Raw genomic sequence first — 144,179 nt, 5'->3', positions numbered from 1 at the left:
TTTCTTGACACAATGAGTCCACGGCCCGCCCTGTTTTTGATGACAGAATATTTTTTGTTATGTTATAAACTTCAGGCACCTCTGCACCTTGTTGCTTCCTTTCTCTCCTTTACTTTGGTCGAATGACTGGGGGTTGGATAGAAGGGAGGTGATATTTAACAGCTTTGCTGTGGTGCTCTTTGCCGCCTCCTGCTGGGCAGGAGTGATATTCCCAATAGTAATTAGATGATCCGTGGACTCATCGTGTCAAGAAATAAATAAATTTATCAGGTAAGCATACATTTTTTTTTTTTTTTTTTTTTAAACTTTTATTTATATCCAACAATGTATACAATCATACACATTACATGTCTTTGCGCCACGCAGGGCAGAACATTATATAACCATGCTAAAAGATAGACAACACACAAATATATCAGTATTGACATTAGGTGAGATATGCTAGTGCAGACTCTTCCACTGTCTACTACAGGTTCAATGGTTATCATATGCAGAGTAGTTGTATACAACGTTGGGGTTTTTCATTTTTTAAACATAACATAGCAAATCTAAATAATAATAAACTAAAATAAAGTAAACTAGTACCTTCTATCACAGAAAATATATATATATGTCTCCCTATGAAACTAATGTGGAAAACCTCCACTTATTTAGAGTTTTAGGTTCACAATGAATTGCAATACTGTGTAAGTATTAGTCAGGCTAAGGTGCAATCCTGAGAGTGCTTGCAGGCCTCATATATAAACATTGTGTAGAAATGGGCTAGTTCTTGTGGGATAAGACCTGATATAATATGGTTATTTATAAGTGAGGATTGGTATTAATAAGCACGGTTTAAAGGGGGGGTAAGATGAGATCCATATTAGTATTGAGTGTATATATGTAATCCAAGTTATAGTGCGGTGGAGGTATCTTCTAATACATTAGGTGTCAGAACACATGACATATCAAAATATTACTTATATTAGACACTTAAAGATAGTTACTCTTACTACAGGAGAATAAGTACTAGCAAAACAAAATTAACAGAATACTAAGACAATAAACACACAAGAACTCCTTAACCAAACAAAAAATATGAAAATTAAACACCTTCCCAGATGACACAGAGAATTCAGGGGTACGCCATACCCATTATGTGTATATGGGGGTCCGTATATGAGCTACCCGGTGTTGCAGGATAAGCCACCTTATGCCTTTAAATGAATAAAACTATTGACCCTGAGTTGATATGAGTGCTATTGTAGAGGTATATCTGAATCTATTAGTAGGCTATACTGCCCAATAGTTTGCTTTTAATAAACAGTGGTCTGGTAGTTGGCTAAGGAGGAACAGCTATATATGACATGTGAGAGCCCAATCTATGTAGCATGAAATAGCCTATATGAGTTTATTAACATGGGCGCTTGTAAAATCATTTATTTGCTAGGAAATAGTTGGAAGTAGGAGACTGCTTTATTAGGGATAGCCAGGCCATATATGAGTTAACCAGTAGCTGCTAATTTCTAAGAGAGTCTGAGCATCAGAGGGAGAAAAATAGAATTTTGGAGTTAGGTGAGATTCTCCCTCCCACTTGTTGCCATCGGTTGGCTGACAGACTATTATAACCTACAGATACTAAAAGAGAAACCACCAGTCTTTTGGATACTGCTGATTCACTTTTTATTGACATTTTAACGGACACAGTTTGGACTTCCTTTTGGGAAAAAAAATTTTCTCCCACTGTTCTCTGCTTATCCTTTTTTTGAACAGTTTTTTCACATTGTTTATTTGTCAAGTTTGCATTATTATTTTGTAAGATTTAGATTTTGACACTTATTTTTCACCAACATGCTTATCTATCACACATGCATCTACTAGGAACACACCTTTCAACATCTAACACCAAGTAAACACCTTCATTTTCAGACATCAATATACAATATACTGCTGTACCAGGTCCATAGGCCGACATTTTAGTTCATAATATTATATTGCATTTTTCGTCATCCTTTGTATATTTATCATCCTTTGTAAAATCTCGGATCCTTGATTATTTGTTTTTAAATGTAACATTGTTTTAAACCAACATTGTTTTATATTCTTATATTGTTTTAAATTGTTTATTATAATAAAGTGTTTTAAAATTGTTACATTGTTCTACAATTTATACTTGACTAACACTCAAAGTATACCCCCCAGACCCTGCCAGTGTTGTTTGGCGCTTTGATATTATTTCTTCTGATTCTCCATACATTTTTGACCGCTAGGGGTCAATATATTAGAGCTAAGGGTCTTATATAGTTGGCGCTCAGTGTACATTCCATTCACTGACCCTGAGTTGATATGAGTGCTATTGTAGAGGTATATCTGAATCTATTAGTAGGCTATACTGCCCAATAGTTTGCTTTTAATAAACAGTGGTCTGGTAGTTGGCTAAGGAGGAACAGCTATATATGACATGTGAGAGCCCAATCTATGTAGCATGAAATAGCCTATATGAGTTTATTAACATGGGCGCTTGTAAAATCATTTATTTGCTAGGAAATAGTTGGAAGTAGGAGACTGCTTTATTAGGGATAGCCAGGCCATATATGAGTTAACCAGTAGCTGCTAATTTCTAAGAGAGTCTGAGCATCAGAGGGAGAAAAATAGAATTTTGGAGTTAGGTGAGATTCTCCCTCCCACTTGTTGCCATCGGTTGGCTGACAGACTATTATAACCTACAGATACTAAAAGAGAAACCACCAGTCTGCAGAGATATATTTTGATCAGTAAATCCTGCCTGTGATGAGTATAGTATTGTGGACATGCGTGAGTACAAGTCCCCTACCGCCTGATGTATATAGGTTGTTGGGAAGTAAACAAAAATAAAAGCAATAAAAATAGTAACACCAAAACAACACATATATGCAACCACAGCACACAACATAGCCAAGTTTATAACAAGATGAAGTATATGCTGTCTAACAAAGCTATATACTAAATAGAGTTAAGCGAATATTTACGGTTAATCAAAATTGCCAGGTGTCGTATAGTCAAGTGCAGAATTCAGTTCAAAAGTAGACAAATATTTTTGGCAACAGGTAGTTGTTAATTGTCTGAGATATCCTCAAGCCACTCAGTCTCATTGCCTGTAGTTACCAGATTTCACAAAAAGGTTGATATGATCATCAGGCAGTAGTCTAAAAGGACCGCAGGTGGCTAGGATTAGATAAACCGTTCACCCGATTCCAACCCGGGTTAGAGGTAAATAACTGTTTCTCAGATGAATATAGCGCTTTTGCGGGAGACAGCTTCTGCAGGAGCCCCTCATATCTGCCTCATGCTGTAACGGTGTGTCAGTACGGCTCTGCTCTGTAGAGGCAGCTATGGGCATCAGTATGCTGGCGGGACAGCAGGTACTCTTTGAGGCCGTCTTGGCATCCGGTAAAGAGGGAGGGTGCTGCAGCAGGTGAGGCAAAAGTGGTGTCCCAATGTCCTGTCTCAACACGCACAGGGCGGGAGCCGAGGTAGCCAAAAGAGTGCTCAGAGGGCAGTCCATAACGAATCCCGCAGGGCCGCAGGGTTTCTCAAATGGTGAGTGCACAGGGGGTGACCCCTCCTCCACATGATATGCCGGGGATCCTCCAACCGGGCCACAATCACAAACAATGGAGTCGGCAAGCAGAGCGGACCCGTGCGGGTGAGTGGGTAGTACATTTTGCAGGTCTCGGACTGTAGAGTCGATTTGCAGGCTCTCCTTATGCTTTTCTGTAGGATTGTGCTTCCCAGCGATATGAACTGCTTCATGCAGTCTCCCATAGCTGTGGATCAGGCGATTAAATGCTGGCATAAAGACTGCGATTATCTGCTCAGCAGGATTACACTCTGACTCCATTATTCCAGAGTTAGCGGGCAGGAAGTCCATATCTGCCAAGTAATCAGTTGTAGTAGTACTCGACTTAGCTGAGCTGATGCGCCAACATGGCGGACCACGACGGTTTCGTAAATTGCTCCCGGGGGCTAGGGCTGATGTAATGCCCTTCCCTTTCAAAAAGTCGGCTAGCGATGACCATTGCAGAGTCTCCTAGCCAAGACACCTAACATGGGGGGCTGGGATGGCGATGTAAAGTGGTGAATAAGCATTATTTGCAGCTTAGACAAGCAGAGCTCCCATCAATTTGCTTCCATCCAGTTATCCCGCCCACCCGGAAGTCATTTCGTGTTTTTTTTTTTTTTTTTTTTTACTATGTGCTGCAATACATCGTCTGCAGACAACATGGGAAAATGCTTCCTGATGAATTACATATTTGGTTAGTAAATCTGCAGAAAATCGAGTAGTAAAAGTGACAGTGCTTTGTTGAAAGGTGTGTTTATTTTTATGTGTACGAGCTTTACTCCAAAAGAGAGTATCTCTATCATATATTTCTACTTCACATCTGCTTTTGAATAATTCCTTCCTGTCATATCCTCTACTCAAGAAGGTGTTCAGTTAAATCATTGCTTTGTGTTTCATAGTCGGTATCATTTACTGCAATTTTGTTTAATCCTTATGAATTGCCCTTTTGTTATTGAGTAAGGAACTTGTCTGAGATGATTACTCCTTCGTGTAAGATTGTATTACCAGAAATTGGTTTCCTGTAGAACAGTGGTCTCAACTCTACTTTTGTCATGCTTTGAACAAAAGGAGTGATATCAAGATAGCTAATACTGTTTGGATTCAATTCATAGGTAAAACTTAGACCAAGCGGATTATCATTAAGATATGAAATTAAATCACAATGATATTGCTGTCCCACTCCATACAAATATAAATCATCAATAAAACAGTGGTATGTACGTATATTATTTGAAAACCAGATGTCTTTATATATATATATATATATATATAATCTATATATATATATATATATATATATATACACACAAGGACTCCACCAGCCCATAGTCCAATTTGCATAGTGATGGGGGCAAATTAGCCCCCATCGCTGTGCCGTGTTTTTGGAGATAGAAGTCATCCTTTAATTTAAAAAAAATTATGTGTAACAAAAAATGTGTGACTTCCAAAAGATAATCAATACATATTTTTGTGTAATCAGTAAGAAAGTACTCAATTGCCTCTTAAGCCAACCTGATGGGGTATACTAGAATAGAGCGAGACCCCCGTCTACAGTCAACCAGCAGTCCTGTGATAAACAATGAAACCTCTAGAATTTTTGTAACACCTGCTTCATGTCTCTTAAATAGCTGGGCAATTTTGAAACTAGCGTCTGTATACTATCGAGCCATTCAGCACATTTCACATAGAGACCCTATGCTTGAGACAATGGGTCTCCCCTTTACTTCTGCCAAAGATTTGTGAACCTTTGGCAGGACATGAACGATGGGAATTACCCATTGTGAGAAATAAAAAAATGTGTTATGATCTAAATGACCTTTACTTAGGCATTATCAAGTAATGAGTTTCTGTTTGAAAGTGTTAGTAGGGTTATGTGTAAGTGTCAAGTAGTCATCTCTGTTATTAAGTTGTCTAAGGACTTCTGTTTAGGATTTAATATCCCAGACTACTACACTTCCCCCCCTTGTCAGCTCTTTTTATGACCAAGTTAGTGTTAGTTCTTAACGATTCTAGTGCCATTTTTTCTCCTTTGAGAGGTTGTGGTTCATATTTCTTTGGTTGGAGTGATAGACTTACAGATCTGCCTCTATTCTTTGTCGGTAATTGACAAAATGTCTCCCCCTCGAATGGATTGGGTAAAAAACAGTCTTGGTTTAAATCCAATATGTTAGTCTATCACTCCTAGCTCTAGATTACTTTCAAGTCCCAATTCTACTAGGCTCTGTAAGTCCCTTAACTCAGAAAAATCAAGGTCATCTATTACTGGTGTATGGTTTGTTGTCATAATGTGTGAATTTAGTCTCATTGGGAATGCACACCTGATTAGTGGAAAAATGTTTCTTTTAGTGTCAACTGTTGGATTAGTTTATTTACATCGACTAAGGTCTGGAACAGATTGAACCTAGAGGTAGGTACAAACCCTCACCCATAGTTCAAGGACTTTAATTTCGGATTCATTATGCCATAAGAAGTATTTGGAGTGCCCACTTCGGGTACATGTGCCACAGGTTAACCACCACTGCCTTATGTATTGTAAGTGCAATGAAGGACATAAACACAACATAGTTGTCACATCCAGGGCCACTCACTTTGCTGCAGAGCAAGCAAGCAGGATTCTGGGAGTATTGACAACCTGCTATTCAACTGCTCCGCCCACTCAGTTCTTCGATCAAAAACACACCCATCTTGATAGTATAGTATAATTTAAACTTACCCATAGCTTATATACAGATTGCAGCACCAAGCTCCTACACTACCCCCATAATACTGACAATACTCGTCTCTGGAAACACATTCTGGGCATATGGTTGTTGTTACAACACAGCGTCAAAATTAGTCCGACAAATAATATGTGAACCCATTCATAATAATAACAACAATATTCCAGTAGGAGTCCAAAGGGATAGTCTAGTCAAAGATAAAACTTTCATGATTCAGATAGAGCCTGCAATGTTAAGTAACCAATCAGCAAGCGCTACACCAGGTTTCTGAACCAAAAATGGGCCGGCTCATAAGTTTACATTCTTGCTTTTTTAAATAAAGATACCAAGAGAAGGAAGAAAATTTGATAATAGGAGTAATTATATAGTTGCTTAAATTTGCATGCTCTATCTGAATCATGAAAGTTTAATTTTGACTAGACTAGCGCAATCCTGCCAACTTTGAATTTCATCATTCGCAGTCATTTTTCATATTCAGTGACATCATGGGAAAAGATGTCACATAAAGTAAAGTAATATGCAAAAACAGACTTTTAAAAATGTTAAAGAATTAAAAGAATTCCTTTACTTTACAATTTGTACCAGTAAACAGAAAACAGTCTGCGTCACTAGTCAAAATGTATTAAAGTGTCTAATTTAAACAAATAATACATGTGCACATACAGTATATTTACAAAACCTTTACTATTAACAGTCATTAATTCTTCCAAAAGACCATAAAAATAGAAGCATACTTGCACTATTGCAGGAAAGTTATAATTAAAAATAAACCATATCCTAATTATGTTTAACTGTACAGCTCTTCTATATTATCACTTCCCGTATATATTACACCTAGTTCAGGATCAGCTGAGTGCTTAAAATACACCAGACGGAAAGTGATACAAAACTACCTTAGAGCCACTGTCCTAATAGCCAGCAGCAAAGTCTTCCTAAGTTATCCTGGGCTCTGAAGGCACTGGTGCAGGGAGAAGTGAGGCTGTAGTGTGTCAAATTACTATAAACAGGAGGATAGACACGGCAAACACTCTGTGCAACTGATCTTACTGTCGGATTATGCCACAGCACCGGAGCCTGGGTGAGCTGCTGGGGGCCAAATTATTTTTGTATTATTTAGTCCTGACAGCAATTTTCATATTTTTTTCAACTGTGTGTAGGAAGTAAGGTACATTTAAAACTCATGCTAAAATCAGTAAGCTGCAGACATTATAGAGTGCTAAATTATTAAAGGGATACTAACCCCAATTTTTTTTTCTTTCATGATTCAGATAGAGCATGCCAATTTTAAGCATCTTTCTAATTTAACTCCTAACTAAATTTTTCTTTGTCTCATGTTATCTTGATTTGAAAAAGCAGTAATGAAAGGTTAAGAGCCCGGCCCATTTTAGTTCAGCACCTGGGTAGCGCTTGCTGATTGGTTTGCTACATTTAGCCCACAACTCAGCAAGTGCTACCTAGGTTCTGAACAAAAAATGGTCCGACTCTAAAGCTTACAGTACTGCTTTTTTCAAATCAAGATAGCATGAGACCAAAGAAAAATTGATAATAGGAGTAAATTAGAAAGGTGCTTAAAATCTCATGCTCTATCTGAATCATGAAAGAAAAAAAAAATTGGGTTTAGTATCCCTTTAAGATACTATCAGGCTAAGTAATGCAAAGATTGCAACAATAAATTATCTATAGTAGTAGCCAAGGTATCCCCCCCTCTTTTACAACAAATAAGTACAGAAGCCTTACCTAGTGTGGAGGAGCTGTTTGTAAGTGTTTTTTCTTCTGATTTGTGGCAGTTTAAACATAAATCAGAGAAGGTGCAGCAAGGAGTCACTGCCAAGACCTGATCTGAGTGATCAAGCAGAGTACTTGCTGCACGCACAGCCTCACCGAGAAGCTCCTCCCCATTAAACTTATGCCACATATGCCCCATCTTAGCTGCAGCCCTCCAAAAAATCCAGGGACTATCCCTGAAAAGACTGTTGCCAACTATGGGAGAAATGTTATGGCTTTGTAATGGGTTGAAAATAATAATTGTGATTGCCATGTTTTCCATGTAATAATAATTGTGATTGCCATGTGAAAAGCTCAAAATTTCAGAATGGAATTACAGGAAAAAGGGGACAAAATAAATAATGAAAGAATATTGTAGAGTATATATATATTATATATATATATATATATATACACACACACACACAGTTATCATTTTATATTTCAATAATTATTTATTAGGTTATAGTCACAATTACAGTTTATCATTTTAAGAGACAATCTGTCTTTAATGTTCTTTTAAATGGACCATTTACACAAGTGTATTGTACTCTGACCGCTTCCTTCCACAATAATTGGGACAATGAGGTATAAAACAAAATTTAAAATGGACATATTACTTTATTTCCTATAATTTATATTAAAGAACAACAGTTAATAAGGTACTATGTCTTAGATATGTAGCTGACATGAACAACTCCCACGTAAAAAAAAAGAGTTGGTTTATTAAGCACCAGGAACATCCGGGGGTTTTTTTGTGTTTTGCTTTTTTTTAAAAAAAAAAAAAAAAAAAAATTCCGAAATACTTTTTGAGACTTTTTTTTTTTAAGTGGAACGGATTTTGCGTATTCATGTCCCTTTAAAAAAGACACAGGAAACTGAAATGACTTGTTTGGAGTGTGTTGTTCTAAGTGAACTACGTTTGCCCATATTTTGTTACCCAGAGTTAATAGCAAATGATCATGGAATCTTCAATGTGTACAGTGTTACTCCCATCAATATCAATATTTTATTTAACCTATGCATGCGTGTGTCGCAGAAAAATTCACAACCAACGCGGTAATTTATTTGTCAACGAATCAGATTAGCTGTACTTTACGGCAATTAATTCACAATAACTATGTTCCTTCCCTGCCACCTACGAAACGGGAGCGCTTGTGGATGACGTCCAGGTGGTCAACAACTTAGTGAATGAAGAAAGTGTTGTTTTTCTTAGTTGGTATCGGTTGCATGATCTGTAGGGGAAACAATTTGTAATAGCACAACTCGCTAATAGTGCATTTACACAGCCACCAATATGGTGAGTATACTGTCACTGTGCATAATAAAATCACAAAAATATTTATTGTTTGTAACGCAACACTTCATGCAAGCTTGCTAACAAATATTGTGTTTTTTTATAGGGAGAACGGAAAGGGACAACAAGTATTACCCTCCAGACTTCGATCCTGCAAAGGTAACGTTTTAAACATATATCTAGCGGAGTATTAATATCTATTATAGTGTCTGAAGTACCAAAAATAATGCAACTGTAGAGAACAAAATCCCTTTAACTGATTATATATATATATATATATATATACTATACTGTATAATGTATATATCATACCCATGTGTTTGTGTTAGTAAAGAGTTTTTATGGACCAGTGCTAAAGGAGATCGTAAGGCATTAGGCTTGAAAAATCCAAGGAAATCTTCTACATATATTTGCTTATATGTTTCTCTGTTTATTAAAAAACAATGTAAAAAAATCATGCACCGAATCCTTTTTGATAGTGCAAAAAAATTCTTAATTTTATCATTTTCTAGGATGTATATTATTACACCCACTAAACTAAAACGTATATATATTTTTTTGAATTCATAGCATGGATCCCTCAACCGATACAAGAACAGTCACCCTTTACGGGAAAGGGCAAGGAAGCTGTCCCAAGGCATCCTTATTATCAGGCAAGTATTTATAGTGGTATATCTAAGCACTGCAATCACTATATTATTAAGGTACATGGTGGGTAGATAGGAAATAAACTAATCTTTAAAAGTATGGAGCAATTTATTTTCAGTCACTGCAGATATGTGCATGTTTAATTGAGAAAAATATTTAAAGTGATTGTAAACTTAAAGGGACATTATACACTCGTTTTTTCTTTGCATAAATGTTTTGTAGATCTATTTATATAGCCCATAAAGTTTTTTTTTTTTAAGTTATTTTTAAATTTAAAAATGGATAGTTTTCGCTTATATTAAATAACATTGCTCTGATTTTCAGACTCCTAACCAAGCCCCTAAGTTTTAGGAGAATACCGACGTATACCTAATCCAGCTTGCTTCTGTTGTGTAAAGGGTCTTTTCATATGCATAAGGAAGGGGGAAGTGTCTGCTATTTCCCACTTGGAGTGGGTTTTCCAGTACCCTTTTTAAACAGAGCTAAACTGGAAGCTTCTAAGTAAATTTTCTTAAAACGGTTTTATACTGGATTTTTATATAAGTATTGTGCATATTATTATTTGATAGTAGTGTCTATTACATGCAGTTATTTGAAAACTTGGTGTATACTGTCCCTTTTAAGCTCTACTCTCAACAATGTTTGTAAAGAAGAAGGAAATGATAGGCACTTTCTTTGATCAAAATGATTGTAGACACTAAAATATATAAATAATCGCCCTTCTCATTTTCTTATACATCTCTGCCGTTCCTCCGCCCCTCAACAAAATGTCTTTTTCTGTGTAAAATGACTAATCACGCTGTAGCCTATAGTAACACGCCCCCTGTGGTGTCCAGCAAGTTAATAATAACACTCCCTTGTTTTGATCCCAAAGGGGGGGGTCTTATAATTGGCTGCAGCGTGATTCGTCATTTTACACTAGAAAAATATTATGCGTTACGGGTGGAGGAACGGCGGAATGTATAAGAAAATGAAAAGGGCGATTATTTATATATTTTAGTGTCTACAATCATTTTGATCGATGAAAGTGCTCATCATTTATTTTTTTATTACAAACATTGTTTGAGTATAAAGCTTAAGTTTACAATAACTTTAAGCCTGAAAAACATTTCTCCTCTATCTGCTACCGTTTAACTCAAGATTATGACTCCTTGTTTTGTTTTTGATTTTTGTGGAAAATGCTTTGTTTCCACCTTATTAAAGGGACATGAAACAAAAAAAAAATATTGAATGATTCCGATATATAATACAATTTTAAATAACATTCCAATTTACTTCTGTTATCTAATTTGCTTCATTGGATAGATACCATTTGTTGAAGAAATAGCAATGCACATGTGTGAGCCAATTATACAGGGATCTATGTGCAGCTACCAATCAGCAGCTTCTGAGCCTATTTAGATATGCTTTTCATCAACAAAGGATATCAAGAGAATGAAGTATATTAGATAATTGAAGTAAATTGGGAAATTGTTTAAATTTTCATGCTTTTTCTAAATTATAAAAATTAAAAAAATTGGGTTTCATGGCCCCTTTAAAGGGGCATGAAACCCGAATATTTTCTTTCATGATTCAGATAGAGAATATCATTTCTATTATCTAATTTGTTTAATTCTCTTGGTATCATTTGTTGAAGGAGCAGCAATGCACTACTGGTTTCTAACTGAGCACATGGGTGAGCCAATGACAATCAGTGTGTGTGTATATATATATATATAGATATATATATATATATATATGTATGTGTATATATATATATATTTATATATATATAATATATATATATATATATATATATATATATATATGCCACCAATCAGCAGCTAGAACCTAGGTTTTTTGCTGCTCCTGAGTTACCTAGATCAGTGTTTTTCAACCAGTGTGCCATGAGAGATCCTCAGGTGTGCCACGGCAGACTGACAACAGTGTGACATATTTTTTAAACTTTGCTTGTTTTTTACTCCCAGTGCAGGGGTAGTTTGTAGGAGGCATGGCATAACAGCACAATACATACAGTATGTGTGTGTTTGTGTGTATGTGTATTTATATATGCTGTATTAGACTACAATGTGTGATTTTTTTTAAAATTTTGGGATGGTGGTGTGCCACAGGATTTTTTAATGTAAAAAAGTGTGCCACGGCAAAAAAAAAGGTTAAAAATCACTGACCTAGATAAACCTTTTAGCAAAGGATAACGAGAGAAAAAAAACAAATTAAAAAATAGAAGTAAATTGGAAAGTTGTTTAAAATTGTATTCTCTGTCTGAATCATGAAAGAAAAAAAAAATGAGTTTCATGTCCCTTTTAAGCCCCTTCATATATTTAAAGGTTTCTCTCCTCTAAACTATGCATATTTAATAGAGTATTTCTTTGTATGCTTTATATTTTAGACCATGTAATCTTTTAGTAGCCCTCTTCTGGATAGTTTCTAGTTTATATCCTTCTGGAGATATGGTCTCAGGTAGGATAAGGCAGGTGATCATTTTGAGCACCTCTATCACAGAAATAGTCATAGCATGTGTCTTACTTTTGTGCAGGTTTGAGATGCCGTATAATATCTGGTGCGATGGATGCAAGAATCACATAGGAATGGGTATGTTTTTGGTTCAAATTTGACCTGTTTGCACTGTTCAGTGCTTCTTATATTGTATTTCTTTTCAGACGCTTACTGTAGCTATTTCTATTTCACCTCTTCCCCCCCCCCCCCCCATTCTCATTGTTTTATGATCTATTTTTTTTCTTCAGGTGTGCGTTACAATGCAGAGAAGAAAAAAGTGGGAAATTACTACACAACTCCCATTTACAGGTTAGATATTGCATTTTGATTATATAACTTAAAGGGGCATACAACCCAAACATTTCTTTTTGATTCAGATAGAACATACCGTTTTTGTTTTTTTAAATCATTTTACTTCTATTATCACTATTTACTTTGTTTTCATGGGATTCTTTTGTTGAAGATGATACCTTGGAAGTTTGTGTACTTGAGTCTGGAGCACTGTATGCAGCTGCCATTGTGAGACCCATTGAATGGGCAAAGGTTTAAAGGAACACTAAATACATTTAATGCGCTTCCCTCTAGGTTACACTGCAGGTATCTAAAGGAGAGTTACTGCACATGTGCAAAGTTAGATTTTAACAGGGTGTCTAGACTAGGGAAGTGGGGAATATCCTCAATACTATCAATATCCTCAATACTATACTTGTAAAATGTATTTAGTGTTTAAAGGGACACTGAACCCAAATTTTTTCTTTCGTGATTCAGATAGAGCATGCAATTTTAAGCAACTTTCAAATTTACTCCTATTATCAAATTTTCTTCATTCTTTTGGTATCTTTATTTGAAAAAGAAGCCATCTAAGCTTTATTTTGGGTTCAGGACTCTGGACAGCACTTTTTTATTGGTGGATGAATTTATCCACCAATCAGGAAGAACAACTCAGGTTGTACACGAAAAATGGGCCGGCATCTAAACTTACATTCTTGCATTTCAAATAAAGATACCAAGAGAAGGAAGAAAATTTGATAATAGGAGTAAATTAGAAATTTGCTTAAAATTTCATGCTCTATCTGAATCACAAAAGAAAAAATTTGGGTTCAGTGTCCCTTTAATGTCTCTTTAGAAATGTTGAAATCAATTTCCTGCAAATATTTAACACTGTTAAAAGTGTTCTTTTAAAACTGATGCCATATAGTGCTCTGGAAACATCTGAATTCTGAAAGAAAAAAAATGAGTTTCACGTTCCTTTAATATATGGACAGTGGCTGGAAGTAAGGAATACATAGTCAGAACAAGTAGAATGATAATTTTAATGAATAACATATTCAGTGTGTCTCACGTTTTTGTCTCATTCCTTTTAGGTTTAGAATGAAGTGTCACCTGTGTGTTAACTACATTGAAATGCAGACAGACCCGGCAAACTGTGATTATGTCATTGTCAGTGGAGCTCAAAGGAAAGAAGAACGCTGGGACATGAATGAGAATGAGCAGATACTTACTACAGGTAAGTTGGCGTTAGTATAAGACAAGGGACAAAGAACATTATTTGTTAATACAGAAGTAAGCTAAAATAGGCCAGTATGCATTAATATTATATCATGGTCCCTAATCCCACAGAACATGAGCAGAAGCAGCGTTTAGAAACGGACTCAATGTTTCGATTGGAGCATGGGGTGGCTGACAAAGAAAAACTACAGCGAGCTGTCCCCTCCTTGTCAGAGATTCAGGAAGTGCAGAGTGCCTGGAAGGATGACTTTGCTATCAACAGCCTGCTGAGAAGCAAGTTCAGGGTAAGATGCAGCTAACTATGTAGGCTTTCCAAGCCATTCTTTTTCTCTCATCTCCTCTGTTATTTTCTCCTTTCATTTAGCTTTTTCTTTGGCTAACATTGGTTAAAGCTGATGTGGGCCCAAAGAGGAATGTGAACCAAGGGTATATTGGAGATAAGAACTTGATAAGAACTTGGGATGTTTTCCATGCCTTAATTGCCAGAATTGCAATAATATCATCAAAGGCCCAACTTGCACTCACCCCTCTATAGGCAAGAAATACAGGTTGAAGGATTACTATACTTGTAATTCTAAGTTTGTGGTATACCTAATCAAGTGTCCATGTGGGTTGGGGTATGTTGGCGAGACCACCCGTAAGGTACGGGAGTGCATTAACCAACACAAAAGAAACATCAGGACAGGAAATCTAGATGCCCCTGTGTCCAGCCATTTCATTACGGCTGGACATCAAATAAATCAACTCAGATTCCAGGTACTTGAACACATAAGAACAGCTAGGAGGGGTGGAAATAGAATAAAAACACTAAAGTACAGGGAATTATATTGGATACATGAGTTAGGGACTATGACCCCTAATGGAATGAATAGGGAGATGGATTGGAGTGTATGCCAGTGAGTATTAGTAATTACATATTAAACAATAAAAATCTACAGTTTAGAAATTAGGTATTAAATACTTAAAATTAAATGGTGATAAAAAAAATTTGACTAACTTGTTTACATATCCTTTGTTGAAGGTCTCTGAATATTATTTGAACAATTCAGAATTTGGCCACTAGATGGCATTTAGTTCAGAAAAAGATGGTTAAGGGTTAATACAGGTGGAAGTAGGTGTGGTAGGCGGAGCTTTAGCCTATTTAAGGTTGGTTTTAAATGTTTTATGTTAGACATGATATCCTTTCTTGAAGAGCATAGCTAGGTAGGTTCAAAAGCAGCAATGCTCTACTGTGAGCTAACCAGTGATTGATAACTGCATATATACCTTTCTTGTTGTTATCTGCCATCAGAATCTGCTTTTTTTTTTGTCTCTCAGTCCATCATACTGTACTCCCTTTCCCCTTGCCCTTAGGAGGAAAAGAAACAAATACAGGAAGAAGAGGAAAAGGATCAATTGCTGCTCAAGAAGACATCACTGGATCTTCAGCTTCTCCCTGAGACTGAGGATGACAAAAAACTTGCAGCATTACTGAAATACCGGAGCTTAGAGTGTGAGGATATAAGTGGGAATGGAGGGTGGTTGATATAATAAAGAAACAGGTTTTGCACTGCTTTGCCTTTTATATGTTCTCTTTTTCTTTACTTCTCAGCATATGAGGAGAGACAGAAAAAAAAGCGGTCAGAGATCTGCAGTCGTTCATGGTTCTCTCCTGGAGGAGGAAATAAGCAACAGACAGGTAGTAACACCTTGAGAAAACTAGTGATCAAACCCAAATCGCCATCTTTAATTGGGACAGATGCTCTTGCGCTTGGAGTTGTGCGGAGAAAATCCACAGAAAGCAGCGAAAATAGGAACTTGCAAAAACAAACTGAGGGTGGAAGTAGGAATGAGAAACTGGAGATCTTCAACGGCGAGGGGAGTGGGACGATAGACATGGCTGATGTCTGTAAAACGGGGATAAAGGACCAAGAACAGGAAGATAAAGCAATTTGTAACCAATTAAAGAGTGAGAAAGAACCCATGAACACCCAAGCTCTCAGTACAATACACAATTCTTCCCATTGTCAAAATTCTTCTAAACCTCCTGCACCGGTCTCCTGTCTTGTGCCTGATTATACAGATTCCAGCTCTGAGTTTGAAGACTAGTGCACATTAACAAACACAGAAGCCGGGCAGATCCTACCAGAACATTTATTTATACAAACCAATACATGTGTAATAAACATTTTTATTTCCAGAATGTATATCTTTCAATCAAGATGTCGTTTTTTTTTTTTTTTTTTTTCTCAATGAAAAAACATCACATGACTTGTTAAAATGTTATTTCCAACTACTGATCCTGTTTTGTAATAATATTTGCATCCAAAATAAAATAAGCACTTTCTTGTCCCTGAAAATTCTAGCTCTTTTTAGGCATTTTAGTTCAATATTTATACACGAGTTAGTTAAATTATTAGGATTTCTATTTATGAATCCCATCTACAGTCCTCAAAACCACTAAATAAATACCAAGGGAAACATATGTTTATGTCTAATATATATTATTTTATTTGTAGCAATTTATTGCTACTTTTTCTCCTGGAAATTAAGTGTGAAGATTTGTACCTACGTACCTTTCCTATTTCTACTTTTGTAAGCTAGGACAACATACAGTACAATTAACCTTTACATTACAATGTAGTGTACTATGCTTAAAAGTATGTGATCTACCAATGTACAATATTAGAAAATATGTTAAAGATAATATATAAAGGAATCTATATTCTAGTTTAGAAATTAACATGACTATTCAAACACAAATGATGCAATTCTTCTTGTAGGTTTGGAGAAATATACAGGTACAAATTCCCAAACCTGGAATTCCAAAATACAAACATATTCTGAAATCCAAACTTTTTCACTAATAGCACCCCAGCATTTCTGTCAGATAATGCACCACTTCGCCCAGAAAAATGTTGTAATTACAAATGTTTAGGCATTTTCATGTTTATTTCTTTTGTTTGTATTGGTATGACACAAAAAAAGTAGAGAGAAAAAAGCCAAATCTGACACATTCCAGGCAACACTCCAAAAATGGTCTGGACACAATTATTGGCACCTTCTCAAAATTGTAAGAAATAATTGCATTCCAAGTTTGTTATGCTTCTGTAATTTGTAATCAAACTCACCTTTATCAAGTAACAGGGGCTGACAATATAGAAATCACACCGGCGACCAGTTAAAATGGTGAAACATGGACTAAACCTTTCTGTTGTACCAGTTTCTGAATATTTGGTGGAATATTAAAGACACTCGCATTTCATCATCAAGCATTTTTAAGCTTCCACTTCCTATCCATATATCAAGAGCAGGAGCAGCAATGCACTACTGGGAGCTAGCTGCAAAAAAAAAAAGTCTGACTTCAGCTCAGCGTTTAAGCTGCTGCCCAGCGCTCTGCAAGTCTGACTAACTACTGCCCGCGCTGCAAACACACTTCTGTACTACTCACTGACTACACATGCAGTCACGAGCCGATTGAGGAGACTACACTTGCAGTCAGGAGCCAATGGGAATAGTTTCAGTTCCCGCTAAGCTGCGCCAATAGGTTAAGATGATCTGTGACCCACTAGGTATCAATCACGTGTCAACCACGTGATTTGCGTAGCAGGCAGGCGTAAAACAAAAAAATAAATAAATAATAATTTTAAATAAAAAAAAAATTGTGCTGAAGCAGGGACACTACACCTACACACTGCCGCAGACACACTAATGTGTCACGACACACAGTTTGGAAAGCACTGGTCTAGACAATGTGTAAGTCTATATAAAGTCTGCAATGGTTCCACTCAGAGATTGTAACATTATTTACAGTCAGAAAAAGAAACAATATACTAGTTAGTAACTGCTTAAAAGCGTGTTGAACTAAGCAGTGGTATCCAAACACAAATCAAGTGGCAACATTAGTATCAAGCGACATAAGTGTATATGATTCTATGGGGCCCATTTATCAAAGGGCTTGCGGACCTGATCCGACACTGCGGATCAGGTCCGCAAGACCTCGCTAAATGCGGAGAGCAATACGCTCTCCGCATTTAACATTGCACCAGCAGCTCACAATACGCTCTCCGCATTTAACATTGCACCAGCAGCTCACAATACGCTCTCCGCATTTAACATTGCACCAGCAGCTCACAATACGCTCTCCGCATTTAACATTGCACCAGCAGCTCACAATACGCTCTCCGCATTTAACATTGCACCAGCAGCTCACAATACGCTCTCCGCATTTAACATTGCACCAGCAGCTCACAATACGCTCTCCGCATTTAACATTGCACCAGCAGCTCACAATACGCTCTCCGCATTTAACATTGCACCAGCAGCTCACAATACGCTCTCCGCATTTAACATTGCACCAGCAGCTCACAAGAGCTGCTGGTGCAACGCCGCCTGCTGACTCGCGGATGTGTCAATCAGTTTTAAACAACTAATGAGTGCTAGTAGCGTATTCTGTTGCAATTGGTGGACCCTTTACCACCAATTGTTTTTTGTAAATACTTAATATAATACACAGCACCTATCAGCAATACATAACTATTTTCAATCAGATTTTTCAATCTGAATAAGATTTATTTAAGATGATTATTATTCCTATGGTGGTGCCATTGGCTTTTTCTCTCATAAGAAATGCAGGGGTGTCAATATTTTTGGCCATGACTGTATGTGTGTGTGTATGTATAAGTGTGTATATATATATATATATATATATATATATCGTATATATTACAATTTTCCCTGACTCTAAGTCACAAAAGTATTAAGATTTTATATAAAACTACCTTTAGTAACATATATAAGCTGTATTAGGAAATGTAATCATTGCCTAACTGGCATAAGATATTCTTATTTATATTTTGTTACATCCCCTCCCAACGTTCCCATTTTTTTAACCAAAACTAGCTAGTCCCAAGCAGTTTGGATAAAGGGTTTTCTACCTGTAGTGATTTTGCCTTCATATCTCTTTCTTCGCCACTGTACAAAACATAACTCAGTCCATTATTATAAGGGTCAGTTTGTGTCATGTTTTGTAGATTTAAACATCCCTGTTCTTAAACACACTTTGCATTACTTTACAGGTGTGGTACAGTGTATGTGTATATTTATATATATATATATATATATATATATATATATATATATACATACACACACACACACACACACAGAGATATCGCTACTCAACCACACTAACTTGGTAACATGGGTCTGTTTTTTGCATCTGATATTTCATATTTATTTTCACAACATTACAATTAAACTTTTGTATGTTCGGTGTATTCCACCCCAAAAAAACAGCTTAAAGGGCCATTGTATTGTAAAATGTTATACTTTTTAATGTGTCCCCAATGATTAATTGTACCTGCTGGAGTGTATTAAATTGTTTACAAATACCTTCTTTACCTTTATTTTGTAATTTCAAATAGCTGCATTTGTCTGTTTTTTTTATTACTGCAGTAAAGGGAATAGAAAAGACATGTAAACAAAAGATATGAACAAACCAACCTCCCAGTGGAGGTTGGAGATAAAGATACTAAAATGTTAGTTTTCAATTGTTTTCACTAAGTGTCCAATGATCTAAAGCTCTCCACACCTTTTTTTTGTTGAATCATTTTTGCAATCTATAAACATGACATTCACAAATAGAAATGTGCGTACCAGAGATACAAAGTATAATACAGTAAATATACTATTCAGCAAATATAGAGCATAGTATTCAGATACAGAAATGTGTGTGCCCAAAATATACAAACACTGGTAATTAGAAGTCTGCATTCGGAGAATTCAGATACCTCCGAATGCGGAAGAAGGTGGCCCTTTGCTCCGGTCAGCTATTTTCGGAGCCAAATGTTGCTGTTTTAAAAAGTATAAATTTGGCTCCGAAAATAGCCGACTGTCACGGAAGGCTGCATTTGGAAGTATCTGAAACCTCTGAATGCACATGTCTACTGGTAATATTCATGAAATTACAATCCTCTCATTTCTTTCATATAGGTGGTGAGAGTCCACAAGCTGTTACGTATGGGATATACATTCCTACCAGGTGGAGTCAAAGTTTCCCAAACCTCAAAGCTTATAAATACCTCTCCCACCTCACACATATCTCAGTTTTTAAACTTTGCCTCCTTGGGAGGTGGTTGAAGCATTATGATGTGCTTGATTTCTTCTGTGAAAGGCGCTGCAGAGCGTATTGTAGCCCGGTTCCCCTCAGAGTACAGTGTTTTTCAGAGGGAAGTGAAGGGAGTATTGCCTGATGACACCATGTTTTCACCTATGGAAAATCTATCCATAAGGCTCTCTGTAAATTCGGTCGCAGGGATTTATCTTTTGCCTCCCTTTACAGATTGACATTATACTCCTATTCCATTACCTCTACTGATGTGTTTCAGTACTGGTTTGGCTGTCTACTATCAGTGGACGAGTGTCTAAAAAGATAAGTGTAACATTTTACTTTTTCTCTTCAGACACTCATAGCTATGCATAGGTACTTTTTATTAAAAAGTTCTTGCTATATTTACCTTTATATAGAACCCCAGGGACAGAATATTTTTACCTCTATGAAAATATATATATTTTTTTAATAGATTTAATTTCTCAGTGGAAAAGCTGTTTTTATTTTATCCCTCCATTTCTTGTTACTCGTGGACTTTCACATAATTTATATAAGAACTTAACTGATCAATTAATTTCTTTCAAGGTGGCGAGAGTCCACGAGGCCCCACTCATTTGGTGTTATATTTTTGTTTAAAGCACATCTTTTTTTCCTGCTCCTCATATTTGTCTTTTACTCCTTAAACACCTCACCTCTTAGCTATTCATAAAACCGAGGTATGTGTGAGGTGGGTGGGGTATTTATAGGCTTTGAGGTTTGGGAAACTGTGCCTCCTCCGGGTAGAAATGTATATCCCATTTGTAACAGCTCGTGGACTCTCGTCACCATGAAAGAAATGAATTTATCAGGTATGTTCTTACACAAATTATGTTTTTTCAATAAAGCTGCATTCAACTAGCCCTGAGAATATAAAAAGCTGTCAATTAAATAGTTTACCCCTAATGAGAAGTAGTGGCCTAATTTGGACCACTAAATAGAAATGGTTGAGTGCGCAAAACGACATGTGGATGTCTTTCGCACAATGTATTTTACTGCGCATGAGGACCATGTGTCCTCATGTGGGGGCTTTCACTTTTGGAGCTCATTGAGTGTCCCTCACCCTGCACTCTTAAAGGGATAGTAAACACCAAAAATATTGTTTAAAAAGATAGATAATTCCTTTATTTACCATAACCAACACTGTTATAGAAATATAATTTTTACCGCTGTAATTAACTTGTATCTAATTTTTTGCAGACTGCCTCCTTATCTAGGATCTTTTGACAGTCTTGCATTTCAGGCATTTAGTACTGACTCTTAAATAACTCCATGGGTATGAGCACAATGTTATTTGTATGAAACGCATGAACTAACACCCTCTAGCTGTAAAAAAAACTGTCAAACGCATTCAAGGGCTTAGAAATTAGCATATGAGCCTACCTAGGTTTAACTTTCAACTAAGAATACCAAGTGAACAAAGCAAATTTGATGATGAAAGTTGTTTAAAATTGTATGCCATATCTGAATCATGAAATAATTTGGCTATCCCTTTAAGACCTGGTGGTCTAGGGCTTCGGCATCGCCTGGGGAATCTAGGGATGTCAGTGACATCACCAAGCCCCAAAAACCAGGATGTGCTGGAAAGAAGAAGAGGGCTCAAGGGAGCTGCATGGAGGGGTTGGTATTCAAACCCCTCAATCTCAGCTCCCTTAAAGGGCCATTTATATAGCCCATCTGGGTGTGTTTTTGTAAAAATGTATAGTTTTGCTTATTTTTAAATTGTGCTGATTTTCAGAATCTTATCCAAGCCCACAAGTTTTAGATGTCTACTGATATATACAGGCGTCTTATGTTTGTATAATGGGCCTTTTCATATGCAAGGGAGGGGGGTTCTGCTATCAGCCTCTTTCAGTGGTTGTCCCAGGCTTATCTCATTAACAGTGCTAAACTGGGAGCATCTAAGTAAGTTTTTAAAAGGTTTTATACTGGATTTTTATATCAGTATCTGCATATAATTATTTATAGTAGTGTCTTATTACATGCAGGTAAATGAAAATTGGTGTATACAGTCCCTTTAAGCTCTAGAAAACTCTTAAGACATTGGGGGTTTAGGTATAAACACTTAAAAAATTTACAAAAATAGTACACACGTTTTAAGCACAATATTCCCTCTTAGAGGCATTTATTTGTACAGAGGGTTATGGGAGCCCCTATGTGCAGATCAAAGTTACATAACTATTTTAAAAGGCTCTTATTTATATGTGGATAACCCCCTTCTTTTTACTATAAAGTTTAGGGGGGAAAACACACACAGTATTGTATTGTTTAAAACTTTGTTTATTAACATTTTAATGTAAAAAAAAATTCACACTTTTTATTGCAGGTTTCTTACCCAACATTATATATACATAAAATAATAGTATTGTTTGAATCTGCTGGCTCTTCGAAAAAACTATATGACCTAGAGTAGGACCTAAGTGTGAGGACCATGTAAAAACTACAAAACAGCTCAGCACAGCGTTGGATATGGCTCAGTCTTTAAATGGTTACTTTTGTACAGGCGCTGACTTTAAGCTTCTAAATGCCTTAAAGCAGTGGTCTCAAAGTACTAGCCTTGGGGCCATATGTGGCCCTCAAGGTAGTTTTAATCTGGCCATCCCTTGTTTATTAGATAAATTATTAATTTGGCCCCATCAATATTATTTAGGGTTCTAATCGGTGTAACAAGTTGATCTTCCTATATAGACACTGACAAGATAAATATAAAGACAAGAATGAATTGTCCATTGTAGACTCCCATTATGTACTGCTTGGATAAATGTCACTTTTTATTCAGTTCCAGAATGATCACTTTGCTTGGCACTCACAAGAGAAATATTACACAACTGTGTATGTCTATTGAAGGTTACAACTCTCATCATGCACTACTACTTGGGTAAATGTCACTTCCAGTTTCTAGTATACCCAGTTCCAGAGCATTCACTCTGTTAAAGTGGCCCCCATGAGAGAAGAAAACTTAACCAGTGGCCCCCGGATACAATGAGCTTCATACCCCTGCCTTAAAGTGATGGTAAATTCAACGGTAATGCTAAATGTCAATAAAACCAGCATTAATAAATACTAGGCATTTCATCTCTCACCCAAAAATTCTGCATGTAAACGATTATCTATACTATAAAGCAGTGCTTTCCAAACTGTGTGTCGTGACACATTAGTGTGTCGGCGGCAGTGTGTAGGTGTGTCCCTGCTTCAGCACAATTTTTTTTTAATTTAAAATTATTTAAATTTTTTTTTTTTGTTTTCCGACTTTCCGCCTGCCTGCTACGCAAATCACGTGGTTGACATGTGATTGATATGTATCGAGGGAGAAAGAGAGCGCTGAAACGATTCACCTCAAAGTACACAGATTGATATCAAAAATCCCCAGATGAAATTGATGAGTTAAAATCGGGACCGTATTAGGGAACACATCTCATCCATTGAACATATGAATGATGATAGAAATAAAGAACTCCCAGTACCAAAACATTTCAAAACATGCAATAATGGCAATTTGAAACATTTCAGCTATACTATCATAGATAAACTGAAGAAAAATTGGAGAGGAGGGAATCCAACTCATGCCCTCCTAAGATTAGAGGCCAAATGGATCTTTGATCTAGATACCCTAACTCCTAAAGGCATGAATTTAGAGTTCAATCTAGGGAGTTTCTTGCATGAATAAAGTATTTATATTATTTTCTATATAATAAATAAGACATAGTTTGAACTTCTAGTCCTCTGATGGACGTCTAGGGATTAATTTTGTTCTATACTAACTGTCATTTGAAGACAATATATAATACAGTTCAATATAATGAGTTATATATTTCCAATTTTAAAACTTTAAATTATAGATTTTTAATGTGTAGATATAGGCTCAATGAACAGATCTTTTAATCAATGTTTTAAAAAAATTTTTTTGTATAAGTTCACAACGACTCATTATTAAATTTACACGTATAAAAATACCCCCTCTATAAACCATTATGTATAACCATCTGTTTTATATATATTAATACAATAGCAGCATGTAATGTTTTTTACTTTTTACCCTATCTATGCAAGCTTTGAAAAAAGCCAAGATTAAAATCGACTTACAAGCAATGTCGCCCCCAAAATCAGCGAAAACTTCGCAGGCAAAAAGTATACTTTCTTATACTTCCTTATATGATACTCTTTTATACTTCTTTATATGTGACCTTCCCCCACTCGTAAAATGTAACATACATATTGTTTTTACTTAATCTTTTAGCTTAAATGTATTCCTCTAAAAATCGTTCTTTGTGTTATAAACCATAGATGATAAAATGTTAACTGCTCATCTCCTACAGATGTTAGCTTTTTGACAGCAAATAAGGAGGTGCTTACACATGTCAAGCCATAAGCTCTGCTATATAAAGAGCAAGACGGACACGGAGCAAATCAGAAGTTTGAGAAAGGTCCACGACCGAAACGCGTTACTTCTTTTTTGGCCAATTTGAGCCACCGTAGTCTGTGACGTCAGACTACCACCATCAGGAAAAAGACCGGACGAGAATTACCCTGCTTCCAGACGCGGGACAAAAGCACCACTTTAAACGCCACAACAGTCCTGCATGCTGCTCGAAATTTCTAACGGTAACCTGGCTTTACCGTAAAGGACAAGGAAAGAAATAAGGTATTACATTCACAACCTGACAGATGCTTCCATGACAAAAGCAGTTTAAGGTAACCTGGTATTACCTGCACTTTGGATTACTTCATTTTCGTTTACTACAAGATTGGATAACAAAACGGATTTTGAGTCTGATCTCACAAGGTACTTTTAATATAAAAAGGAGAAGGCACTGAAATTCACATTTGCCCAACATTTTGCATATGCCAAAACTCTTTACCTGTGCACAGAAAAGAACTTTTAAAGAAATTTTAAAGAACTTTTGATTCATTTTTCAGTTCAATCATAATCGTGTTTAAATTATATTAATGGCAATTTCTTATACTAAGGCTTGCTACTAAGTTTCAAATATTTTAGCTTTATTAACTTAGCTTAATTAATTTCACCTTTTACTTAGCTCTATTTACATTGCGTTTTTGCACAACTGTCCACTATATGAACTAAGGTGTTATTCATTTTATAGCTGTTTAGCTTACAGATTTTTTAGTTTACACAATTCTAGTCTACACACTTTTAGCTTATACACCTTTAGCTGACACCATTTTAGTTGACACTTTAATTAATTTTTTCTATTTATTTTTTCTATTATTTTTCCATGATTCTCTAATCTACTGCACCAATTACACTTGCTGTATATACTAACCGTATCTGTTGTTATATTAACCTCATTAACTATACTAACTATATTAACTATATGTGCTGTGTATACTAACTATATCCTCTGCTCAGTACACTCATCACACCTACTTCTTATCTTTTTATCTTTTTGCCTCTTTTTGCCTTTGTCATTTTTGCTGAAAAAGAGAAACTCTATTATATCGGCTTTTTAACATATATCTAATTAAATTCAATTGTTTTTAAATAAATTTTCAAAGAATAAATTTTAATCACCATTTTTTATAATAAATATTAGCTTATATATAATATATTTTATGTCCAGAGTGATTATTTCCATCCACTTTGTTTCACCTCAATAGTTTTAGCTTTAGGACCACTCAGCCTGGCCTCTAGCGCAGGAAGACAATTAACATTGACACGTGATTGATACCTAGTGGGTCACAGATCATCTTAACCTATTGGCGCAGCTTAGCGGGAACTGAAACTATTCCCATTGGCGGCACATTGGCTCCTGACTGCACGTGTAGACTCCTCAATCGGCTCGTGACTGAACATATAGTAAGTGAGTGGGAAAGCAGTGTTTTTGCAGTGCGGGCAGTAGTCAGTCAGACTTGCAGAGCGCTGAGGGCAGCAGCTTAAACGCTGAGCTGGTCAGACTTTTTTTTTTTTGCAGCTAGCTCCCAGTAGTGCATTGCTGCTCCTGCTCTTGATATATGGATAGGAAGTGGAAGCTTAAAAATGCTTGATGATGAAATGCGAGTGTCTTTATCTAATATTCCACCAAATATTCATAAACTGTGTTTATCCCATCAACCTCATACATCCCATTAAAATAGTAAGTAGCTATTGGTGTTATTAAACTTTTTTTTAATTCTTGCATATACTGTACATGTTACTTGTAAATACATTTTGTTACTTGTAAATACATTTTGTTATTATATTATTTATGTTTGTGTCTGTATCTCTTAAAACAAGTTAGTTTAACCTCCTGTTTGCTGGTAAAACTAAATTACTGTGTCACAAAATGATGTAGGTCTAAAAAGTGTGTCACCAAAATGAAAAGTTTGGAAAGCTCTGCTATAAATGCATTTGTAATGCGTCCATCATCGGTAGCACCCGCAGCCAAAACCATCTGCATCACCAAGCCACGCCTCTCACTTGCATGTCCAAAAAAAAAAGGGACAGGGAGGGATGGGGCAGCTACACTACAGAAAAGGTGTAAAAAAAAAAGGGACGGGGCAGCTACACTACAGAAAAGGGGTTAAAAAAAGGGACAGGAAGGGATATGGCAGCTACACTACAGAAAAGGGGTTAAAAAAAGGGTTGGGGCAGCTACACTACAGAAAAGGGGTAAAAAAAAGGGTTGGGGCAGCTACACTACAGAAAAGGGGTAAAAAAAAAGGGACAGGGAGGGATTGGGCAGCTACACTACAGAAAAGGGTTTTAAAAAAGGGTTGGGGCAGCTACACTACAGAAAAGGGGTAAAAAAAAGGGACAGGGAGGGTTGGGGCAGCTACACTACAGAAAGTGGTTAAAAAAGGGTTGGGGCAGCTACACTACAGAAAAGGGGTAAAAAAAAAGGGACAGTGAGGGATTGGGCAGCTACACTACAGAAAAGGGGTTGCTACAGAAAAAAAGGGACAGGAAGGGATGGGGCCGCTACACTACAGAAAAGGGGTTGCTACAGAAAAAAAAGGGACAGGGAAGGATGGGGCAGCTACACCACAGAAAAGGGGTTAAAAAAAAGGGTTGGGGCAGCTACACTACAGAAAAGGGGTAAAAAAAAAGGGACAGAGAGGGATGGGGCAGCTACACTACAGAAAAGGGGTGTGGGGGGGTACTAAATAGAGATCGTGGGAGGGGGGGGGAGGTGGTGGGACCACTACACTACAAAAAAAATAAATAAATTTAAAAAAGGGGTTTATAGGACAGCTGCCAGTACCTAAGATGGCGGCAATAGTTAGAGGAGGGAGGATTAGAGAGCGGCTTGAGGGGGGGGAATCAGGGAGGTTGGAGGGTTAGGGGGCTCCTCCACTGCAGAAAAATAAAGATAGAGGGATAGGGATATAAATAAAGGGATAAGGATAGGAATAGGAGGGATAGGGATAGAAGGAGAGGGATAGAGATAGAGGAAGAGGGGATAGAGGTATAGGTATATTTCCTTCCTTAAACATTTTGACCCGTGTACACAGGCTTTAACACTAGTACTATCATAAATCACACCGTATTATAAGCACGCTCCAGCCTCCTCACGCTACACTGCACTTTTCCAATTAACACACTCGCTGAGGGGCATGTTGAATGAGCACGGTCCATAAATAAATGCTCACTTAGTAGGAGGAATCACGCTCTTGTTTACTGAGTAAATATAGCACTGATCCTTAGCTCCAGAGGTAAACAATGAATCTCGTGATTCATTGTTTACATTGGAGCTGATTATGGAGCTTTGCGCATGCGTATTGAGTTTCAGCTCAGGAGCACGCACGTATTCCAACATAAAGGGACCACTCTCTATGTCACACAAATCAGAAATATGGCGGAGGAAGGACAAGGAAGTACTACGATCTAATGTATACAATTTATAAAGTCACATATAATCACATATAGATTAGAGTTATGTATAGAAAGCCCTATATGTGTGGAAAACACTACAATGGGCTTTATGCATACTAGTACACATAGAGCAAAGAGAAATCTGTTTGAGACTGAATATTAAATAGTGTGTACAACAAAACCTGTTTCAAATCAAGCAGTTTGCTAATATGTGTGGCGGTAAACAGACCATACTACAGGCAATAAATCTAGCATGCATGTTTGTCTCCTTAACCCACTCCAGTCCTATTGAATCCTCCAGCCTCCAAACATTTATATCCTACCCCAAACTTCTGTGGCTATGAAAGTTGAAAGGTCGCTATGAAGGCCACAAAAAGCTGTTCATGTCCGGACCTTTGCCAACCCAAGTAAGCAGAGAAGGTTGTTATCGTCTCAAAGGTAAGTCTGTCTGCAAAGCTGTAAGTTTCTCTGATGTGTCCAGAGCCGACCAGACATCCATCTTCCAGCCCGACAGACTAGTAGGGAAATTTAATATCTAGTCACCTGATGCTCCATATTTAGTGTTGCCAGGTTTTCAGTATCCAACTGGACAGTCCAGTATTTTAGCAGGCTGTCCAGTAAAATTCTCACAAAATGTCCAGTTTGTTTTAAGTCCATGAGTAATAGCTAAATATAAAAGGCCTCATTTGCCTAAATGCATTACAAATATGGAGCAGAAAGAAGTAAGGGGCAGTCAAGAGCGTAAAATAATTTCTGTTTACATGTGTTATTTGCAGCCAAAGAGGTAAAATTATTTAATGTATGTTTCTAGCAGCCAAGGAGTAAAATAACTGCTAATTTTGGAAAAATATGCATTGTGGGTTCAGGAGTGGGGGCTGATGTAGAGCTTTAGCAGGGCAATGTGTGACCCCCTTCTATCATTGTGCCCAGTCACCGACAGTTTGTCCAGTGTTCTTGTGTTGGGAACCGCTTGCAACCCTATCTGTATTTGTGGCCTTTCATACCACTATTGAGCTTTGGACTTTCAAAGGAGTAACTTGAAGAGGTATAGCTAGCTCCCATATTTGTGTCTGAAAGTCTGCTGGTGACTGTACTACCTCTATTTCTCTACTGTTAGGTTCAGGCCTTAGGGCAAACTGCTTGGAGATGGTCTTGTTAAAGGGATATAAAATCCACATTTTTTCTTTCATGATTCAGATAGAGCATGCAATTTTAAGCAAATTTCTAATTTACTCCTATTATCAATTTTTCTTTGTTCTCTTGGTATCTCTATTTCAAAAAGCAGGAATGTAAGCTTAGGAGTGCTTGCTGATTGGTGACAACATTTAGGTGTCTATGGGTAAGTATATTTTATTTTTAATTATAGACATTCATTTAGCTACACTAATTTATAAAAGTTTTTCTATATATGTAATTATATATGGCCCTGGGAGAGATCCTTCACTATGCCCCTTGCTTTAAACACGGTGGATTATTTGGTGTGATTTGTTTTTCGCACGTTGGCCTGTTTTCACAAGCTGAATTTGCGCACATCGGTGTTGAAGCACGTCCCTTAGCCTTCTAGGAGTTACAGGTTAGTTTTGTGCACCAGGTTTTGTCTGTCGGGTTAGCGCACGTCTGTGCATTGATGTACGCATGTCAGGTTAGCGCACGTTTTCTCAGTTATGCACGCGTCAGGTTTTTGGCATGCTCTTTGCCATTTAAACAGTCAGTTGTTTGGTGCACGTTTGACAGCAATGTTTTTTACTATGCTCGGCTAAGCGTACATTATCACTGTAAAGCTGCTTAGGCAGGGTATATAGTTTCCTTTCCTCAAGAGCTTTCTTCAGGGTTTTTTTAGTGTTTATTGCATTGCTTTGCTAAACGCTATAATGGAGCAGCAAAAATCTGTCCTTAAATTTACCCTAGAAACTGAGTCTCCTGAACACCTTTCTACGATTATTAGGTTTGCTTATTGTGAAGTGGCTTCTTCAGCTTATTTATGTGGCTCATGTTTAGATTTCTTAATCCATACAGACTAATCTAATGCTGTTTCTTTTGGGTACTAATGCATCTACTCTTTGTTCATTACAGGTTAATGAAGATCTGGTGCCTCCTGCTTTAAAATCATTCATTAAGGCTGCTGTCTCTGAGGCTTTGGCTGCTCTCCTGCCTTCAAATAAGTGTAAAAGATCAGTTCAAATTTTTCCTTCTTCAAGTGCTATGTGCCCTGATCCAAGAGATACTGTGGTATCTTCAGACTGTGTAGTTTCCTCTGGGAATGAGGATTCCCCATCTGAAGTAGAACCTGATATTTCCTCTTTTTTGTTTAAAGTTGAACATATTTGTTCTCTTTTAAAAGAGGCCTTGGTCACTTGGGGGGGTTAAAGATCCTAAATATACTGATGATACACCTTGTAATCGTTTAAGTTCAGTTTTTAAAATTGTTGTTAATTTCTCTGAGGTTTTCTCTGTGCCTGATGCTGTCTCTGACATGATTTCTAGTGAATGGTCTAAATCAGGTGTGTTTTTTAATCCTTCTGCAAGGTTTAAAAAGTTATATCCTTTACCTGCTGCTAATCTAGAAGTATGGGAAACAGTTCTTAAAGTGGATGGGGCCATTTCCACACTAGCTAAACATACTACTATTCCTTTGGAAGACAGTACTTCCTTTAAGGACTCTTAAGACAGGAAGTTATAATCCTTTCATAGAAGAGCTTTTCTACATACTGGTTATATTCTCAGGCCAGCTATTTATATTGCTGATATATCTGCTGCTTCTACTTACTGGTTGTCCAGTCTTTCAGAGCAGTTTTCTGATGACCCTGTTAGCTCAAATCTATTAAAGAGACAGTATACACCAATTTCCATATAACTGCATGTACTAGACACTACTATAAAGATGATTATGCACAGTAAAATATATTTTAAAAAAAACGTACTTAGAAGCTCCCAATTTAGCACGGTTGATGCGGTTAAGCTGGGACACCAACTAAAAGGGGCTGGGAAAGCAAAAACCGGTAAAACCCCCCCTCCCCCTTCCCCAGCATATGAAAAGACCATTACACAACCATGAGTCTGTAGACATCAGTATACATCTAAAACTTTGGGGCTTGGTTAGGAGTCTGAAAATCAGCACAATGTTATTATTATTAAAAAAACACTCCCAGATGGGCTATATAAATGGATCATCTACAAAACATTGTTCTAGTGTACAATGTTCCTTTAAGTTTGCTTAAGAGTGCAAAATATTTTATGTTTGATATTATGAAAATTAATGTCAAAAGCATGTAATTAGCTATTCTTGCCAGGAGGGCCCTGTGTCTTAAATCCTGAAATGCTGATATGGTGTCTAAATCTAGATTATTGTCTCCTTTTCAAGGAAAGAAGCTATTTGGGTCTGATTTAGATTTTATTATTTATACTATTACTGGGGGTAAAGGAGTTTTTGTTCTTCAAGACAGGAAGTCTAAAGGAAAATCCAAAGCTCCTAATCGTTTTCGTTCTTTTCATCAGATTAAAGGACAGAAAACTAACTACTCTGATCAAAAGCAAAGTTCCTCTGGTTCAGTCTGGAGTCCTAATGCTAACTGGAACAACTCTAAACAGGGTAAGAAATCTGTTCCCGCTTCTAAAACTGCATGAAGGTGTGGCCCCTGATCCATTAGTCCTTGTAGGGGCAGATTAAACCTCTTTCAAGAGGCTTGGCTTCAGTCTGTCCCAGATCTCTTTTTTTCAGAATATTGTTTCTCAGGGATATCAAATTGGATTCAGAACAGCTCAGGCTTTTCTTCAATCTGTCTCACATCTGGAAGCTATGGGAGTGATTGTTTTAGTTACTTTGCAGGAACAGGGGATGGGATTTTATTCAAATCTCTTAATTTTTCCAAAGAAGGGAGGCACTTTGAGACCAGTTTTGGATCTAAAGGCCTCTAGTTATCAACGTGTCTACCTCAAATACGCTGGAATTCCGCAGCGTATTTGAGGCGAGGCTGATTCGCCTTAGTTATCAAGCCCTAGACACCGGCAAAAGTAGAATTTAGTGACGTAAGCTTCGATCCGCCGGACTCAGTCCGACACAGATCGATTCGTGACGATTATGTCACTCCAGATGTTCCGCACACAAGTGCGGCACTATCTGACTACTTTTGCTAGTTATCAAAAAACTAGCAGGTACGCTCGGCACTTTTCCGGCCCAGCGTACCTGGTTTTCAAACCGCCGCCCTGGAGGCAGCGGATCCCATAGGAATCAATGGGAGTCTGACCATAGTGAAAGTTCATGTTCACTGCTGCCAGACATCCCATTCATTCCTATGGGAGCTGTCTACACCTAACACCCTAACATGTACCCCGAGTCTAAACACCCCTAATCTGCCCCCCCCTACACCTCCGCAACTAAATAAAGTTATTACCCCCTAAACTGCTGCTCCCGGAGACCACCGCCACGCTAATAAACTGATTAACCCCTAAACCGCAGCTCCCTGTCCCCGCCGCAACTATAATATATGTATTAACCCCTAAACCGCCGCTCCCGGACCCCACCGCCACCTACATAATACCTAGTAACCCCTATCCTGCCCACCCTATACCACCGCCACCTATAATTAAGTTATTAACCCCTATCCTGCCGATCCCAGACCCCGCCGCAACTAAATAAATAGTTTAACCCCTAAACCGCCGCTCCCGGACCCCGCCGCAACCTATATTAAACTTATTAACCCCTAATCTGCCCCACCCCCTACACCGTCGCCACCTATAATAAATTTATTAACCCCTATCCTGCCCCCCCCTACACCGCCGCCACTGTAGTAAAATTATTAACCCCTAAACCTAAGTCTAACCCTAACCCTAACACCCCCCTAACTTAAATATTAATTAAATACATCTAAATAAATTTAACTCTTATTAACTAAATGAATCATATTTAAAACTAAATACTTACCTTTAAAATAAACCCTAATATAGCTACAATATAAATAATAATTATATTGTAGCTATCTTAGGATTTATTTTTATTTTACAGGCAACTTTCAATAGGTGGCGACTGTGTAGGGGGGGCAGATTAGGGGTTAATAAGTTTAATATAGGTTGCGGCGGGGTCCGGGAGCGGCGGTTTAGGGGTTAAACTATTTATTTAGGTGCGGCGAGGTACGGGATCGGCAGGATAGGGGTTAATAACTTAATTATAGGTGGCGGCGGTATAGGGGGGGCAGGATAGGGGTTACTAGGTATAATGTAGGTGGCGGTTAATACATTTATTATAGATGCGGCGGGGTCTAGGAGCGGCGGTTTAGGGGTTACTAACTTTATTTAGTTGCGGGGGGCTCCGGGGGTGCCGGTATAGGGGGTAGAACAGTGTAGTTAGTGTGGGTGCTTAGTGACAGCTTGTCAATAACTATCACAATCCGCTGCTCATTGCCCCGTACTTGGTGCGCAGCTTTTTGACAGCTTTTTTGATAACTTAGGCGAACGTATTCAGGTCCGCGGCGGCGATGGTAGGCGAGCTTAGGCGGGCGTATTGGACCGGCGAAGGCAGGTAAAGTAGATGGCTTGATAACTACCCCCGAAAGACTCTGAACAAGTTTGTAAGGATTCCATCTTTCAGAATGGAAACTATCCAGACTATACTGCCTTTTGTTCAGCAAGGTTAGTGTATGTCCACAATAGATTTAACCCCTTAGTGACCAGACCATTTTTCAATTTTCTTACCGTTAAGGACCAGGGCTGTTTTTACATTTCTGCTGTGTTTGTATTTAGCTGTCATTTTCCTCTTACTCATTTATTGTAACCACACATATTATATACAGTTTTTCTCGACATTAAATGTACTTTCTAAAGATACCATTATTTTCATCATATCATATTATTTACTATAAACATTTTTATAAATATGATGAAAAATTTGAAAAAAAAAACCCACATTTTTTTCTAACTTTGACCTCCAAAATCTGTTACACATCTGCAACCAGCAAAAAACGCCCATTTTAAATAGTTTCAAAATTTTGTCCTGAGTTTAGAAATACCCAATGTTTACCCCCTTAACCCCTTAAGGACCGGAAATTTCAGACTAAAACTTCCCCAAAAGACCAGAGTATTTTTAGCATTTTTGCTATCACTCCATTTAAACAGATATAGAGCCTTTTTTATATTTACCTATCAAAACTATTTTTTTTTTTTAGTAGACAACCCAAAGTATTAATCTAGGCCCATTTTGGTATATTTCATGCCACCATTTCACTGCCAAATGCGATAAAAAAAAAACAACATTAACTTTTTCACAAACTTTAGGTTTCTCATTGAAGTTATTTACAATCAGTTTGTGCAATTATGGCACAAATGGTTGTAAATGCTTTTCCGGGATCCCCTTTGTTCAGCATTGCTTTTTGGTAATTAGAAGGCCGCTAATTGCAGCTGTGCACCATACTTGTATTATGCCCAGCAGTGAAGGGGTTAATTAGGTAACTTGTAGGGTTAATCTTAGCTTTAGTGTATAGATTACTCTCCCACCTGACACATCCCACCCGATCCCTCTCTGATCCCTGTCAAACAGCTCTCTTACCTCCCCCACCCCCCAATGGTCACCCCATCTTAAGTACTGGCAGAAAGTCTGCCAGTGTGAAAATAAAGGCTTTTTTTATTTTTAAATATATATATTTTTTTAATATATTTTCTGCAGTGTAGGATCCCCCCTTACCCCCCAACCTCCCTGATTCTCCTAAACAGCTCTCTAACCCTTCCCCCTCTACCTATTTGCCACCATTTCAGGTACTGGCAGCTGTCTGTCAGTACCCAGTTTGCTGCAATTTATACTTATTTAAAAAAACAAAAAAAACTATTTTTTATTTAGTGTAGCTGCCCCACCTCATTACCCTACCCTCTTTCCCACATCGGATCTCCCTCTCCCTCATTCCCCCTTCTTCCTATTTACTGACTGTATTTTATTTTTTCCCATAACATAGCGGTCCCACCCTCTCCCGCCCTCCTCCCGCCCCCCTCCAGCGATGCGCCGCCCACCCACCTCCCTCCTAACCCTTCCACGCCACCAACGATCAGCACCATCACGAGCCAATGCAGAGAGGGCAACAGAGAGTGATCGCGATTGCTTCCAGCACTCATTTTGATCAAGGACATGCCAGGTACGTCTGTGGTCGTTTCATTCCCTTCAGTGACATTGTGTATGGAAGTACTAGGTCTCATGATTGCAGCTTCAGATGCGACTCTATTTGCTCGATTTCACAAGGCCTCTTCAGCTTTGTATGCTCAGTCTGTGGTGCAGGGATTATACTCATCTATCTCAAAAGATATTCTTAGATTCCAGTACAAGTCAGTCTCTGACTTGGTGGCTGAATTATCAATTAATTATTCAGGGGGCTTCTTTTGCTCATCCTACCCGGTCTTTAATCACCACAGAGGCAAGTCTTTTAGGTTGAGGAGCTGTTTGGGGGTCTCTAACAGCACAGGGGGTTTGGGAGCCTCGGGGGGGAAAATATTCTAGAACACCATACAATGTTTAGGGCCCTTAAAGCTTGGCCTTTGTTGAAAAGAGAGTCTTATCTCCATTTTCAGACAGACAATGTCACAGCAGTAGCTTGTGTCAACCATCAGGGGGAACTCACAGTTCCATTGGCTTTGATGGAGTTATCTTAAATTCTCTCTTAGGCAGAAGTCAATTCTTGCCTAATCTCTTTGATTCACATCCCACATTTGGGAGGCAGACTTAATCAGTTGTCAGTCTTTACATCCAGGGGAGTGGTCTCTTCATTAGAATGTGTTCAATCTAATTGTGGATCTTTGGGGTCTTCCAGAGATAGATCTGATGGCCTCTTGTTTGAACAACAAACTTCCCAGGTACTTTGCAAGATGCAGGGATCCTCAGGCAGAGAGGTAGTTCATTGGTCATTTCAGCCTGGTTATCTGTTTCCTCCTCTGGTTCTTCTTTCCAGAGTGATTTCCAAGATAAGGCTAGAGAAGTAATTTGTAATCCTCGCAGGATTTGGTATGCGGATCTGGTTCAAATGTCCAGTTGCCCTCCTTGGTCTCTTCATCTGCAGTCAGACCTTCTGTCTCAATGTCCTTTATTCCATCCAGATCTAAAGTCTCTTAACTTGATGGCATGGACATTTTACGCTTAGTTCTGTGACATAGAGGTTTCTTAGATTCTGTGATTGAAACTCTGATTTAGGCTCATCTGCCTGTTTCTAGGAAAATTTATCACAAGGTTTGGGAAACTTTCATTTCCTGGTTTGTAAATCATGGTTTATCCTGGCATTCTTTTATAATTCCTAGGATTCTTCAGTTTTTGCAGGATGGTTTAGATTAGGGTTTATCTGCCAGCTTCCTGAATGGGCAGATTTCAGCTTTTTCAATTTTGTTCCACAGAAAGATTGCTAGTCTTCCTGCTCTTCATTGTTTTTTCCAGGCTCTGGTCAGAATTAGACTGTTATCAAGCCTATTTCTCCTACTACGAATCTTAACCTAGTGAGCCTATACATAAATCGTACTTATTTTGTGAAAAGTGTTGTTTCATTTGGCCATATCTTCTGCTAGAAGAGTTGCGAATTGTCTGTTTTTTCTTTTGATTCTCCTTATCTAATTTTTCATTAGGATAATGCTGTTTTACGGACATCACTTACTTTTTTTTCCTAAGGTTTTTTCTTCAGACAACATTGGTAGAGAGATTGTTGTTCCCTCTTTGTGTTTTAATCCTAATAATGCTTCTGGAAGATCTTTGCATTATCTGGATGTTGTTAGGGCATTGACATACAGGGAGTGCAGAATTATTAGGCAAATTAGTATTTTGACCATATCATCCTCTTTATGCATGTTGTCTTACTCCAAGCTGTATAGGCTCGAAAGCCTACTACCAATTAAGCATATTAGGTGATGTGCATCTCTGTAATGAGAAGGGGTGTGGTCTAATGACATCAACACCCTATATCAGGTGTGCATAATTATTAGGCAACTTCTTTTCCTTTGGCAAAATGGGTCAAAAGAAGGACTTGACAGGCTCAGAAAAGTCAAAAATAGTGAGATATCTTGCAGAGGGATGCAGCACTCTTAAAATTGCAAAGCTTCTGAAGCGTGATCATCGAACAATCAAGCGTTTCATTCAAAATAGTCAACAGGGTCGCAAGAAGCGTGTGGAAAAACCAAGGCGCAAAATAACTGCCCATGAACTGAGAAAAGTCAAGCGTGCAGCTGCCAAGATGTCACTTGCCACCAGTTTGGCCATATTTCAGAGCTGCAACATCACTGGAGTGCCCAAAAGCACAAGGTGTGCAATACTCAGAGACATGGCCAAGGTAAGAAAGGCTGAAAGACGACCACCACTGAACAAGACACACAAGCTGAAACGTCAAGACTGGGCCAAGAAATATCTCAAGACTGATTTTTCTAAGGTTTTATGGACTGATGAAATGAGAGTGAGTCTTGATGGGCCAGATGGATGGGCCCGTGGCTGGATTGGTAAAGGGCAGAGAGCTCCAGTCCGACTCAGACGCCAGCAAGGTGGAGGTGGAGTACTGGTTTGGGCTGGTATCATCAAAGATGAGCTTGTGGGGCCTTTTCGGGTTGAGGATGGAGTCAAGCTCAACTCCCAGTCCTACTGCCAGTTTCTGGAAGACACCTTCTTCAAGCAGTGGTACAGGAAGAAGTCTGCATCCTTCAAGAAAAACATGATTTTCATGCAGGACAATGCTCCATCACACGCGTCCAAGTACTCCACAGCGTGGCTGGCAAGAAAGGGTATAAAAGAAGAAAATCTAATGACATGGCCTCCTTGTTCACCTGATCTGAACCCCATTGAGAACCTGTGGTCCATCATCAAATGTGAGATTTACAAGGAGGGAAAACAGTACACCTCTCTGAACAGTGTCTGGGAGGCTGTGGTTGCTGCTGCACGCAATGTTGATGGTGAACAGATCAAAACACTGACAGAATCCATGGATGGCAGGCTTTTGAGTGTCCTTGCAAAGAAAGGTGGCTATATTGGTCACTGATTTGTTTTTGTTTTGTTTTTGAATGTCAGAAATGTATATTTGTGAATGTTGAGATGTTATATTGGTTTCACTGGTAAAAATAAATAATTGAAATGGGTATATATTTGTTTTTTGTTAAGTTGCCTAATAATTATACACAGTAATAGTCACCTGCACACACAGATATCCCCCTAAAATAGCTATAACTAAAAACAAACTAAAAACTACTTCCAAAACTATTCAGCTTTGATATTATTGAGTTTTTTGGGTTCATTGAGAACATGGTTGTTGTTCAATAATAAAATTAATCCTCAAAAATACAACTTGCCTAATAATTCTGCACTCCCTGTATTATGTTGATGCTACTAAGGATTTTAGACAAACCTCTAGTTTGTTTGTTCTTTTCTATGGGCCTAGGAAAGGTCAGAAGGCATCTGCTATTTCTTTAGCCTCTTGGTTAAAACTTTTGATTCACAGAGCTTAGTTGGAGGCAGGTCAGCCTCCACCACAGCGGATTACGGCTCATTCTACTAGGTCAGTTGCCACTTCTTGGGCTTTAAAAAATGAGGCTTCAGTTGATCAAATTTGCAAGGCAGCTACTTGGTCTTCTTTGCATACTTTTACTAAATTTTACAATTTTTACATTTTTGCTTCCTCTGAGGCAGCCTTTGGTAGAAAGGTCCTTCAGGCAGGTGTCTCAGTTTGATGGTTATGCCTGTTTTTTAAGTGCATTATAAAAAATAAAAAATAAATCTTTGTGGTTGTGGATTTATTTTCTCAGGAAAAAAAATAAATATGTTTTTTAAATCCCTCCCTTTATGATATTACTCGTGAACTGACAAAGCTTGGGTATTTGTTCCCCTGAGTAATGGATCTTGGACTCTTACTACCTGTATGAAAGAAAACATAATTTATGCTTACCTGATAAATTCATTTATTTCATGGTGGTGAGAATCCACAAGCCCCACCCTTTGTTTTTTTCTTAGGGTTGATTTTTTGAGCACATCTTTTTTTCCTATTTCTTTTATGGCTCTTAATCCTTTTTTTCTTACCTCACTTGCTTGGCTATACGTTGGCTCTAGAGGTTTGGTAATCCTTGCCTCCTCCTAGTGGTAGAGAAGAGTAATTCCCATGAGTAATGGATCATGGACTCTCACCACCATGAAATAAATGAATTTATCAGGTAAGCATAAAGTACGTTTTCCTACAGCAACTGACACTTGGAGAGGTTGTGGGTCTTTCATATTTGGTGGTTATGTTTATTGGTACAACCATTCTGGGATACTGTTTGCAATACATAAATGATTTATTTAACTGCAACATCTCACTAGATCCCGGGTTAGGGTTGCCACCCTTAGTTCAGGTTAAACCAGAACGCTCTTGCACTGTGCACAGCACAGTACAGCAACGTTTTTATTGCATTGTACACAGTTACACTATGTATAATAGCACATAAAAAAAGAAACTTGCACATAGACATTTACACACACTCTCTATCTCCCATATACACTCTCTCACACATGCTCACACTCTTACACACTAACACGCACACAAAGATACTAATGTTCTCACACACTAACACATACACTCACACACATTCTCACTCTCAGACACTCTCTCACATACAAATATACACACACACAAAGATACTAATGTACTCACACACATTCTCACTCCCAGACACTCTCTCACATACAAATATACACACACACAAAGATACTAATGTTCTCACACACTAACACATACACTCACACACATTCTCACTCACTCTCTCACATACAAATACACTCACACACACAGGTAGACACTGACAAACACAAACTCTCACACAAAGACACACACAGGCAAGACAGACATAAGTGTAGGCATGTGCAGTATGTTGCAAATGTACAATGTCACCTTTTTGGCAGTGGCTGTTTACCACCAAACCAGGACATTTGTATATCCAGGCCTGACTCAGCTTCAAACACGAACACCCAAATGGAAACCCGAACTGTCTGGGTCATTCCTGGACAGGTGACAACCCTACCCCAGGTATTTTTTGTTTAAAGGGATAGGAAAGTCAAAATGAAACTTGCATGATTCAGATAGAGCATGTCATTTTAAGACAATTTTAAATTAATTTCTGTTTTCAAATGTGCTTTGTTCTCTTGGCATCCCTTGTTGAAAAAGAATACGCACATATCCTACACTAGCAGGAGCTAGTTTCTAATTGGTACCTGCACACATTTGTCTCTTGTGATTGGCTAACTAGATGTGTTCAGCTAGCTGTCAGTAGTGCAATGCTGTTCCTTCAGCAAAGGATAACAAGAGAATGAAGCAAATGATAATAGAAATAAATTGGAAAGTTGTTTAAAATTGTATGTTCTATCAGAATCATGAAAGAAAATGTTGGGGTTTTCGGTCTCTTTAATTTGACACCCAAGTTAAAATGTAAACTAAAAACAAAACTTTCCCAAGTATTTACAAACAGTGCCAAAAATGATTACCACAACATTGGAAAACGGTGGTTGTCCCTACTTCAGAAGACTGGATAAACAGGTTTCCCTAAATATTACACTAGAGATACCATTATGTACAAACAAATAGATTGGAAATCTGTTTATGCTACTACAATTATGTCTACTTTTAACTTGACAGGTCTCACATACTCAATCAAATATTATTTACCTTTGCCTGAGATTAATAGAGGTTGTTATGTAGAACATATTATGCATAGTTGGGTTTATTTTTCTATGATTATTTTGACAGTTTAAAGGGACACCAAACCCATTTTTTTTCTTTCATGATTCAGATAGAGCATGCAATTTTAAGCAACTTTCTAATTACTCCTATTCTCAAATTTTCTTCATTCTCTTCCTATCTTTATTTGAAAAAGAAGGTGCTTAAGCTAAGGAGCCAGCCAATTTTTGGCTCAGGACATTGGACAGCATTTAGCCACCAATCAACAAGCACAGGTTGTGAACCAAAAATGGGCCGGCTTCTAAACTTACATTCTTGCTTTTCAAATAAGCAAGAGAATGAAGAAACATTGATAATAGGAGTAAATTAGAAAGTTGCTTAAAATTGCATGCTCTATCTGAGTCACGAAAGATAAAATTTGGGTTCAGTGAGAACTAATATAGCCTTTATGTTTCATACTGGATTATTGAAGTTTGGTCAATAATGTTACCAGAATGTGTATGGGTCACATTTATTTCTATTGTATTATAGTCAATAATGAATGTGTCTTTGACATATAATGATATGTGTGGTATTGTTATATTTATTGTTGTGCTTTTCTATAAAAAAGCACCATAAAATAAAATAATGCTAAAAAAGCCCCCAAAGATTTTGCGTAATTTCTCATCATGCTGGCAAGATTTTGAGTATACAGCTTGAGATAAGGACTCATCTGTATGTATACAGAGTGATAACTTAAAGTGTCAGTAAATGCTGGTATTTTACGTATAGCATATTGTCAGACTATAATGTTCTGAGCACTTATATTTAAAAAAATAAAATACATTTAAAACGAAGTAATAGCATATAGAAATTACCAAAAATGAACGTTATGGAAGTCCTAACTCTCCGCCCATCAAGGCGATCCTACTGTGGGAGTGTTATATCTGCTAACTGTTCACCCCCAGTAACTCCCATTACTCGTTCACAATCTTTTTTCAGTTAAGCGTTTCTGGTCAGCTACTCAAACTGCGCATGCGCATTAACAGCGTAATGGTAAACACTGGATTGCTGTTATTTTAGTATAGTGATTCATTGTTTTAGTAATATCGTATGTGAAAATGCAAGAAAGGACCTATTGTTTACCTTGGATGCTTAAAATAAAAGGAAAAATATTTAATTTTTCACAGTTCCTGTGTAACTTCATTATGCGAGTGAATGTAGATCCTGCGCAGAAGACAGATGGGGGGAGGGGATTGGGAATACCTCTAGCTCTCCTCAACGGATACCCTAGTGTACCCGATGTAAACAGAAAACGATAGGGGGTGGAGGTGAGCGCCAAAGTAGGCTGAGGAAGGGAAAGGGGGACAACTGTAGCCCACAATGTGGGTCCTCCTACTAGTAGTTATGGAGTGAATGTACAAAAGATATATGCTAAAATGGGTATACAAGTTAAAAATGTATATCAATATTTATTCCACACAATCGGTTAAAAATATCAGTGATCTTCTAAAACATACAGTCAAAAAGATATATTACACATTCATAAATAATCATGGATCCATGTTACAATAACGAAATGTAGAAAATGACATAAAATCTGAAAAAATAATAAAAATAAAAGTAAAAATGACCTGGTGCACCTAAAAACGTCTGACAATGAATGACCTGATAGGCCAAGTGTCTTAGTATGGGTGGTACTCTATGGTACAATCCGGATATTGATGAGTGTTCTTATGATTGTATTTATCCAAACAGATAATGGTGTGAAAAAAAGGAAAAGTGTCTATATTATATATCCGATTCAGAAAAATTCCAAAATAGTGTGTATCCTGTGATCCCAAATGTGAAGAAGATATAAGTAACTTTGCAAAAAATGTGGAAATCCTCAAATTGGTGAAACAAAAAGAAATTAGTCTTTCAAAAGTTAATCAATAAGTGTCCAAAATGATATAGTGGATTCTGTGCAGTGAAGTTGTCTCCCAGTTGGATACAATAAAACAAAATAAAACTGTGCAAAAACCTGCAAAGAAAACAAACAATACTATAATATATATAAACTGTTCAGTGGATATATCAGTATTATGCTTACTCAAATCAGTCGACGCGTTTCGGCCAAGGGTCTTGATAAAGGCCAGGAGGATATGGCCGAAACGCGTCGACTGATTTGAGTAAGCATAATACTGATATATCCACTGAACAGTTTATATATATTATAGTATTGTTTGTTTTCTTTGCAGGTTTTTGCACAGTTTTATTTTGTTTTATTGTATCCAACTGGGAGACAACTTCACTGCACAGAATCCACTATATCATTTTGGACACTTATTGATTAACTTTTGAAAGACTAATTTCTTTTTGTTTCACCAATTTGAGGATTTCCACATTTTTTGCAAAGTTACTTATATCTTCTTCACATTTGGGATCACAGGATACACACTATTTTGGAATTTTTCTGAATCGGATATATAATATAGACACTTTTCCTTTTTTTCACACCATTATCTGTTTGGATAAATACAATCATAAGAACACTCATCAATATCCGGATTGTACCATAGAGTACCACCCATACTAAGACACTTGGCCTATCAGGTCATTCATTGTCAGACGTTTTTAGGTGCACCAGGTCATTTTTACTTTTATTTTTATTTTTATTATTTTTTCAGATTTTATGTCATTTTCTACATTTCGTTATTGTAACATGGATCCATGATTATTTATGAATGTGTAATATATCTTTTTGACTGTATGTTTTAGAAGATCACTGATATTTTTAACCGATTGTGTGGAATAAATATTGATATACATTTTTAACTTGTATACCCATTTTAGCATATATATTTTGTACATTCACTCCATAACTACTAGTAGGAGGACCCACATTGTGGGCTACAGTTGTCCCCCTTTCCCTTCCTCAGCCTACTTTGGCGCTCACCTCCACCCCCTATCGTTAACTTCATTATGCGCATGCCCAGTATGTCTCCAGCAAATCCCTGTCAATCAATGATCGCGCGTCCCTGACACTCAAGGAGCTGCGCGATCGATACATAGGGGATTGGTTTGGAAGATGAAGAATAGGAAAAATATCACTAGACATAACCAGCATTGGGCGGTCAGCATTAACTCCCTGTAAGTAAGGTTAGTGGGGATGATTTTAATAATGTTAGAAATAGTTTTAAAATGTGAAATGCCGCTAGAGCGTCATATTTGCATGAGGCATTTTGAAAAATGAAATAAAAAAAACTATGTTTACTGTCCCTTTAAAGGGACACTAAACCCAACATTTTTCTTTCATGATTCAGATAGAGCATGGCATTTTAAGCAACTTTCTAATTTACTCCTATTAACAATTTTTCCTCATTCTCTTGCTATCTTTATTTGAAAAGCAGGAATGCAAAGCTTAGGAGCAGGCCCATTTTTGGTTCAGCAGCTGGGTAGCGCTTGCTGATTTATGGCTAAATGTAACCACCAATAAGAAAGCACTATCCAGGGCGCCTTAACTTTGCATTCCTGCTTTTCAAATAAATATAGCAAGAGAATGAAGAACAATTGATAATAGAAAAAATTAGAAAGATGCTTAAAATTGCCTGCTCTATCTCCTAGTTTCTCAACCTGTGGTACGTGTACCTCTGGGGGTACTTGGGGTATTGGCAAGGTGTATTGGACTTCATTTTGTTCCTGATGTAGCTATTGTAAGTATGACATTAACGAAAGCTGTGTTTCTCATTTCTACCCTTGAGCACAGCTAACAGGGCAGAGTGTGAGTATTTCCCTGCCTAGGTTGGACCACTGCTCAATCACTGATTCACCTCAAATTGGTAAAACCTTAGATTCTGGCTTATTAGTGACATATGAGGGCTGGAGTTAAGCTTTACTGATATGAACTGAGAAAGTGTCTTACTGTGACATTGGGGCATATCTATCAAGCTCCGTATGGACCGCTGCTCCACAACCGATTGGCCGCAAATCTGCAGGGAGCGGCGTTGCACCAGCAGTTCACAAGAGCTGCTGATGCAATGCTGAATGCGGAGAGCGTATTGCTCTCTGCACTCAGCGAGGTCTGTTGGCCATGATCCGCAATGTCGGATCATGTCCAACAAGCCTTTCATAAATAGGCCCCCAAGTGGCAGATAAAGTACATCATACTGAAGTGTGACGCAGTAAAACGAGACAGATAAACTGTGTATGAAACAGTAATTAAAAATAGGAAGACGGTACCATATATATTACTTTCTTTATCATGCAGAATAGTTTATTTTCCTCTTTTTTAATGTAAGAAGCACATTAATGGCATATAATTATTACTATCAATGGACTATATATCTGTGTTTTAATAATGTAAAATATTAAGTTCCGAAAAAGATAAAAGAAATATTTGATTCCTATATATATATATATATATATATAATATACATCTTCCAGCTTAACCCACCAACTGCCGACAGCCTGGGTGCAAAGATATGGCAAAATACAGGAACAGACGTTTGCACTCACAGGTCTTTTTTCAAACTTTTAATGTGGAACGTTTTCGGGGTATTATAACCCCATCATCAGCATGATGATGATGGGGTTATAATACCCCGAAAACGTTCCACATTAAAAGTTTGAAAAAAGACCTGTGAGTGCAAACGTCTGTTCCTATATATATATATATACTCCATTAAGATATCTGATACAAGCTTGTGAAATCAAGTAATCCACGATTTCCATATTCTCTCATGTAAAATCTCAATAACATTTGTGCTACAGTTGGGGTGCATATAAAACAGGTGTATGTGTCTACAGGGGTACTTGCTACAAAAAGGTTGACAAACACTGCTCTATCTGAATAATGAAAGACATTTTTTTTAGTTTAGTATCCCTTTAAAGGGACATTATACACTCATTTTTTCTTTGCATAAATGTTTTGTAGATAATCTATTTATATAGCCCATAAAGTTTTTTTTTTAAATTAATGTATAGTTTTGCTTATTTTTAAATAACATTGCTCTGATTTTCAGATTCCTAACCAAGCCCCAAAGTTTTATGTGAATACGCTCGACTACCTACTCCAGCTTGCTCCTGTTTGTGTAAAGGGTCTTTTCATATGCAAAAGAAGGGGGAGGGGGGGAGTGTCTTATTTGCCACTTGCAGTGGGCTTTCCAGCTACCTTTTCAACAGAGCCAAACTGACAGCTTCTAAGTAAGTTTTTAAACAGTTTTATACTGGATTTTTATTTCAGTATCTGTGCATCTTATTCTTTATAGTAGTGTCTATTACATGCAGTTATATGAAAATGAGTGTATACTGTCCCTTTAAAGGAACATAAAACCCCACATTTTTCTTAAAGTGAAGGTCCATTTTGATGAATTAGTGCCCGGTTTTTAATAAACCTATTAAAAACAAGGGCACTTTAATTCATCAAAATTGACATTTCACTGTTTTCTTCAAAAGGTTTGTCAGAGTATATGAATATTATGATGAATATTACATATGTGTACATATATATATATATATATATATGTATATTTTATACACTGTATATGTTAGATGAGAACTCAGGATTAATTAAACATGAGTTTGTTGAACACAGCTTCTAATACACGTCTATCAGGATTGACGATCAGTAGAGCCTTTTTGAAACACAAACATTTCTTTTCTAAAGGAAATAGCTCAGTGACCCTATTCATTTGACTATATATGCAGATTTTTATAACCTCAGAACATTTGGTGAGGTGAGAAAAGAATGTGTTCAAGGACCCCTTTGGAATTTGACACGTGTGATACAACAGTTCTATCTCACTGAATCTCTATTTGAAGACTTACTGCAAAAACCCCTCTTGGGGGAAGGTGACACAAATAAAATCAAATACACATCTGCACTGCTGGCTAAACAGGAAATATGCTGTTTTAAAGACTCTTACAACTCCTCATGGATTGACCCCATGTGATCTACATAGACAGGATTCACTTGGAATACAGTACAATACTGAATTAAAAATAAGCTATTATTCACATATAAATGCCAGGATACCGATAACATTGTAATGCATTTTAAACTAATAATTAGCAGTATTAAATTACCTAAATAAAATAAAATGTTAATAATATAACATATTTGGTATCAGAATAATCAAAAAAAAATAACCTAATATTAACCATCTGTAATTGGGGTTATATATGATTAATGCAGAGAGTGTGATCTGATTAAATAACCATTTTATAAAAAAAAAATTAACTTGCTTAAAAATGTCAGAAATGCTGTATTGTATTGCTATGTTGTACTGTATGCTGCCACCTGGTGTTATGTTGCGAGAACTACAGCCAGAAGGTTCTTTCTGGCTGTTAAAAATGAAATTTCCAAGGGCCAATCCGATTTAGACTTCCCAGATAACCAATGGGAAGGTCAGCTCCCGTAGTGCCACCCACATGATGTCATCAATGATTATATAATGGGAGTGTTGAATGCACAAGGGAGAGTTGTCTGTAACTTGTTGAAAATTAGTGATCTGATTTTGGCTGCGATATACCTGAAAAAAAAAAAAGTTCACTTCAGCAAGGAGCTTAAAACTTATCCTTGATTTGTGCAAAAACCTTCTTTCAAATGAGATGACCTAAAGACCGCTACGAATTGGTTCAAAATTGGTGAAGTATATTGTATTTTAAATTGGTAGTTATAAGCCTAGGTATTGTTCAAATCTGTGTCTGAATTGGCTAAGTAACTCATCTATACAAGTTCTGATATTGTTGGTTAATTTTGTATTAGGATAAATTGCAGTTAAATAGCAGAATATATATTTTATCCTATTGTTTGATAAACACTGTTTAGAATTGTATTGCTTGGATGTTAAAGGTTTTTAGTCCCATTGTGTTAAATAAATAAGGCTGAATTGTGAAGGTATATTGTTCTGGGTTTTGTAAGAAGAATAGCATATCTTAAGAGTTGGTTCTAACGCATATAAACTTTTATTTAGTTTCCTTTTATTGCAAATATAGTTCAATATGTTTATGGATATTAACTAAATAAAAGAATTCAGATATTTATATTAATTGTATGGTCTAGTAGGTGCATGGTTGATAAGGGTTTCTATTTCTTTGTATTGTGTTTATAACCCTGCCATAAACTTATATATATTATTTGGATAGCACTGCTAAGATTTTCATAAATATACTGACATAATAATTGGAGGCACTTTTTCTGAGATTTATTAATATTCCATCATAATTGATATAATATATTTGTAAGTAAATAGAAATTATTATAAAGGAGAAAAAAAAAAAAATTCATATTTCGATATTAATATTTTGAAGATATAATTTTTTTTGAAAAGTTGAAATATTAATTTTCATATTTCGAGATTGACATTAATATCTTGAAATATTATTAAAGATTAATTTTGAAAAATTAATAAAAATATTAATTTTTCATATTTCAAAATTAATCAAAAATATTGATTTTTCATATTTTCAAAGTTAATCAAAAATATTAATTTCTCATATTTTGGAATATTAATTTTTCATATTTCAAAATTAATAATATTTTTTTGAAATATAAAATTTTTCCTTCTCTCTTTTTATTGGCAAAAATTGTATTAGCGTTTTAGTTTAACTAAGTACTAAACCAATATAATAATGTCTGTAGCCAGAAGTGACTCATTTAATTCTATACATAGCAATGAAATTGGTCCCATAACCATACCTATTACTAAAGGTCAGGTCCTTAAGAAAGATATCTTAAGTTACCTTAAAGGGAAGTTTAATATTGCGGGTGAATTAAATGATTTTATGGATATGCTTGAAACTAGGGCTAAAAATATTACCGTTAATAATAATATGTGGAATGAAGAGAATGAATTCTTCCAGGAATTATTAATGATTAATCAATGCAAAGATCCCAAAAAGCGAGAAAAACTAATACTAAAATCTTGGCCCCTTTTAATATGCATAATCGACGAAATGTCGTTTTGTGTCACAGACAAACGATTGCAAATACAGGAGCTAGAAAATAGTATTCGTTCCTCGCGCAGACGCGAAGAGGGTTTAAAAATAGCCAAAAATAAAATGGATGAATTTGCCCAAAACCTAGCCACCTTAGATAAGCACAATATGGACTTAATCGCGCAGATACAAGATTTAAATAAACAGCTTGCGCAAAGCCAGAGAGAATTAAGCGATTTAAAAAGGTCATATCGCCATAATGAAAACCCCTATATTAGCAGTGAGAATAATACAGATAATGCTAACTCCTTTAGCGAACGCGTAAGGGACGAGGTACGAAAATATATAGAACAACATAGACAAATGACCCCTAACGGGTCAGAAGTAGATTTCCCAAATAGACAATCCCCTCAGGATGTAAATCCAGAGGACAGCTGTAGCGCAGCTGATGCGGGGGAGGGAAACTCTAACAGAGAATCCCAAAATAAGTCTGATAAAGTCTATGATTCCCATAAAATAATCACTTTCGTACAACGCGCAGTACCTATATTCTCCAGTAAGGGAACAACATCTGTAATTGATCATTTACAGGCTTTTGAAAATGCGTTAGCTATAATGAATGTTACAAGTGAGAAATTGAAAATTGAATTTCTGCCTTGGGTATTTGACAGTAAGCATCACAAATTCTTTGCTTCACTAAAGGATATGAATATTCATTCCTGGAATGGGGTAAAACAACAATGCAGAAAAGAATTCGGGCAATATCGCACTAAAACTGCCGCGAAAATAGCGGTATATGGTTTAAAGTGTCGTGCGAATCAGAGTCCAGTCGAATTCCTTTCTGTATTGAAAAATGCGTACAGTATGGCTGAAGATAATCCCAGATTTGATGGCTCAGAATTTGTAAATTTATTTTTTGAAGCATTGCCTACACCCATCAAAATCAACTTAGCTAGAGATTTTGATGAGGACTGCTCATTGGAATGGCTGATCAAAGAGAGTACGAAGTTATACTCTATTCAGCAGTCCAGTGAGCAGGGGGTTAAAAAGGAGTCAAAACCCAAAATTGTGGCAGAAACTAGGGTGTCACCTAGCCCCCTCAATTTGGAGTCCAACAAGAGGACTTATGCAGAGGTGGCCAGTCAAAACAGGCCATCTCCACAGAGGTTTAATTCTGCCCCTCCCCCTACACAGGTTGAGGCGCAGGGAGACTATAACCAAAGTGGGGGACATAATCAGGTGAATAATTACTCACCAAATAATTGGTATCCGCGCAAGGGTAGATACAATAAACGGCGAAGATATTCTCAGGGTAACCAGACACCCCAGGTATATAATGCTTCCCAAAATATTAATACTGAACAAGCTGAACCCCAGGGGCAACCACGCCAGAATAGAAATAGTGGCCCTGATTCTGAGGGAACCCAATGGTCCAGGAATCAGTACAATGGGGCACCAAGAGATAGGCCCAGGGGTAGAGGTAACTTGTACAATCAGGTAGATATGCTGTTTACCCAATTAAATCGGTTGAGCGAACAAATCGCTAATATGAGTCAAAAATCTACGGCTCAGCAACCGAACAATACTTTTTTAGGGGTACAGCCAGTGGTCAGCAGTGGACCACAGGCACAGTCATAAATACTGCAGTATCACCTGAAGGGGAGGGGAGAGATATACAAAATGTAGTAATAAATATCAATGATACTAATCATGTTATCTCCCCACAGACCGGAAACGGACAAATTAGCTGTGACAATGAGCGACATCAGCCGGAAAAAGTTAACAAATCTCTTCCTTTGCAGCTCTCTCTTAACCTTGTTTCCACAGATGCAGTACAAAAGAATCCAGCCGACCCTGTCATAAAGGAAACAGGTAGGTATGAAGCTTCTTCTGCATCGGAAAGCATGGCAAACTCAGGTAATACGTGGCGAAGCCCACAAATGTATGAGAATGCAAATTTTATGTGTGAAATGATAGAAACTGCAGGAAGATATTATGTACTAGTTGAGGTGCAAGATTCAGTCTCCAACCCTATCAGGGGATTAATTGACACTGGGTCACAGGCAACTATCTTATCCCACAGATACTACACACAGCTAAATGAGCTAACACCCCACAAACCTAAAATAAAAGAATTTGACGGTTCTCTAATAGGTGTTGGGGGTGACTCCCTAAAAGTCTACGGTACTGCCTGGTTAAAATTTAAATTGGGGAACAGGGTCATAAGACACCCTGTCATTATAGTGGATCTGCCAACTGATCGTTTAATTATTGGTAGTGATCTCCTGAAACGATTAAGCACCATAATTGATTGCATAAATAATGTAATTTGGTCGCAAGTTAAACGGCCTATCAATTATGAAAAATCTGGTACATCTCGCGCCCGACATAGCTGTCACGTGGTGGAAGAGAAACCAGATGCTGTGGAGATTCATTTCAGGAATAACCCTATACCTGAAATCACTATTCTACAAATAGATGATCAGACTCCTTTTAGTGGCTCTGATGGTAATACTTTTGAAATATCGCCTGGAAAGATAGCGAATATCTCCCTAGATGGCGATATATTAACCATATCACTCCACAAGGGGGATCCTAAAATCCCTAAAGGGGGAGACCATGCTCAATACCTCACAGGGATTGAGAGAGTTAAAGAGGATCTATTTATCCCTATACAAGTACATGACCTTGGTAAAACCAAGTATGCTAAAATAAACTTAAAACAGGAAGCTAGCTATATAAGCGAAGGTTTATTAGAGCAAATAGCTGAACCTAAAGTGATTAAATATCTTTCTCCCCAAGACCACTGTGTCAACGGCCTGGATGACAGGTCTGAAAGCTATAACATCACAGCTAAGTGCTTATTATCTATCTCTCTTGGTAATAAGTCAGTGAAGCACCTGTTTTTAGTTTTAAATACTCCCCATAATCAAATATACATTGGCAATGATATCTTACATAGATATGCCATACAAATAGATCTGATTAATTCTTGCCTCTGGAGCAGGTTAAAGGGGGACCCTGAAGTATTTCAGGATGAAAATGCAGCCCTGAAATCAAACCAGCAATTGCCATATGCTGTGAATATGCAGGTATCTAGCGATGTTATAATTCCTGCTGGGGCTGATAAATTTCTGTTACCCTTACAGGTAAAGAGAGGTCAGAAATTAAAAACTTCTGAAACACTGATTTGCCTCTCCCATAGAATACAAAATCTGGGTGTCACAGTAACCTACACTCCTATGGTGAATATTGGAACTGTTCCAATACATATTATTGTGCATAACATGACCCCACAGGATATAACATTATCCAAGGGAACTACCTTAGGATATGCACTGGAATCAAGTTATTACACTTTTGGATTCCAGAATAATGTAATTGGGCTAATACCTGAAGGATACCTAACTGAAGAACAATTAATAGAACAATCCTTTGCATCTATGCCAGAGGGTCTATTTAATATTCAGTCTATTTATCCCTTCAGCTCAGAGGAAGGCATCTGTAAAATTGAAGAAGCCTCTCTAGTGTTTGATCAGCCAATCAAACAGCAAGATTACCCCAATACCCAGAGTCATGGGAGCAATGTAAATTATAATCAAGGGGATCTCACCTCTAGACTGGAAGAAGCCTATGAAATAGGACAGCCTGAAATCTTTCCAGGATTTCAGCAAATAGTCGAAGAGCAAATATCCTTAGCTAATGGCTGTTCCAGCGATGACGAACGCCAACAGCTGCGAGAACTCCTAATGGAATACAAGGATATTTTCGCTAAGGATTCTTATGACTGTGGTACTACAGACTTGCACATTGCAAGAATACAAACAGATCCTAATGCGCCACCTGTATTTGTCAAACAATACAGACTTCCCTTAGCCTCATATGATTCTCTTGCAGAGATCATAAGGAATTTGGAAGAAAGAGGTATTATCAGACAGGTGCACAGCTCTTATAATAATCCTATTCTAGGTGTCCTTAAGCCCAATGGACAATGGCGTTTGTGTGCTGACTTAAGACAGCTAAACAAACGAGTATACATGTCTGGCTGGCCTGTACCATACATTGACCAGTGCCTAGCACAAATGCAGGGATCCAAAATATTCACTGCCATTGATTGTGCACAGGGATATTGGACCATAAAGGTACATGAAGAGGACCAATATAAGCTGGCATTCTCTTTCCAAAAGGTCCAATATGCATTCCAGAGACTTCCATTTGGATACATAAATTCTGGACATGAATTTGCTGTATTCATGCATAAGGCTATGCCTGACGCACTGGAAAGGGGGACCTTATCTTATGTTGATGATGTTTTAATCAAAAGCACAGACTTTGAAAAACACATCACAGAACTTAAACACGTCCTCAGCCAACTTAAAAGGGCAGGTGTCAAATTATCCCTGCAAAAAGCTCAATGGTGCCGCACTCGGGTAAACTTCTTGGGACATGAAGTTACCTCTGAAGGATTAAATCCCCAAAAGAAAAAGGTGGAAGCTATAGTGAATTCTAAAAACCCAACTAACTTAAAGGAATTGAGATCATTCCTGGGTATGACAAACTATTCTCGCAAATTCATTGATAATTATGCGGAATTAACTAAACCACTACTACTTCTTCTGAAGAAAGATGTGAAATGGCACTGGAGTGAGTCTCAAGAGACAGCCATCAGAGAGCTGAAGAGAAAACTCACTCAAGCACCTTGCTTAGTGTACCCTGAAGGTGGTAAACCTTTCTACTTAGAAACAGGGTACACAGATGTAAGCATGAGTGCTGTGTTATACCAAAAGCATGATAATTTGAACAAAGCCATTGCTTATGCGAGCAAAAATCTATCCCCAGTAGAAATAAAGTTTAACGATTGCGAAAAAGCCCTCTTATCTACTGTATGGGCTCTACAAAATTTCCGCAGCTATATACAGGGCGAGAAAATTATTGTAGAAACGGCCCACCAGCCTTTGCTATATTTGCAAAGTGAGAGAATAAGAGATGGGAATTTGTCTAATAGCCGCATAACAGCGTGGACTCTTTCCTTACAAGGCTGGCCCTTAGAAATTCGCTACAAGCAGAATAAAAAGAATCCAGTCGCGCAAGGGCTTGCTGAGCTCCACGACTGTACTGCTAGAGATCCTGGGGAAGAATTATCAGAAGATGATTTTCTGGAAGAACAATTGCTTTCCCCATATAAAATGTACAATGAGGACCATTGTCAAACATTACCTTGGGTATATGTTGATGGTTGTTCTTACCATGCCACTATTGATAATGAGCGCAGATTAGTCGCTGGCATTGGTATAACTGGGGCAAACGGATTCTCAAATATATCTATAGGTTTCAACATTGGACCAAGATCAAGTCAGGTTGCAGAACTAACTGCTGTTTTCAAAACCATTGAAATGGCTATTGAACATAGTATTAATGAATTTGTGATCATAACTGACTCAAATTATGTGCGTGACAGCTTTGTTGAATACCTGCCAACTTGGAAAAGAAATGGCATGCAGAAAAGCAATCACAAACCAGTCAAGCATGGCAAATTGTTCTGCGAGATTGATAATCTGGTAGTATCCAATGATTTAACCATACACTGGAAAAAGACCAAGGGTCATTCCAGAGTTCTAGGTCCTGATAAGGAAGGCAATGACCTTGCGGATTCATTAGCCAAACAAGGAGCCATAACTGGAGAACTCCTTAATATTGACCATTTAATGGGTGCAATTCAGGTAGAAGCCATTACCAGAAACCAGGCAAAACAACAGAGTGAGCCTAACTTGGTACAATGGAGTCAGGATTCTCCTAGTGAGGACCTGATCACTAGTCAAAAAGAAGACCCCATTGTAGGCAACTTCTATAAACACATAGAAGATCCTGAAAGCAACCCCATCTCAAAAGATGATTGTATTGGCAAAGAAGATCTGAGAATCTTAATAAAATCTAAATCACAATTCAAATTACAGGATGGTTTGTTAATTAGAACCTCCAAAACTGGCATCCAGCAGTGGGTAGTACCCACCAAGTTCCGAGGTCTAATGCTTCAACATGCCCATGATGCTCCCACATCTGGTCATCGCGGTGCCAAACTCACGTACGAAATATTGCATGACTACGCTTTTTGGCCACACATGTTGAAAGATGTTCAAACCTACTGTCAAGGGTGTTTAATCTGTCCACAGTTCCAACCCACTGCACCAACGCATAGAGCGCCATTGCAGAAAAGGGGGATGGTAATGCCATGGTCAGATATACAAATTGATTTTATTGGTCCGGTAACAAGGTCATCAAGAGGTAACAAGTACATGTTAACAGTGACATGCCTGTTCACTAAATGGGTAGAGTGCATTAGTGCACCTAACAATAGTGCTGAAACATGTGCAGCATTGCTCATCAACCATGTATTTTCCAGATTTGGTTTGCCCCAAAGAATCGAATCAGATCGGGGGACCCACTTCACTAGCGAAGTGATGACAAAAATGTGGAAAATACTAGGGGTTAAAAGAAAGCTCCATATTGCTTATAGAGCTGCCTCAAGTGGTGGTGTAGAGCGTTACAACCAATCCATTGTTAAAATCCTCAAAAAGTTTGTGAGTGAAACAGGTAAAGACTGGGATATAAAACTACCTCTAGTCTTAATGGCATTAAGAGCAACTCCAAGTAGTGCTACCAAGATGTCACCTTTTGAGCTGATGACTGGTAGAAGAATGGTTCTACCTCAGCATCTGCTGTACCGTACATCAGACCAAAATTTGATAAACGCTGCCAATACATATCAATATGTGGAAAACTTAAGAAAGCACCTGCAATATGCCTTTGCATTTGCTCAAAGGAATTTAGAAAGAGCCGCAACTGCCACTAAAACCTATTATGATCTCAAAACATCCAAAAAGGAATATGAAATAAATGATAAAGTTTATCTTTATAACTTTGGAAGAGATCAGGTTAGGGAGAAGAAATTTCTTCCCTCATGGAAAGGTCCTTTTGTCATTACTGACAAAATATCTCCAGTGGCCTATAAAATACGGATCCCCAAAAATGAAGGTTTCATAGATAAATGGGTACATATAAATCAACTGCGGGCATGTCATCCCAGGTCCCAACTACAAGTCATAGAGGGAGAATGAAGTGTCATATCCCCAAATGCACTAAAGACATACTGTAATTTAAAGATGCCTAACTGATAAACATGAAAGCTCAAAATAACAAACTTTCTTCATAAGAGACTGTCTATGAGGTATACGGTTGATCCTCATCAAATACCACTGACTTTAAGCCAATTCAAATACATGTGTCCTACATCTATTTGAAGTTGGAAGGGGGATTTATGTCAGAGTATATGAATATTATGATGAATATTACATATGTGTACATATATATATATATATATATATGTATATTTTATACACTGTATATGTTAGATGAGAACTCAGGATTAATTAAACATGAGTTTGTTGAACACAGCTTCTAATACACGTCTATCAGGATTGACGATCAGTAGAGCCTTTTTGAAACACAAACATTTCTTTTCTAAAGGAAATAGCTCAGTGACCCTATTCATTTGACTATATATGCAGATTTTTATAACCTCAGAACATTTGGTGAGGTGAGAAAAGAATGTGTTCAAGGACCCCTTTGGAATTTGACACGTGTGATACAACAGTTCTATCTCACTGAATCTCTATTTGAAGACTTACTGCAAAAACCCCTCTTGGGGGAAGGTGACACAAATAAAATCAAATACACATCTGCACTGCTGGCTAAACAGGAAATATGCTGTTTTAAAGACTCTTACAACTCCTCATGGATTGACCCCATGTGATCTACATAGACAGGATTCACTTGGAATACAGTACAATACTGAATTAAAAATAAGCTATTATTCACATATAAATGCCAGGATACCGATAACATTGTAATGCATTTTAAACTAATAATTAGCAGTATTAAATTACCTAAATAAAATAAAATGTTAATAATATAACATATTTGGTATCAGAATAATCAGAAAAAAATAACCTAATATTAACCATCTGTAATTGGGGTTATATATGATTAATGCAGAGAGTGTGATCTGATTAAATAACCATTTTATAAAAAAAAAATTAACTTGCTTAAAAATGTCAGAAATGCTGTATTGTATTGCTATGTTGTACTGTATGCTGCCACCTGGTGTTATGTTGCGAGAACTACAGCCAGAAGGTTCTTTCTGGCTGTTAAAAATGAAATTTCCAAGGGCCAATCCGATTTAGACTTCCCAGATAACCAATGGGAAGGTCAGCTCCCGTAGTGCCACCCACATGATGTCATCAATGATTATATAATGGGAGTGTTGAATGCACAAGGGAGAGTTGTCTGTAACTTGTTGAAAATTAGTGATCTGATTTTGGCTGCGATATACCTGAAAAAAAAAAAAGTTCACTTCAGCAAGGAGCTTAAAACTTATCCTTGATTTGTGCAAAAACCTTCTTTCAAATGAGATGACCTAAAGACCGCTACGAATTGGTTCAAAATTGGTGAAGTATATTGTATTTTAAATTGGTAGTTATAAGCCTAGGTATTGTTCAAATCTGTGTCTGAATTGGCTAAGTAACTCATCTATACAAGTTCTGATATTGTTGGTTAATTTTGTATTAGGATAAATTGCAGTTAAATAGCAGAATATATATTTTATCCTATTGTTTGATAAACACTGTTTAGAATTGTATTGCTTGGATGTTAAAGGTTTTTAGTCCCATTGTGTTAAATAAATAAGGCTGAATTGTGAAGGTATATTGTTCTGGGTTTTGTAAGAAGAATAGCATATCTTAAGAGTTGGTTCTAACGCATATAAACTTTTATTTAGTTTCCTTTTATTGCAAATATAGTTCAATATGTTTATGGATATTAACTAAATAAAAGAATTCAGATATTTATATTAATTGTATGGTCTAGTAGGTGCATGGTTGATAAGGGTTTCTATTTCTTTGTATTGTGTTTATAACCCTGCCATAAACTTATATATATTATTTGGATAGCACTGCTAAGATTTTCATAAATATACTGACAGGTTACATTTTAATCCTGGCAGCCGCTCCAGCACTTCCTCCGCCCGTCGCAAGCCATCTTCGCGGGTCGAAAATGACGAATCCTGCTTCCTCCAATCACAGTGTTGCATCAAGCCAAGATTCCCCCGGGGGGGGAAGCTGATTTGTCATTTCTGACGTCTGCAGAGGCTTCCGAGGGCCGGGGAATCGCTGGAGCGGCTGCCAGGATTAAAAGGTACGTTTTTTAAGAAAACAGTGAAATGTCAATTTTAATGAATGAAAGTGCCCTTGTTTTTAATAGGTTTATTAAAAACAGGGCACAAATTCATCAGAATGGACCTTCACTAATGATTCGGAAAGAGGATGCAATTTTAAACAACTTTCTATTTTACTTCTATTATCAAATTTTATTTTTTTCTCACTGTATCTTTTGTTGGAAATTAGGGATGTAAGCAGGAGCGTGCATGTCTGGAATACTATAAAGCAGCAGTTTTGCAAGAATGTGATTCATTTGCAAGAGCACTAGATAACACTATTTCCTGTCATCCAGACACCTTCCTAGGTAGCTCTTCCATAAAGAATACCTTAAGAACGAAGCAAATTTTTTAATATGTCAATTGGAAACTTTTTAAAAATTGCTTGCTCTATCTGAATCACAAAAATAATTTTTATTTTTTATATCTCTTTGAGCCTAGTACTGTATTTTATTCCTACTCATGTTCTACATAAAGTTCAAGATGGAACCAGTAGTGGTAACATTTAAATACATTATATTTCCTTTTTTGAGATTCACACATGACACCTGTAAAAATAACACACACCTTTGCTTTTAACCCATTTTTGGAATCTGTGAAAATGAAAGTATTTTTTATTGATCGCACAGAAAAAAAACCCCAGTGCATTAACGTGTAAAATGAAAGTTTATTTTTTTTATCTCAAGGATTTTCAGCAATCAGTTCCTAGAATAAAGCTTGTGAATAAGAACCAGACTGTTTGCGACAAGACACTTTCTTTCAGTTGTCATTTCTTTTAAACACGCGTAATGAGCATATGGCACTTTATAATAATAAACAGCGATATGATTTTGAAATCATATTGTTTAATGCCCTTAAAGGAATTACGTGCTCTAATGTATGCACAACATTAGGAGGAGAGGTGCTTGACGAAACGGTAATACGAATTCGCCTTTCATGAGAAGACGAGAAATAATTCAATGACAGCTGCCAGTAAGAAAAATGGCGACTGCTATGTTCTTTGCTGCTCCGATTAAGCAGGATATTTCTACTGGTTCATGAAAACGCGTTGCCAGGTTTACGATCGTATGACCTGGAAGTGAATGGTTACAGAGAGCGGAAGTAAGGAACTGAATTTTAAAAGAATTCGCCTGCTCAGGTACTATGATTTGTTTTTCATTGTGTGTAATTGATTAACCCTAAATATAAGTACTGTAACACTTCTGCCTGCTACGGTACAGATAGGATCACAACTTAGAAGGCTTGCACAGTGATATTATTTGCTTGTAATTTTGTAGTTCTTGTCGTTGATCTTTTCGGAAGACTTTACATTGCATTGTGCTGGAATCTTTTTTCCCCCTCTATTTGGCGTGTGTCTATTTTCAATGTGTCACTATTAGTTTATTTGTCATTACTGCTGTGCTATTTACAACAGCCTGAAGCCAGCTCCCCAAATGATGTGCCACTCGCAGGCTGTGCCCCCATCTTGCTAACAACTGTGGCCCGACCCCACAATCTTCCCTGTAAACTCTGCTCATTTAAAAAGTGATAAATACAAACATATAACTGTGATATGGGTATAACACAATATTATAAGGATATGTGTACAACATAAGTCCAGGATCCTACAGTATGTAGTTCAATGGTCACACTGGATTCTTCAAGAAAAAATATATAAATAAAATGAAGTACAGTTTAACTTGATGATAATTCCCCAAACACTGCCAAGGCACTACGCACGTATAACAGAGGCTCAGCTTGCTCTGGAGATGACACACACCTGGTTTTATACTGCAAGGTAACTAGTATAGTATACATCCAGCACAACTATGAGAATGATAAAAATCGACTTTTATTAAAACAATTTACATAAATAAAAATCCAAAATATAGCTCCCAAACCATTGTCACTTGGGTATTAAACCACTATCTAGTGTCAGTGGGCGATACGTGCCGGCTCTGATCGGATGGAAGCGTATTAGGTTGGTATGCTATAGTAAGCTTCACTGCTTAGTATCCGGGACCGTCGCAATACCTTTCCTGGTGACATAGTTGATGGGGAGTGGCTATGATGTATTCCGACATACATTTCGCCGTATGCGTACAGCTTTTTCAAGGAAAATATAATATTGTGTTATACACATACCCATACCACATTGTTATATGTTTGTATTCATCACTTTTTAAGTAACTTATTGTTCTATACCACGGGGTCGATCCGATAAAAATCGTCGCCCGCAAAAGTCGGCGACGCCAATATTTGCGCGGGTTTGGTATCCTATATACGGCGTAACCTAGAAGTTACGCGCGTATATTTCTGCCGTCGCCCGTAGTTTTTTGGGCCATAGGCAGGTATACCAAACCCGCGCAGTTTGGTATCCAATATACAGCGTAAGGACTTACGTGGCGAAAATGGAGAAATCTTACTCCATTTTCACCTCGCCACAAAAAGCAGCCGTAAGAAGCCTTACGCTGACTATTGGAGCCCCGTAACTCCCTAAACTGGCTGCTAAAATAAACCTAACACCTAACGCATGCGCAATGTCTATCTCCCTGTCAACCGCGATCTGCTAAAATAAACCTAACACCTAACGCATGCGCAATGTCTATCTCCCTGTCAACCGCGATCTGCTAAAATAAACCTAACACCTAACGCATGCGCAATGTCTATCTCCCTGTCAACCGCGATCCCCCGCCGCAATCCATAATAAAGTATTTAACCCCTAAACCGTCACCATCTACATAAACTAACCCCCTACTGTGAGCCCCTAAAACCGCCACCATCTAACTGATCTATCCCCTAATGTGAACCCCTTACACCGCCGCCATCTATATTAAAATTATTAACCCCTAATTTAATCTACCTACCCCGCCGCCAGCTATATTATCTATATTAACCCTAAGTATATTATAGTTAATATAGTTATTACATTATATATATTAACTATATTAACCCTAATTATATTAGGGTTAATATAGTTAATATAGGTACTATAGTATTTATATAAACTATATTAACTCTATCTAACCCTAACACCCCTAACTAAATTCTTATTAAATAAATCTAATTCATATTATAAACTAAAATATTCCTATTTAAATCTAAATACTTACCTATAAAATAAACCCTAAGATAGCTACAATGTAATTAATAATTACATTATAGCTATGTTAGGGTTTATATTTATTTTACTGGTAAATTGTTAATTATTTTAACTAGGTATAATAGCTATTAAATAGTTATGAACTATTTAATAGCTACCTAGTTAAAATAATTACCCAATTACCTGTAAAATAAATCCTAACCTTAGTTACAAATACACCTACATTATCAATACATTAAATAAACTACAAATATCTATCTAAAAATACAATTAAATAAACTAAACTAAATTACAAAAACAAACAAACACTAAATTACAAAAAATAAAAAAAAAGATTACAAGATTTTTAAGCTAATTACACCTATTCTAAGCCCCCTAATAAAATAATAAAGCCCCCCAAAATAAAAAAATTCCCTACCCTATTCTAAATTAAAAAAAGTTCAAAGCTCTTTTACCTTACCAGCCCTTAAAAGGGCCTTTTGTGGGGGCATGCCCCAAAGAAAACTGCTCTTTTGCCTGCAAAAGTAAAACACAATACCACCCCCCAATATTACAACCCACCACCCACATACCCCTAATCTAACCCAAACCCCCCTTAAATAAACCTAACACTACCCCCCTGAAGATCTCCCTACCTTGTATTCACCCAGCCGGGCCGAACCGATCCTGGCGATGTGTTCCAGCAAGCGGCAGAGAGTCTTCTTCCATCCGGGCGATGTCTTGAAGCAAGCGGCAGAGAGTCTTCTTCCATCGGCGACGTCTTCAAGCAAATCGGCATCTTCAATCTTCTTACTTCGCTCCTCCGCGCGGAGCATCCTTCCGGCACGACGACTTCCCGACGAATGAGGTTCCTTTAAATGACGTCATCCAAGATGGCGTCCGCCGAATTCCGATTGGCTGATAGGATTCTATCAGCCAATCGGAATTAAGGTAGAAAAATCTGATTGGCTGATTGAATCAGCCAATCAGATTCAAGTTCAATCCGATTGGCTGAACCAATCAGCCAATCGGATTGAACTTGAATCTGATTGGCTGATTCAATCAGCCAATCAGATTTTTCTACCTTAATTCCGATTGGCTGATAGAATCCTATCAGCCAATCGGAATTCGGCGGACGCCATCTTGGATGACGTCATTTAAAGGAACCTCATTCGTCGGGAAGTCGTCGTGCCGGAAGGATGCTCCGCGGCGGAGGAGCGAAGTAAGAAGATTGAAGATGCCGATTTGCTTGAAGACGTCGCCGATGGAAGAAGACTCTCTGCCGCTTGCTTCAAGACATCGCCCGGATGGAAGAAGACTCTCTGCCGCTTGCTGGAACACATCGCCTGGATCGGTTCGGCCCGGCTGGGTGAATACAAGGTAGGGAGATCTTCAGGGGGGTAGTGTTAGGTTTATTTAAGGGGGGTTTGGGTTAGATTAGGGGTATGTGGGTGGTGGGTTGTAATGTTGGGGGGTGGTATTGTGTTTTATTTTTGCAGGCAAAAGAGCAGTTTTCTTTGGGGCATGCCCCCACAAAAGGCCCTTTTAAGGGCTGGTAAGGTAAAAGAGCTTTGAACTTTTTTTAATTTAGAATAGGGTAGGGAATTTTTTTATTTTGGGGGACTTTATTATTTTATTAGGGGGCTTAGAATAGGTGTAATTAGCTTAAAAATCTTGTAATCTTTTTTTTATTTTTTGTAATTTAGTGTTTTTTTTTTTTGTAGTTTAGTTTATGTAATTGTATTTTTAGATAGATACAGGTAGCCCTCAGTTTACGCCAGGGTTAGGTTCCAGAAGGAATGGTTGTAAATTGAAACCGTTGTAAATTGAAACCCAGTTTACAATGTAAGTCAATGGGAAGTGAGGGAGATAGGTTCCAGGCCCCTCTCAAAATTGTCATAAGTAACACCTAATACATTATTTTTAAAGCTTTGAAATGAAGACTTTAAATGCTAAACAGCATTATAAACCTAATAAAATAATCACACAACACAAAATATATAATTAAACTAAGTTAAATGAACAAAAACATTTGCTAAACAGCATTATAAACCTAATAAAATAATCATACAACACAGACTTAACTTTCTGCAAACAGTTCATTCTATGCATTCCAATCTGGACTGATTTATAGACAGGAAGATCCTGTTCCTTTGAAATCTGCTCGATAGCGCAGGTCTGGTTAAACTGATTAATTTCAGCTTGCTTGGCTTTGCTGCAACACAAGCGGACAGCTCCACCTACTGTCTATTTTAATAAATGCACTGCTTCTCAATGCTTTTCAATAGCAGTCACATGACTGGAAAAAAAGGTTGTTATTCTGAAACGGTGTAAATTGAACCATTGTAAAACGAGGGCCACCTGTATTTGTAGTTTATTTAATTTATTGATAGTGTAGGTGTATTTGTAACTTAGGTTAGGATTTATTTTACAGGTAACTGGGTAATTATTTTAACTAGGTAGCTCTTAAATAGGTAATAACTATTTAATAGCTATTATACCTAGTTAAAATAATTAACAATTTACCTGTAAAATAAATATAAACCCTAACATAGCTATAATGTAATTATTAATTACATTGTAGCTATCTTAGGGTTTATTTTATAGGTAAGTATTTAGATTTAAATAGGAATATTTTAATTAATAATATTAATATTAGATTTATTTTAATAAGAGTTTAGTTAGGATGTTAGAGTTAGATAGGGTTATTATACTTAATATATATATATATAATATAATAACGATATTAACTATATTAACCCTAATATAATTAGGCTTAATATTGTTAATATATATAATATATTAACTATATTAACCCTAATATAATTAGGGTTAATATAGTTAATATAGCTGGCGGCGGTGTAGGGGGATTAGATTAGGGGTTAATACATTTATTATAGGTGGCCGCGGTGTAGGGGGATGTAGATTGTAGGCAAAAGAGCAGTTTACTTTGTGACAAAGCCCCGCCAAAAGCCCTTTTAAGGGCTGGCAAAAGAGCTGTTACTTTGGGGCAATGCCACGCAAAAAGCCCTTTTCAGGGCTATTTGTAGGGTTAGACTTAGGTTTAGTGGTAGGGATAGTTTAGTATTTTAGGGGTTAAATAATTTAATATAGATGGCAGCGGGGTAGGGGGATTAGATTAGGGGTTAATAATTTTAAAATAGATAGCGGCGGGGTAGGGGCTCACTTTAGGGGGTAGGTAAGGTAGATGGCGGCGGTGTTAGGGGCTCACTTTAGGGGGGTTATAGATTTAATATAGCTGGCGGCGGTTTAGGGGTTAATACATATTTTATTGTTAGGCTAGTGAGGGGGGATAGCGGATAGAGGGTTAGACGTGTTGGGCTATGTTAGGGAGGCGTGTTAGACAGTGCGGGTGATTTAGACTTTAGTCAGGTTTTGTAGGCGCCGGCAGTTTCTAACGTGCCGCAAGTCACTGGCGACGCCAGAAATTTGGACTTGCGCAGATTTCTGGACATCGCTGGTTTGTCAGACTTACGGCACGTTAGCATCTGACGGCGCAGTATATGGGATAGCTCGAGTTGCGAGCTAAAACTGTGGGCGACGCGGGTTCCCTCGCTTGCGCCGCAAACTACGATCTATATCGGATCGCGCCCCACAAGTGATCACTGTACTTTTATTTTTTAAAGGGACAGTAAAGTCATAACTATACATTCATGATTTAGACCAGTGTTTTTCAACCAGTGTGCCGTGGCACACTAGTGTGCCGTGAGAGATCCTCAGGTGTGCCACGGCAGACTGACAACAGTGTGACATATTTTGTAAACTTTGCTTGTTTTTTACTCCCAATGCAGGGGTAGTTTGTAGGAGGCATGGCATAACAGCACAATACATACAGTATGTGTGTGTTTGTGTGCATGTGTATATATATATGCTGTATTAGGCTACAATGTGTGATTTTTTTAAAATTTTTGGATGGTGGTGTGCCACAGGATTTTTTAATGTAAAAAAGTGTGCCACGGCAAAAAAAAGGTTTAAAATCACTGATTTAGACAGAGTATACATTTTTTTAAACAAGTTAACAATTTACTTCTAATATTTAATTTTCTTCTTTCTCTTGTTATCCTTTGCTGAAAGGTTTATCTTGGTAAGCTCAGAAGCAGCACAGAACTTAGGTTCTAGCTGCTGATTGGTGGCTGCATATATATATATATATATATATATATACCGATTGTCATTGGCTCACCCATGGGTTCAGTTATAAATCAGTAGTGCATTGCTGCTCCTTCATCAAATGATACAAAGAGAATAAAGCAAATGTGATAATAGAAGTAAACTGGAAAGTTTTTTTAAAATTGTATGTTCTACCTAAATCATGAAAACAAAATGTTTGGGTTTCATGTCCCTTTAAGTTATGCTCATTGCTAGACAAGGAACATTTTGCCTTTCATCAGCTCTGTCATACAAAATAATCTTACACTCACATTTGCTGCATGTACAATATACCAATTAAATACCGCAAACAATATATTGCCATCTGAGATGTCCATGACCTAATCTAAAAATTAGTAATCACCAACTCTGTTTTTAAATGAACTTAGAAATTGACTGGTTTTTTTTTTTTTTTACAATTGTGTATATTCCAGTTATTTCATATTACACGGGGTGATAAAATATCACTATGGTGGGCGGAGTCAACTGCCGAGGTGGATGGTCGCATTTCTACAGTGCTCCGCCTCCAAATATTCTAAAAGGGGCCTACTTAACTTTTTTATAGCTCAAATTTATTCAGAGGCGAGCCCCAGTAACATAAGCTATCCTAAGTCTAAGTCCGGGAGCCTACAAAGACTCTACTGCATTCGATCTGACATTCCGTCAAGACAAGTCATACAAGGATTATGATATCCGAGATAACCAAGATGGCGACGACCTCGTGGGATAAAGAAATCCTGAGACTACTAGAGGCCCACTTCTCACAATTAAGGCTAACACTTATAAAGGCGTTTGACCAGGTGCCACAGGCTAACGCAGATTTGGAGAACCCAGGGAAGCTACAAGGCCCTTATGAGGGCAATCTGCATGATAACTCTGTGCCCTCCCTATACAGGACTAGATGCGATAGAGCTGGCCGGAAACAAGATGAAAGGGACTAGTCTATGCTGAGCACCTTGTTACCGACCGGGTCAGTTACCTCCTTAATTATTGCTACCAACCAATATGAGCCGCCTTCTATCCAACAGCGTAACTCTAACTGGCAAAAGGAACAGATGTATCCTAGGCCCTACTTACAACATCTCCTGCTTTCACCTATCTCACTTTTTGCCAGGGAGTTGCACGGCACAGCGGTTCTAGCTAGCGGCAACGATCATACTATGTCCCAACACCGAAATTCCGGGAAGAAGACTCTTGAGGAGGGGGATCAGCTTGATCTTGTCTGGTACGATGTTCTTGGAGTGGCAATGAAAGGGAAACTCTACCTGTTCGCTCCAGTGGGCTCTTTTTCAATGTCGGAGAGCATACTGCTGTGGAAATCTTGTGTTACAGGTCTGGATCGTTTTATGGCCGGGAGTCGGCCTCTATGGCAGATGGACTCTTTACTTTGGCAATTTTTGGACACTGTATCCTATCGGTTTCGATTGGGGATAGGCTGAAGGTTTATCTGCGATGGCATTCCTCTTCAGGTCCTATTATCAGACTCTACCTTGTCGGAATGTCTAACTCTACTCTGGTATAAAAGGTTTAGTGCTAGCTTTTAAGAAAGACTTACTCTTGAATATCTAGCATAGGATTCTCATGTTTCCATGGGTACTTCATTGTTTAATTTGTTAGCGATTTAGATATAGAATAAACTGTTATTATTGCTATGAAAAACTAATTTTAATCAAAGAAGGCAAACAATTAGCTTTATTCTTAGATCAAATAATATCAGTAGACCACAATGATTAAAACTTAACCCACCTCGCTTTATTAACCCTATATACACACACAATATTGGAAGAATCCTTGTAGATAGGGGTCTTATGATTAGGAAATAGTATATATAAATCATTTGTAGGGTCCCATGACAATGTTTTTACACAATGTGGCCTACTAAGATCCATAAAACATAGTCTTATTTGGGTCTACTTATTTTTAACATTTCAATTTACCTACCTCCAATTTTGCTTATATCTATTAAACGAAAGTGTACCTGCACTTTATATGTTTGCACGTTTTGTAATACTTTCATATTGCTTTTCCATGGCAGCTCACACTCTATTAGATGTTCATGCTATACATTGAGAGTGTGCCCTACCCTTCTTATAATGTCCTAGTTTTAGAGCAATTATGTTGAATTCAAGTTGGATAAGTGTTTAAAATGTGTTATGTTATTATTCTTGTGCCTTATGTTTTTAATACATAGTTCTTAGTTTTTTTTTAAAAAAAGAGAGAAGGGAAAGGGAGAAAAAAAAAGTAGTTCATTTTAGCTTATATTTTCACTGTTAGAATATACTCTATAAGTGGAGGTAACTGTTTGTGGTTATGCAGTCTGCACACTGTTACAGTTTGAGTTCCTACAGACTTGACATATTTCCGCTATGATTCACCGTTTGTTTAACTCCCTTTTGGGCTCTAATGATATCTTCTGGTCTACATACTAAGATAGCTCCCATTATCTGTCAAATATGTGTATATTGATACTGTGGTGGTTAAGGCTCCTAAGAGCAATTGGCAGTATTTTTTTTTTTTTTTTTTTTAAACAACTTTATTGAAGATCAAATAAAGCAGTACAAATATTGGGAGACGCAGCTCCGCTATAATTCAACTCCAACAGTTGTCACATTTTATTGAGTCACATATCTGATCTATAAAATACGTCATAACAGTGTGAAATAACTCAATTTGTTTTCTAGACCTCCTTAAAGGTCAAAAACAATGTCAAATAATTCTTGAGGAGGTATCTAATACTCCTGCCATAAGCAAAGAAGCCAAAAGGGCTTAGAAAAACAAAAGCAAAATACAAAAAAAAAAAAAAAGGGGTCCCGTCCCGTCTGCATCTCCTTATGAGGCCTATATCTCATTTGTGTACTTTGTCCTTGGTAGCTTGCTTATACACGTCCCAGGAATGGGACATCTCAGTATAAATCCTCCATTTTCTCATTTTTAAGATAATAATATTCCTCTAGTTCAATCAAATCCGAAACCTTCCCAACCCACATACTTAGTGAAGGAGCGTCTCCATGTCTCCAGTTTTTAGCAATCAATACCTTAACCCCATTGGTCATGATCTTAAATAGGCGAAGATAAGGTTTATATTTAATATTAGGGGGTTTATTCAATAGCCATATCAGGGGGTCTAATGGAAGTTCAACTCCCAATATAAGTTCTATCTCAGAGATTACCTGTCTCCAAAAATTTTGAATGGTGTTACACCACCACCACATATGTGCGGCACCACTGTTTACATGCCCACATCTCCAACATTGGTTTGGTTGCGAACGGAATAGGCGATGTAATTTCTGGGGAGTAAGATACCATCTGTGTAACAATTTGAAGTTAATCTCCAAAATGGAGGAAGAAATCGAGGATTTCATAGTGGCCTGGAGCATAGAGACGCTCGTCTGAGGAAGGATAATGATTCCAAGATCAGTTTCCCATCTCTCCAGATATGGGGGTACATATCCTGGTGGTTTCTGGATCAACAGTTTATATATTTTGGACAAGGTATGTCTAAGAGGTGGGGCCAGTATGCATAGTGATTCAAAGTTCGTCAGTGGTCTTGTCATATTATTATGTCCCTTATGTCCAAGTATGACATTTCTTGCCTGTCTGTATGTGAACCAACTAGCGAAACATTCATGACCTTCAGCTATTAAATCAGATTGTGTGCGCAGAGATTCATCAGCAATCATAGATCGTACTGCAAAATCTCTGTTAACCATTTTCGTTACTGAAGAGTTTGAGAAAGGACGTAATGTAAATTCACCATTTTCTATTAAAGATGTCAGTGGGGATGGGATAGAGGAGATAAATATTGATGTTAATTGTTTTCATCCAGACCTGAAATGTCTCATGTATCACAGGATTATCACATGTTAAAGTTTTAAGTTTGTTGGGGTCAGCCCAGCACAAATGTCCAAGGTGAGGTCTCTGGGATATTAAATGCTCTAAAGGGACCCATCGTTTATGATGAAAGTGAACGTTCCAATCCACAATCCTTTGTAAAAATATAGCCTGTCTATATAGTGCAAGGTTTGGAACCCCCAATCCTCCCTGTATCTTGGGAGATTGCATTGTGTGTTGATTAATTCTTGGCGGTTTTTTGTTCCATATAAAGTCCCCAAATGCTTTTTGTATGGAGGGCAAATAGTTCCTCGGGAGGGGAATAGGTAATGTTTGGAGGTAATAGAGTATTCTCGGGAATACATTCATCTTAATGACATCTATACGTCCTAGCCAAGATAGCCGTTTGGATCTCCACGATGAGAGGTCATTAATAATTGTACGTTTAATTGGAATGTAGTTCAGTTTGAACATACTGTCAAGTGTGGGGGAGAGTTTAATTCCTAAGTAATTAAGAGCAGAGGGGCACCATGAAAACGATTTTTTTGATGGCTGTCAAGTAAGTATCGTTCAAGTTTATATTTAGAATTTTCGATTTGCACTTATTAATGGAAAAATTGGATAGTATGTGAAATGTCTCAAATTCTGTAACCAAGTGTGGAATTGATTCCCCAGGGTCTGTGAGAGAGAAAAGCATATAATCTGCAAAGAGGGAGACCGCATACTGTTGAGGGCCAATATCAACACTGTGTATTTGTGGGTTTTGTCTAATGCTTGTAGCTAATGTTTCTATCACGCAGGTAAATAAAAGAGGTAATAGCGGGCACCCTTTACAGGTCCCACTGGTTATAGGGAAGGGGGTGGAAAGGGATCCATTTATCAGAATGCGTGCGCTGGGCTGGGAGTATAGAGAAAAGATTCTAGTTATTATTTGGGGACCTAGGCCCATATGTATCAAGGTGGCTTTTAAGAAGTCTCAGGCAACATGGTCAAAGGCCTTTTCTGCATCTGTTGACAAAAATACAGATGGAATATCTTTACTTTTAACATAATGAATTAAATGTAAGGCCCTGATCGTGTTGTCCTTAGCCTCCCGTCCCAGGATGAAGCCCACTTGGTCTGGGTGGATGATATCGGGGAGGATTCCATTTAATCTGTGGGCTAATATTTTCGCAAAAATTTTGATATCCGTGTTTAATAACGAGATGGGACAATAATTTGCGGGAAGGACTAGTGTTTTATTCGGTTTTGGTAACAGTATTATATGTGCTTCCAGAGCCCTTATAGAAGAGTCAATAGACTGAAAGTAGTTTAAAATGTAGGGGGACAATATTTCTTTGAAAACCGAGAAATATTTGTGGCCAAAGCCATCCGGACCTGGAGTTTTCCCCGTCGGTAAGTCTTTGATAACTAAATGTAATTCTTCTAAAGTTAAAGGTTCCTCTATTCGGTCTCTCTGTTCAGACGTGATGTTGGGTAATTTCAAGTGTCTAAGGAAATTGTCTAACATTTGTGGTCTTGTCACAGAGCTATTTACATGTGTGCCAGATATGTTTTGGATATTGTATAGCTTTTGGAAGAAATTTTTAAAGGTATGAGCAATGCTTCGCGTGGAATAGTGTGAGCATCCCTTTTCATCAGTAATTTGTAGAATATATTTCTTATGTGTCTTGTGTTTGAGATATCTAGCTAGTAGACGACCAGATTTGTTACGTCCCTCGTAGTGTTTTTGTTGGTTATGTAAGGCACGTCTTTTATGCTCTTTAGATAGATGTGATGCAAGCCTTTGTCTCTCCAATGTAAGTTCCGCCAGTAGGTCCCTATCTGACGGGGATTGTTTGTGTCTAGCTTCAAGGTGTTGTATTTTAAGTAGAAATTACTTAATGGAATCGCTTTTGGTTTTGTTGATATATGCTTTCATGGCCATCAATTCGCCTCTAACTACACTTTTATGTGCCTCCCACAACAGTTGTGGGGAAGTCTCGGGATTAGTATTAATCTGAAAATATTCAGTTATCACTTTGGTGATCTTTAAAACATTCTGTGTGTCTGTTAAGAGAGTCGTCCAGTCTCCAGATGAAATCTTTTATGGGTTTAGATGGCCAGGATAGAGAGCTAACTATGGAGGCATGGTCTGACCACGTTATCGGACAAATTTTTGCGGACTTAAACAATGTCAAGCCTCCCATGTCAGCGAATATATATAGTCAATTCTAGTATATATCTCGTGTGGGAATGAATAGTCCCTGAGTTGGGGGTGTAGTATTCTCCAAACATCATGTGCAACGATACTTTTAAGGTGAAATTTTATTTTATTTATTTGGGATAAAGGAAATGAAGAGTGACGTGATGAACAATCCATGTCAGGGTTCAATGCTACATTGAAATCCCCGCACATGATAAGTACTCCTTTCTGGTTATCTAATATTAGGTTAAAAGAGTGTTGATCAGAATTAGGGGCATATAAAGATATAAGGTTTACAGGTCTATTATATAATACTAGACCTATTAGGATAATATATCTTCCCTCTTTGTCTTTGATAGTTTGCAATTCTAAAAAGGGAATACCTCTCTTGATTAAAATACCTACTCCTTGTTTTTTATGTTTGTTGTGTGAGGCCCAGTAGCATGCGCCATAGAGGCGAGCAAAAGTTGAGGGTTCCCTTCCCTTTCTAAAATGTGTCTCTTGGAGAAACACTATACCGGTTCCATGACTGCGAAAATCTCTTAAAACCAATTATCTTTTATTAGGGATATTTAGACCTTTAGCATTGACAGAGTATAAGTGTAGGCTGTTGGTAGGTGGAGGTTGAGTCTGGCGTTTAGCCATATTTAGAGTGATGTGTGGAGACAGTGAGCACTATGTGTGAGTACCTTGAATGAGAGTACACATTGATAGTATGCTTAGGAGTGCTGAACGGGACAGGAACATTACCTAAAAATAAAAAGGTCAAAAACAATAAACAAATGAAGTATAAATCAAGAATTGACATGTTTTCAAACATGAGGTAGCACGTCTTTAACTAAGTCTCCGGCTCTTCTAATAATAATATAAATAGGAGAGGGGACTCCCAACTTGTTTTATCTAGATAGCTAGTCAGCAAAAATGAACATTATTCTATAATAAACAATTATATTAATAACATACTGTTAACGTTTAGAATAGTGTGATTATATTTTGAATGACACAGTATATAACCTAACATTGATTAACTGTTTGACGTCATTAAGTCGTCATTTTGGGTAACAGGCGTAGTAACCTATCATCTATGTTTGCAAAGGTGAGACCAATAACATAACTTTGTGATAAAATTAAAACGTCTCATGTTGGTGTTACATATATATCTAGATATCTAAGTGACATCAAAAACGTAACAAGAGAACAACCCAGCTGTGGGGCTCCAACCAGTCTCTCTTTAATAAGGAGCACAACTCAGGATAATTAAACAAAGATAAAAAAAGAATCTCTCTAAACACGAACATAACAATTAGCAACTACATAGCAATTATCAACTATGACTTCTGGTCGAATCTTATAGTATAAGTCTGAGACAGGTAAACAAGATTATAACCGTAATATTGGATGTACTTATCAGACCATATACTGCGAACCGGAAAGTCATCATCTCTAGAAGGAAGCAGAAAGGACAAACACTGTTAAAGTGTAATGAACATTCAAGTATCAATCATCTTCCATCTTCTTTTTCTTGTGGTGAACAGTAGACCATTGTGCTCTCTGGGGAAGAGGAGCCGCCCCACAGTGTGGTAGAGGTGCTTGTGGAGTAGGTGGTGAAAAGTCAATATTTAGACCCTTAGAGAAAGAGGTCAAATCATTTGGTTCTTTATATATGTGTGTTCTCCCTTCCCTCTGAACTATAAGGCTGAAGGGGAATCCCCAGCGATATTTCACTTTCCTCTCCTGAAGGCTTTGTGTAATGAAGCAGATTTCTCTCCATTTTTCAACGTAATCTGATGGCAGGACATAATCTGACTTGTTTCCAGATTGCTTCCTTATCCAAATAGTTGGCAAATTTTATAATGATGTCTCTTGGTGGATTGGGGGGGATTGGCATAGGTTTCAGCGCACAATGTGCTCTTTCCATAGATGTTTCCGAAAGCTTGAGGGTTCGTATGATGTATTCAAATAATTGCAAAAGGTATGAAGGTAAGGATTCTCTAGTAGCCTTTATATCACTTACTGAAAAGCATATCTAGATATGCTCAGTAGCTGCTGATTGGTTGCTGTACATAGAGGCCTTGTGTGATTGGCTCACACATGTGCATTGCTATTTCTTCAACAAAGGATATCTAAAGAATTGAGCAAATTACATAATAGAAGTAAATTGGAAAGTTGTTTAAAATTACATGCCCTATCTGAATCATGAAAGTTTAATTTTGACTAGACTGTCCCTTTAATAGTTTCAGACTTACCCTACAATCACTAGGAAACCCCAGATAATCGCCACAACTAAAGGCTGTATATCTCTTATTTCAATAGTATATTAGTAAATTTAGGTGTTGAAGATGGGCTTAAAAGTATAGCTGAAAGTTCAACCGCTCTTAGATATATTACTCATCCTCCGCTCTAGGTATGAGTTACCCCTGTAGCTTTCACTATGTCACTTTCTTTTTGGCTGCGGAAGTTTGTTAATTTGAAATGTACACCTGTTGTTGGGGCTTTTCAACAAAAGATACCAAAAGAACGAAGAAAAATTGATAATAGAAGTAAATTAGAAAGTTGTTTAAAATCGCATGCTCTATCTGAATCATGACAGACAAATTTTGGGTTTCATATCCCTTAGTCAGTGGATAAATTAACTAGTGGGATAAGTTACTTTTGAAGCATGGTGGTTTCATGAGATTTTGTATAAATAACCAATAATCACAAAATGTAATTACATATACAGAAGCAACAAGTCGAAGTCCTCCTATATTGCTTTCTAGAATACAGTTAACAGGTAATTGTAAGAGTATACAACTGTATACCCCCTCTGAGGAAGCGTTCTTGTGAAACGCGCGTCAGGTGTCACTAGGAGAAGCTCTGTCTCTCCTTTTTTAAATTGCTTACCGGATGTTCTAAACCTTTAAACTTTATTGATATTACTCTCAGCAATGCAGATGATTAGTATAATAGAAATATAGCCCCCCAGATTGCAGGGGCTTAGTCAATAGTTCTTTTTCATCTGCTTGCTGTTGTAGTCATTTGATTTAATTTATTTCTCATAATTGTGGGACGGTTGAACATTCTGGTCTAAGTGTTTTTAATTTCAGCCTATGCTGTTTGTATGAATGAAACTCTTTTGTATATTGTAAATAAAGATTTAGTATGAATGGATTTATCTAACTGTTAACCCTTTAACGCCATTAGGACATTGTATTCCATCCAAATTTTGCTGGGCTTTAGCGCCGAAGGACAGAATACAACTTCCTAATCGCTTGGCTTTCCTGAAGCCACTGGCACTTCCCTGATGGGATCGCTGTCTGGTGAGCGTGCCTAGCATCATAAGGACGCCGCCCTGACGCGATCCCATCATTGAAATCTCGTGATCACGTACACGATCGCGAGATTTCAATTTGTTCCGATGTAGGCACGTTAACCCCGGCACAAAAGGGTTAAACACCACTTTGTTGATATTTTGATAAAGCAGTATCACATTCTCTATTACACAGAAAAGAGCGATCTTTAAACAGTTGTATACTCTTTTACAATTACCTGTTAATTGTGTTCTTGCTCTTATTCTGTGGCAAGAAACCTATAATTATATAGGTGAAGAATCACACCACATAATTTATTATATTATATAGTTTTTTTTGCAGATTATCTTACTGCCTTTCCCCCACATTCTACATTTTTCAATTGCATTCTAGAATGTTTGACTTTAAAGGGAACACTGAACCCATTTTTATTCTTTCGTGATTCAGATAGAGCATGCAATTTTAAACAACTTTCTAATTTACTCCTATTATCAATTTTTCTTTGTTCTCCTGCTTTCTTTATTTGCAAAAGAAGGCATCTAAGCTATTTTTTTGGTTCAGACCATGGAAAGCACTTGTTTATTGGTAGGCGAATTTACTCACCAATCAGCAAGAACAACACAGTGTGTTCACCAAAAATTGTCCGGCATCTAAACTTACATTCTTGCATTTAAAATAAAGATACCAAGAGAATGAAAAGAATTTGATAATAGGAGTAAATTAGAAAGTTGCTTAAAATTGTATGCTCTATCTGAATCACAATATAAAAAATTTGGGTTCAGTGTCCCTTTAAAGGGACAGTCTACTCCAGAATGTTTATTGTTTAAAACTATATATAATACCTTTGTTATCCATTCCCCAGTTTTGCCTAACCAACATGGTTATATTTATATACTTTTTACCTCTGTGATTACCTTATTTCAGTTCTTTTGACAGACTTGCATTTTAGCCAGTCAATGCTGACTCATAAATAACTCCACGGGATTGAGCACAATGCTATTTAAATGACCACAAGAACACAATCAATAGCGCTGCTGACCATAATTCGCAATAAACAATAACACTTAAAATGGCACGAATTATTGTAAATGCTTCTTTGGGATCCCCTTTGTTCAGAAATAGCAGATATTTATGCTTTGGCCGCTAAATGCTGCTGCGCACCACACTTGTATAATGCCCAGCAGTGAAGGGGTTAATTATAGGTAGCTTGTAGGGTTAATTTTAGCTTTAGTGTAGAGATCAGCCTCCCACCTGACATCCCACCCCCTGATCCCTCCCCTACCTTACAATTGTCACCTCCATTTTAAGTACTGGCAGAAAGTCTGCCAGTATGAAAATAGTCACCTCCATCTTAAGTACTGGCAGAAAGTCTGCCAGTATGAAAATACGTTTTATTTTATTTTTTTAAATAATTTTTTTAAAACAATATATTTGCTGCAGTGTAGGTTTCCCCAAATAAGCTCTCTAACCCTCCCCCCTCTACCTATTTGCCACCATCTTAGGTACTGGCAGCTGTCTGTCCATACCCAGTTTGCTGCAAAATTGGCAACATTTAAAAATAAAATAAAAGTTCCATTTCTTTCCTAAGATATGGTGAGTCCACGGAGTCATCTTCAATTACTGTTGGGAAAATCACTCATGGCCAGCAGGAGGAGGCAAAGAGCACCACAGCAAAGCTGTTAATTATCACTTCCCTTCCCACAACCCCCAGTCATTCTCTTTGCCTGCGGTGCAAGGAGGAGGTGAATTTTTGGGGACCTGGTATGCAGACTTAGTGGTAATGTTATCTCTCCACTTTGGTGACTGCCCTGAGGAAGAACCTTCTGAGCAGGGCCCCTTCATCTAAATCTTATTTCTCTGATGCTGCCTGCTTGGAGATTGAACGCTTGGTTTTGTCTAAGCGTGGGTTTTCTGAGTTGGTCATTGAGACCATGATTCAGGCTTGCAGGCCAGTTTCTAGAAGTTTTGTCATAGATTATGACGTACTTATCTTTTTTTGGTTGGAATCAGACTTGTGTTTGTCTGTTGCTCCACCTTGGAGCCTAACCTTGTTATTAAAGTTTTGCGGCAGGCTCTGTTTGAGCCTTTTTATTCCATAGATATTGATTTGTTATCTTGGAAGTCTATCTCTTCTGCTCAGAGAGTTTCGGAATTCTCAGCCTGGCAGTGTGATTCGTCTTATCTTATCTTTCTTGCTGATGAGGCGATTGTTTTTGTACTAACTTAGGTTTTCCTCCTAAGTTGTTTCGGATAGGAACATTTTCAGGAATTTGTTGTTCCTTCTCTATGCCCTAGTCCTTCTTCTCATAAGATATGTTGGTGCCACAACTTGGATGATGTGTGTGCTCTTATTTTTCTATCTACATGCGACTAAGAATTTTCGCCAGTATTATTCGTTTTGTTTATGAGACTGCTGAACAGCAGCCTCCTGAGAGAATTACAGCTCATTCCATTAGGGCTGTGTCTGCTTCTTGGGTTTTCAAGCATGAAGCTTCTGGGGAACAGATTTGCAAGGCTGCAACTTGGTCTTCTCTGCATAATTTTTCCAAATTTTATGTTTTTGTCTCAGCTGAGGCTTCTTTTGGGAGAAAGGTTCTTCAAGCGGGGTGCCTTCTGTTTAGGTTACCTGTCTTGTCCCTCCCTAATCATCGGTGTACTCTAGCTTGGGTATTGATTCCCAACAGTAATTGAAGATGATTCAGTGGATTCACCATATCTTAGGAAAGAAAACTAAATGTATGCTTACCTGACAAATTTCCTTTCAGATATGGTGAGTTCACGGCCCGCCCTTTATTTAAGACAGTTATTTTTTTACTGAAACCTCAGGCACCTCTACACATTGTGTTGCTGCTTTTTCTCCATTTACCTTTGGTCGAATGACTGGGGGTTGTGGGAAGGGAAGTGATACTTAAAGTGAAAGTAAATCCTAGCATTGTACAAACGCTAGGATTGACTATTGAAACAAATAAAGGAGTCTTTCATTCATGCAGTATAAGATACTTCATGTAGAAAGCTCCTTTATTTGTTTCAACCAATCTCAGTTCTTAGCTGCTACAGCAGCCCACAGCTAAAAATGTTTTTGCTAAGAGGTGACGTTTTCACCTCTTAGCCAAACAGCCGTGTGGTAAATCCGGCTCCCATGGGCGCCAAGCTGGATTTACTGCACGGCTATTGGCTAAGAGGTGAAAACGTCACCTCTTGGCAAATTTTTTTTTTTAGCCGTGGGCTGCTGTAGCAGCTAAGAACAGCGATCGGTTGAAACAAATAAAGGAGCTTTCTACATGAAATATCTTATACTTCATGAATGAAAGTCCCCTTTATTTGTTTCAAAAGTCAATCCTAGCGTTTGTACAATGCTAGGATTGACTTTCACTTTAACAGCTTTGCTGTGGAGCTCTTTGCTGGCCAGGAGTGATATTCCCAACAGTAATTGAAGATGATTCCGTGGACTCACCATATCCGAAAAGAAAGACATTTATCAGGTAAGCATAAATTTAGTTTTTTTCTGTAGTGTAGCTGCCCCCCTCAATACACTACCCCCTCCCAGATCCCTTTCTGTTAACAGATCCCACATGGGATCCCCCTCATTGCCCCTACTCCCTCCTTTCTCCTTCCCCTTCAATAACACAGTTTTTGGGTGTGTTTTTTTTTTAATTCCCTGTAGCGTGGCCAAGCAGTTCCACCCAATCATGCCTGCCTCCTCCCAAGTGGCCCTCTCTGCATTGGTAACTCTGCAAATCTATTTCTGCAGTGCCCCCACAAATGCAGAAATAGCGCAATCTCGCTATTTTGAGCAAGATCGCGGCAGAGAGAAGCCCAGGACTGCAGCGACCAGCAGCGTACAGGGTACGGCGCTGGTCGTTAAGGGGTTAATTAAATTGAAAACTTTTTTTTTTTTTAAATGTTATGCTCTGTCTGAATCGCGAAAGAAGAAATTTGGGTTTTATCTCCCTTTTTAAGGGATTTCAAAAACCTCATAGAAAATAACATAATATTATGAACTCCATTCTAAAGTGAATAATCATTCCGTGTTGACTTGTATATAAGGGATCCTGTCTTGTTTGAAACTCATACATTTGTCTTATTTTGCAGGTATTTAGAGTCTTTGGCCTGGCTTGAGCAGACATGACTTCTCTGGTAAGTCTGGATGTTTAGTGGAACACATTTTCTGGGATTTTTTTTTTTTTTAAACTTCACTTTGAATGTAACTTTTGCCCTTATCACATTGCATATCTCTTTCCTTCAGGGTTCCAGTAGTCAGTCTGTTACTGAATATGTTGTCCGTGTCCCAAGGTAAGGAGTTAAGTTAGAGTTAAGTTGGAGAGGAATTTTGTTTCCTCTTGTAGATATTTGTCCTTTTATTCACTGCATTTGTTTCATCATATTAAGGTGTTTTTTAACTCCAGTCCTTAAGTTCCCCTAACATGTCAGATTTTCATATATTAGCTTGAATACATGTCTAATTATGAATTTACTGTCCCTTTAATTTGCTCTCGCCCATCAGCTGATTATATCACTTATGCGCTAGTAAAAAGGATAGAAATGTAAAAATTTAAATGTGCATGGGTGTGTTTCTATTTTAAATTGAAGCAGATTGCAAAAATGCTTCTATTAGCAAAAATGTTTCTAGTAAAAGTTGTTGCTATTTTTTTTTTTATGGCATACGCACATATGCTCTGAAGGCTGGTGCATCAGTATTCAGTTTTTGTTTTTATTGTGGTGAATATATCAAGAACAAAATAACAAGTCACATTTATAGAATACTGGTAAAATATATCCATGAAAGATAAAGGTTTACGAAAGATACATCACTTGCGTAATTAATTCTCAAATGTAATGTTTGTATAACAATTTTTCACCTCATATTTTTGCATAAATTGGTGGAATAGGACTAATTCATGCTTAGCACATTTATACCTTCAAAGTACTCATAATAATTGTTACCACTGTTACTTATAAGAAAAACAAAGAAAAGTAAGTTAGAAAATATTGTATGTCTGTGCTAACGTTATCATCAATATTTACTTACATAATTAAAGGGACAGTCAACACCAGAATTTTTGTTGTTTTAAAAGATAGATAATCCCTTAATTACCAATTCCCCAGGTTTGCATAACCAACACAGTTATATAAATACACCTTTTATCCCTGTGATTAACTTGTATCTAAGCCTCTGCAGACTGCCCCCTTATTTCAGTTATTTTGACAGACTTGCATTTTAGACAATCAGTGCTCACTCTTCGGTAAATTCACGTGCATGAGCTCAATGTTATCTATATGAAACACAGGAACTAACACCCTCTAGTGGGGAAAAACTGTCAAATGCAGAGGCGGCCTTCAAGGTCTAAGAAATTAGCATATGAACCTCCTAGGTTTAGCTTTCAACTAAGAATACCAAGAGAACAAAGCAAAATTGGTGATAAAAGTAAATTGGAAAGTTTTTTAAAATTGCATACTCTATCTAAATCATAAAAGTTTTTTTGGACTCGACTGTCCCTTTAACCCCTTAACGACTAAGAACGTACAGGGTACGTCCTACAAAAAAGTTCTGTTAACGACCAAGGATGTACCCTGTACGTCCTTAGGGGTTTGAAGCGGTGGAAGCGATCCTGATCGCTTCCAGCCGTTTTCATGGTATTGCAGTGATGCCTCCATATTGAGGCATCCTGCAATACCATTTTTTTACACACCGATGCAGAGAGGGTGGGTGGGAGCCATAACAGGGAGGCAGGTGGGAGCCATAGCAGGGAGGCGGGTGGGCGGCCCAATGTTTCTGTTCCTGTATTTGGAATGTGCAGGCCGGGTGTCGGGAGCTTGCGGGGGGGGGGGGGGGGGGGCTGCGCACGCGCGCAACAATCACTGTCGTCAATATGAAAATGTATGGGGAGGGGGGAATAAATGATGATCAAAGGATCTGGGAGGGGGTAGGGTATTGGGGGGGCAGCTACACTACAGAAAAATTGATTATTTAATATAAAAAAATATACAAAACATTTTTATTGGGTAAACTGGGTACTGGCAGACCACTGCCAGTACCGAAGATGGAGGCAAATAGGTAGTGGGGGGAGGGTTAGCTGTTTGGGGGGGATCAGGGAGGGGGGGATCCATCACGGCTGAATATATATATATTTTTTTTAAAAAAGCCTTATTTTAGTACTGGCAGACTTTCTGCCAGTACTTAAGATGGCGGGGACAATTGTGGTGTGGGGGAGGGAAGAGAGCTGTTTAGGAGGGATCAGGGGGTGGGATGTGTTAGGTGGTGCGCAGCGGCATTTAGCGGCCTAATTACCAAAAAAACAATGCTAATGCCATATATGTCTGCTATTTCTAAACAAAGGGGATCCTAGAGAAGCATTTACAACCATTTGTGCCATAATTGCACAAACTGTTTGTAAATAATTTCAGTGTGAAACCTAAAGTTTGTGAAAAAGTGAACATTTTTTTTTTTTTTTTTATTTGATCGCATTTGGCGGTGAAATGGTGGCATGAAATATACCAAAATGGGCATAGATCAATACTTTCGGTCTACTACACTAAAGCTAAAATTAACCCTACAAGCTCCCTAATTAACCCCTTCACTGCTGGGCATAATACACGTGTGGTGCGCAGCGGCATTTAGCGGCCTTCTAATTACCAAAAAGTAATGCCAAAGCCATATATGTCTGCTATTTCTGAACAAAGGGGATCCCAGATAAGCATTTACAACCATTTGTGCCATCATTGCACAAGCTGTTTGTAAATAATAACAGTGAAAAACCTAAAGTTTGTGAAAAAGTGAACAATTTGATCGTATTTGGCGGTGAAATGGAATGGAATATACCAAAATGGGCCTAGATCAATACTGTACTTTGGGTTGTCTACTAAAAAAAAAAATATACATGTCAAGTGATATTCAGGGATTCCTGACAGATATCAGTGTTACAATGTAACTTTGGCTAATTTTGAATTTTTTTGGGGGGAAATAGCAAAGTGCTACTTGTACTTATTGCCCTATAAGTTGCAAAAAAACAAAGAACATGTAAACATTGGGTATTTCTAAACGCAGGACAAAATTTAGAAACTATTTAGCATGGGTGTTTTTTGGTGGTTGTAGATGCGTAACAGATTATGGGGGTCAAAGTTAGAAAAGGTGTTTTGTTTTTTTTTCCATTTTTTCATCATATTTTATAAAAAAATTATAGTAAATTATAAGATATGATGAAAATAATGGTATCTTTAGAAAGTCCATGTAATGGCGATAAAAACGGTATATAATATGTGTGGGTACAGTAAATGAATAAGAGGAAAATTACAGCTAAACACAAACGGCAGAAATGTAAAAATAGCCCTGGTCCCAAACGGTCAGAAAATTTAAAAGTGGTCTGGTCACTAAAGGGTTAAAGGGGATTTTTCCTATCCCTCATATATTTAAAGGGAGACTAAATCCACTTTTTTTATTTCATGATTCAGATAGAGCAGGCAATTTTAAGCAACTTTCTAATTTACTCCTATTATCAATTTTTCTTCATTCTCTTGCATCTAAGCTAAGGAGCCAGACAATGTTTGGTTAAGGACCCTGGACAGCACTTGTTTATTGGTGGGTGCATTTAACCACCAATCAGCAAGCACAACCCAGGTACCAGCTTAGCTTTTATTCATGCTTTTTCAAATAAAGATACCAAGAGAATGGACAAAAATTGATAATAGGAGTAAATTAGAAAGTTTATTAAAATTGCATGCTCTATCTGAATCATGAAAGAAAAGCATTGGGTTCAGTGTCCCTTTAAAGGACCAGTAAATACAGTAGATTTGCATAATCAACAAATGCATGATAAAAAGACAATGCAATAGCACTTAGTCTGAACTTCAAATGAGTAGTAGACTTTTTTTTCCTGACAAATTTCAGTTATGTCTATTTCCACTTCCCCTTTATCATGTGACAGCCATCAGCCAATAACAATTGCATATACATATAATCTGTGATTTCTTGCACATGCTCAGTTGGAGCTGGTGACTCAAAAAGTGTAAATATAAAAGACTGTGCACATTTTGTTAATGGAAGTAAATTGGAAAGTTATTAAAAATGTAATGCTCTATCTGAATCATGAAAGTTTTAATTTTGACTTGAGCGACCCTTTAAAGGGACAGTCAACACCAGCATTGTTGTTGTTTAAAAAGATAGATACTCCCTTTTTTACCCATTCCCCAGTTGTGCATAACCAACACAGTTATAATACACGTTTTACTTCTGTAATTACCTTGTATCTAAGCCTTTGCAAACTGCCCCCTTATTTCAGTTCTTTTTTTTTTTTTTTTTTAAATCTTTTATTTATAACCAACATATAGTAACAAAGAACATTGTGCATGTCGTTACGCCTCGCAGGGCGAGAGAAAAAAAAGAGAAAAAACAGATAAAGGAAAAATCTGCTTATACACAATGTTACCTTATAGTTTAGGTAGACAGCATGTTCTGATACTAGTTCACTATATTCAGAGCAAAAGATATGCAGATATGTGCATCTTAGATATAATATAAACATAGCTACTTTGTTCGAGACATGCTTAAATCCACAAAAAATAATACTTATCGTATACGATTTATATAATCACGTTGTTGGATTTTTATATTTTTAACAACCAAATCAAAACAAATACACGGGGGAGAAAAAATAAAATAATAGTAAAAAAGGAAAAGAAAAAGGGAGAGAGAAAAAAAAAAAAAAAAAAAAAGAGAGGGAGGGGGGGGGGGGACTTTCTCTCCCTCTCTCTCTTCCCCACTCTCCGACTACCAGGCGTTTAACTGCACCAGCTCTGAGTTTCTGAATGGGAAGATTAGATGTTCTACTTCATTATCTGGAAAGCTTTTGATGAATACTGACCACTTCTTAAAGAATGCCTTTATCTCTTCCTCGTTGCTTAATTCAGTATCTCTCTGTTCTAACATGCATTGTTTTTTTATATAGTTTTTAACTTCTGCTATTGTGGGGGCCCTATGCTTCTTCCAGCATCCAGTTATTAGATTTCTGGCAGCTAAGATTGAAAGAATCACTAATTTTTCCTGAGGGTGTTGCTTTTCTTGCTTTTTTATGCAGAAAATCACCTGCATGTATGTGAGACCCAGAGGGGAGATCCCCAATGTGTTATTGAGCCAATATTCTAGTTTTTGCCAGAATTGTCTGATTTTCGGACAGCTCCAGATCATATGTTTTAAATCTGCTGCTAAGAGGGAGCATTTTGGGCATGTGTTAAAATTTGCATTATGCAGTTTATGGCCCTTTTCTGGCGTGAAATATGCTCTATGCAAAAATTTAACATGTGCCTCTCTCCAATTTGCGGAGAGCGTAGCCTGAGATATTTTTCTAATAGATCTTTGGATGAATTTTGGCTCGATGTCGTTAGAGATAATTAACCTATTCCAGTCCGTCGTTATCTGGTCTAATATAGGTAGTCCCTTGTTATTACATATGGATCTGTAGCAATATGTAATTGATGTGTGCCCACTCTTTGTTAATAAGAGCCAGTTTTCCATTTTTCCCATGGCCCAGTTCCAACCTACCCTTTTAACCAATTCTGAAGTATAGTGTCTTACTTGCAGGTATGCGTAAAATTCATTGTTTGCTAAATTGAATTCACTCTTCAGTTCCTCATATGTTCTCACACATTTTATGTCTGCCCTGATAATTTGGTGAACTTTCGCTAGACCCTTAGAAGACCATTTGTTAAAAATAGCGGAGTTCAGGCCTGGGCAGAAGTTAGGATTGCCCTGTATAGGTAAATACTGTGAGGCGCTACAGTTAACTTTCAGAAGACTTCCTAACTTCCACCATGCTTTGATGGGATTTAGCATAGTTTTAAGATTCTTGATTACGGGCGGGAGTGATTTAGGCTCACAATGGGCCAGTCCTACAGGGAGAAAAGGGTGACAGATATTTTCGTCTAGTTGGTTATTGGTCGCATAGTTTTTGGAGAGAAACCAGTCTGATACCGTGCGCGCGAGGAAAGCGAGGTTATAGGCTCTTATATCTGGCAAGGATAGTCCTCCGAATTCTTTGCCTACTGAGAGTTTAGGTATTGAAATTTTTGATCTCCTTCCCTGCCAGATAAAATTTCTAATTGCCGAGTTAAGAGACCGAATATCTTTTTCAAACATAATTATTGGTGTGTTCTGTAAAACGTATAGAAGTTTAGGGAGAAGGACCATCTTGAATAACGCAATTCTCCCGGAAAGTGAAATTGGTAAATTTAACCAGACTTTCAGTTTCTCTCGAATCAGAGAGAGAATTGGCGTTACATTCATTTTATATAGATCTGGGGGATTGACTGGAATAATAATTCCCAGATATTTGAATGATTCAGTTACCTCTTTGAATGGGCAGTCACTAAATGAATCCTTTTTTTTTCTAAGCCACAGAATCTCCGATTTGGATGCATTTATTTTGTATCCGGAAAAAGACCCAAACCTGGTTATTATATGCATCAGTTTGGGTATATTCTTCTTTGTATTTGAGATATAAAGAAGGATATCATCCGCATAAAGCGCAATTTTTATTTCATATTTGGATATTGTGACCCCTTGAAGTGACTGCCTGATCCTTATTGCCAGAGACTCGATAGCTATGTCAAAGATGAGAGGAGATAGGGGGCAGCCCTGTCGTGTACCTCTACAGATTCCAATATCTGGTGATAAAAAGTTATTGACTATTAATTGTGTGTGAGGATTTGCATATAGATTTTCTATGAAGTTTAGAAATTTGCCTGAGATTCCGAATTTTGCCAAAGATGTGAATATATGGCTAAAATATACCGAATCAAAGGCTTTCTCAGCGTCAATTGCAATTATTGCAAGGTCTGAGGTGTCCCCTATCTCCTCCCCGGTAGCTGTCTTCCGGGTGAAATATTCTGTTATTGCTAGTACTTCTCTGATCTTAGAGGCCGAGTTGCGATGTTTAAGAAAACCGGCTTGGTCGCTATGAATGATGTGAGTGAGACCGTTTTGAAGTCTATTTGCTAATATTGAGGCTAAAATTTTATATTCGGTATTCAGAAGAGCTATGGGCCTATAAGACTCTCTTTGGGTTGGATCTTTCCCCCCTTTAAGCAATAATGTTGTATACGAAGCCGTGAAGCTAGATGGTATATTTTTACCATCTATAAAATATTCGTTAAACAATTTGCAGAGATATAATACCGCTTCAGAGGCTAAAATTTTATAGACTTCGTTAGGGAGCCCATCTGGGCCTGCCGCTTTATTAGATGCTAACTCAAGAATCGTCTTACTAACTTCTTCCTCTGAGATCGGTTTGTTCAGATTAGAGACTATTTCCTCAGAGACTATGGGACAAGTTATTTTGCTCCAAAATTCTTGAGACTGATCCAGATCCGTAGTTCTGGCAGAGTAAAGATCTTTATAATATTTTGAAAAACTCTCCATAATATCCTCAGATTTTGTGAGTAATCCCTTCTTGTTGTATTGTATCTATAAATGAGGGCTTCTTTTCTCCCTTGACTAACCTAGCCAATAGTTTCCCAGATTTATTTCCGAATCGATACATTTTTGCCTGAAATCTGAGATCTTTTTGAGTTTCAGTAAACAAAGTCAGGGCATCTCTTTCTTTTTTGGCTTTAATATATCTGGCCCAGTTAAAAGGTGACTTATTTAAGAGAAAATGATTGTATGAGTTTATAACAAAATTGGTAGCTTGCTTTTCTCTGTTTTTCATGATTTTAGTTAACTTGGCCGCGTACGCTATTATTTCTCCTCTGGTAACTGCCTTAGCAGCACCCCAGAAGATTTCCGGTCTGTCTAAGTATTCTGCATTAAATTGAGTGAATTCTTTGAATTTATCATTTAGATGTTTTTTAAATTTTGCGTCATTCGCCAGATGATAAGGGAACCTAAATCTCGAGGGGGTTGTTTTTAAACAATTTAAATGTATCTCAAGAAAAATGGGAGCATGATCTGAAATGATTATGGGTGTAATTCCTGTTTTTATATTCTTTGAACAAAATCTCTCGTCGACTAGGAGTAGATCTATTCTGGATAAAGTTTTATGTACCCTAGATAAACAAGTATAATCACGGGCATCCGGATTTTGTATCCGCCAAATGTCTTTAAGCAACAGATTCTGGAAGAAACTCTTGAATATTTTTGTTTCTAGTTTGTCCTTTTTAGCCTTTAGTTGTTTACTACTATATCGCAGTCTATCTAAAGGAGATTGTGGGGCCATGTTAAAGTCCCCTCCTGTTATCAAAAACCCTTCTGTGAAAGACAAGATAGTAGATTGCATTAGATTCCAGAACTCGTAATCAAGTTTGTTAGGTGCATATAAATTACACAATGTATAAATTTGTTTGGCTATACGAATTTTTATTATTACGAATCTCCCCTCTGGATCGGCCTTTATCTGGAGTATCTCATATTCTAATCTTTTGCCTAGTAGTATTGCCACCCCTCTTTTCCTTCTAACACTAGGTGAGATGATAACCTCTGTTATCCATGAACCTTTTAATTTCATTGCTTCTTCTAAGTTTAGATGTGTTTCTTGCAGAAAGATGATGTCTGCCTGTAGTTTTCGCATGTGTGAGATTATAGTTTTTCTTTTTATAGGAGTTGAGATTCCTCCCACGTTCCATGATATTAGCCTAAACTTATCAAGTGGTTTCGCCATATTTCTTTATCCGCTTAGAGTGAACAAAACAGGAAGATAATGAAGTGTGGGAGGGGGGAGAGAGAGAGGGAGAGAGGGGAAAGAAGAGAAGAAAGAGGGAAAAAAAAAAAAAAAAAAAAAAAAAAGGGAAGGGGGGGGGATTGAAACTCTATTATATGATGTAGGAGGACAACCAGCTCCTCCTTTTTTTCCACTGTCCCGAAAGGGATTTGTTACCAAAAATTGTGATTTAAATATGATGACCCTATTGTGCGTGTGTAGGAGATTATAAGAGAGAAAGAGCAATATCACAAAGACCGGAATTATTCCTGTACTCTTAACTTTGAACTGTGTGCCCTTGCTGGAAAAAGCTTATCCTGCTAACTCTACTTCAGTAAATAACCGTTCTGCCTCTTTGGCATTATCAAAGAAATGTGTGTTGTCTCCTATGACTACTTTGAGTTTGGATGGGTAAATAAGTGTTGCCTTATAACCTTTTTGGATGAATTTTGTACATATGGGTGCTAAGTCTCTCCTTTTTATGGAAGTTTCTGCTGAGTAGTCCTGAAACAATAAAATGTTAGCACCATCTATATTGATAGGTTGCTTTTTTCTATACTGTTGCATTATGAAGACTTTGTCTAAGTAGTTCAAAAACCGAGCAATAACTACCCTAGGCCTTCTATTTGTTTTATTATTGTCAAAGAGAGGACCAATTCTGTGGGCTCTTTCAATTATTATCTGTGTATTTGGTATTTCTAGTAATTGACCTAGGGTTTCTGTTATAAATAGCGTTAAGTTTTCAAATTTTTTTTCCTCTGGTATACCAATTATCCTTATGTTATTTCTGCGTGACCTATTTTCTAGGTCTTCTAGTCGGAGCTGCATTTTTAGTAGCTTAGTCCCTGCGTCTTCTAATTTGAGGCCTTGGGCCGCTGTAAGATCTTCTAGATCTGATACCCTCTGCTCTGCCTCTTGCAGTCTGTTGGAAAATTGCCTAACTTCCTGAGATAGTCGGTCTATATCATGTTTTATTTCATTTCTTAGGGTGTCAAATTTAGGAGTCAAAGCTTCTGATATATTAGTGACCAAATTTTGTAGATTCAGTGCCTCGCTTGTTAGGTTAGGATTAGTTGCAGAGTGTACCTCCACTAGAGGATCAACACTACCTTTCGATTTCTTATCTCTATGTCTGCCTGTCATGCCTGGAGATATAATCTTAGAAGAAGTATTAAGAAATTTATCCATGTGCTGAGTGTGCGTGTGAGGAGAACACTTATTGGGGGGAGTACCCTTGGATAGTGAGTATAAATATTAAGATAAGAGAGTAAGAAAAGAAAAAATAAAAGTGACTTATAAGTGTGAAGCTGATTTAGGGGGCAGGGAAAGTGAAGGTGAATTGACCAGTTTATGTGACTATTTGTGTAGGATGTGCAAAAAAAAAAATTTATGTGGGGTTGTGAAAAGAAAGAAAGTGCAAGTGATTTCAAGTTTATAATAGCAAGCTTTGGCAGTCAGACAAAGAGTCACAATCAAGTTTGGAGAGATAGAAAACGGCAGATAATATGTGGTCTCTACCTCCAGGGACCGTTCCCTTGCTAGTTTTTAAGTTTGGATTTGCTGCAATATTAAGTCAAGATCTTAAATCTATTAATGGAAATTTGAGAAGACTCAGAATACGAGATATTGTGTGGCGCTACTTAAATTTGCCCTAGACTTAGGTGTCCAAGGTTAGGGCTAAATCCTTATTTCAGAAAATTCAGTAAGGAACTTCTTAGAGGATTTACACAGAATTGTCACAGGTAGCAATGTAACTAGCCCACAGTACAGTTATAACAATGGTTAAACAATCTTATTGTTCTTATATCAAACACTTTATCATACTTTTTCCTCTTTTTTTCCCTTTCTTTTCCCCCCTTTCCCCCTTTCCCCTTCCCCCTTTTTTCCTAGCTGTGATTAAATATGATTTAGCTATATAGAAACATACAAGGAAAAAAGAGTGTAATGCCTGCAATTAACAGTGAGTTCTGAGGTTGATAAACTTAGCCCTGTAATTCCTGAGGCTGTGCAAAGACCTTATGTTATAATTTGCAAATATCAGGCAAATGCCCTTTAAAGACAGATTAGTGAGACTAATCTAGGTTATTATATGGTAATATTACAAACCCAGGAAGTAGGTTTACAGTGTTAATGATGAGAAGAGAGAAAAAAAACCCCCAAAAGAACACAAAAAAAAAAAAAAAAAAAAAAAATGAAATTTTTAACACAAGTAAATTGGAGCACAGCTACTAAGCTATCAGCAATTTGGGGAAGCAGGTATGATTCTTATATGCGAGTTTATACAAAAACAGTCCTTTTAAGTCGATATGAAAAGAGACTTATTATACAAGGTCAAAACAGAGACTTTTGATGTTACTTTTTCTCTTTTAGCTTTGTGCTATTCAAGGTAGAGCAATATGTAACTTTTAATTGTAACTTTGTCTTCTGACAGTGCTATGCTCTACTTTTGATTCTTTCTTTTTCCCCTTAGTGCAAGTCCTTGATTTGCCGCTGCTTGCAGTTCTTTGAACTTTTTAATAATGTTTTATGTTTTTATGATCCCCCAAACTATATCTTGCTTTTCCCAAATGTTTTGTCCAACAACAGAAATTGTAAAAGGGAGAAAAAAATAGCGAAAAGTACTTTCCCCTAGTAAGGGAGTATCTTGTTTTTAAAGATTATGCAGTCCTGTTTTATATAGTATTGGTACGTCTATTCCCCCTTCTGATTAAATCCTTTTCCCCTTTCTCCTTGCCCTTTCTCCTTGAGATTTTTCTTCCCTTTTTTTTCTTTCACTTTTATCTTTTTGGGAAAAAAAGAAAGTCCCGCAATTTCCAGAGATACAGTTTTTTAGCTCTAATTGTTACACTCACCCTCCGGTGTTCTTTTTGAAGTTTCCCATCTGATAGATATCCTCTAAGCTTGAGACTTTTCGTTGTCGGTGAAAAAAAAAGATAGAAGGTGCTTCTGGCGCCAATCCGTATCACCGGGACAAGCGACCTCTCTTGGCCTCCTCGACCCACCTCCTCCCACGCAACACCGGTGGGGGGGGAGGGAGTCAGTCGGTAGTTTCTGGGCCGGGTCCGGGAGCGGCACCGCCAACACAGATGCTGAATGAACTGTTCTCAGCCAGGGAGTCCAAGCGGAATTTCCGCGCCCGGGGTCTCACCGACACACCAACACAGTGGGCTCCTGCAGACACCTCCTCCCGCGCAGCACCGGTGGGGGAGGAGGGGCGGACCTTGAGCATCAACTGGACTCCCGAGCTCTTCTAGGCACAATCCAGCTTTCCACAACGGCCAAAGGCAGTAGGTGCTTAGTCTCTACACCAGGAGGGGAGGAATACAATTAGAGAAGGTTGGCGGGGGACTGTAATATGGATCAGGATCTTGGATCAGGGGGTCAGAAGCCTTGTCAGGTAAACCGCCTTGTAAGTTTTCTCTGTCCCTTGCGTATATAGGTCATCCTGATTTGCAATACAGTATGTTTGGATTGCGGTCCCCTTCGGAACAGGGGGTCTCTCTGCAGTGGGCTGGATTTTCCACTGTATGTTCCGGCAGCATATGTTTCTTGCTGACCGAATAGCAGCCTCTGATTTCGGGGCTTGGCGCGTGGATTGCACCGCCAGGTGCTTGGGGCTGGAGAACAAGCGCTCAGCCACCTGTGCTAAGCTCCTCCTCCGGAACAGGTAGAGCCTCAGTTCTTTTAACAGACTTGCATTTTAGCCAATCAGTGCTTACTCCTACACTGGATAGTGCTTGCTTTATTGGTGGCTTCATTTAGCCACCAATAAGCAAGCGTGACCCAGGTTCTGAACAAAAAATGGTCCGGGTCCTAAGCTTTACATTCCTGCTTTTTAAACAAAGATAGCAAGAGAATGAAGAAAAATTGATAATAGGAGTAAACTAGAAAGTTGCTTAAAGTAAATGTCAAGTTAATCTGACGTCACGCCGTTAGATACTTTTATTACATATTAGCAGTACTTTATGGTTGAATCTTTTTTTTTTTTTTTTAGCATATTTTCAAACAAATAATAACATGTAACAAGCTGAAAGGAGATGATTGCTCTCTCCCTTACCACAAACTCTGTTCTTTATACATATTTCAATATAATGAGAATTAATTGTCCCACACAGATATATTATTATATATGCTTTGTCTTCATATTTTATCATGGTATTTGAAAGAGTTTGTTTCCTTATCCAGCGCGAGAGGCAAGGAAACCTCTGCACCCTGTTCGTGATAGAGTGATCTCTCTTTCCTTATTATCAAACAGGTATAGGTCAACCTTAGGCCATCTACCATATCTGTATCTAGTATGGTGGCGGATTGTAGTCAATAGTCCTAATCAACCTAAAGTAATCCCAATAACCTACAAAAAACAGAATAAAAAAGAAATAAAAATAATTAAAACAAAACTTTTGAGACACCAAGCTTTTCCAGGCCTCCCTACCCAGCTGATGGAACCCCTTTTTTGTCCTCTTTGGCTAAATTAGCGGTACTTTAAACGGACATGAACCCCAAAAATTCTCTTTCATGATTCAGATAGAGGATACAATTTTAAAACACTTTCTATTTTACTTCTATTTTCTAATTTGTTTCATTCTCTTGGTATCATTTATTAAAGGAGCAGCAATGCACTAAAGGTTTCTAACTGAATACATGGGTGATCCAGTCACAATATATATATATATATATATATATATATATATATGCAGCCACCAATCAACCTCTAGAACCTAGGTTCTCTGCTGCTCCTGAGCTTACCTAGATAAACCTTTCAGCAAAGGATAACAAGAGAAGGATGCAAATTAAATAATATAAGTAAATTGGAAAGTTGTTTAAAATTGTATTCTTTATCTGAATCATGGAAGAAAAATTTTGGGTTTCATGTTCCTTTAATTCATAATTTTTTTTTATGATGAACATTGAATGCTGTTTTTTACCTTTTAAAACAGCCTCCGATCCACTTCTTTCCTCCGCACAACCTTTTGTAAAATTGACAGGCGAGTCCTATTTAATACACCAATGGACGTCGTCCCCCCCGGGCATTCAGCCCCTTTTGGTCAACGTCACGCTATTGTTATGCATTGGTGTATTAAATAGGACTCGCCTGTCAATCAATTTGACAAAATATCGGGCGGAGGAAAGAAGTGGATCGGAGGCTGTTTTAAAGGTAAAAAACAGCATTCTATGTTCATCATTAAAAAAAAATATGAATTAAAGTACCGCTAATTTTTAATAATGTTTCCGACGACGTGACAGAGTCAACTTAACTTAACATTCACTTTAAAATTGCATGCTCTATCTGAATCACGAAAGAAAAGAAGAAAAGAAAGAATTTAGTATCCCTTTAACATTTTTCAAGCAGATTTTTTTTTTTAACATGTTTGTTTTTTCATATGCAAGATAGAAAAAAAAATAGTTAAATGACTTAAATATACCAGATGTCTTAAATTAAACATGATAAAGTATATTTGGCTTTAGTGCTTAATTTGTTTTTAGAATGGTAGAAAAATGAAACTATTTTCTTTGCAGGGAATACAACTATTTGATAACCGATTATGTACGTTATCGTTTCTTCTAGGAACCCAAATAAGAGATACAATCTCATGGCTTTTAATGCTGCGGATAAAGTTGATTTTTCAGCGTGGAATCAGGTACAGATTGAAAGTACATAATAGCTGGAGTGCATGTTTTACTTTGTGTTGGTCCAAAATAGATTCACCTGCATCCATCTCCTAGGCCCGCATGGAACATGACCTGAGTGCTAAAAAGATGTACCAAGACGAGGAAATGCCAGACGCTGGGGCTGGCAGTGAGTTTAACCGCAAACAAAGAGAGGAATCCAGGAGAAAAAAATACGGCATTATTCTGAAAGAATTCAAGATTGAGGATCAGCCGTGGATGCTGAGAGTGAACGGGAAGGCGGGACGCAAGTGAGTGAGAATTGAGGGTGAAGGAGTAGAAATTATTATTAATTTCAAATTCTCCGGGCAAGATTAAAAGTCGCGCGGTATGAGTTTTCCGTGCGCGATGTGATCTTTTTGCAATCAAAGTCTTGAAAAACCTTTTACGCAACAATCCTTTCCGCGCTTGAAGAGCTTTAGTTAACATTTTTCCGCAACATAAAAAGTTTCACGAAACACTGCATAAATACATTACAAAGTACAGTTACACTCATATTAACACTGTCTAATAAAAATTATTTGAAAAAAAAATATTGCACACAAAAGTTATAAGGGCTAAAAGATAGGAGATCTCGGGTGTTAGAAGAAAAACAAGCAGACACAGGTATTTTACATTGACATACAGACACATACATAGAGAAACATGGATTTATATGTATAGAGATAATGAAAATATTTTACATTACAATGTTATGCACATTAAACAATATCTCAGAGGGATTTTCAAAGAGATATTCCCATATAGAGCTTGAGATATCTAGACATTTTATTTATTTATATATATTCATATACATATCTCGCTATAAATTGATATATCTGTCCAAAAATCATCACATATATAGAGAAATATTTATTTATAAATAAATAGAACGTATTCCATTAAGAAAGCATTCTTGCAATATGAAATATTCGCATTTTCATGTACACTTTTCGAGGAGAATACGTCATGGGCTTTGCGCAACAGATTAGGTTTTTTTTTTTTATATTTGTCTTCTCCATTGACTTTTATGGGGGAGTACCTGAACGTGCACACGATTTGACTTTTTCTATTACGCATGTTAACCAGTGTGCAAAATAAGTTTTTTTTTTTTTGCAACTTGTAATACCTGCGTAACCCCAAATGTGAAAAAGATATAACGAATGCATTGTTTTTGCAACTGCGAAAAACAGATTTGCCGCGCAACTTGTAATCTTGTCCTCTGCATTTTATGTTATGTAATAATTTGCAATCCAGGGTTCAAGTGTTCAATGGAAGTATGAAAAGCTAACTCTTAAAGGGATAGTAAACGCCAAAAATGTTATTATTTAAAAAGATAGATAATCCCTTTATCTACCATTCCCCAGTTTTGCATAACCAACACTGTAATAGAAATATACTTTTTGCCTCTGTGATTACCTTATATCTAAGCCTCTGCTGACTGCCTCCTTATCTCAGATCTTTTGACAGACTTGCATTTCAGGCAATTAGTGCTGACTCTTAAATAACTTCACGTGTGTCAGCACAATGTTATTTATATAACACACATGAACTAATGCCCTCTAGCTGTGAAAAACTGTAATTTGCATTCATATAAGAGGTGGCCTTCAAGGGCTTAGAAATTAGCATATGAGCCTACCAAGGTTTAACTTTCAACTAAGAATACCAAGAGAACAAAGCAAATTTGATGATAACAGTAAATAAGAAAGTTGTTGAACATTACATGCCCTATCGGAATCATGAAAGTATAATTTGGACTTTACTATCCCTTTAACTCATTCTCATGTGTGCAGGTCTTAGGAAGTTTAGAACATTTTAGTATAAGCTCTGAAAGGTTTGTTTTTTTATTCAAGCTTATTACACTTATAGTCAGTGGCTCTACCATCAGGCTATCTTGCCTGTCAACAACTTAAACATACAAATAAATAATTTGGTATATCCTACATGTGGTTTAAAGGGACATGAAACCCAAAATATTTATTTCAAGATTCCGATAAAGCATAAAGTTTTAAACTGAAGAGAGAGAATGTAGGCTACTGAGCAACAGTCAAAAAAGTGCTTTAATCCATTAAAAAGGTACAGGATACAAATCACAAACAGAGAGGCTCAGCTATCTTACGCGCTTCACACCGTGAGGCGCTTACTCATAGATACTAGGTATATTACGGCGTGAATATAGCTGAGCCCCTCTGTTTGTGATTTGTATCCTGTACATTTTTAATGGATTAAAGCACTTTGACTGTTGCTCAGTAGCCTACATTATTTCTCTTCAGAGACTTGCGGTAGTCCGCCGCTTATTTTTTGTTGGCTCCACACCGCCATCATCACTGGCTGGTTTCTGTTTACCTGTGTTCCATACACATACTCACAGAGGTTTTTTCTTGTAACGGCACTCCTCTTCTCTTGCTATAAAGTTTTAAACAACTTTCTAATTTACTTCTGTTACCATTTTTTCTTCATTTTCTCTGTCTGACAGAGGGAGCGAGCTGCACTGTGTCTAATGGCGCGGTCGGGCCGGGCTGTGACTATACAGCTGGCCCGAAGCGCTCAGTAAAAACAACAGACCCGTTCAGCAGAATACAGAAAGCGGGTCTGTAAAACAGCGGTATTTTTACAAAATAAAAAGGCAATATTATGATTTACAAAGTTTGGCTAATATAATGTTATATAATTCTGCACTATGTGCAGAATTATATAACATTATTTTTAAGGTTTACTGTCCCTTTAAGGAAAAAAATGACATGTTCTTATTTTATCCCTAGCGACCCTGCAACTCTGTGAGTTTAATTCCTACAGTTAATGTGCTGCTGGTCCTAAATAAGAATAGCGGTGAGTCAATTATCAGCAGCTGTTGCACTGCTGTTTATTCTTGGGGCTGCCAGTTCTCTGTCTCCCGAGTGAAACTTTAACCATGTATTTAACACATTTGTGGGGAATAAACACAAAGAGTTGCAGGATCGCTAGTGCTAAGATTACATCCTTTAAAAGATGGCCCTTTAACCCCTTAATGACCTGTTGCTGGTCTTTCTATGGGGATTGTTGGACTGTGCTATTTAAGAAAGCCTGCAGGAGGGAGGGAAGGTCTAAAAGCGCAGTCTTGCCGCTCGTGGCAAGACCCACACTATTATTAGTAGACGAGCCCTTAACGGCCAGCAATGTAAATGGTACATCACAGTCTTTAAGGGGTTAAGGTAATTGCTTTATAAACACTAGAACTTTACTCTAATTTTGCCAATATTTAAACAGCTAATGGAACTTTAAAAAAATACATCTACATCAAATACGTCTACCTGTTATTCTCAAACTAATCTTGTCTTTGAACGCCTCATTTTATTTAGCATTTACTGACGGCTAGATTACGAGTTATGCGTTAGGGTAAAAAAGCAGTGTTAACAGGTCCTAACGCTGCTTTTTTACCCCCGCTGGTATTACGAGTCTTGAAGGTTTAGGGTCACCGCACACTTTTTTGGCCTTATCGCAAAACGACTTACATAAACTTTGTAAAGCCTTTTTTCTATGGGACTTCCATAGCGCCGGTATTACGAGTCTGTCCTGGGAGACCAAAAAGTGAGAGGTAAACCCTACCCCATCAAGAGTCCTAACGCATTTAAAAGTCAGTAGTTAAGAGTTTTATGGTACAACGCCGTAACATAAAACTCATAACTAAAGTGCTTAAAAGTACACTAACACCCATAAACTACCTATTAACCCCTAAACCGAGGCCCTCTTGCATCGCAAACACTATAATAACAATTTTAACCCCTAATCTGCCGCTCCAGACATTGCCGCAACTATAATAAACATATTAACCCCTAAACCGCCACACTCCCGCCTCGCAAACATTAAATATTAACCCCTAATCTGCCGTCCCTAACATCGCCGCCACCTACCTACATTTATTAACCCCTAATCTGCCGCCCCCACTATACTAAATGTATTAACCCCTAAACCTAAGTCTAACCCTAACACCCCCTAACTTAAATATAATAAATCTAAATAAAAATTAATATTATTACCTAAATAATTCCTATTTAAAACTAAATACTTACCTATAAAATAAACCCTAAGCTAGCTGCAATATAACTAATAGTTACATTGTAGCTATCTTAGGGTTTATTTTTATTTTACAGGCAAGTTTGTATTTATTTTAACTAGGTACAATAGTTATTAAATAGTTATTAACTATTTAATAACTACCTAGCTAAAATAAATACAAAAGTACCTGTAAAATAAAACCTAACCTAAGTTACAATAACACCTAACCCTACAATTAAATAAATTAACTAAATTAAAAACAATTATATAAATTAAATTGGCTAAAGTACAAAACCCCCCCCACTAAATTCCAGAAAATAAAAAACAAATTACAAGATATTTAAACTAATTACACCTAATCTAATAGCCCTATCAAAATAAAAAAAAGCCCCCCCCCCAAAAAAAACAGCCTAAACTATCAATAGCCCCTAAAAGGGCCTTTTGCTGGGCATTGCCCCAAAGAAATCAGCTCTTTTACCTGTAAAAAAAAATACAAACAACCCCCCCAACAGTAAAACCCACCACCCACACAACCAACCCCCCATATAAAATCCTATCTAAAAAAACCTAAGCTCCCCATTGCCCTGAAAAGGGCATTTGGATGGGCATTGCCCTTAAAAGGGCAGTTAGCTCTATTGCAGGCCCAAACCCTAACCTAAAAATAAAACCCACCCTATACACCCTTAAAAAAACCTAACACTAACCCCCTGAAGATCGACTTACAGTTCTGAAGACCGGACATCCATCCTCAAGGAAGCGGCAGAAGTCTTCATCCAAGCCGGGCCGAAGTCCTCAACAAAGCCGGGAGAAGTCTTCATCCAAGCCGGGCGAAGTGGTCCTCCAGACGGGCAGAAGTCTTCATCCAGACGGCATCTTCTATCTTCATCCATCCGACGCGGAGCGGGTCCATCTTCAAGACATCCGACGCGGAGTATCCTCTTCATCCGGAGTCTTCTTACTGAATGAAGGTACCTTTAAGTGACATCATCCAAGATGGCGTCCCTTAGATTACGATTGGCTGATAGAATTCTATCAGCCAATCGGAATTAAGGTAGAAAAAATCCTATTGGCTGATGCAATCAGCCAATAGGATTGAGCTTACATTCTATTGGCTTTTCCAATCAGCCAATAGAATGCAAGCTCAATCCTATTGGCTGATTGGATCAGCCAATAGGATTGAACTTCAGTCCTATTGGCTGATTGCATCAGCCAATAGGATTTTTTTCTACCTTAATTCCGATTGGCTGATAGAATTCTATCAGCCAATCGGAATCTAAGGGACGCCATCTTGGATGACGTCACTTAAAGGTACCTTCATTTAGTAAGAAGACTCCGGATGAAGAGGATACTCCGCGTCGGATGTCTTGAAGATGGAGCCGCTCCGCGTCGGATAGATGAAGATAGAAGATTCCGTCTGGATGAAGACTTCTGCCCGTCTGGAGGACCACTTCGCCCGGCTAGGATGAAGACTTCTCCCGGCTTCGTTGAGGACTTCGACCCGGCTTAGATGAAGACTTCTGCCGCTTCCTTGAGGATGGATGTCCGGTCTTAAGAACTGTAAGTCGATCTTCAGGGGGTTAGTGTTAGGTTTTTTTAAGGGTCTATTGGGTGGGTTTTATTTTTAGGTTAGGGTTTGGGCCTGCAATAGAGCTAACTGCCCTTTTAAGGGCAATGCCCATCCAAATGCACTTTTCAGGGCAATGGGGAGATTAGATTTTTTTTAGATAGTATTATATTTGGGTGGTTGGTTGTGTGGGTGGTGGGTTTTACTGTTGGGAGGGTTGTTTGTATTTTTTTTTACAGGTAATAGAGCTGGTTACTTTGGGGCAATGCCCCGCAAAAGGTTTTTTTTTTTTGGGGGGGGGCTTTTTTTATTTTGATAGGGCTATTAGATTAGGTGTAATTAGTTTAAATATCTTGTAATTTGTTATTTTCTGTAATCTAGTTTTTTTTTTGTACTTTAGCTAATTTAATTTATTTAATTGTTTTTAATTTAGTTTATTTAATTGTAGGGTTAGGTGTTATTGTAACTTAGGTTAGGTTTTATTTTACTGGTACTTTTGTATTTATTTTAGCTAGGTAGTTATTAAATAGTTAATAACTATGTAGTAACTATTCTACCTAGTTAAAATAAATACAAACTTTCCTGTAAAATAAAAATAAACCCTAAGATAGCTACAATGTAACTATTAGTTATATTGTAGCTAGCTTAGGGTTTATTTTATAGGTAATTATTTAGTTTTAAATAGGAATAATTTAGATAATAATATTAATTTTTATTTAGATTTATTGTAATTATATTTAAGTTAGGGGGTGTTAGGGTTAGACTTAGGTTTAGGGGTTAATACATTTAGTATAGTGGGGGCGGCAGATTAGGGGTTAATAAATGTAGGTAGGTGGCGGCGATGTTAGGGACGGCAGATTAGGGGTTAATAATATTTAACTGTTTGCGAGGCGGGAGTGCGGCGGTTTAGGGGTTAATATGTTTATTATAGTGGCGGCGACGTTGGGGGTGGCATATTAGGGGTTAATAAGTGTAGTTAGGTTGCGGCGATATTGGGGGAGGGAGATTAGGGGTTAATAAATATAATGTAGGTGTTGGCGATGTTGGGGGCAGCAGATTAGGGGTTCATAAGTATAATGTAGGTGGCGGCGGTGTCCAGAGCGGCAGATTAGGGGTTAATAAATATAATCTAGGTGTCGGCGATGTCGGGGGCGGCAGATTAGGGGTTAATAAGTGTAAGATTAGGGGTTCATGTTAGGGTGTTAGGTGTAAACATAACTTTAGTTTCCCCATAGGAATCAATGGGGCTGCGTTACGGAGCTTTACGCTGCTTTTTTGCAGGTGTTAGACTTTTTCTCAGCCGGCTCTCCCCATTGATTCCTATGGGGAAATCGTGCACGAGCACGTACGACCAGCTCACCGCTGACTTAAGCAGCGCTGGTATTGGAGTGCGTAAGGAGCACAATTTTGCTCAACGCTCACTTCTTGTCTTTTAACGCCGAGTTTGTAAAAACCTGTAATACCAGCGCTGCAGGTAAGTGAGCGGTGGGACAAAACTGCTCGTTAGCACTGCACAGCTCATAATGAAAAACTCGTAATCTGGCCGTGAGTGTTTAATGTTCCTTTAAAGCAAGGTTTTATTTCTTATATATAGGACTTTGAGGATAAAAAAATAATAAAGGGTATGTTAAAAAGCCACAGAAATGCACAATAGTACTAAAATTGTGAACCTTGCTGGTTTAAGTGCTCGACTTGATAGAAACGGAAACCTTAAAGGAATAGTAAACCCAACTTTTTTCTTTCATGACCCAAGCAGAGCATGCAATTTTAAGCAACTTTCTAATTTACTCCCATTATCAATTTTTCTTTGTTCTCTTGGTATCTTTATTTAAAAAAGTAGGAATGTAAGATAAGGAGCTAGGCCATTTTTGATTCAGCACCCTGGCAAGTGCTTGCTGATTGGTTGCTACATTTAGCCACCAATAAGCAAGTGCAACCCAGGTTCTGAACCAAAAATGAGCTGGCTCTTAAAGTGAATGTCAATTTTGATGCTAAAGTTCCCGGTTTTTAAAAATGTGATTAAAAACAGGGGCACTTTAACCTCTTAATGACATATGACGGAATTTTTCCGTCATAAAACAATTGAGCAAACTGAAAGCTGTGTCCTTAAAGGGTTAATTAATCAAAATTTACATTTCACTCCTGTTATGAAAAAACTTACCTTTTTAATCTTGACAGCAGCTCCAGCTTCCTCCGGTCGTCGCAAGCCATTTCTGACGTCAGAAATGATGGATAGGTCATCCTCCAATCACGGCTTCCCCTCCGGGGGAATCAGTGTCTGATTCAACGCTGTGATTGGAGGATGCCGGATTCCTCATTTTAGACCCAGGAAGAGGCTTTGCAACGGGCGGAGGAAGCTGGAGCTGCTGTCAAGATTAAAAGGTAAGTATTTTTTTTCACAACACTAGTGAAATGTACATTTTGATAAGTTAAAGTGCCCCTGTTTTTAATCAAATTTTTAAAAAACGGGCACTTTAGCATCAAAATTGACATTCACTTTAAGCTTTACATTCCTGCTTTTAAAATAAAGATACCAAGAGAATGAAGCAAAATTGTGATAATATAAGTAAATTAGAAAGTTGCTTAAAATTGCAGGCTCTATCTGAATCACAAAAGTTCAATTTTGACTTTTTAGTTTCCCTTTTAATGAAACCTAACAATTTATTTAGATAGAGCACACAATTTAAAACAACTTTCCAATGTACTTCTATTATTTTGCTTTGTTTCTTGGTATCCTTTTTTGAAAAGAATACGTAGGAAGGCTCAGGAGCAGGAAGCTAGCTACTCATTGGTGACCACCCATATATGCCTTGTCATTGGTTTACCAATGTGTTCATCTAGCGCCCAGTAGTGCACTGCTGCTTTTTCAACAAAGGATAGCTAGAGAATGAAGCAAAATTGATAGAAGTACATTAGAAAGCTGTTTAAAATTGTATGCTCTGTCTGAATCATAAAATATTTTTGGGGGGTTTTATATCCCTTTAAATTCTGTAGTTAATGGTTAAAAGAAATTTTAGTTTAGGAAATCACTTTTTTCTTCCGCTGTGGTGGGGATAAATTAATGTTTTATTGTTTTGTCATTAATATACTTAAACAGTACTTTTTTTTTTTTTATGTTTTTGAGAAACTAATAATGCAGGTTTTTGTCTTTTAATATATAAATTATTTTTATATTAATTTAGTTTACGTAATTATAAAATAAGCAAATTGAATAACAATTACAGTGTAAAAACCAAAAATGTGAAAAACGTAAACACTTTACATCTCAAAATAAATATAGAAAAGGGATATACTCCTTTAAAGGGACAGTAAACCCCAAAATTTTCCTTCATGATTTGGAAAGAACATACAATTTTAAAGCAACTTTCCAATTTACTTCTATTACCAAATTTGCTTTGTTCTTTTTTTATCCTTTGCTGAAGAAACAGCATTGCACTACTGACAGCTAGTCAGCCAATCACAAGAGACAAATGTGTGCAGGCACCAATCATCAGCTAGCTCCCACTAGTGTAGGATATGTGCATATTCTTTTTCAACAAGAAATAACTAGAGAACAAAGCACATTTGAAAATAGAAGTGAATTTAAAAGTGTCTTACAATGACATGCTCTATCTGAATCATGCAAGTTCAATTTTGACTTTCCTATCCCTTTAATGACTTGTACAAGAGCTACTGACTCCAATGATCTGACTGTAGGATGACCTCAAGGAGAGAAGGTTCACCATATAGTGAAATTCTTTATATATGTAGAGACAAGCGGTTAAAAAAAGCCATACTATAAATGAGCTTTCAGGAATATAAGCACTTAAATATTCCACTTCACCGAGATAAAGGAGTAGGCGGGAGGACGGATAGATCTAATCTTGTTGATTTAATAAAAATTATAAATTGATATTTTAAAATGACTATGCATGTTTTATCTTCTGTAACTCCTTAGATATAAAGGTGTGAAGAAAGGTGGGGTGACAGAGAATGCCTCCTACTATATCTTCACACAATGCGCAGACGGGGCATTTGAAGCTTTTCCAGTCTCAAACTGGTACAATTTCACCCCAGTTGCCAAGCACCGCACTTTAACCGCTGAAGAAGCTGAAGAAGAGTGGGAAAGGTAATGCTTAAGATAAGAGTACTTTGCTCCCTTTTCCCTGATAAGCAACTTATCTCTCTGTATATTCAGCTCTATAGGTCTCCTTCGCTTATTTACTTTCCAGTCTTCCTGTTTCTTTCATCCTGCAGACGTAACAAAATTCTCAACCACTTCACGATTATGCAGCAACGTCGTCTAAAAGACCAGGGTGGAGGAGATGATGACGAGGAAGAGGGTGGTGGCAAATCTGAGAAGGGAGCGAAAAACAAGAAAAAGAAGAAAAGTGATCTCAAAATTCATGACCTTGAGGATGATCTTGAAATGAGCTCCACTGAAAGCGAGGAGAGTGGAGAGGAGGGTGAGAGAATGAGGCAGTGGGGAAGGCAATGCAGAGACCTTAAACGGGTTGGGAGACAAAAATAAAGTAAAGAGAATAAAGAGCTGTCTAGGGAAACACTGTGATGAATAGAGGACAGGGATGGAGAACAAAGATCAAGGTGTAGGCAGCAAAAGAATAATAGAGTGAGAAATTGAGTAGGGTAGAGAAGAGGCTGGGATATAAGTAAAAGTGTGTGTAACACAATATAGGCCAGATTATAAATGGTGCACTATCAGATTTTTTTTCTCCCGCGCTAACTGTGCTCATAGTAAAGTTTTTACGCAAGCCGGTTAGCGTGCATATTACAAATTAAAAGTAAAACGTTAGTGCACATCGATGCTCACTATTTTCAGGACTACAGATAATGCGACCATGTTAACTTCTCCCCATAGACTTCAATGGAGCGCACTGTTAAAAAACAAAAAAACACAAAAACTAACACATCGCTTGTGCGCGTATCCAACACGCATTAGACCAATTACGCTAAAGCCGAAGATGGTTATGCATATTTTACACTCCAATGTTCTTCACATAGAAGAAAATGTTCTTTTTATTTTTAAATGTATATTTGTATTTTATATATATATATATATATATATATATATATATATATATATATATATATATATATATATATATATATATATATATATATATATATATATATATATACTAGGCGATAATCCTGCCCAGAGGGCAGTCTGTTTAAAAAATCCAAACCCCCAAGCTAATTTTACTAAAAATAAAAAATGTAAAATTACAGGAAAAAAATAAACAAAGCTATCCAAAATAAAAAAATTAAACTTAAACCAATACCCCTATAAAAAATCCCCCAAAATTAAAACACCCCCTAATCTAATAAACTACCAATAGCCCTTAAAATGGCCTTTTTGTAGGGCATTGCCCTAAGTTAAACAGCTCTTTCTTTCATGTAATTAGCAAGAGTCCATGAGCTAGTGACGTATGGGATATACATTCCTACCAGGAGGGGCAAAGTTTCCCAAACCTCAAAATGCCTATAAATACACCCCTCACCACACCCACAATTCAGTTTTACAAACTTTGCCTCCTATGGAGGTGGTGAAGTAAGTTTGTGCTAGATTCTACGTTGATATGCGCTCCGCAGCAGGTTGGAGCCCGGTTTTCCTCTCAGCGTGCAGTGAATGTCAGAGGGATGTGAGGAGAGTATTGCCTATTTTGAATGCAGTGATCTCCTTCTACGGGGTCTATTTCATAGGTTCTCTGTTATCGGTCGTAGAGATTCATCTCTTACCTCCCTTTTCAGATCGACGATATATTCTTATTTATATACCATTACCTCTGCTGATTTTCGTTTCAGTACTGGTTTGGCTTTCTACAAACATGTAGATGAGTGTCCTGGGGTAAGTAAGTCTTATTTTCTGTGACACTCTAAGCTATGGTTGGGCACTTTGTTTATAAAGTTCTAAATATATGTATTCAAACATTTATTTGCCTTGACTCAGGATGTTCAACATTCCTTATTTTCAGACAGTCAGTTTCATATTTGGGATAATGCACTTGAATCAATTATTTTTTCTTACCTTAAAAATTTGACTTTTTTCCCCTGTGGGATGTTAGGCTCGCGGGGGCTGAAAATGCTTCATTTTATTGCGTCATTCTTGGCGCTGACTTTTTTGGCGCAAAAAATCTTTTCTGTTTCCGGCGTCATACGTGTCGCCGGAAGTTGCGTCATTTTTGACGTTCTTTTGCGCCAAAGATGTCGGCGTTCCGGATGTGGCGTCATTTTTGGCACCAAAGAACATTTAGGCGCCAAATAATGTGGGCGTCTTATTTGGCGCTAAAAAATATGGGCATCGCTTTTGTCTCCACATTATTTCAGTCTCATTTTTTCTTTGCTTCTGGTTGCTAGAAGCTTGTTCATTGGCATTTTTTCCCATTCCTGAAACTGTCATTTAAGGAATTTGATCAATTTTGCTTTATATGTTGTTTTTTCTCTTACATATTGCAAGATGTCTCACGTTGCATCTGAGTCAGAAGATACTTCAGGAAAATCGCTGTCTAGTGCTGGAACTACCAAAGCTAAGTGTATCTGCTGTAAACTTTTGGTAGCTATTCCTCCAGCTGTTGTTTGTATTAATTGTCATGACAAACTTGTTAATGCAGATAATATTTCCTTTAGTAATGTACCATTGCCTGTTGCAGTTCCATCAACATCTAAGGTTCAGAATGTTCCTGATAACATAAGAGATTTTGTTTCTGAATCCATCAAGAAGGCTATGTCTGTTATTCCTCCTTCTAGTAAACATAAAAAATCTTTTAAAACTTCTCTTTATACAGATGAATTTTTAAATGAACATCATCATTCTGATTCTGATGACTCTTCTGGCTCAGAGGATTCTGTCTCAGAGATTGATGCTGATAAATCTTCATATTTATTTAAATTGGAATTTATTCGTTCTTTACTTAAAGAAGTACTAATTGCTTTAGAAATTGAGGATTCTGGTCCTCTTGATACTAATTCTAAACGTTTAGATAAGGTCTTTAAATCTCCTGTGGTTATTCCAGAAGTTTTTCCTGTTCCTAGTGCTATTTCTGAAGTAATTTCCAGAGAATGGGATAAATTGGGTAATTCATTTACTCCTTCTAAACGTTTTAAGCAATTATATCCTGTGCCGTCTGACAGATTAGAATTTTGGGACAAAATCCCTAGAGTTGATGGGGCTATTTCTACCCTTGCTAAACGTACTACTATTCCTACGTCAGATGGTACTTCGTTTAAGGATCCTTTAGATAGGAAAATTGAATCCTTTCTAAGAAAAGCTTATCTGTGTTCAGGTAATCTTCTTAGACCTGCTATATCATTGGCTGATGTTGCTGCAGCTTCAACTTTTTGGTTGGAAACTTTAGTACAACAAGTAACAGATCATGATTCTCATAATATTATTATTCTTCTTCAACATGCTAATAATTTTATCTGTGATGCCATTTTTGATATTATCAGAGTTGATGTCAGGTTTATGTCTCTAGCTATTTTAGCTAGAAGAGCTTTATGGCTTAAAACTTGGAATGCTGATATGGCTTCTAAATCAACTCTACTTTCCATTTCTTTCCAGGGTAACAAATTATTTGGTTCTCAGTTGGATTCTATTATCTCAACTGTTACTGGTGGGAAAGGAACTTTTTTACCACAGGATAAAAAATCTAAGGGTAAAAACAGGGCTAATAATTGTTTTCGTTCCTTTCGTTTCAACAAAGAACAAAAGCCTGATCCTTCATCCTCAGGAGCAGTTTCAGTTTGGAAACCATCTCCAGTCTGGAATAAATCCAAGCCTTCTAGAAAAGCAAAGCCAGCTTCTAAGTCCACATGAAGGTGCGGCCCTCATTCCAGCTCAGCTGGTAAGGGGGCAGGTTACGTTTTTTCAAAGAAATTTGGATCAATTCTGTTCACAATCTTTGGATTCAGAACATTGTTTCAGAAGGGTACAGAATTGGTTTCAAGATGAGACCTCCTGCAAAGAGATTTTTTCTTTCCCGTGTCCCAGTAAATCCAGTGAAAGCTCAAGCATTTCTGAATTGTGTTTCAGGTCTAGAGTTGGCTGGAGTAATTATGCCAGTTCCAGTTCTGGAACAGGGGATGGGGTTTTATTCAAATCTCTTCATTGTACCAAAGAAGGAGAATTCCTTCAGACCAGTTCTGGATCTAAAAATATTGAATCGTTATGTAAGGATACCAACGTTCAAAATGGTAACTGTAAGGACTATCTTGCCTTTTGTTCAGCAAGGGCATTATATGTCCACAATAGATTTACAGGATGCATATCTGCATATTCCGATTCATCCAGATCATTATCAGTTCCTGAAATTCTCTTTTCTGGACAAGCATTACCAGTTTGTGGCTCTGCCGTTTGGCCTAGCTACAGCTCCAAGAATTTTTACAAAGGTTCTCGGTGCCCTTCTGTCTGTAATCAGAGAACAGGGTATTGTGGTATTTCCTTATTTGGACGATATCTTGGTACTTGCTCAGTCTTTACATTTAGCAGAATCTCATACGAATCGACTTGTGTTGTTTCTTCAAGATCATGGTTGGAGGATCAATTCACCAAAAAGTTCATTGATTCCTCAGACAAGGGTAACCTTTCTGGGTTTCCAGATAGATTCAGTGTCCATGACTCTGTCTTTGACAGACAAGAGACGTCTAAAATTGATTTCAGCTTGTCGAAACCTTCAGTCACAATCATTCCCTTCGGTAGCCTTATGCATGGAAATTCTAGGTCTTATGACTGCTGCATCGGACGCGATCCCCTTTGCTCGTTTTCACATGCGACCTCTTCAGCTCTGTATGCTGAATCAATGGTGCAGGGATTACACAAATATATCTCAATTAATATCTTTAAAACCGATTGTACGACACTCTCTAACGTGGTGGACAGATCACCATCGTTTAATTCAGGGGGCTTCTTTCTTTCATGTAATTAACAAGAGTCCATGAGCTAGTGACGTATGGGATATACATTCCTACCAGGAGGGGCAAAGTTTCCCAAACCTTAAAATGCCTATAAATACACCCCTCACCACACCCACAAATCAGTTTTACAAACTTTGCCTCCAAGGGAGGTGGTGAAGTAAGTTTGTGCTAGATTCTACGTTGATATGCGCTCCGCAGCAAGTTGGAGCCCGGTTTTCCTCTCAGCGTGCAGTGAATGTCAGAGGGATGTGAAGAGAGTATTGCCTATTGAATGCAGTGATCTCCTTCTACGGGGTCTATTTCATAAGGTTCTCTGTTATCGGTCGTAGAGATTCATCTCTTACCTCCCTTTTCAGATCGACGATATACTCTTATATTTACCATTACCTCTACTGATTCTCGTTTCAGTACTGGTTTGGCTTTCTACAAACATGTAGATGAGTGTCCTGGGGTAAGTAAGTCTTATTTTCTGTGACACTCTAAGCTATGGTTGGGCACTTTATTTATAAAGTTCTAAATATATGTATTCAAACATTTATTTGCCTTGACTCAGAATGTTCAACTTTCCTTATTTTCAGACAGTCAGTTTCATATTTGGGATTATGCATTGAATTATCATATTTTTCTTACCTCAAAAATTTGACTTTTTTCCCTGTGGGCTGTTAGGCTCGCGGGGGCTGAAAATGCTTCATTTTATTGCGTCATTCTTGGCGCGGACTTTTTTGGCGCAAAAATTCTTTTCCGTTTCCGGCGTCATACGTGTCGCCGGAAGTTACGTCATTTTTTGACGTTATTTTGCGCCAAAAATGTCGGCGTTCTGGATGTGGCGTCATTTTTGGCGCCAAAAGCATTTAGGCGCCAAATAATGTGGGCGTCTTATTTGGGGCGTCGCTTTTGTCTCCACATTATTTCAGTCTCATTTTTCATTTGCTTCTGGTTGCTAGAAGCTTGATATTTGGCATTCTTTCCCATTCCTGAAACTGTCTTATAAGGAATTTGATCTATTTTGCTTTATATGTTGTTTTTTCTCTTACATATTGCAAGATGTCTCACGTTGCATCTGAGCCAGAAGATACTACAGGAAAATCACTGCCTGCTGGATCTACCAAAGCTAAGTGTATCTGCTGTAAATTTTTGGTAGCTATTCCTCCAGCTGTTGTTTGTAATAATTGTCATGACAAACTTGTTAAAGCAGATAATATTTCCTTTAGTAATGTACCATTGCCTGTTGCAGTTCCCTCAACATCTAAGGTGCAGAATGTTCCTGATAATATAAGAGATTTTGTTTCTGAATCCATAAAGAAGGCTTTGTCTGTTATTTCTCCTTCTAGTAAACGTAAAAAGTCTTTTAAATCTTCTCTCTCTACAGATGAATTTTTAAATGAACACCATCATTCTGATTCTTTGGACTCTTCTGGTTCAGAGGATTCTATCTCAGAGATTGATGCTGATAAATCTTCATATTTATTTAAGATGGAATTTATTCGCTCTTTACTTAAAGAAGTACTAATTGCTTTAGAAATAGAGGATTCTAGTCCTCTTGATACTAATTCTATACGTTTGGATAAGGTTTTTAAAGCTCCTGCGGTTATTCCAGAAGTTTTTCCTGTTCCTAATGCTATTTCTGCAGTGATTTCCAAAGAATGGGATAAATTGGGTAATTCATTTACTCCTTCTAAACGTTTTAAGCAATTATATCCTGTTCCGCCTGACAGGTTAGAATTTTGGGACAAAATCCCTAAAGTTGATGGGGCTATTTCTACCCTTGCTAAACGTACTACCATTCCTACGTCAGATGGTACCTCGTTTAAGGATCCTTTAGATAGAAAAATTGTATCCTTTCTAAGAAAAGCTTATCTGTGTTCAGGTAATCTTCTTAGACCTGCTATATCATTGGCTGATGTTGCTGCAGCTTCAACTTTTTGGTTGGAAACCCTAGCGCAACAAGTAGCAAATCGTGATTCTCATGATATTATTATTCTTCTCCAGCATGCTAATAATTTTATCTGTGATGCCATTTTTGATATTATTAGAGTTGATGTTAGGTTTATGTCTCTAGCTATCTTAGCCAGAAGAGCTTTATGGCTTAAGACTTGGAATGCTGATATGGCTTCTAAATCAACTCTACTTTCCATTTCTTTCCAGGGAAACAAATTATTTGGTTCTCAGTTGGATTCTATTATTTCAACTGTTACTGGTGGGAAAGGAACTTTTTTACCACAGGATAAAAAATCTAAAGGTAAAAACAGGGCTAACAATCGTTTTCGTTCCTTTCGTTTCAACAAAGAACAAAAGCCTGATCCTTCGTCCTCAGGAGCAGTTTCAGTTTGGAAACCATCTCCAGTCTGGAATAAATCCAAGCCTGCTAGAAAGGCAAAGCCTGCTTCTAAGTTCACATGAAGGTACGGCCCTCATTCCAGTTCAGCTGGTAGGGGGCAGGTTACGTTTTTTCAAAGAAATTTGGATCAATTCTGTTCACAATCTTTGGATTCAGAACATTGTTTCAGAAGGGTACAGAATTGGTTTCAAGATGAGACCTCCTGCAAAGAGATTTTTTCTTTCCCGTGTCCCAGTAAATCCAGTGAAAGCTCAAGCATTTCTGAATTGTGTTTCAGATCTAGAGTTGGCTGGAGTAATTATGCCAGTTCCAGTTCCGGAACAGGGGATGGGGTTTTATTCAAATCTCTTCATTGTACCAAAGAAGGAGAATTCCTTCAGACCAGTTCTGGATCTAAAATTATTGAATCGTTATGTAAGGATACCAACGTTCAAGATGGTAACTGTAAGGACTATATTGCCTTTTGTTCAGCAAGGGAATTATATGTCCACAATAGATTTACAGGATGCATATCTGCATATTCCGATTCATCCAGATCATTTTCAGTTCCTGAGATTCTCTTTTCTAGACAAGCATTACCAATTTGTGGCTCTACCGTTTGGCCTTGCTACAGCTCCAAGAATTTTCACAAAGATTCTCGGTGCCCTTCTGTCTGTAATCAGAGAACAGGGTATTGTGGTATTTCCTTATTTGGATGATATCTTGGTACTTGCTCAGTCTTTACATTTAGCAGAGTCTCATACGAATCGACTTGTGTTGTTTCTTCAAGATCATGGTTGGAGGATCAATTTACCAAAAAGTTCTTTGATTCCTCAAACAAGGGTAACCTTTCTGGGTTTCCAGATAGATTCAGTGTCCATGACTCTGTCTTTAACAGACAAGAGACGTCTAAAATTGATTACAGCTTGTCGAAACCTTCAGTCTCAATCATTCCCTTCGGTAGCCTTATGCATGGAAATTCTAGGTCTTATGACTGCTGCATCGGACGCGATCCCCTTTGCTCGTTTTCACATGCGACCTCTTCAGCTCTGTATGCTGAACCAATGGTGCAGGGATTACACGAAGATATATCAATTAATATCTTTAAAACCGATTGTTCGACACTCTCTAACGTGGTGGACAGATCACCATCGTTTAATTCAGGGGGCTTCTTTTGTTCTTCCGACCTGGACTGTAATTTCAACAGATGCAAGTCTCACAGGTTGGGGAGCTGTGTGGGGATCTCTGACGGCACAGGGAGTTTGGGAATCTCAGGAGGTGAGATTACCGATCAATATTTTGGAACTCCGTGCAATTTTCAGAGCTCTTCAGTTTTGGCCTCTTCTGAAGAGAGAATCGTTCATTTGTTTTCAGACAGACAATGTCACAACTGTGGCATACATCAATCATCAAGGAGGGACTCACAGTCCTCTGGCTATGAAAGAAGTATCTCGAATTTTGGTTTGGGCGGAATCCAGCTCCTGTCTAATCTCTGCGGTTCATATCCCAGGTGTAGACAATTGGGAAGCGGATTATCTCAGTCGCCAAACGTTGCATCCGGGCGAATGGTCTCTTCACCCAGAGGTATTTCTTCAGATTGTTCAAATGTGGGGGCTTCCAGAGATAGATCTGATGGCCTCTCATCTAAACAAGAAACTTCCCAGGTATCTGTCCAGATCCCGGGATCCTCAGGCGGAGGCAGTGGATGCATTATCACTTCCTTGGAAGTATCATCCTGCCTATATCTTTCCGCCTCTAGTTCTTCTTCCAAGAGTAATCTCCAAGATTCTGAGGGAATGCTCGTTTGTTCTGCTAATAGCTCCAGCATGGCCTCACAGGTTTTGGTATGCGGATCTTGTCCGGATGGCATCTTGCCAACCATGGACTCTTCCGTTAAGACCAGACCTTCTGTCGCAAGGTCCTTTTTTCCATCCGGATCTGAAATCCTTAAATTTAAAGGTATGGAGATTGAACGCTTGATTCTTAGTCAAAGAGGTTTCTCTGACTCTGTGATTGATACTATGTTACAGGCTCGTAAATCTGTATCTAGAGAGATATATTATAGAGTCTGGAAGACTTATATTTCTTGGTGTCTTACTCATCATTTTTCTTGGTATTCTTTTAGAATTCCGAGAATATTACAATTTCTTCAGGATGGTTTAGATAAGGGTTTGTCCGCAAGTTCCTTGAAAGGACAAATCTCTGCTCTTTCTGTTCTTTTTCACAGAAAGATTGCTATTCTTCCTGATATTCATTGTTTTGTACAAGCTTTGGTTCGTATAAAACCTGTCATTAAGTCAATTTCTCCTCCATGGAGTTTGAATTTGGTTCTGGGAGCTCTTCAAGCTCCTCCGTTTGAACCTATGCATTCATTGGACATTAAATTGCTTTCTTGGAAAGTTTTGTTCCTTTTGGCCATCTCTTCTGCCAGAAGAGTTTCTGAATTATCTGCTCTTTCTTGTGAGTCTCCTTTTCTGATTTTTCATCAGGATAAGGCGGTGTTGCGAACTTCTTTTGAATTTTTACCTAAGGTTGTGAATTCCAACAACATTAGTAGAGAAATCGTGGTTCCTTCATTATGTCCTAATCCTAAGAATTCTAAGGAGAAATCGTTACATTCTTTGGATGTTGTTAGAGCTTTGAAATATTATGTTGAAGCTACTAAATCTTTCCGAAAGACTTCTAGTCTATTTGTCATCTTTTCTGGTTCTAGAAAAGGCCAGAAAGCTTCTGCCATTTCTTTGGCATCCTGGTTGAAATCTTTAATTCATCTTGCCTATGTTAAATCGGGTAAGACTCCGCCTCAGAGGATTACAGCTCATTCTACTAGGTCAGTTTCTACTTCCTGGGCGTTTAGGAATGAAGCTTCAGTTGATCAGATTTGCAAAGCAGCGACTTGGTCCTCTTTGCATACTTTTACTAAATTCTACCATTTTGATGTATTCTCTTCTTCTGAAGCAGTTTTTGGTAGAAAGGTACTTCAGGCAGTGGTTTCGGTTTGAATCTTCTGCTTATGTTTTTCATTAAACTTTATTTTGGGTGTGGATTATTTTCAGCAGGAATTGGCTGTCTTTATTTTATCCCTCCCTCTCTAGTGACTCTTGTGTGGAAAGATCCACATCTTGGGTATTCATTATCCCATACGTCACTAGCTCATGGACTCTTGTTAATTACATGAAAGAAAACATAATTTATGTAAGAACTTACCTGATAAATTCATTTCTTTCATATTAACAAGAGTCCATGAGGCCCACCCTTTTTTGTGGTGGTTATGATTTTTTTGTATGAAGCACAATTATTCCAATTCCTTATTTTATATGCTTCGCACTTTTTTTCTTATCACCCCACTTCTTGGCTATTCGTTAAACTGATTTGTGGGTGTGGTGAGGGGTGTATTTATAGGCATTTTAAGGTTTGGGAAACTTTGCCCCTCCTGGTAGGAATGTATATCCCATACGTCACTAGCTCATGGACTCTTGTTAATATGAAAGAAATGAATTTATCAGGTAAGTTCTTACATAAATTATGTTTTTGTGCTTCCGACCTGGACTGTAATTTCAACAGATGCAAGTCTCACAGGTTGGGGAGCTGTGTGGGGATCTCTGACGGCACAAGGAGTTTGGGAATCTCAGGAGGTGAGATTACCGATCAATATTTTGGAACTCCGTGCAATTTTCAGAGCTCTTCAGTCTTGGCCTCTTCTGAAGAGAGAATCGTTCATTTGTTTTCAGACAGACAATGTCACAACTGTGGCATACATCAATCATCAAGGAGGGACTCACAGTCCTCTGGCTATGAAAGAAGTATCTCAAATTTTGGTTTGGGCGGAATCCAGCTCCTGTCTAATCTCTGCGGTTCATATCCCAGGTATAGACAATTGGGAAGCGGATTATCTCAGTCGCCAAACGTTGCATCCGGGCGAATGGTCTCTTCACCCAGAGGTATTTCTTCAGATTGTTCAAATGTGGGAGCTTCCAGAAATAGATCTGATGGCGTCTCATCTAAACAAGAAACTTCCCAGGTATCTGTCCAGATCCCGGGATCCTCAGGCGGAAGCAGTGGATGCATTATCACTTCCTTGGAAGTATCATCCTGCCTATATCTTTCCGCCTCTAGTTCTTCTTCCAAGAGTAATCTCCAAGATTCTGAAGGAATGCTCGTTTGTTCTGCTGGTAGCTCCGGCATGGCCTCACAGGTTTTGGTATGCGGATCTTGTCCGGATGGCCTCTTGCCATCCGTGGACTCTTCCGCTAAGACCAGACCTTCTGTCGCAAGGTCCTTTTTTCCATCAGGATCTCAAATCCTTAAATTTAAAGGTATGGAGATTGAACGCTTGATTCTTGGTCAAAGAGGTTTCTCTGACTCTGTGATTAATACTATGTTACAGGCTCGTAAATCTGTATCCAGAGAGATATATTATAGAGTCTGGAAGACTTATATTTCTTGGTGTCTTTCTCATCATTTTTCTTGGCATTCTTTTAGAATTCCGAGAATTTTACAGTTTCTTCAGGACGGTTTAGATAAAGGTTTATCCGCAAGTTCTTTGAAAGGACAAATCTCTGCTCTTTCTGTTCTTTTTCACAGAAAGATTGCTAATCTTCCTGATATTCATTGTTTTGTACAAGCTTTGGTTCGTATAAAACCTGTCATTAAGTCAATTTCTCCTCCTTGGAGTTTGAATTTGGTTCTGGGGGCTCTTCAAGCTCCTCCGTTTGAACCTATGCATTCATTGGACATTAAATTACTTTCTTGGAAAGTTTTGTTCCTTTTGGCGATCTCTTCTGCCAGAAGAGTCTCTGAATTATCTGCTCTTTCTTGTGAGTCTCCTTTTCTGATTTTTCATCAAGATAAGGCAGTGTTGCGAACTTCTTTTGAATTTTTACCTAAAGTTGTGAATTCCAACAACATTAGTAGAGAAATTGTGGTTCCTTCATTATGTCCTAATCCTAAGAATTCTAAGGAGAAATCGTTGCATTCTTTGGATGTTGTTAGAGCTTTGAAATATTATGTTGAAGCTACTAAGTCTTTCCGAAAGACTTCTAGTCTATTTGTTATCTTTTCCGGTTCTAGAAAAGGCCAGAAAGCTTCTGCCATTTCTTTGGCATCTTGGTTGAAATCTTTAATTCATCATGCCTATGTCGAGTCGGGTAAAACTCCGCCTCAAAGGATTACAGCTCATTCTACTAGGTCAGTTTCTACTTCCTGGGCGTTTAGGAATGAAGCTTCGATTGATCAGATTTGCAAAGCAGCAACTTGGTCCTCTTTGCATACTTTTACTAAATTCTACCATTTTGATGTATTTTCTTCTTCTGAAGCAGTTTTTGGTAGAAAAGTACTTCAGGCAGCGGTTTCAGTTTGAATCTTCTGTTTATGTTTTTCATTAAACTTTATTTTGGGTGTGGATTATTTTCAGCAGGAATTGGCTGTCTTTATTTTATCCCTCCCTCTCTAGTGACTCTTGCGTGGAAAGATCCACATCTTGGGTAATCATTATCCCATACGTCACTAGCTCATGGACTCTTGCTAATTACATGAAAGAAAACATAATTTATGTAAGAACTTACCTGATAAATTCATTTCTTTCATATTAGCAAGAGTCCATGAGGCCCGCCCTTTTTTGTGGTGGTTATGATTTTTTTGTATAAAGCACAATTATTCCAATTCCTTATTTTATATGCTTTCGCACTTTTTTCTTATCACCCCACTTCTTGTGGGTGTGGTGAGGGGTGTATTTATAGGCATTTTGAGGTTTGGGAAACTTTGCCCCTCCTGGTAGGAATGTATATCCCATACGTCACTAGCTCATGGACTCTTGCTAATATGAAAGAAATGAATTTATCAGGTAAGTTCTTACATAAATTATGTTTTTACTTACAAAAATTACAAATTACCCCCTAACAGTAAAACCCCCCACCCAACCAACGACCCAAAATAAAAAAACCTAAAACTAAAAAAAACCTAAACTACCCATTGCCTCTAATGGGGCATTTGTATGGGCATTGCCCTTAAATGGGGAAATCATCTCTTTTACAGCCCATTAAATCCCTAATCTAAAAAAACAAACAAGAAAAAACCCCAATAAAACAAAAAAAACCTAAGACTAAGCCCCAAATAGGTACTCACTGTTCCTGAAGTCTGGCGGAGAAGGTCTTCTTCAGGCGGCTCAGTCATCATCTATCTTTATCCTGTGCGAGGGCGGCTTGGAGCGGAGGTGTGGAGCTGGCTTCACCGATTGCGTGGATCCTCAGTGGGGTTCCTCAACGTTGGCTGTCCTTGGCGGCGTAGAGGCTCCTCTTCACCCGATGTCCATCGTACACTGAAGATTGAATGCAAGGTACCACATTCAATTTGGGGAACCTTGCATTCCTATTAGCTGAAATTTTTAAATCAGCCAATAGGATGAGAGCCACTAAAATCCTATTGGCTGTTCAAAACAGCCTATAAGATTTCAGTAGCTCTCATCCTATTGGCTGATTTCAAAATTGCAGCCAATAGGAATGTAAGGTACCCCAATAAATATGGGGTGCCTTGCATTCAATCTTCAGTGTGCGACGGACGATCACATGAAGAGGAGCCTCCACGCCGCTGAGGATCAACGCATTGGGGAAGCCAGCTCCGCTCCGCGCCGCCTTCGCTCCGGATGAAGATAACAGACCTTCTCCGCCGGACTTCAGGAACAGTGAATACCTTTTAGGCTTAGTTTTAGGATTTATTTTTATTTTTTAAAATTTTTTTTTTTTTTAAGATTAGGGATTTAATGGGCTGGAAAAGAGCTGATTACCCTTTTAGGGGAATGCCCATACAAATGGGGCAATGGGTAGTTTAGGTTTTTTTTTAGTGTTTTTTTTTATTTTGGTGGGTGGGTTTTTTTTTCTGTTAGGGGGGACTTAGTATTTTTTAAATGTAAAAGAGCTGTTTAACTTAGGGCAATGCTCTACAAATGCCCTTTTAAGGGCTATTGGTAGTTTAGTTTAGATAAGAGGGTGTTTTTTTATTTTGGGGGGGGCTTTTTTATTTCATAGGGATTAGGTTTATTTTTTAAATTTTTGATAATTTTGTTTATTTTTTTCTGTTATTTTAGAGTTTTTATTTTTTGTAATTTTAGAATATTATTTTTCGTAATTCAATGTTAGGTTTTATTATTTTAGTGTAATTTAGTTTTGGGATTAATTTAGGGGGTGTTAGGTTAGGGGGCTTAGTAATTAAATTAGTTATTTGCGTTGTGGGGGGTTGGCGGTTTAGGAGTTAATAGGTTAATTAAGTTTATTGCGATGTGGGGGGTTGGCGGTTTATGGGTTAATATTTTAATTATGTTTGCGGATTAGGGGTTAATTCCTTTATTATTTTGCGATGTGGGGTTGGCGGTTTCGGTGTCTGTTAATACTTTTTTTTTTATTATCATTTCTTGCGAGCGGTTATGTGTTGTTTCGTGAGGGCGGTTGCGTATTTTTTTTTTTTGGCTTCATTTGCCTACACTGCATCCATGTGGATTCCGAAAATGGCAGGGTGGTGAAACAATCCACCTGCGGTGGATTCTTTCACCACCCTGCCATTTTTGGAATCCACTGGGATGCAACTTTTCTGCATCCAGGTGGATTCTTTTGTGTATGTATGTATGTGGGTGTGTGTGTGTGAAGTCCATGAGCTAGTGACGTATGGGATATACAATCCTACCAGGAGGGGCAAAGTTTCCCAAACCTCAAAATGCCTATAAATACACCCCTCAACACACCCACAATTCAGTTTTACAAACTTTGCCTCCTATGGAGGTGATGAAGTAAGTTTGTGCTTGATTTCTATGATTTATTCTATAAGCTCTTCTAAGTATTTTGAAGCCCAATTCCTCTCAGAGTACAGTGTTTGTCAGAGGGATGTGAAGGGAGTATCGCCTATTGATTTTATGGTTTTCCTCGCGGGAAATCTTTTCAAAGGTTCTATGTTATCGGTCGTAGGGATTCATCTCCTACCTCCCTTTTCAGATCGACGATATACTCTTATATACCATTACCTCAGCTGATACTGTTTCAGTACTGGTTTGGCTATCTGCTATATGTGGATGGGTGTCTTTCGGTAAGTATGTTTTTCTTATTTAAGACACTCTCAGCTATGGTTTGGTGCTTTATATATTAATGTAAAGTTTTAAATATATGTATTTTACTTATATTTGCCATGAGTCAGGTGTTTCCTTTTGCAGACTGTCAGTTTCAGTTTGGGAAGCATGTTTAGGAAGTTATTTGTCTTACCTGGGGTATAGTCCTTTTTTCAAATTGACTGTTTTCTCTTTTAATTTTGTGGGCAAAATTAGGCTTGCGAGGGCGCAAAATGCTGTTTTTTTATTGCGTCATTCATGGCGCGAAGGCACGTCTTTGATGACGCAAGTTCGTCATTTCTGGCGTTTTAGTTGATGCCAGGGTTCCTTGCACGAGGTTGCGCCTGTGATGACGCAAGTTGCATCATTTCCTAATGTTGTTGGCGCCAAAAAATGTTTTCAACTTCCTTTTGTGTTGTGCGTCGTACTTGGCGCCAAAGTTTATTTTTTCACCCCACTTCGTATATGCCTCTTGCCTTCTATATGCTCAGAGGGCTATGCTGTTTGCATTCTTCACATTCCTGAAACTGGCATATAAGGAAATTGTCATTTTTGCTTTAATGTTTTTTCTTTTACATTTTGCAAGATGTCTCAATCTGATCCTGTCTCAGAAGCAACTGTTGCAAACCCTGCTGCCTAATCACAGTTCTACCAAAGCTAAGTGTATCTGTTATTTTTTAGCTGAGATTATATCTCCAGCTGTAGTATGTAACAGTTGTCATAAGGTTTTGCATGCAGAAAACGTTTCCATCAGTACTAGTACAGTTTCTGTTGTTCCTTTAACATCTAATGTACATGACATCCCTGTTGATCTGAAAAATTATATTGCTGATGTGATACAGAAGGCTTTGTCTGCTATTCCGCTTTCTAATAAACGTAAAAGGTCTTTTAAAACTTCACTTAAAATTGATGACATTTCTAATGACTGACAGCATACTGAAATAACTCTCATGAGGATCTCTCTGATTCAGAAGATCCTACCTCAGACATTGACACTCACAAATCTACTTATCTTTTCAAGATTGAGTATATTCGTTCCTTGTTAAAAGAAGTGTTGGTTACTTTAGATATTTAGATAGAAGTCTAGTCCTCTTGATATCAAAACTAGTAAACGTTTAAATTCTGTTTATAAACCTCCTGTCGTTACTCCTGAGGTTTTTCTAGTTCCTGATGCTATTTCTGATGTGATTACTAAGGAATGGGTTAAGCCTGGTACTTCTTTCATTCCTCCTCCTAGGGTTAAAAGGTTGTACCTTTTGCCAGCGGCTAGATTAGAGTTTTGGGAAAAGATCCCCAAAGTTAATGGGGCTATTTCTACTCTTGCCAAACGTACTACTATTCCTATGGAAGACGGTACTTCTTTTAAAGATCCTTTAGATGGGAAACTTAAATCTTATCTATGGAAAGCTTATTTATATTCTGGCTATCGTCTCAGGCCTGCCATTGCTATGGCTGATGTTGCGGCTGCATCAACCTTTTGGTTGGATAGCTTAGCGCAACAGAAAACAGATCATGATTTGTCTAGCATTGTTCGTTTGCTTCAACATGCTAATCATTTTATCTGTGATGCTATTTTTGATTATATCAAAATTGATGTTAAATCTATGTCTTTAGCTATTTTAGCTAGAAGAGCTTTATAGCTCAAATCTTGGAATGCTGACATGGTATCTGTCTAGATTACTATCTCTTTCTTACCAAGGTAAAAATTTATTTGGTTCTCAGTTGGATTCAATTATTTCAACTATCACTGGGGGGAAGGGAGTTTATTTGCCTCAGGATAAAAGATCTAAGGGTAAATGTAAAGCTTCTAATCGTTTTCGTTCCTTTCGACAGAATAAGGAACAGAAAACCAATCCTTCCCCTAAAGACTCTTGTTTCAATTAAAAACCTTCTTCAAGTTGGAATAAATACAAGCCTTTTAAGAAACCAAAGTCAGCCTCCAAGTCTGCATGAAGGTGCTGCACTCAATCCAGTTCAGCTGGTGGGGGGCAGATTGAAATTATTACAAGACATTAGGGCAGATTTTGTTCAAAATCAGTGGATTCAGAGTATTGTCTCTCAAGGGTATTGGATAGGATTCAGAGTAAGACCTCCTGTGAGAAGATTTTCTCTCTCTCTCACGTTCCAGCAAATCCAGTGAAGGCTCAGGCTTTTCTGAAGTGTGTTTCAGATCTAGAGCTTTCAGGGGTAATCATACCAGTTCCGTTTCAGGAACAGAGTCTGGGGTTTTATTCAAATCTATTCATTGTCCCAAAGAAAGAAAATTCATTCAGGCCAGTTCTGGATCTGAAGTTTTTAAATCGTTTTGTAAGAGTCCCAACTTTCAAGATGGTGACTATAAGGACTATTCTGCCTTTTGTTCAGCAAGGTCATTATATGTCCACGTTAGACTTACAGGATGCATTTCTTCACATTCCGATTCATCCATACCACTATTGGTTTCTGAGATTCTCTTTTCTAGACAAATATTACCAAGTTGTTGCTCTTCCATTTGGCCTAGTAACAGCTCCAAGGATCTTTTCCAAGGTTCTCGGTGCCCTTTTATCTGTAATCAGAGAACAGGGCATTGTGTTTCCTTATTTGGACGATATGTTGGTACTAGCTCAGTCTTTACATTTAGCCGAATCTCACACGAATCAACTAGTGTTGTTTCTTCAAAGACATGGTTGGAGGATCAATTTACCAAAGAGTTTATTGATTCCTCAGACAAGGGTCACCTTTTTAGGTTTCCAGATAGATTCAGTGTCGATGACTCTGTCCTTAACAGATGAGAGACGAATGAAATTGGTTTCAGCTTGTTGAAACCTTCAGTCTAAATCATTCCCTTCAGTGGCTATGTGCATGGAAGTTTTAGGTCTCATGAATGCAGTATCGGATGCGATCCCCTTTGCTCGTTTTCATATGAGACCTCTGCAGCTTTGTATGCTGACTCAATGGTGCAGGGATTATACTTGGATATCACATTCACAATTGATATACTTAAATCCTAACATTCAACTCTCTCTGACTTGGTGGTTAGACCATCATCGTTTAATTCAGGGGGTCTCTTTTGTTCGTCCTACGTGGAATGTGATCACTACAGACGCAAGTCTTTCAGGTTGGGGAGCTGTCTGGGGATCTCTGACAGCACAAGGGGTTTGGAAACCTCAAGAGGCAAGGTTACCAATCAATATTTTAGAACTCCGTGCTATTTTCAGGGCTATTCAGGTTTGGCCTCTGTTAAAGAGAGAACAATTCATTTGTTTTCAGACAATATCACAACTGTGGCATATGTCAATCATCAGGGTGGGACTCAGTCTCCTAGCTATGAAAGAAGTAACTTGGATACTTTCTTGAGAGGAATCCAGCTCTTGTCTAATTTCTGCGGGGCATATCCCAGGTGTAGACAATTGGGAAGCGGATTATCTCAGCCGTCAGACCTTACATCCGGGGGAGTGGTCTCTCCATCCAGATGTATTTTGTCAGATTGTATAGATGTGGGGTCTTCCAGAAATAGATCTGATGGCTTCTCATCTAAACAAGAAACTTCCCAGGTACCTGTCCAGGTCCATGGATACTCAGGCGGAGATTGTGGATGCTTTAGCAGTTCCTTGGTTTTTCCAACCTGCTTATATCTTCCCGCCTCTAGTTCCTCTTCCAAGAGTTAGATCCAAGATCATTATGGAACAGTCGTATGTGTTTCTGATAGCACCAGCGTGGCCTCACAGGTTTTGGTATGCAGATCTTGTTCGGATGTCCAGTTGCCAGCCTTGGCCACTTCCTCATAACTGCCGAAGCGCGTAAGCTTGTACACCATGGAAGGGCTGTTACTTTTGTGACCTGTTTTACTGGATGAAATAAAAGCTGTAACCACTTTACAATTGCGACTCCATCATCTTTTTACTCAGCCACTTCCTCTAAGACCAGACCTTCTGTCTCAAGGGCCATTTTCCATCAGGATCTCAAATCGTTAAATTTGAAGGTATGGGAATTGAACGCTTAGTCATAGAGGTTTCTCTGACTCGGTGATTAATACAATGCTACAGGCTCGTAAGTCTGTTTCAAAGAAAATGTATTATCGAGTTTGGAAGACCTGCATTTCATGGTGTTCTTCTCATAAATTCTCCGGGCATTCTTTTAGAATTCCTAGAATTTTACAGTTTCTTCAGGATGATTTGGATAAAGGTTTGTCTGCAAGTACTTTGAATTGACCATCTCTGCTCTTTCTGTTTTATTTCATAGAAAGATTGCTAAGCTTCCTGATATTCACTGTTTTGTTCAGGCTTTGGTTCATATCAAGCCTGTTATTAAAATCAATCTCTCCTCCTTGGAGTCTTAATTTGGTTTTGAAGACTTTGCAGGCTCCTCCTTTTGAGCCTATGCATTCTTTGGATATTAAACTACTTTCTTGGAAAGTGTTTCTTTTGGCTATCTCTTCAGCTAGAAGAGTTTCCGAATTGTCTGCTCTCTCCTGTAAGTCTCCTTTTCTGATTTTTCATCAGGATAAGGCTGTTTTGCGCACTTCGTTTAAATTTCTTCCTAAGGTTGTGAATTCTAACATTAGTAGAGAAATTGTTGTTCCTTCCTTGTGTCCTAATTCCAAGAATACTCTTGAAAGATCTTTGCATTCTTTGGATGTTGTAAGAGCTTTGAAATATTATGTTGAAGCTACTAAAGATTTCAGGAAGACTTCTAGTCTATTTGTTGTCTTCTCTGGTTCTAGGAAAGGTCAGAAAGCTTCTGCCATTTCTTTGGCATCTTGGTTAAAGCTTTTGATTCATAAGGCTTATTTGGAGGCGGGACAATCCCCACCTCTGAGGATTACAGCTCATTCTACTAGATCAGTCTCCACTTTTTGGGCTTTTAAGAATGAAGCTTCAGTTGATCAGATTTGCAAAGCAGCAACTTGGTCTTCTTTGCATACATTTAGTTTGTTTTAATTTTTTTTCTTTCAATTTATGAGAAAAACTTATTTTTTTGTGGATTTAATTTTTTCACCGGAAAATGGCTGTTGTTATTTCATCCCTCCCTTTCTAGTGACTTCTGTGGACTTCCACATCTTGGGTATTTCTATCTCATACGTCACTAGCTCTTGGACTCTTGCCAATTACATGAAAGAAAACATAATTTATGTAAGAACTTACCTGATAAATTAATTTCTTTCATATTGGCAAGAGTCCATGAGACCCACCCTTTTTTTGGTGGTTATGATTTTTTGTATAAAAGCACAATTATATTTCCAGTTCCTCTTTTTTGTATGATTTTTTTGACTCCTTATTTTATCACCCCACTACTTGGCTATTCATTAAACTGAATTGTGGGTGTGGTGAAGGGTGTATTTATAGGCATTTTGAGGTTTGGAAAACTTTGCCCCTCCTGGTAGGATTGTATATCCCATACGTCACTAGCTCATGAACTCTTGCCAGTATGAGAAAAATTAATTTATCAGGTAAGTTCTTACATAAATTATGTTTTATCATGAATTTTTGCTTTTTTCTCTTGGTATTCTTAGTTTAAAGCTAAACCTGTGTATATGCTAATTTATTAGCCTTTGAAGGCCTTCTCTTATGTGTGCCATATAGATAACAACAATGTGCTCACGCCCGTGGAGTTACCTAGGAGTCAGCATTGATTGGCTAGAATGTAAGTCTGTTAAAAGGGGCAGCCTGCAGATGCTTAGATAACAGGGTAATCAGAGAGGTAAAAAGTGTATTAATATAAACAGTGTTGGTTTTGCAAAACTGGGGAATGGGTAATAAAGGGATTATCTACCTTTTTAAACAATACAAATTCTGGTGTATACTGTCCCTTACATGGCCTGTCAGAATACAGCATAAACCCTTTAAGCTAATGATGTGAGGTTATTGTGTGATGGTATTAAATATATCATATGGTCTTTTTTTTCTAAGAAGTGCAACATATCTCCAAACTAAATAGTGAATACACTTGGTTAGTCTTTCTATGGAGTTATTTTCTTCATTAATGTAAATTTGAACAACATATATATTTAACTAGGAGGGGGGCTTTGTAGATAGGTAACATGAAAGAAGGAATAAGACATGTAAAGTAAAAGAGAGTGAAGATGGTTGGATTAAAAACCATTAAAAGGATATTGGAGATCAATGTATTGATATTTCCGAGGATGATAAGATAACAATGATGATCCCACTTATTCTCGTTTATGAACTTCTACAGGAGAGGGCAAGACAAAGCAACAGAAAAAGGCTCCTGCCCGAGGAGGAAAAAAAAAGAAGAAGAAACAATCTGATGATGAGGCTTTTGAAGACAGTGACGATGGTGACTTTGAGGGACAAGAAGTTGATTATATGTCTGATGAGAGCAGGTGAGTAAATGAATAGGACTAAAAACTATGAGATTAAACAAATATACGTGCTTTGTAGTCTATAAGGGAAGGAATATTTGTAAATGGAATATACATTTTTCATGCAAGCAGAACCTACTGGATTATTAGTGATCATATTCTAGACCAGGGTTCGGCAAGTTAATTTCAAACTCCGACCCCAAGAATCTAGAGAAGTAATTGATGAAATGTGTGATAAGGGACCAAAGTAATTTTGCATAGATATTTATGGTAGTAAATTTTACAGAACAGCTCTAAGGTTGTGAGCAGTACATATGGTTAACATGTTCTGTATACTTAAGAGTTTTTTTTAATTCTTAACATGCCAGGGAAGTTGTGCTATTTTCCATGTGACATTCTGGAATACATATTGATTTAAATGAATAGTCTAACAAAATTAAACTTTCATTATTCAGATAGAACATGCAGTTTTAAGCAATTTTCTAATTTACTCCTATTATCAATTTTTCTTTTGTTTTCTTGGTATCTTTATTTGATAAAGCAAGAATGTAAGCCTAGGAGCCAGCCCATTTTTGGTTCAGCACCTGGGTAGCACTTTTTGATTGGTGTCTAAATGAAGCCACCAATCATCAAGCGCTACACAGGTGCTGAACCAAAAATGGGCCGACTCCTAAGCTTACATTCAAATAAAGATATCAAGAGAACGAAGGAGAAATTATACTAGATGGGCCGAATTATCAAGCTCCGAATGGAGCTTGATGCCCCTGTTTCCGCAGGAGTGAGCTACATTGAGTATAATGGCGCGATCGGGCCGGGCTGTGACTAGTCAGCTGCCCAGATGCGCTTAGACAAAGAGCCAGACCCGCTCAGAAAAATTCTTTATTTAAAATAAAATATGCCTGCAATACTTTAAAGTATAAAGTTAGCCTAAGATAATGTAATATAAGAATTCTATTACATTATTTTTTATGTTTACTGCCCCTTTAAGAAGCAACGGTCTTAAGACCGCTGCTCCATAAATGGTCCGCTACCTCTGAGGCTGCAGTCTGCAGTCCGCCCAATCCTATATGATCGGGCTGATTGAAATCCCAGCTAGCGGCCGATTGGCCGCAAATCTGCAGGGGGAGGCATTGCACAAGCAGTTCTGGGGAACTGCTTGTGCAATGTTAAATGCCGACAGCATATGCTGTCGGCATTCAGAGATGTCTGTCGGACAGCGTATCATGTCGGACAGACATTGATAAATCGGCCCCTCGAAGTAAATTAGAAAGTTGCTTAAAATTGCCAGCTCTATCTGAATCATGAAAGCTTAATTTTGACTAGACTATTCCTTTAATGTGATCTTCACATATATAATGTCACTGAAATATATATAATTCAGTACAAAATATATGAAACGTTTTGATTGTATAAGTATTATAGATAATAAATTTAAAATGTTTTGACAATGTTAGGTTAACTTTTATTTAATGCAAAACCATAAATGTTTATATAATCTTTTGTATTAATTAGAGGTTCTCTTGTTTAATGGACCTTTTTAAATAAGCTATGATACAGACATCTGCATTCAGAAATCATATAATTAGTGCGGTTTAAGCGTCATGTAGTCTCGCACTAAATACTCCTGCTTTTTGATAATATAAACCTAATGTAGTCCAAGGAACTTTTCAAACTGTTCTGAAAAAAATCCCAATTTTTCAACTCTTTCTAGAGCACAGCTATACTATAAAAAGTACAATATTTTACAACCATGACTGTGCCTACAGTCAGATGTCCACCAAAATTGAGTGTCCAATCAAGGAGGTCAGGGAAATATTTCAAAATGCTAATGTCAACTCTCATATAGCTACAGAGTTATACGTCCAGCAGGGGAAACTGCACTTCTGCACAGTCCACAAGGCTGGGCTACAGGAAATAGCTATTTGTGAAAGAGAATATATCTCAACTTTTTTAAGAAGACAATGATCCTAAACACACAGCCAAGCCTACTCTGCAGTAATTTGCATACAATAAACTGTTAGTTCTAGAATGGCCCAGCCAAAGTCCAGCCAGAACACATTAGCGAATTTGTGTATAAGTTTGTATGGACTTACTCAAATTGAGAATAATTTCTGCCAAAGGTGGTTCTACAGAGTGTTCAGCTTAATCTATTGAATACTTGCTTACCTAACAGACTTTGTTATGTTTAGATTTTGTTTCACAATAAGTACAACTTTTGTACATTGATATTGGTGGGTTATGTGATAGTGATCAAAAAGTAGATGATTTCAATTACCCTACTTTATTCCAGTTTGTAACATAACATTTCCAAATTTCCTTGGTGGGGGGCAAATAATTATGGAGTCGACTGTAGATATGTAAATTGACTAACCTGTTGGTCCTTTATGGAAAAAAAGATAATAATCACACCTATGTACTTTCAATTTCAGTAGCTCAGCTGACGAGTTACCTGGGAAACCTAAACCTACCAAAGAGGAGGATGTTCCTAAAGGTAGCAAACATTTCCCTAATTGCTCAGCCTTTTATACTCCCTTTTCTGTTTCCATCAAAATGTCCATTTGCACCTGTCTTCCCATTGTGTCTTTCATTCTTTGCCTCAATTTTTTCATGTTTCCACATTTGTTTCTTTTATCCACTTCCCTTGAATCCCTTTTTCATATGTTTAACAATACACACATAGCACCATTAACAAATCACTTTTAATAATTATTGTGCATGTTGTTGGGTTCATGTCCGAAGATGGATATTTCTTCACTAGGTTAATAAGTCATTAAATAGGTGACCTGATACCAACTAAGTAATGGTTTTGAATGTATTTCTGTCTTGTGTTCCCCATCAGGAATAGATGAGGGAAGTGAGAGCAGTGAGGAGAGTGAGGAGGAGAAGGTGGAAGAAGAGGAGGATGAGGAGAAGAAGGTCCCAACTCCACAGGAGAAGAAGAGAAAGAGAGGTGAGTGAAGAGTCAGAACACAGTGAAAGCTTCACTTTGCAGCTTGAAGGAATACACTTTAGACATGTGGATTTGGATCCTTTATTAAGTATGCACTATTCGGCTCTTTTCCGAGCTGGATTGATTCTTGTGCAAGATCTGGATTTGCACAGATCTTAACGTGGTGATCTTGCACAAGAATCAATCCGGCTCTGAAAAGAGCCGAATAGTGCATACTTTCGCATTTGGATTCTAACAAAGGATCCGAATGGACATGTCTAATACACTTTATTTCTGAAAAATTTAGCTTATTTTTCTTATAACCTCTAATTTTATTGCTCTCCATTGGGTTTTCTCACTTTCTTCCATCTTTTTCCTTTCAGACAGTAGTGATGAGTCAGACACTTCAGAGGACAGCGATATAGACAAGGAAGCGTCTTCTGCTCTCTTCATGCAGGTAACAAGGGAGCATATGGGTGGGAACAATGAGGAACTTAATACTTTTATAATTTATAATGTAAATTGTATTTTTTGTTGTTGTTTTTACTTTTTTATTTCACGATTGACTGAAATTTACACTAAATATGGTCTTTTTAAACTCCTTTGGTAATCATTGATTCCTATTATAGACAACTATTAATCAGGATGATTAATCCTATACAATATAAAAATGTAGCATTGTATCTCACTTCCACTATAAATAGTATACATCTTTAGACTTAGTGAGGTGGGTAAGTATATGCCATTTAGTGTGTTAATTCACTGGGCCTAAAAGAAGCCACATTTGCAATTTTTGTATCACATTGCTAGTTTTAAATAGACTTTAGTGATATGCAGAGCGTGCTCCTCTATTTGTATTTGCTCAGGGAAAAGATCTATGAGCCCTGATACCAGTAACAAACCAAGATCAGGCAGATGTTTGTTGCTCAGACATTATCTATGACGAGCACTTGATAGATATAATAAGAGATTCATCGTTAAAAGGAGGGATCTCTGTTATCAAATGTAACATGACTTGAGCTCACTGGGCCTATCATGACTAGATGATCTTTACTAAACAAAAAGTGACTATTAAATACTGATAAGTTATAAGCTAATATTGCTGCAGGTATGTTTTCACTGAAAACTAAGCATGAGTAACAACAAGAAATTAAATCCATAAAAATTGTTCCTATGTAACAGCTATGGTTCCGTAGAAAAAGACTACAATTTCCAAAATCCCATGCAACCTGGTTAACATGTAACACATGCAGCAGCCATTCAGCAAACTGTACTGTACTGACTTCTTTTTAATGTTAGTTAGATTAGTATTACAACTATATTAAAACATTTTTTTCTCCAACATAGGTGTGTCCGGTCCACGGCGTCATCCTTACTTGTGGGATATTCTCTTCCCCAACAGGAAATGGCAAAGAGCCCAGCAAAGCTGGTCACATGATCCCTCCTAGGCTCCGCCTACCCCAGTCATTCTCTTTGCCGTTGTACAGGCAACATCTCCACGGAGATGGCTTAGAGTTTTTTAGTGTTTAACTGTAGTTTTTATTATTCAATCAAGAGTTTGTTATTTTAAAATAGTGCTGGTATGTACTATTTACTCAGAAACAGAAAAGAGATGAAGATTTCTGTTTGTATGAGGAAAATGATTTTAGCACCGTAACTAAAATCCATGGCTGTTCCACACAGGACTGTTGAGAGCAATTAACTTCAGTTGGGGGAACAGTGTGCAGTCTCTTGCTGCTTGAGGTATGACACATTCTAACAAGACGATGTAATGCTGGAAGCTGTCATTTTTTCCCTATGGGATCCGGTAAGCCATGTTTATTACGATGGTAAATAAGGGCTTCACAAGGGCTTATTAAGACTGTAGACTTTTCTGGGCTAAATCGATTCAGTTTTAAAACATATTTAGCCCTGAGGAATCATTTTATTTGGGTTTATTGATATTATAATATCGGCAGGCACTGTATTAGACACCTTATTTCTCTGGGGCTTTCCCAAAGCATAAGCAGAGCCTCATTTTCGCGCCGGTGTGGCGCACTTGTTTTTGAGAGGCATGGCATGCAGTCGCATGTGAGAGGAGCTCTGATACTTAGAAAAGACTTTCTGAAGGCGTCATTTGGTATCGTATTCCCCTTTGGGTTTGGTTGGGTCTCAGCAAAGCAGATACCAGGGACTGTAAAGGGGTTAAAGTGTTAAAACGGCTCCGGTTCCGTTATTTTAAGGGTTAAAGCTTCCAAATTTGGTGTGCAATACTTTTAAGGCTTTAAGACACTGTGGTGAAAATTTGGTGAATTTTGTACAATTCCTTCATGTTTTTTCGCAATTGCAGTAATAAAGTGTGTTCAGTTTAAAATTTAAAGTGACAGTAACGGTTTTATTTTAAAACGTTTTTTGTACTTTCTTATCAAGTTTATGCCTGTTTAACATGTCTGAACTACCAGATAGACTGTGTTCTGAATGTGGGGAAGCCAGAATTCCTGTTCATTTAAATAAATGTGATTTATGTGATAATGACAATGATGCCCAAGATGATTCCTCAAGTGAGGGGAGTAAGCATGGTACTGCATCATTCCCTCCTTCGTCTACACGAGTTTTGCCCACTCAGGAGGCCCCTAGTACATCTAGCGCGCCAATACTCCTTACTATGCAACAATTAACGGCTGTAATGGATAATTCTGTCAAAAACATTTTAGCCAAAATGAACCCTTGTCAGCGTAAGCGTGGCTGCTCTGTTTTAGTTACTGAAGAGCATGACGACGCTGATATTAATATCTCTGAAGGGCCCCTAACCCAATCTGAGGGGGCCAGGGAGGTTTTGTCTGAGGGAGAAATTACTGATTCAGGGAACATTTCTCAACAGGCTGAACCAGATGTAATTGCATTTAAATTTAAGTTGGAACATCTCCGCATTCTGCTTAAGGAGGTATTATCCACTCTGGATGATTGTGAAAAGTTGGTCATCCCAGAGAAACTATGTAAAATGGACAAGTTCCTAGAGGTGCCGGAGCTCCCAGAAGCTTTTCCTATACCCAAGCGGGTGGCGGACATTGTTAATAAAGAATGGGAAAGGCCCGGTATTCCTTTCGTCCCTCCCCCCATATTTAAAAAATTGTTTCCTATGGTCGACCCCAGAAAGGACTTATGGCAGACAGTCCCCAAGGTCGAGGGAGCGGTTTCTACTTTAAACAAACGCACCACTATACCCATAGAGGATAGTTGTGTTTTCAAAGATCCTATGGATAAAAAATTAGAAGGTTTGCTTAAAAAGATGTTTGTTCAGCAGGGTTACCTTCTACAACCAATTTCATGCATTGTCCCTGTCACTACAGCCGCATGTTTCTGGTTTGATGAACTGATAAAGGCACTCGATAGTGATTCTCCTCCTTATGAGGAGATTATGGACAGAATCAATGCTCTCAAATTGGCTAATTCTTTCACCCTAGACGCCACTTTGCAATTGGCTAGGTTAGCGGCTAAGAATTCTGGGTTTGCTATTGTGGCGCGCAGAGCGCTTTGGTTGAAATCTTGGTCGGCTGACGCGTCTTCCAAGAACAAGCTACTAAACATTCCTTTCAAGGGGAAAACGCTGTTTGGCCCTGACTTGAAAGAGATTATCTCGGATATCACTGGGGGTAAGGGCCACGCCCTTCCTCAGGATCGGCCTTTCAAGGCGAAAAATAGACCTAATTTTCGTCCCTTTCGTAAAAACGGACCAGCCCAAAGTGCTACGTCCTCTAAGCAAGAGGGTAATACTTCTCAAGCCAAGCCAGCTTGGAGACCAATGCAAGGCTGGAACAAGGGAAAGCAGGCCAAGAAGCCTGCCACTGCTACCAAGACAGCATGAAATATTGGCCCCCGATCCGGGACCGGATCTGGTGGGGGGCAGACTCTCTCTCTTCGCTCAGGCTTGGGCAAGAGATGTTCTGGATCCTTGGGCGCTAGAAATAGTCTCCCAGGGTTATCTTCTGGAATTCAAGGGACTTCCCCCAAGGGGGAGGTTCCACAGGTCTCAGTTGTCTTCAGACCACATAAAAGGACAGGCGTTCTTACATTGTGTAGAAGACCTGTTAAAAATGGGAGTGATTCATCCTGTTCCACTAAGAGAACAAGGGATGGGGTTCTACTCCAATCTGTTCATAGTTCCCAAAAAAGAGGGAACGTTCAGACCAATCTTAGATCTCAAGATCTTAAACAAGTTTCTCAAGGTTCCATCTTTCAAGATGGAAACCATTCGAACTATTCTTCCTTCCATCCAGGAGGGTCAATTCATGACCACGGTGGATTTAAAGGATGCGTATCTACATATTCCTATCCACAAGGAACATCATCGGTTCCTAAGGTTTGCATTCCTGGACAAACATTACCAGTTCGTGGCGCTTCCTTTCGGATTAGCCACTGCTCCAAGGATTTTCACAAAGGTACTAGGCTCTCTTCTAGCGGTGCTAAGACCAAGGGGCATTGCAGTGGTACCTTACCTGGACGACATTCTGATTCAAGCGTCGTCCCTTCCTCAAGCAAAGGCTCACACGGACATTGTCCTGGCCTTTCTCAGATCTCACGGCTGGAAAGTGAACGTGGAAAAGAGTTCTCTATCCCCGTCAACAAGGGTTCCCTTCTTGGGAACAATTATAGACTCTTTAGAAATGAGGATCTTTCTTACAGAGGCCAGAAAAACAAAACTTCTAGACTCTTGTCGGATACTTCATTCCGTTCCTCTTCCTTCCATAGCTCAGTGCATGGAAGTGATCGGGTTGATGGTAGCGGCGATGGACATAGTTCCTTTTGCGCGCATTCATCTAAGACCATTACAACTGTGCATGCTCAGTCAGTGGAATGGGGATTATACAGACTTGTCTCCGAAGATACAAGTAAATCAGAGGACCAGAGACTCACTCCGTTGGTGGCTGTCCCTGGACAATCTGTCTCAAGGGATGACGTTCCGCAGACCAGAGTGGGTCATTGTCACGACCGACGCCAGCCTGATGGGCTGGGGCGCGGTCTGGGGATCCCTGAAAGCTCAGGGTCTTTGGTCTCGGGAAGAATCTCTTCTCCCGATAAATATTCTGGAACTGAGAGCGATATTCAATGCTCTCAAGGCCTGGCCTCGGCTAGCGAGGACCAAGTTCATACGGTTTCAATCAGACAACATGACAACTGTTGCGTACATCAACCATCAGGGGGGAACAAGGAGTTCCCTAGCGATGGAAGAAGTGACCAAAATCATTCTATGGGCGGAGTCTCACTCCTGCCATCTGTCTGCTATCCACATCCCAGGAGTGGAAAATTGGGAAGCGGATTTTCTGAGTCGTCAGACATTGCATCCGGGGGAGTGGGAACTCCATCCGGAAATCTTTGCCCAAGTCACTCACCTGTGGGGCATTCCAGACATGGATCTGATGGCCTCTCGTCAGAACTTCAAAGTTCCTTGCTACGGGGCCAGATCCAGGGATCCCAAGGCGGCTCTAGTGGATGCACTAGTAGCACCTTGGACCTTCAAACTAGCTTATGTGTTCCCGCCATTTCCTCTCATCCCCAGGCTGGTAGCCAGGATCAATCAGGAGAGGGCGTCGGTGATCTGGATAGCTCCTGCGTGGCCACGCAGGACTTGGTATGCAGATCTGGTGAATATGTCATCGGCTCCACCTTGGAAGCTACCTTTGAGACGAGACCTTCTTGTTCAGGGTCCGTTCGAACATCCGAATCTGGTTTCACTCCAGCTGACTGCTTGGAGATTGAACGCTTGATTTTATCGAAGCGAGGATTCTCAGATTCTGTTATCGATACTCTTGTTCAGGCCAGAAAGCCTGTAACTAGAAAGATTTACCACAAAATTTGGAAAAAATATATCTGTTGGTGTGAATCTAAAGGATTCCCTTGGGACAAGGTTAAGATTCCTAGGATTCTATCCTTCCTTCAAGAAGGATTGGAAAAAGGATTATCTGCTAGTTCCCTGAAGGGACAGATTTCTGCCTTGTCGGTATTACTTCACAAAAAGCTGGCAGCTGTGCCAGATGTTCAAGCCTTTGTTCAGGCTCTGGTTAGAATCAAGCCTGTTTACAAACCTTTGACTCCTCCTTGGAGTCTCAATTTAGTTCTTTCAGTTCTTCAGGGGGTTCCGTTTGAACCCTTACATTCCGTTGATATTAAGTTATTATCTTGGAAAGTTTTGTTTTTAGTTGCGATTTCTTCTGCTAGAAGAGTCTCAGAATTATCTGCTCTGCAGTGTTCTCCTCCTTATCTGGTGTTCCATGCAGATAAGGTGGTTTTACGTACTAAACCTGGTTTTCTTCCAAAAGTTGTTTCTAACAAAAACATTAACCAGGAGATTATCGTACCTTCTCTGTGTCCAAAACCAGTTTCAAAGAAGGAACGTTTGTTGCACAATTTGGACGTTGTTCGCGCTCTAAAATTCTATTTAGATGCTACAAAGGATTTTAGACAAACATCTTCCTTGTTTGTTGTTTATTCAGGTAAAAGGAGAGGTCAAAAAGCAACTTCTACCTCTCTCTCTTTTTGGATTAAAAGCATCATCAGATTGGCTTACGAGACTGCCGGACGGCAGCCTCCCGAAAGGATCACAGCTCATTCCACTAGGGCTGTGGCTTCCACATGGGCCTTCAAGAACGAGGCTTCTGTTGATCAGATATGTAGGGCAGCGACTTGGTCTTCACTGCACACTTTTACCAAATTTTACAAGTTTGATACTTTTGCTTCTTCTGAGGCTATTTTTGGGAGAAAGGTTTTGCAAGCCGTGGTGCCTTCCATTTAGGTGACCTGATTTGCTCCCTCCCTTCATCCGTGTCCTAAAGCTTTGGTATTGGTTCCCACAAGTAAGGATGACGCCGTGGACCGGACACACCTATGTTGGAGAAAACAGAATTTATGTTTACCTGATAAATTTCTTTCTCCAACGGTGTGTCCGGTCCACGGCCCGCCCTGGTTTTTTAATCAGGTCTGATAATTTATTTTCTTTAACTACAGTCACCACGGTACCATATGGTTTCTCCTATGCAAATATTCCTCCTTAACGTCGGTCGAATGACTGGGGTAGGCGGAGCCTAGGAGGGATCATGTGACCAGCTTTGCTGGGCTCTTTGCCATTTCCTGTTGGGGAAGAGAATATCCCACAAGTAAGGATGACGCCGTGGACCGGACACACCGTTGGAGAAAGAAATTTATCAGGTAAACATAAATTCTGTTTTTTTAAATATATTGGCAAGAAGGAGAAATTCTGGAGTATTTAACATTGTAGTGTTGTTGTGAAGCTGCCCTGTCGGGTTCAGACGATAAATTCATCTAATGAATAAAGAAACAACTACTTGAATTTTATCTCTTACATTGAAAGAAGACCACACATACATAAAATGTTTGATTTGACTGAAAAAAGAACGGTCTTGTAGCCTTTTAAAATTGCTTTATTAATGTACGGTTTCTTGTGCTGCATTCATAATGCATGTGAATGTAATTTGCCTTTTGTTAGATCATTTCAATTTTACCTTCTCATCTTTTCATTTTTGCAGAAAAAGAAGACTCCTCCTAAGAAGGAAAAGAAAGGAGGCTCCAATTGCAGCTCTCGGGGAAACAGCCGGCCTGGAACCCCCACTCCGGATGCTGGGAACACATCTAACACATTAAAAGCAGCCGCAAGCAAACTAGAACAAGGTAGTAGAAAGAAATAGTATGATCTGAACTCTTCTCAGTGCGTTATTTCTCACTGTTGCACAGTCACCAGTTTTTTTCGGATGATTGAATCCTCATCTGCAGCAGATAGTTGTTTGTAGCATGTTAGCTTAGTATGTCATGGTTGGTGCTGAGTGCATGGCCTACTGTGAGAAGAGTCAGATTATTAAGGGCTACGGTTAATGAATTATTAGAGATGGACTGCTCAATGTAGGAGAAATAAAATAATGAGTCTAAAAAGATTTGAATGCTGTTGGGAATATATGATTATACTTATTTGGAGTATTTGGTTATGAGAGACCAGTAGGTACAGTGGAGCTGAATGTTAGTGAGTATAAAGAGGAAATGAGGTGTTGAAATGAGACTGAGAACAACAGTGGTAAAATATCAGTTAAAGATAGTGAGTGGGAGAATCTGTTGTGAAAAGCAATGGGAGCAATTTGAAGAAGCTTTGACACTCCAGGTGCTGTAGCACTGTCAACAGTGATACTGAAATCTCTATGAATGAGAGTAGAGTTGTCACAGAAGGTAAAATAGTGTAACATTGTGGCAAAGTTATACAAGGAATTGTCGGAGTGTCCATGGGACCTGATAGTATAAAGAGAGAATTTGGACCCAGTACAGGGTTTAGACTATGAAGTTATCTTGTTTTACATTAGATTTGATCAAAGGGATCCTTTATTTAGTCAAGCACAGTGTTTTGCCAGCTTTAATGGGAAAAAAATATTTTGTTTCATATATTGCCTATCTCCTTTTTTTGTTTTTAGGTAAACGTGGAGCACTCCCCAGCACGCCAGCTGCAAAACGTTTAAAGATGGACTCTGGACCCCAGACAACATCTGGCAAATCTACTCCTCAACCACAATCTGGAAAGTCCACCCCAAGCAGCGGGTAAGAGGGTGTGACATGCATAGTTCTGTGACTAATGTACTGCTGTATGAATGTGTAACTTACACGTTTGTCTGTTACCCATACAGGGACATCCAGTTAACAGAGGAGGCTGTGCGCCGATATCTCACTCGCAAGCCGATGACTACTAAAGATCTTCTTAAAAAGTTCCAGACCAAGAAAACGGGTCTGAGTAGTGAACAGACGGTGAATGTGCTAGCGCAGATCCTGAAGAGACTCAACCCTGACCGGAAGATTGTGCACGACAAAATGCATTTTTACCTAAAGGAATAGCCAACCATGTGTGAGTGTATTTGTGTGTGTGTGATATACACTGTGTCCTGCCAATATAGCAACATACATGGAAACTATTCCACAATATCAAATTATATAGAGACAATGCATGGAATAAAAAATCATTTGTAAATGCTTTGTCCTAAGTATTGAGTAAATTCTGACTTTATAATATTGTGGTGGGTTAATATGTATGTTGATATATGCCCAATGTGTAATTATTGGTTTTCTTATGTTGCAAACACTTACACACTTGACCACATTGCAGTGCTAAAAAACCCCATAATAATCTCCCTTAAAAGGACAGTAAAGTCAAATTTAAATTTGAATGATTTAAATAGAGCATGGAATTTAAAGTAACTTTCCAGTGTACTTCCGTTATCAAATTTGCTTCATTCTCTTGGTATTCTTTGTTGAATAGTAAATCTAGGTAAACTCAGGAGCAGCAATGCACTACTGGAAGTTAGCTGAACACTTCAGGTGAGCTAACCACACGAAGCATCTATGTACAGCCACCAATCGCCACCAAGCTACCGGTAATTTGTTGCTGCTTCTGAGCCTACCCAGTTATGCCCTTCATCAAGGGACACCAAGAGAACAAACTAAATTTCATAACAGAAGTGTTCTGGAACGATGTTTAAAATGACATGTCCCATCTGAACCAGGATATTTTACTGTCCCTTTTAACCAAATGCAAATTCACTCAATGGGCCTTTTCACAGTAAGGCAAGGTTACTTGCCAGTGGAGTGAATCAGTCTACTACAGTGATGTCGAACCTTGGCACAACTCCAGATGTTTCAGAACTACATTTCCCAAGATGCTTAGGCACTCTGAACTCCAGTCGAGCATCATGGGAAATGTAGTTCTGAAACATCTGGAGTGCCAAGGTTAGCTATCACTGGTGTACTACATTGCTCACAGGCACTAATTACCCCATCCAAGGGGTTGGTTAAATCGCCTTGTTTAACTTGACAAAAACACCTGCACAATAAATTTCCATGGTTTACAGTGGGCACAGTTTAATGGAGGATATGTAGTTTGCCTGGCACAGTGTGCATGTTGAGAGACAAATGTGTGACTGGTAGTGTAATGTGGCAGTGGGGGTTATTTTTGTACAGTATTAGAAACAAAATACCTGTATAGTAAGTGTGATAATAAAACATTTTTTTTTTTACTATGTAATGTTCATCATCTTTATTTTGCACCATATAAAATCATGCCACTCCCGATAGTTATACTGTGTGCGTTTACCAAATACAGGTAACGCCACTCTCTGCTGTACATTTCTTACACTTATGCAACACCAGATGCCCATTCTGTTTTACCCTTTAAAGAGGCATCAGAAAAGATTTGTTTAGATTCATATAGATCCAGCTATTTAGATATAGGCATACAGGTAACATGCATAGTATTTATCAACCATCACTATAGCAAAAGAGCTGCATAAAAAGCTTTTAAACAGTCTTTTCCTTAAAGGGACAGTCTACACCAGAATTTTTGTTTTAAAAAATATATAACCAACACAGTTATATTAAAATACTTTTTACCTCTGATTACCTTGTATCTAAGCCTCTGCAGACTGCCCCCTTATTTCAGTTCTTTTGACAGACTTGCATTTTAGCCAATCAGTGCTCACTCCTAGGTAACTCCACATGCGTGAGCACTGTTATCTATATGACACACATGAACTAACACCCTCTAGTGGTGAAAAAATGTCAAAATATAAACCTCCTAGGTTTAGCTTTCAACTAAGAATACCAAGGGAACAAAGCTAAATTTATGATACAAATAAATTGGAAAGTTGTTTAAAATGACATGCCCTATCTGAATCATTAAAGTTTATTTTCTATTAGACTGTCCCTTTAAGCAAAATATGTATTATCTTGCTGTCCAGTGACTCCTCACTTAAAGGGACAGAAAACTAAAAATGTTATGATTAAGATACAGCATACAATCTTAAGCAACTTTCCCAGTTACTTATGTTATTATTATTATCAGGTATTTGTAGAGAGATCTAATTTGCTTCATTCTCTTGGTTTCCTTTTTTGAAAAGTATACCTAGGAAAGCACAGGAGCTGGGAGCTACCTGCTGATTGGTTGCTGCACATAAATGCCTCTTCTTCTTGCCTTACCAAGGTGAACAGCTTATTCCCAGTAGTGCATTGCTGCTCCTTCAATACAGGATATCACAAAAATTAAATAAAATTGATTACAGAAGTAAATTGGAAAGTTGTTTAAAATCGCATGTTCTATCTGAATCATGAAATACATTTCTTAAAGGGACAATCAACACCAGAATGTTTGTTGTTTAAAAAGGAAGATAATCCCTTTATTAACCATTCCCCAGCTTTGCATAACTAACACTGTTATAGAAATATACTTTTTACCTCTGTAATTACCTTGTATCTAAGACTCTGCAGACTGCCCCCTTATTTCAGTTCTTTTGACAGACTTGCATTTTAGCCAATCAGTGCTATCTCCAGGGTAAATTCACGTGCATGAGCTCAATGTTATCTTTATGAAACACATGAACTAATGCCCTCTAGTGGTCAAAATGCATTCAGATTAGAGGCAGTCTTCAAGGTCTAAGAAATTAGCATATGAACCTCCTAGGTTTAGCTTTCAACTAAGAATACCAAGAGAACAAAGCAAAATTTGTGATAAAAGTAAATTGGAAACTTGTTTAAAATTACATTCCCTATTTAAATCATGAAAGTTTTTTTTTGGACTTGACTGTCCCTTTAACTTTAACTACAAAGATAATAATAGACACTGACGATTGAATTGATACCTGATCTGGTGCCCCAGTTATGTACTCGTATAATGCTTTTACTTTTGAATGTGCTTAGGGGTTTAAATGTTTGTGGCCAGGATGTCTGAGCCTTTACACTTATTTTATTTATAGATTTAATATGTAAACTATATTATGGGTTGGGGTCTCTATAGTCATCTGGAGTATTCTAGTATTCAATACTTGATACGTGCCTATACCTTTACAAATAGTTCCAGATATGTTTACTGCTAAAGTTTGACGAGTTACAATAGATGTCTTGAAAATGTAGAAGAGGAACAGTCAACATACATGTTAGACTTATTTGAATATTTTCTCTCTTCTTTAGAGTGAAGGTCAATTTAGATGAATCGGTGCCAGGTTTAATAAACCTATTAAAAACAAAGGCAGTTTAATTCATCAAAATTGACATTTCACTTGTTTTCTTCAAATACTTACCTTTTAATCTTCACAGCCGCTCCAGCGATTTTCCCCAGCTCTTCATATGTCAGAAATGACTAACCCGGCTTCCTCCAATCATGGCTTCCCCCCAGGGGAATCATGGCCTGAGGCAACGTCGTGATTGAAGGAAGCTGGATTCGTCATTTTGAACCCGCGAACAGGGCGGAGGAAGCGCTGCAGCGGCTGTCAGGATTAAAAGGCAAGTATTTGAAGAAAACGAGTGAAATGTCAATTTTGATGAATTAAAGTGCCCTTGTTTTTAATAGGGTTATTAAAAACCGAGCACTGATTCATCTAAATTGACCTTCACTTTAATATTTAGAAGATAAGACAACACTTTCAAGTTGTGTATTCAGCTTTTATAACTACCTAATTCCTAACTTATAGTTTCATAGAGATTATCTCCCACTTAACATTCAGCCTTTTACACTACGATTTATGAGATAGAGTTGTCAGTTGCACAAAAGCTCCATATTGCTCCAGGATAGGGTTACAGATATAATTTATGCCAAATGGTTTTGTAGCTTTTCACTTATTTAAGTATATCCCCTTGGTACGCCTTACTAGTCAGCGATGTTCCCTATTTTATAACTATTTTCTTTACCTCTAAGTCTTTATTTTAACTTAGATAAAGCTATAACCATCTGAAGTATTAAATACATTTACCTGTTCTGTAGAACCTTACCCCTCTCATATAGTACATGCAAATAAAGATATTATACTTTTATTTTAAGCTTGTCACTTTGCCATTAACATGCTCCTACCCCCCTCGTTACAAAGTACTCTGGGTATTCGATTACTTCCCAGAGGCTAAATTTGTGGTTTCCCTCGAAACATACTGTGCTTAATATACTTTTATTTTATGACCTGTTAGAATTTTGATAGAGGTTATATTACTACCTCGGCAGATTGGAGCAGACAATTTGAGATCAGGGACTATAGGTATTTGAAAAAGGGTTCCTCTCACCTTTCCTTCACACAATTATTGGGATCTGGTATCAGTCCAAGGGCACTGGGCGGAACCAGGTTATTAGCTCTATATATTGGACCATGGTCTATGCAAGTTTACCCTATACAAACCTACCGATTGATGGTATGGTTCCCCTGCTAGTGGTTACACGTTTATTTTTGTTTATCTTCTCTGCCTCAGGTTGACACTATTTAACAGACGAAGTGTCGTATCGGGTCTAACCTTTTATTTTCTTTACATAAACAGGTACAAAACAATTATGGTAACAATTGGTATCAACCACACTATTGTACAATACGCCTCTGCTTACACATCCGGAATGACATCCCTAGATCATATAGATTTATTCTCCACTTGGATAGTTCATATCCATATATACACTAGATAACATGGTATTATTTCAACTTATGATATATATGTCTATTTCTCCAACATAGGTGTGTCCGGTCCACGGCGTCATCCTTACTTGTGGGATATTCTCCTCCCCAACAGGAAATGGCAAAGAGCCCAGCAAAGCTGGTCACATGATCCCTCCTAGGCTCCGCCTACCCCAGTCATTCTCTTTGCCGTTGTACAGGCAACATCTCCACGGAGATGGCTTAGAGTTTTTTAGTGTTTAACTGTAGTTTTTATTATTCAATCAAGAGTTTGTTATTTTAAAATAGTGCTGGTATGTACTATTTACTCAGAAACAGAAAAGAGATGAAGATTTCTGTTTGTATGAGGAAAATGATTTTAGCACCGTAACTAAAATCCATGGCTGTTCCACACAGGACTGTTGAGAGCAATTAACTTCAGTTGGGGGAACAGTGTGCAGTCTCTTACTGCTTGAGGTATGACACATTCTAACAAGACGATGTAATGCTGGAAGCTGTCATTTTCCCTATGGGATCCGGTAAGCCATTTTTATTAAGATAGTAAATAAGGGCTTCACAAGGGCTTATTAAGACTGTAGACTTTTTCTGGGCTAAATCGATTCATTATTAACACATATTTAGCCTTGAGGAATCATTTATTCTGGGTATTTTGATATGATTATATCGGCAGGCACTGTTTTAGACACCTTATTCTTTAGGGGCTTTCCCTAATCATAGTCAGAGCCTCATTTTCGCGCCGGTATGGCGCACTTGTTTTTGAGGACAGCATGGCATGCAGCTGCATGTGTGTGGAGCTCTGATACATAGAAAAGTCTTTCTGAAGGCATCATTTGGTATCGTATTCCCCTTTGGGCTTGGTTGGGTCTCAGCAAAGCAGATTCCAGGGACTGTAAAGGGGTTAAATATAAAAACGGCTCCGGTTCCGTTATTTTAAGGGTTAAAGCTTCCAAATTTGGTGTGCAATACTTTTAAGGCTTTAAGACACTGTGGTGAAATTTTGGTGAATTTTGAACAATTCCTTCATACTTTTTCGCAATTGCAGTAATAAAGTGTGTTTAGTTTAAAATTTAAAGTGACAGTAACGGTTTTATTTTAAAACGTTTTTTGTGCTTTGTTATCAAGTTTATGCCTGTTTAACATGTCTGAACTACCAGATAGATTGTGTTCTGACTGTGGGGAAACCAAGGTTCCTTCTCATTTAACTATATGTATTTTATGTCATAAAAAATTTTAGTAAAAATGATGCCCAAGATGATTCCTCAAGTGAGGGGAGTAAGCATGGTACTGCATCATCCCCTCCTTCGTCTACACCAGTCTTGCCCATACAGGAGGCCCCTAGTACATCTAGTGCGCCAATACTCCTTACTATGCAACATTTAACGGCTGTAATGGATAATTCTATCAAAAACATTTTAGCCAATATGCCCACTTATCAGCGAAAGCGCGACTGCTCTGTTTTAGAAAATTCTGTAGAGCATGAGAACGCTGATGATATGGTTTCTGAAGGGCCCCTACACCAGTCTGAGGGGGCCAGGGAGGTTTTGTCTGAGGGAGAAATTTCAGATTCAGGAAACATTTCTCAACAAGCTGAACCTGATGTGATTACTTTTAAATTTAAGTTGGAACATCTCCGCGCTCTGCTTAAGGAGGTGTTATCCAATTTGGATGATTGTGATTATCTGGTTATTCCAGAACCACTATGTAAAATGGAAAAGTTCTTAGAGGCCCCGTGGCCCCCCGAAGCTTTTCCTATATCCAAGCGGGTGGCGTACATTGTTAGTAAAGAATGGGACAGGCCCGGTATACCTTTAGTACCTCCCCCCATATTTATAAAATTGTTTTCCTATAGTCGACCCCAGAAAGGACTGATGGCAGACAGTCCCCAAGGTCGAGGGGGCGGTTTCTACTCTACACAAGCGCGCCACTATACCCATAGAAGATAGTTGTGCTTTCCAAGATCCTATGGATAAAAAATTAGAAGGTCTGCTAAAGATGTTTGTTCAGCAAGGTTCCCTTCTACAACCAATTGCATGCATTGTCCCTGTCACTGCAGCCGCGTGTTTCTAGTTTGATGAGCTAGGAAAGGCGATTATTAGTAATTCTTCTTCTTATGAGGAGATTATGGACAGAATTCGTGCTCTTAAATTGGCTAATTCTTTCACCCTAGACGCCACCTTGCAATTGGCTAGGTTAGCGGCGAAAAAATTCTGGGTTTGCTATTGTGGCGCAGAGCGCTTTGGTTAAAATCTTGGGCAGCGGATGCGTCTTCCAAGAACAAATTGCTTGACATTCCTTTCAAGGGGAAAACACTCTTTGGCCCTGACTTGAAAGAGATTATCTCTGATATCACTGGGGGCAAGGGCCACGCCCTTCCTCAGGATAGGTCTTTTCAAGACCAAAAATAAACCTAAGTTTCGTCCCTTTCGCAGAAACGGATCAGCCCCAAGGGCTACGTCCTCTAAGCAGGAAGGTAATACTTCTCAAGCCAATCCAGCCTGGAGACCTATGCAAGGCTGGAACAAAGGAAAGCAGGCCAGGAAACCTGCCACTGCTACCAAGACAGCATGAAATGCGGGCCCCCGATCCGGGACCGGATCTGGTGGGGGGCAGACTCTCTCTCTTCGCTCAGGCTTGGGCAAGAGATGTTCTGGATCCTTGGGCGCTAGAAATAGTCTCCCAAGGTTATTCTCTGGAGTTCAAGGGGCTTCCTCCAAGGGGGAGGTTCCACAGGTCTCAGTTGTCTTCAGACCACATAAGAAGACAGGCATTCTTACATTGGGTAGAAGACCTGCTAAAAATGGGAGTGATTCATCCTGTTCCATTAGGAGAACAAGGGATGGGGTTCTACTCCAATCTGTTCATAGTTCCCAAAAAAGAGGGAACGTTCAGACCAATCTTAGATCTCAAGATCTTGAACAAGTTTCTCAAGGTTCCATCGTTCAAGATGGAAACCATTCGAACACTTCTTCCTTCCATCCAGGAAGGTCAATTCATGACCAAGGTGGATTTCAAGGATGCGTATCTACATATTCCTATCCACAAGGAACATCATCGGTTCCTAAGGTTTGCATTCCTGGACAAGCATTTCCAGTTCGTGGCGTTTTCTTTCGGATTAGCCACTGCTCCTAGGATTTTCTCATAGGTACTAGGGTCCCTTCTGGCGGTGCTAAGACCAAGGGGCATTGCTGTAGTACCTTACTTGGACGACATTCTGATTCGAGCGTCGTCCCTTCCTTCCACACGGACATTGTCCTGGCCTTTCTCAGATCTCACGGATGGAAAGTGAACGTGGAAAAGAGTTCTCTATCTCCGTCAACGAGGGTTCCCTTCTTGGGAACTATAATAGACTCCTTTGAAATGAGGATTTTTCTGACAGAAGCCAGAAAAACAAAACTTCTAGACTCTTGTCGGATACTTCATTCCGTTCCTCTTCCTTCCATAGCGCAGTGCATGGAAGTGATAGGTTTGATGGTAGCGGCAATGGACATAGTTCCTTTTGTGCGCATTCATCTAAGACCATTACAACTGTTCATGCTCAGTCAGTGGAATGGGGACTATTCAGACTTGTCTCCGAAGATACAAGTAAATCAGAGGACCAGAGACTCATTCCGTTGGTGGCTGTCCCTGGACAACCTGTCACAAGGGATGACCTTCCGCAGACCAGAGTGGGTCATTGTCACGACCGACGCCAGTCTGATGGGCTGGGGCGCGGTCTGGGGATCCCTGAAAGCTCAGGGTCTTTGGTCTCGGGTAGAATCTCTTCTACCGATAAATATTCTGGAACTGAGAGCGATATTCAATGCTCTCAAAGCTTGGCCTCAGCTAGCGAGGGCCAAGTTCATACATCAACCATCAGGGGGGAACAAGGAGTTCCCTAGCGATGGAAGAAGTGACCAAAATCATTCTATGGGCGGAGTCTCACTCCTGCCACCTGTCTGCTATCCACATCCCAGGAGTGGAAAAT

General features: G+C 38.1%; 2 protein-coding genes across 4 annotated transcripts; both read left to right on the top strand.

The window, feature by feature from the left end:
* The first annotated feature begins 9,291 nt into the window (after positions 1–9,291).
* Positions 9,292–16,196, top strand: YJU2B (YJU2 splicing factor homolog B). 2 transcript variants are annotated; one of them, XM_053718178.1, is made up of 9 exons: positions 9,292–9,364; positions 9,468–9,520; positions 9,932–10,014; positions 12,546–12,601; positions 12,754–12,814; positions 13,870–14,012; positions 14,126–14,298; positions 15,368–15,506; positions 15,606–16,196. In XM_053718178.1, the coding sequence occupies exons 4-9, from the start codon at positions 12,553–12,555 to the stop codon at positions 16,100–16,102; spliced, it is 1,062 nt and encodes a 353-aa protein (XP_053574153.1). In that variant the 5' UTR covers positions 9,292–9,364; positions 9,468–9,520; positions 9,932–10,014; positions 12,546–12,552; the 3' UTR covers positions 16,103–16,196. The 2 variants fall into 2 exon arrangements, with proteins under 2 accessions (XP_053574153.1, XP_053574154.1); XM_053718179.1 differs by lacking the exon at positions 15,606–16,196 and having other exon boundaries at positions 9,346–9,364; positions 15,368–15,565.
* Positions 16,197–58,810: 42,614 nt separating this feature from the next.
* GTF2F1 (general transcription factor IIF subunit 1) lies at positions 58,811–136,813 on the top strand. 2 transcript variants are annotated; one of them, XM_053718177.1, is made up of 14 exons: positions 58,811–58,894; positions 78,386–78,430; positions 78,540–78,586; positions 92,546–92,618; positions 92,704–92,897; positions 102,162–102,332; positions 102,461–102,669; positions 123,718–123,865; positions 126,277–126,335; positions 126,684–126,794; positions 127,157–127,230; positions 134,294–134,435; positions 135,221–135,344; positions 135,431–136,813. In XM_053718177.1, exons 2-14 carry the CDS (start codon positions 78,419–78,421, stop codon positions 135,633–135,635), a joined length of 1,569 nt encoding a protein of 522 aa, XP_053574152.1. In that variant the 5' UTR covers positions 58,811–58,894; positions 78,386–78,418; the 3' UTR covers positions 135,636–136,813. The 2 variants fall into 2 exon arrangements, with proteins under 2 accessions (XP_053574152.1, XP_053574151.1); XM_053718176.1 differs by having other exon boundaries at positions 58,813–58,894; positions 126,274–126,335.
* The last annotated feature ends 7,366 nt before the right edge of the window (positions 136,814–144,179 follow it).

Source organism: Bombina bombina, chromosome 6, assembly GCF_027579735.1.
Source record: "Bombina bombina isolate aBomBom1 chromosome 6, aBomBom1.pri, whole genome shotgun sequence".
Classification (NCBI taxonomy): Eukaryota; Metazoa; Chordata; class Amphibia; order Anura; family Bombinatoridae; genus Bombina; species Bombina bombina.
Note: the sequence above shows the minus strand (reverse complement) of the source record. Positions and strands in the feature narration are given on the sequence as shown.

Excerpts from the sequence above, each read along its gene's own strand:
- YJU2B (XM_053718178.1), top strand. The coding sequence starts at position 12,553 with ATGCCGTATAATATCTGGTGCGATGGATGCAAGAATCACATAGGAATG. Across the intron at positions 12,602-12,753 it reads CAAGAATCACATAGGAATGG|GTGTGCGTTACAATGCAGAG; the intron begins GTATGTTTTTGG and ends TTTTTTCTTCAG. Across the intron at positions 15,507-15,605 it reads GAAATACCGGAGCTTAGAGT|CATATGAGGAGAGACAGAAA; the intron begins GTGAGGATATAA and ends TTTACTTCTCAG.
- GTF2F1 (XM_053718176.1), top strand. Across the intron at positions 92,898-102,161 it reads AACGGGAAGGCGGGACGCAA|ATATAAAGGTGTGAAGAAAG; the intron begins GTGAGTGAGAAT and ends GTAACTCCTTAG. Across the intron at positions 126,795-127,156 it reads GGAGAAGAAGAGAAAGAGAG|ACAGTAGTGATGAGTCAGAC; the intron begins GTGAGTGAAGAG and ends TTTTCCTTTCAG.